The sequence below is a fragment of the Scyliorhinus torazame genome, chromosome 8 (assembly GCF_047496885.1).
Source record: "Scyliorhinus torazame isolate Kashiwa2021f chromosome 8, sScyTor2.1, whole genome shotgun sequence".
NCBI lineage: Eukaryota > Metazoa > Chordata > Chondrichthyes > Carcharhiniformes > Scyliorhinidae > Scyliorhinus > Scyliorhinus torazame.
In genome coordinates, this window is record NC_092714.1 from 70,000,390 (window position 1) to 70,128,927 (window position 128,538).

The 128,538-nt window shown below is 48.7% G+C and overlaps 1 protein-coding gene across 1 annotated transcript; it reads right to left on the reverse strand.

Annotated features, from left to right (window-relative positions):
• Positions 1-33,005: 33,005 nt before the first annotated feature.
• mab21l3 (mab-21-like 3) lies at positions 33,006-121,200 on the reverse strand. The gene is made up of 7 exons (XM_072513791.1): positions 121,048-121,200; positions 120,299-120,413; positions 113,691-113,831; positions 78,806-79,097; positions 69,260-69,441; positions 35,441-35,635; positions 33,006-33,712 (listed from the first exon to the last, which is right to left on the reverse strand). Exons 2-7 carry the CDS (start codon positions 120,344-120,346, stop codon positions 33,479-33,481), a joined length of 1,092 nt encoding a protein of 363 aa, XP_072369892.1. The 5' UTR covers positions 120,347-120,413; positions 121,048-121,200; the 3' UTR covers positions 33,006-33,478.
• Positions 121,201-128,538: the final 7,338 nt, after the last annotated feature.

The following is a 128,538-nucleotide window of genomic DNA, read 5'->3' on the forward strand; positions in this document are numbered from 1 at the left end:
ACCAACACCAACAAACAAGCCCCCCCCCCCCCCCGATGGCCGCATGCCCGAGGATCCTTTTGGCCCGATCGCTGCCCCGGCCGCCCATAAGGCCCCCCCCGGTGCTCGATCCCCCCGCTCCACACGAGGGCGGCCGCGACTGAGTCCGCAGCCGACACGCAAGGTTCCCGATCGGCCATACGTGACCACGCCGACGGGTCTGCTAGGAGTGGAGTATTGCTGGGCGGACCTCTGGCAATGGTCCCTCGTGCTACGCGGTGTAATTTTCGGATATTCGGAGCCCAGAAAATTGCTGGAGCAGCGCCGGGCCTGATCCCGTCATAAACTTTGATTCTCCTCCCCAGCACCAAACGGGATTTCAGCACGGGGCTGCGGAGAATCCAGCCCAGTGAATGTGAGTGGAACAATTGCATTTTTTCAGGTTTTGAAGTTTAAATAGGGAGTGACTGGAGATGGCTCTTTCAGTTGCAAAACATTTCCTGGGTATAGAAGAGATTACTCGGGACAGTTTACAAAGGAAACTGAAACAAAACTTTTGGGTTTGGTGGAGAAGCTGCAATTAACCTCATCTAAAGGATGAGGAAGGTGGAGATAATACAAGCCAAAGCTCAGGAGTTCAATTTGCCAGAGTCACAGCCTGAATCATTGGAATTAGCTAGAATTTAATTACAAATAGAAGTGAAGAAAATGGAAATGGGAGAAAAGGAAAACGAGAGGGCATTGCAAAAGGAAATGAAAAGGAGGAAGCTTGAAGTAGAAATGGACGAAAAAGAGAGAATTTGAACTTCGGAAACTAGAACTGCAAGTTCAATGGAAAATGTTGGAGTTAAAGGCAGAAGCTGAGGGAGGTCTGGGGAAGGAGAAATGCTTCCTAGTCAAAATTTAACTCGAGGTATGTTTAAATATATTCAAGCATGACCAAGATTTGATGAGAAAGACTTGGAAGCCTTGAGGAAGTGGATAAACAATTAAATTGGCCAAAGACCATGGACGGGATCCTCTGTCGGCTGAATCGGGAAATGCGATTGGGCGGAAAATCGGTTTTGAACCCGAAATTGTGGCGGTTGCCGGTTTCACACCAAATCGCAATTCTCCGGTGCCTCGACAGCAGTGCCAAGTTCTCCCACTCCGCACGTACAGTCAACGCTCTTTGCCTATAATTGGCTGGTCTGACCCCTTCTCCAGGGACTCCACGATTCTCCGCCTCCATTAGGGGGAATTCCGATCTCAGCCTCACTCTCCCACCCCACCACCCGCACCCCACCCTCCACCGTAGCAAACCCTCCCCCCAAATGGTGACTACCTGCCGGCGGGGCATCACGCAACCCATCCAAGCACACCGCCCACAATAGCCTCTACAGGGGTACCGGACGGGGCCTGCGGAGTGTACCGCTAGCAAGGACAGCACCAGCCGACAGTGCCCCTGCCAGCAGGGATGGGGATCAGGGCTAGATGGCACACATTATGCCAGGCACCAACAGGACCAGGGGACGGGGGATGGCCAGGGCGGAGTCCATTGTGCCAACCAGGGCCACCGTGTTGCACGTTGGACCTAGTTGGGCACGGAGTATGCACCATGCTAACATGTTGGCCGTTCACCCCCTTCAGACAATGGATATTGGAATTCAACCAGCAATGGTGGCCTTCCTCCTAGTCACCGCAACCCTGGGGGATGCCTTGCGGCTGCACAAGCTGGAGTTGTTTGAGGAGGAGGAAGCTACGGCAAAGGAGCATGCAGCAGGGGAACAGGAGGCAGCCACTGAGGATGGAGATCTGGACGTTGAACAGGCCGAGAAGGAGGAGGAGGAGGTGCAATGGAGGCGCTGCATTAGGCCTCGCATGTACTGGCAGCACCTTGTCATTCGAGGACCCGCCGGGGGAGTAAGGGGTGTCGTGGTGTTCCAACACCTACCCTGCGGGAGTCACCGGTATGGACCTCATCACATCCTCTTCTCTTGGGGTGCCCGATGGCCCCCGGGATATTCCATGGGACGGGGCTGCGAGCCGAGCTATCCCCTAAGGCTCCCCGCCACCTGCCGCTGCCAGTCCTGGAGGCCCACTCTCATCTCGGCCAGGGTCTGCATGCTTGCGGCCTGGAGCACAGTGGAACACCTTCGTCTGGGGCTACGCCACATCACCCATTGACTGTGCCACCTTCTGGGTCTGTGCCACATCAGCCAGTGACTGCGCCAGCTCCCTCTGGGACCAAGCCACCTCCCTCTGTGTCTGTGACATGTCAGCCAGCACCTGGGCAATGCCGCCGACACTCTGAGCCATGACTGGGCCATGCCCAGGAGCGCTGCTGCAATGTGCAGGTGGCTCTGGCACATGGCTGCCTGTGAGAGGGCAACCCTGTCCTGGGCCTCAGCCACTGCCTGCGCAGATTGCCCCAGGACTGGACATGCTGATCTATAGCCAAAAGCCTCTCTTCCAAGGCTCCACCGCGGACGCCACCCGTGCAGTGTTGGCTTGGGTGACCCGCACGGCCGGCACCACCTCCTGCTCCTGCACACAGTTGGACTCCTCCATCTGCATCTGCAGGCGCTGGATGCTCGCTGACAACCCCTCATGCAGTCCCTGGCTCTGCGACTGCATCTCTATGATCAATGGGACTGTCCGTTCCAGAGCCTGAAACCTGTCTGGACGGCAGCTAGTTCCTGGGGTCGGCCTGCCTCCTGCTCCCTCAGGAGTTCCTACTGGGTAAAGAAATTTGAGGGCTGGCGCGCATATTATTTAGGAAAGCAAGCAGACTTACATGGGAATCTTAATCATTGTTTTTGACAGCCATCACATTGCACAACCTCTACCCCTCTTGGATTGGCAAATAGTACCAAATAGTCCCTCAGGAGCCTCTTTACTAACATGCCAAACCGAGGTGAGTGTCTCTGGGATGGTGGAGGGTGTTGGGAGACAGCTGTGATGGACAATCAGTGTAATTATCGGTCCCAGTCTCCGGGGTATTTGGCTTGTGTCCATGTTGGTATCTTTATCGCTGCTCGGCACCTGGGCTGTGGCTGTGGCTGGGGGCACTGGCTGGACCTGCCCCATCAAGACACAAGACAGGACGCATGATTAGAGCGTGGGCCGGTGGCAATCTCTACCCCAGTGACTGCCCTTTCCTCGGGCCCGCCGACTATGTCCAGGGCTCTCTGCTCTGCCGTGGTGAGGGGCTGCATGTCCAGCAGTCCCTCTCCAGTCTTTTCATACTCCCGGCGATTATGAGCGGCCTTCTCCTTGTGTGTGTGTGTGGGGGGGGGGGGGGGGGGGGGGGGGGGGGGGGGGAGGGCGGCGACAGAAATACACAGTGTTAGACAGTCTGACGCATGTAGCCCAGAGGGTGGACAGCTGGTGGCTGCAGTGGCCAAGGACTCCCAGCCATGGCGGCCAGTATGGGTGTCGACATGTGGTACAGGGTGGGGGTTTGGCTGCCCTCTGTGTGGGGGGGGGGGGGGGGGGTGGTGGATTACTGCCAGGGGCACACCCTGGCTGACCTGAGGAGGTCGTGCAGTTTTTTACGGCACTGCTGGCCCGTCCGGACGGTGTTGCTCACGGCGTACACCGCCTCTGCCACCTGCGCCTAGGCACGGCGAACTGCAGTGGCTGGCAGCCTCCTTCCCGGGCTGGGGCACAGGGTCATTGGCTTCTCCTCCACGGATTCTAGCAGGATCTCGAGCTCGGCGCCCGTGAACCTTCGTGCCGCTCTCCTCGCTGCCACCTGGTTTGCTGGGATGGTGTGTGTAGAGAGTGAAATGTGTATATGCAGCTGGTCAGCTTCCAGAGTGTAAATTGCGAATCCGGCGAATCCTGCCTCGTTTCTCATTGGAATCGATTGTGTTCCAAGTGGCGCCGGTGCTAGTCCCTCAACACTCGTTGAATCGGTCCAGATGCAGCGGCAGTTTTGCTGTCATGGAAGTCCACGAATCCTGCCCCGGTGTCAACACTTGTCTCAGGAATGGAGAATCTAGCCACATGTGGGTAATGTTGGTTCAAACAAAGTTGGTAGGTAGAGCTAGTGAAGTGTTTGCATCACTATCAGAGGAGGTATCTAGGGATTAGGATGAGGTGAGAAAAAATATATTAAGTGCCATATGAACTAGTGCAAGAAGGCTACAAGCTAAAGTTTAAAAATCTAAGGAAAGAACCAGGTCAGACATATATAGAATTCGAAAGAATTGAACAAAATAATTTTGATAGGTGGGTAAGAGCATTAAAAATAGACCAGATGACAAGGTAGCAACTACTTTGGAGGAATTTAAAGATTCACTTCCCACAGTAGTGAGAATTCATGTGGAAGAGCAAAGATTTAAAACTGGCAGATGATTTTGAATTGGTTCACAAAGCAAAAGGTCTGGTTTTGCACATCAATTTCAATCTGTGAAGGATAGAAACTGGAGAATGGGAAATTCGCAGGTAGTTAATGCAAAGGAGGTTTAGTTGGTGATGTTAAGGAGAGTGTGCCTCAGAGTTAAAAGGAAAGCTATGATAGTGGAAGAGAGATAAGAAAAAGTGTTTTCATTGTAATAAAGTTGGACATGCCAAGTCGTAGCATTAGTGCTTTAAGTATTGGGAAGACAGATTTGGTAAAACAGGATAAGCAGGGTTTATTAAAGTGGGAAGAAAAAACATTGTCCCAGTGGAAAAGGTGCAATAGATTGTACAGCCTGTTCAGAGATTGGTCGATAAGCAGGTTAACGTGTGTGTACAGGGTGGAGTAAGTAAAGAGATTAAGATTTTAAGGGACACAGGAGCAAGTCAATCTTTAATGGCGCGAGATAAGGAGATATGTAGTTTGGAAAGAGTATTGCCAGAAAAGGTGGGAAAAGCCTTGTGAAAGCCAAGATACACAATGGGATAACACTCTCCGAATCCAAATGAGTGATTCCTTTCTCGATGACGTCAAGGGAGGTCGGGCAGGGTCTTTCCTTTCAGAATCCTTATTAACTGCTGTTTCCTAGGCTATTATGTCAATTCTATTATTTTACAAATTGGTTGTTTTTGCCCGAGTCTATTTTTAAGCACTTCTGAAAATAGGCACCATGTTAGCCTGTAATCAATAAGGTAGGTAAAGTCCCCATAGTCCCAGATGACCATAGGCTGCTTTGCCCCTTTGAGGGGGTGAGCTGACTGGTGGTGATTTACCCTGAGGGTCATCACACCTTAGGCGAGGGCAAGGTTGAGAAGAGGGGCCTTCATGTGCCTTCCCCATCAACCTTGCCTCAACTCTTAGACTACGTTGGAATAATTACCATAAACCTCTGAGAATTTATTAATTTAATACCTTTTATCCTGCCTAAGAACTTACTCCATTCTGAACTGTAAATGAAGCCAAATGAGTATTCAAGAAACATTTCAAACACTTCTTCCAAATGCCCAGCTTATAAATATTTCTCACTGGGTGTTTAAAAGCATTCAATCCAAGAGGGGTAGTGGTTGTGCACTGTGATGGCTGTCAAAAACAATGATTAGGATTCTCATGTATGTCTACTTCCTTTCCAAAATAATATGCTCGCAGCCCTCAAATTTCTTTACCCAAGCAGACAATGCTAGTCCTGAAATGTTTACCCTCAACAACGCAGTCAAGTCAACTGGAAGTTAACAGTATTGGCAGAATTTTTTGTTTGTCTCCCTTACGATTGATATATGTATAGCTTGGATGATACATGCTCTATTCTGGGAGTGGATTTCCACTTCTTGTTAAAAGTCCGCCAGTGTACTGTACTCCATCCAGCCTGTGACTTTAGGTGTCTCTATCCTGGCACAAACTGCCATCTACTGGAAAGATGGAGTACAACAATTATGTAACACATGTTTTGAAGAAAAATTATAGGCTCGAAATGAATGACTCAACAGTTTCTCTCAGATGTGCAGTTACTGGAGATAATGCATTTTACCATTTCTTCTAAGCAGTAAATGAAAGGAATATTGTTCGCTTACTGCAAGAAATGTTAAATAAAGACTTAAGACTTACATACTATTGATTACAACTCTTGACAATTCTCAAAATGGGTAGATTTTAACTTGGAGGCAGGAAGCTGCTGGGTGCGTGGGCGATTTTAATAATCTCATTTAAATCCTACTGCTCCGAGACCAACATGGAAAGTTTTTATTGAAGGAAAAGTTGAAGAAAATGTATTTTTCCGGCCTCTCCGGACGAGCTCCTCACCCCTCTATTTTTACCTAGCAGGAACGTGTAATCAGATCCTGATCAGCATATTTAAAGGAGACCCCGGCAGCTTCAAGCAGATCTCTGACCACCAGCTGAGATGAACACCTGAAAATAAAACATAGTGGAACAGAACAGAGCCCCAGGCCAAGGTATACACCCCCTCCAAACAACCTTTGGTGGACAGTGTTGTGGTCCGTGGCTCCCCCAATGACGAAGACACATACAGAACATGAATGTGTTCAACTAGAACAATGTTTTACTGTTAAACATATGGGAAGGTAACTCACAGATCTATATACAAATACGTTATTCAAGTTCCTTGGGAGCTACTCTACGTGCGACTGTCCTACTATCCATACTACCACCAACTGCCGAGCTGTGTCAGTCACATGATGCATGTCTGGCGCCATCCACTGGCAGGAGGTCCTATCCATGATCCATGTCATCCATGATGACATACATTGATAAATGGCTTTACACATTCGTACAGTTATATACAGATATGCATGTATGCATATCACCGTTGTAGCCAGTTAAAATGGCTAACTTCTGATTTAGAATGGCTAACCCCGATTTAAAATGGCGAACGGCAAAGGCTGATGGGAAAATCAGCCAACAGGACTAAAACAAGCAGCTACAGGTAAACTGTGTATTCACCTCTGGGAAGGCCAGACAGGATCGATACCAGTAACCATCAGCACAACAAAACACCAGCCATCTGCATACTAATGAGCAATCCCCGGGAACAATGTGTAACATTTTAGACATAAAGCCAACCCAGACTCATCAGCACCAACAGAAGCCTACACAAAGGGAGGTGAACGATCACCTCAAGACCGCCCATCGATCAAGGAATCGCTCCAGCATTGGAGAATATCGAACCAAGTGATTGGGACAAAGTCCAATCACTTGGAACCAGGTACAGGGTCCGCCCGAAAGGCGGGAAGCCCCTGGGGACTATAAGAATAGAGTCCAAGTTCAAATCGGCCCTTCTGCTGCTACCCCTTCTGCATCCTCCTGCACCCTTCTGCTTCTTCTTCTGACCGGGTCACTCAGCAACGCAGACCAACCCTTGACAGTTGCCGGTCCAGCTATCGCAAAACATCCAGTAAGTCTTACTTCAACGCTCGCAACGAGATAGGCGCTCCTAGCTAACAATCTGAACCAGCTTCGAATCCTGCAGGCTCAGAACCCGAACGAATGGCCATTTGTTTCCCTGACCTGGTGGGCCATTTCCAAGTTAAGTATTGGCCTGTTAGTTGTAGGAAGTAGCTTAGACGTAGAATTTATGCATGAGTATTGATTACTGTATATAATAAATGTGCTTTGATTTAATTCTTACTAAGCGGTGTATTGGATTATTGATCATTACTCAGACTTGAACCACATGGCGGTATCAGAAAGATACCTGGCGGCTCAAGAGCAAAGGCGATAGAACAGAGCAATTAAACTAAGGCTAAAGTTAGCAACAACATTTGGCGGCATCCTGACGGGACCCGATCTGGAAGTGGAAAACCACTCCGGGAGAACCCCAGAATTTGAATTAGAGATCCAATTGGAAACAGAAAACCACAAGTGTTCAAGCAGTTCTGATCAATAGTCATAATTCGGAAGTGTGTGTATGCATGCGTACCTAACAGGGTGATAAGGTAAAACTGATAGATTTTTGTTGCGTCAAAACTGTCGGAAGTTTGTATATCGGAAAGTAGCGAAAGCCGTACCCGTATTTACAGCACCGCCTTAGCTCCCCTGTTCCAAATTTAAAAGAAGCATTCGGTTGGAAAGATGGCAATGCAGGCAATGCAGCGCCTCATGAACCCTGAGGAATTTGCGGTCGCAGCGACCAGCAGCAGTAGAGTGGGACAATGTCCCATTTGGGAGAAAGATTAGATCAGGAAGACGGCCCTGATTGGGAAGAGTTGAATGAAACAGCGCAGAGATATGTTCAGGGAACATGTGGAAAGCCACAAAAGAGAAAAGCGCCCCAACCCCCCACACAGCAGATAGTTCACGCTCCAATTAACCCAGTAACCACCCGCCACACAGCCATAGTAGACGACACGGAATTTCTATACTACACCTCCTTAACAGTGACCCAATTACCGGACGCGTGCGATAAAATCACACTGTTCCTCCCCACCTCAGACCCCCACCATTTCTTTGCCACAGTTAAACATCAGGCGACCATGTACGGCCTGGATGAGCGAGGGCATGTAAAGCTTACCGTTTTAAGTTGAGATCCGTCAGTAGCAGCAGCCCTTCCCGACCCACAGAATGTAGGAGGAGGCACCCTTGCAGAAATGCATACTGCGCTCCTGGATGCGATCGGGTATAACCGGGGTGACCCCATAGATGGCCTCAACAAATGTAGGCAAAAGAAATCCGAGCACCCCACAGCGTTCGCTGGACGCCTGTGGATCCACTTTGCAGCAGTCTTTGGAGACTTAGACCGTGCCCATTTGTCCCCAGACAACATGGCCAAATGGACCCGCACCCTTATCTCCCATGCCACAGAAACAGGACAGAAAGCCTGGACGAGTTATGATCCCTCAGAGGAGGCCCATAACGAGAAGTGGGTAGTGAAAAGATTGTTCCGCGCTTGGGAGCAATCTATACAAGGTAAACCCACAGTTAAGAATAGCGAGGAAAAGCAGGCCGGCACAGATATGCAGGCAGTAAAAATAACACACCACCAACCCCGCATGGGTGAATGAGGGAAAGAACAGCCCCCCACCCAATTCACAAGAGTGTTACAACTGCGGACAGTTGGGACACTTCGCAAAAGAGTGCAATGCTCCTAAAAAGCCACAGAGAGCCCAGCAGACGGGCACTCTGAGTAAGAAGAAGACAGAGCCCATTCATAGTGTTAGTGCCCGTTCAGATCAGACGGACCTGACCGGAACGGACTGACGGTGTACGGGCTCCCCCAGTTGGGTCTGCGACACCCTTTGGGATAGGTCCGGACGACCGGTAGTTGCAGCAGAAATTCGGGGACAGCCCATCGAATTTCTCTGGGACACAGGAGGGTCCTGCACCACGATAAATTCCTCCACCCTGTTTCAAAAAGACACGTGGCCCACTACAGCCACTATCACCCTCAGCGGCTTTACAGGCCACTCACAGCAGGGACACATCACAGACCTGTACCAATTCAAATTGGCACCATCACCACCAAGCACCCCGTAGTTTTAGTTGAGCTGCCCCACACAGCAGAACACATTCTGGGAATCGATTTCATGAATTCCCATAATCTTTCATTCGATCCAGGCAACCAGTGAGTCTGGAAGATGGCAAAATCCGCAACAGCCCCCGCAACGCTCAACATAGGAGAGTACATGAAAGAAATTAGCGCCGTAGGCGAATTTTGGTTCAACCCGACCATGCTTAGTATGAACAAACAGGTTAGGGCAGTCCTGCAAAAGAACAGGGCAGCAATCGCGACCCACAAGCACGACTGTGGACGGATGACTGGCTCCGTACAAGTAACAGGACCTGACCCTAGACCCCCAAAACAGTACGAATTTCCCCAAGAGGCAGAAGGAGAAATCTCCAAGGTAATAGAAAGCTTATTAGAGCAGGGCGTACTTAGATCAGTAGTCTCCACTAATAATGCCCCGATTTGGCCAGTGAGAAAGCCCGATGGATCATGGCGACTGATCATCGATTACCGGGAACTCTACAAAGTCAACCCCGCAGCAGCCCCCACAGTAGCAACAAGTCCCGAGACCATGCTCAAGCAGGGACTCAATTCCCGATTCTTTACGGTTTTGGACGTCAGTAATGGATTCTGGTCCATTCCATTGGCAAAGGCGTGCCAGTACAAATTTGCCTTCACCTTTAAAGCACAGCAATACACGTGAACATGCCTTCCACAAGGCTTCCACAACTCCCCCTCCATTTTCCACCGACAGTTGGCAAATGGTTGAGCCAAATTCTCTCGCCCCGAATGTCTGGTACAGTATGTAGACGACCTACTACTGCAGACAGACACCAAGGAAGAGCACATTGAGCTTCTGTCTGAACTCCTGGAACTATTACACTCAATCGGTTGTAAAGTCAACCCCAAAAAGGCCCAGATTTTGGAAGAAAAAGTGATATATTTGGGAACAATTATCACGCGTGGTAAACGCGAGATCGAGCATAAACGGATTGACTCGATTGCTAAATTGCCCCTTCCCCAGAACGTTTCAGCCCTCCGGTCATTTTTAGGACTGGTTGGCTACTGCCGAAACCACATTGACGGTTTCACCAGCAAGGCAGCGCCCCTCTCAGACCTCCTAAAGAAAGGAGCCCCCTGGGAATGGCTTCCGCAGCATACGGATGCTGTGGACTCTTTAAAACAGGCACTCATAGCAGCCCCCGCACTACAAGTTCCAGACCCGCTTTCCCCTTACGCCATAGAGGTAGCGACCACAGACCGCACCCGTTTAGCCGTGCTCCTCCAGGAACGGCACGACCAGTTAAGGCCCGTAGCTTACGCCTCCAGACTTTTAGATGCTGTGGAGCAGGGATTTTCAGCCTGTGAGAGGCACCTGCTCGCAGTATTCTGGGCAGTCCAGTATTTTTCATATATTACCGGACTGAACCCCATCACAATTCTCACCGAACACCCCCCCACCCAACTTTTACTGGACGGACGACTCAAGGACGGTACCGTCAGTCAAATAAGAGCAGCCAGATGGACCCTTCTCTTGCAGGGAAGGGACATCACTGTGAAAAGGACAAAGACACGCACCTATTTAGCCGACAACTTACAGTACCCCGGAACCCCCCATGAATGTGAGATTATCTCTCCACACCACAACACAGGCCCCTTTATCGCTAAAACACCCCCCCGAAAGATAAGATAGTTCAACCCAGAGCCCCCAGCACACGGACACGTGTGAGCCCATAAAGATCTATGCGGATGAATCTTCCACAGTCTTGGATGGGAAGCGCATAACAGGTTGCGGTATCTATGTCGAGGACGCGCAGGGACGCGCCCTCGAGGAAATATCGTTAAAACTACCCGGACACTTAGGCGCGCAGGCAGCAGAGATTGCAGCCGTCGCATATATAGTGGAGCACCCAGATTCCTTCCCCAGCCCAGCAGACATATAATCGGACAGCCTCTATGTCTGCAACAGCCTCACGGAATTTCTGCCCCTGTGGAAAGCAAGAGGATTTGTTTCCGCAGACGGAAAACCCCTCCCCTCAGCCCCATTGCTCTGTCATATTTTAGAAAGAGCCCAGAACAGGACTTATGGGATAATCAAAGTCCGCAGTCACCATCGTTCCTCCCCCCCTGGAAATGTGAAAGCCGACGCACTGGCCAAAGCAGGTTCCAGACACGGATACTTTTGGACACCCCCCGAAAGCGCACCAGTGAGTGCAGTTCAGGTCTCACAGACAAAGATCAAGGATCTAGTGGAGGCCCAGAAGGACAGCAATCTCAGGGAGATTGTAAAAGAGAAATATCCAGCTCCCTATGAGAGGTTTAAAAATGCACTAACCACACATGACGGTGTGGTGTTAAAAGACACCCTTTATGTGGTTGCTGAACAGGACAGGAATCAATTGATTTGCTTGTTCCATGACGGTCATGGACATCAGGGAATCAATCCCACGACAGCCCATGTCAAGCAGCTTTGTTGGGGGCCGAATATGAAGGAGGATGTAAGCACGGTAGCACAAGTGATTAGCACTGTGGCTTCACAGCGCCAGGGCCCCAGGTTCGATTCCCCGCTGGGTCACTGTCTGTGCGGAGTTTGCACGTTCTCCCCGTGTGTGCGTGGGTTTCCTCCGGGTGCTCCGGTTTCCTCCCACAGTCCAAAGACGTGCAGGTTAGGTGGATTGGCCATGCTAAATTACCCGTAGTGTCCATAAGGGTTGGGAGGGGTTATTGGGTTGCGGGGATAAGGTGGAAGTGAGGGATTAATGTGGGTCGGTGCAGACTCGATGGGCCGAATGGCCTCCTTCTGCACTGTATGTTCTATGTAATCTATGTATGTAAACCATTACATAGAAAATTGTCTTATCTGCGCCCAGAATAATCCGGACAGATATGCCAAAAAGGCCCAACTCAGCCACACCCGACCCGTTAATGGCCCCTGGATTAACCTCCAGATCGATTTTATAGGACCATTGCCCCCTTGCAGGAATGGCTATGAATATGTACTTGTGGTAATTGACACATTTACAAAATGGGTGGAAGCATTCCCAGCCCGCACAAACACTGCAAAAACCACAGCCAAGATTTTGACCCACCACATCTTTACAAGATGGGGACTCCCCCGCAGCATTGAATCCGACCAAGGTTCTCACTTTACGGGACGTGTCATGCAGAACGTCCTCACGATATTTGGCATCACCCAAAAATTCCACATAGCATACCACCCACAGTCGAGTGGTATCGTGGAGCGCATGAATCGGACCCTAAAATCCACCCTCAGAAAAATGGTCCAGCAGGACAACACCACTTGGGACTCAGTCCTCCCTTTTGCGCTGATCTTTTTGCGTAACACTATTTCTACCTCCACAGGTTACACCCCACACAACCTCATGACCGGACGCCCCATGAAAAGCACAGAATATTTGTTAGGTTTTGACTTGACCAGCCCCGAAGTGACGGCCCTCACATACGAGAAAGCAGTACAACAATTAGTGGAAAATGTTAAAACGGCTCAGCTAGCAGCCGCAGTAAAATTGGGCACCAGAAAGAAACAGAGCAAGGCTTGTTTCGACAAGACAGTGCATGCGACTGAGTACAGTATAGGACAGCAAGTGATGCTCTCTGTATATAACCCCAGCACATTCCTGTCACCAAAATACTCGGGTCCGTATTCCATTGCGGATAAAGTAAGCCCTTCCGTTTATAAAATAAAGTACCCCAATGGTAAGACTGCGTGGTTTCATATAGACCAGCTGAAGGCATATGGAACACAGTCGAACCACGCACACCACGTCATGCTCGACGCAACACACCACGCCCCGCCCACAGCCAACGTAACCCTACCAACCCCCACCACGTCCAGCCCAGCCACGGACTCGACCTCAACTCCACCCCCAAAATATACACTTCGCCCCTGAACGCCCTCAGACTGCAGCAGCAGAGACAGCGACTGTGACTCGGATGATAGCCACAGCACGCCTCCCTACTATCCCCATGCAACAGGACCCACACCCAGCGATTCCAACTACGATCCAAGTGATCCCTTCATGATCACTTTCCTGAACAAACCCCACCACCGAACCACACTGACAACCCCGATTTTGTCCCCACACAGCTAGACACAAATTATTGGCACCGAGATAACTCGTTCAGACTCGTCCGCAATGACGAGAGTGACCCCACCTCACACCACGCAGCCCTTTCAGCCCTCATACACTCAAGAGTTTGGCACCCGGGAGAAGAGGACGACCTTGGGTCTGACTCCCAAACCGAGAACCCCTTTGCGACCCTGTTCGCAACCGAGAACTGAGGTGTCCAGATGATGTTTTAAAAGGAACCGCTTGGGAGAAGTGTTTTCCTTTCTGATGGAACCAGCAGAATGTTTTATGTTGTTTGTAAGTTTGTTAAATGTTGTATGTCCGACAGGAGAATTTTTTCTCACTGCCCCACGCCTATTCGGCCAAAACCTCTGAGGACTTGCCTACAGAGACTCACCAGTTCAGCAGAAACCTCTAAGAGCTTGTCTGCAGAGACTGGTTATGGAACCAGACGCCCGTTCGTAACTGCCCTTCTGGTTCGAAGGATAGAACCACTACGGCAGCCCCACCACGATGACTACAATTTTTGCCTGTTCTTGTTGGTTGCTCAGGCAGTGGAGAAACGGCTTGGGACCCGCCCTGCCTGGGAACCCCCCTCTGGTCAACTACGCTCGGGTAGGAGAGACACGGCATTGGTCGCCGTCCTACCCGGGGACTCCATCCAACTCTTACCCGTCGCGGCCCATACGCACCTCATTTTGGCATTTTTCTTTCAAAAGGTTTTGTTTTGTTTAAGTAACCCTTAGGTTGCTGACCATCTGCTATTTGCATCCTGGAACATTTGGATGGTAAATCAGCACTGGTTCATTATTGGGAAGTGTGCCGTGTCCTAAAATTTGTTTTTTGGAAAAAAATGAGGGAGTCACACATAGTGACCAATTATAAAGGGAGTAATTGGCACTACAGGGCAGACACACTGGCGTACAAGATATTAAACAAAGATAGTTACAGACACTATGCTTGTTTCCACAGAACCCCAGAAGCTCCAGGACCGGAGAAGAGAAGAAAGAAAAGGAAAGAGAAGAGCCATGAGGACTTCCTTCACATGGATCACCCCCATGATTTTGGACATTTGGTTGCGCGTGAACGCGAACCCCATGACTTCAAATCCCCCAGCCGTTAATGTTCCACTTCCCCGCAGTACCCAGAGCCCAGTCACCAGCGACACTACAGCATCTTGGCGTGCCAGGTTTATAACCTGGTACTCTCTGTCCTATGTAATCGAAACATTACTAGCATTAGCAATACTCTGCTGCATTGTGCAGACTGTGCGTCTACGGAAATGGAGGAGAGCCTACCACGCTCGAACCCCGGTATATAGGATCAGATCCACTACGTTCGGTTATGACCAGACCCCGCGATCTATAACAAAGTACATTCACTTGCGTTTATTGTTATTGTAAATAAAGAACTGTAAAGAACTTTTTCATGAGCAAATTGTATGATCCTGAGCTTGACTGCCAAGCCAGGAAAGACTGTATGAAATGCTATGATTTTGTTATATGATTGAGGAAGGTAGGATAATGGAACGTTTAAGTGAGTGTAGTATATTAAGAATAAGTTAGAGGTTCACAGTTTATTGTTTTGTAATGCATGTCCCTGTCTGACATAGTGCCCTTAGAATTGTTAGTAAAAAATTTTTTGAATAGCTATGGTCAGTACAGAGGCCATGAAGGAAGTGATCCCCCCAGGTCAGGGAATGGAAAGCAGCATAGTGATGTGATCCTTCACGCTTCGCGTTAGGATCACAAGGAGGGAATGTAGCTTGTTAAAATGGCTAACTCCCGATTTAGAATGGCTAACCCCGATTTAAAATGGCGAACGGCAAAGGCTGATGGGAAAATCAGCCAACAGGACTAAAACAAGCAGCTACAGGTAAACTGTGTATTCACCTCTGGGAAGGCCAGACAAGATCGATAACAGTAACCATCAGCACAACAAAACACCAGCCATCTGCATACTAATGAGCAATCCCCGGGAACAATGTGTAACATTTTAGACATAAAGCCAACCCAGACTCATCGGCGCCAACAGAAGCCTACACAAAGGGAGGTGAACGATCACCTCAAGACCGCCCATCGATCAAGGAATCGCTCCAGCATTGGAGAATATCGAACCAAGTGATTGGGACAAAGTCCAATCACTTGGAACCAGGTACAGGGTCCGCCCCGAAAGGCGGGAAGCCCCTGGGGACTATAAGAATAGAGTCCAAGTTCAAATCGGCCCTTCTGCTGCTACCCCTTCTGCATCCTCCTGCACCCTTCTGCTTCTTCTTCTGACCGGGTCACTCAGCAACGTAGGCCAACTCTTGACAGTGACCGGTCCAGCTATCGCGAAACATCCAGTAAGTCTTACTTCAACGCTCGCAACGAGATAGGCGCTCCTCGCTATCAATCTGAACCAGCTTCGAATCCTGCAGGCTCAGAACCCGAATGAATTGCCATTTGTTTCCCTGACCTGGTGGGCCATTTCCAAGTTAAGTATTGGCCTGTTAGTTGTAGAAAGTAGCTTAGACGTAGAATTTATGCATGAGTATTGATTACTGTATATAATAAATGTGCTTTGATTTAATTCTTACTAAGCGGTCTATTGGATTATTGATCATTACTCGGACTTGAACCACGTGGCGGTATCAGAAAGATACCTGGCGACTCAAGAGCAAAGGTGATAGAACAGAGCAATTAAACTAAGGTTAAAGTTAGCAACAACACCGCAGACGGGGCTCTCAGCTAGGGGTTCCAAATCTAGTTGAGCTTATTCCTGCAGGTTCGGTCACTTGATTGGCATCCAGTTACCAACATTTATCTTTGCACAACAGAGATGGATGGTGAACCTTCAAATGCCCATTGTAGTTCTTTCCTCATTATGGCGCTGGTCATGATAAGTTGCTGGAACTGTGATACACCTGACCTGAGAGTGATCGAAGCCTGCACTAGAGGCCCAAGACAGAACATGCTCCTTTCCTTACCCCGGAGAAGAAAATGCCTAGGTCATTGTAATTTGTCAGTTAATTGTTGCTTCACCTTCCCTTGTATGTTTTATTTTGTGATATATGCCTTTTGCAGAGAATTGAAAGAAACTGTGGAAATTGTAATATGATGTTGGAAACTTTTATGCCATTCCAGCTATAATCATTTGATTTATATTGAATCTGATAGCTTGTCTCCACTGCCAACAGAAAGTGAGAAAAGAAGCCATTAAAATGAACCCTGCTGTGGACTTCTTCCAAATCACATCACAGGTTGAGTGGTGTTTTCATTAGTGTTCCAAAATGTAGGAACAAATGTCTAGGTGCTCTGAAGTTTGATGATTTTGACAAACCTTATTCAAGTTGGGCATTGACACTGACCAACAGACATGCATAGGACTACATTACTTTGGGTTACATGGGAAATATGGCACAGATATATTCAGCCCAACCAGTCCAGGCTGGCATTTAAACTCCACTCGAGCTTCCTCCCATTTTTCCTTTCCTAAATCTATAATTTAATTCTCTATTCCCTTCTCCCTCATATGTTCATTAGATGCCTGTTAAATACATTTTTTAAAAAATTGTTTCATAGGAGTAGGTGTAGCTGGCTGCACCAACATCTTGACCTGAGTGGCCTGCTTGTCCATTTCAGAGGGTATTTAAGTGTCTATCACATTGCTATGGATCTGGAGTCACATGTAGGCCAGACCAAGTAAGCTTGGCAGATTTCCTTCCTAAAGGAAGGAACCAGGTGAGTTTTTACAACAATTGGCATTGTTGCATGGTTATCATTAGATTTTTAATTTCATATTTATATTTAAGTCAAATTTGCCATGGTGGGATTTGAACCTGGGTCCCCGAAGCATTTCCCGGGGCTCTCGATTACTAGTCCAGTCTGTTACTATTGGGTCAACCACTCAATGTGGTAGCGAATAGTGGTTCTCACCACTCTGAAGTTTCTTCAGAATTCCCGACTGGATCTCAGAACGATGATCTTTCTTGCCGACATTCCCTGCAAGTGGAAACTGGGCTGGATTCTCACCCTTGAGGCAGGTATTAGGAGTCAGGAAAATGTCCAGCTCGGCCTACTTGCTTCAACTGCCCGCATGGATGGCCTTTTCATTGTGGGGTTTGGGGGGGATGGGGACAGGATGGGTGCAGGCCGCAGTTGAGCAAACTGGCCCGATAAAAAGTTTGGAGGCAGCCACAGGGGCTGCTGGGTGCCGAGACAGACGGTTCAAAGGGCCCACCTCGGTGCGGTGGAACTTCGATCCAGTTATACCAAAAACAGAAAGGCCCTCCAGCTCTCACCCCACACCTCTCCCCTCACACAAACACCTCAGCCGAGATTCTCCTTTCCGGGGCCTAAGTCCCCATGCCGGCGGGAGAACCGGCGCCAACCATTCCGTCATCAACAGCCTCCGAAAGTGCGGAATTCTCTGCACTTCCGGGGACTAGGTGGACGGCGGAAGGGTTGATGGCGCTCCAACCGGCACCGAAGGGACTGCGTGTTTGCGCATGCACGGAACTGCCGCCATGTTTTGCCGCATGCGCGGTGAGTTCTCTTCTCTGCGTCGGCCATGGCAGAGCCCTACAGGAGACGGCGCAGAAGGAAGGAATGCCCCCACGGCACAGGCCCGCCCGCAGATCAGTGGGCCCCGATTGCGGACCAGGCCACCGTGGGGATGGGATCGGATCCCCCCACGACCCACCGGGGACCGCCTCAGCCGACTTACATGCCAGGTCCCGCCGTGTGGGACCATGCGTTACCCACACCGGCGGGAATGGCCAAAAACAGACGGCCGCTTGGCCCATCGGGACCCGGAGAATTTCCGGGGGGACCGCTGCCAACGGCCTCCGACCGACGTGGCGTGAACCCTGCCCGAAAACCAGCGCCGGAGAATATGGCAGCTGGCATCGGGGCGGCAGGGCAGGATTGGCGCCTCTCCCCGGGGATTCTTCGACCCATCCCATCCATGCCACCTCATGACCCCCACCCACTCTCTATGGTCCCACATGCCCCCATGCCAAGCTATGTCCCCAAATCCCTAATACTCCCCCATGACAAGGTATGTCCCCCAAACAACCCTTAAAGAGCCTCATGTTCACCCTGCCAAGCAATGGCATTTCTATGGCCATACTCCCGCTATACACTGTATAGAAGCAACAAAACCTATGTAGTATGTCTAATAAAGGCTTTAAAAGGACAATGATAACTTTAAACATTCTTTAAAAAAAAACTCCTTTGTATTGCAGCCCAATAAAAGCTTAAATCATCTAGAACCATTAAAGTGCCAGCAGCACAAACTATAATCACTCGAAACCTCTCTAACCAGTGTAAATAGACATTGTGAAATTGGTAGCATGGAACAGAGAGCCAGAGTTGTCACTCAAACAATGTTTTTCCTGGGGCTCAGGAGTTTCAACAGGCTAATGGAGTTCTGGGCTGTTAACCAAGAATGCATATTGAGGCTTAGCTGAGTGCCTATAGTGTTATGTAATGTCATTGAACATATGATCCAGTGAACCAGGCTAATGATCTCGGGATGATGGTTGAAATCCCACCACTGCAACTGGTGGAATTTAAATTAAATTAATAAATCTGCAGTGTGTAGCTTGTCACAGTAATGGTGACCGTGACAATTATCACTAATGTTTGTAAAATCCCATCTGGTTCGCTAATATCCTTTAGGGAAGGAAACTGCCACCCTTACCTGGTCTGGCCTAGTGACTCCAGACCCACAGCAATGTGTTTGACTCTGTCCTCCAAAGTGGCCTAGAAAGCCACTCAGTTCAAGTCAATTAGGAATGGGCAACAAATGTCCATGCCCCAAAGAATAAAATAATCACATCATCTTGACATTCAACGGCTTTATCATCACTGGATTCCATCACTATCAATATCCTGGGGTAACCATTGACCAGGACCTGAACTGAACCCGCCATATACATACCGTGGTTATAAGAGCAGGTCAGAGACTGGGATGTCTGCAGGGAGTAACTCACCTCCTGACTCCCCAAGGTCTGTCCATTAGGCACAAGTCAGGTGCATGATGAAATACTCTCCACTTCCCTGCAGCTGCAACAACACTCAAGATCAGCACAATTGAGGATAAAGCAACTAGTTTGATCAGCATCTATCCACCATCTTAAAGATTCACTCCCTCCACAAGCACATAATGACAGCTGTGCACATATAAGATGCACTGCAGCAACATGCTGAGGCTTCTTCAACAATACATTCCAAATCCACAGTCTCTACAACCTTTAAGAATCAGGTCAGCAGTCACGTGGAAACACAACCGCCTCCAAGTTTCCCTGCAAGTTATACGCCACTCTGACTTAGAAATATTTCACAATTCCTTTGTGTGGTGGTATGTATTAGGGGTCATGTGGTGCCAAGGGCTTTAATGACTGTGGCCGCTGTCATGTCGGGGCAGGGGATGGCGAAGGGGAAACGAGAGTACTCGTCCACCACGTTCAGGAAGTATGCGTTGCGGTCAGTGGAGGGGAGGGGCCCTTTGAAATCCAGACTGAGGCGTTCAAAGGGGCGGGAAGCCTTGATCAGGTGCGCTCTACCCTGCCGTGATGCTATTGGCTGACAGATCCCGGGTCCTGGTTGGCTGCTGACTCCTGGCTCCGCCATGAAGGCGGAGTATAAGAACCCGAGCTTCTCCCCGCAGCTTCATTCTGTTGCTGAACTGCTGGGGACAAGTCTCGCTTAATAAAGCCTGAATCGACTTCATCACTTCTCGTCTCTCTCGTAAGTCATTGTGCGCTACAATTTATTAAGCGAGCTTAAAAGACTATGGAGCTCCGGATCGCCCCGGAATGCCTGCGGATCAGCCCCCACGCAGCGAACTCGGCAGCAGTATTTAAACACTGGCAAGCATGTTTTGAAGGCTACCTCCGAACGGCCCCCGGCCGGATCACAGAAGACCAGAAAATGCAGGTCCTGCATTCAAGGGTAAGCCCGGAAATTTACCCTCTCATAGAAGACGCAGAGGATTTCCCGACGGCGCTCGCATTACTGAAGAGCATCTACGTTCGCCCCGTGAACCAGGTCTACGTGCGCTACCAACTTGCAACGAGACGGCAAAGTCCCGGAGAATCGCTAGAAGAATTCTACGCCGCGCTGCTAATTTTGGGACGGGGCTGCAACTGCCCGCCGGTGAACGCGATCGAACACACGGACATGCTAATTCGCGATGCTTTTGTGGCAGGTATGAACTCTCCCCAAATCCGCCAAAGACTTTTAGAAAGAGAGTCTTTAGGACTCTCAGAGGCACGGGCCCTTGCAGCTTCGCTAGATGTGGCCTCGCAAAACGCCTGCGCCTACGGCCCCGACCGCGCGGCAGCCCCTTGGGCTCCGTGGACCCCCGTCGCGACAACCCCCCCCCCACCCCTCACAGGCTTGCGCGGTTAAAGCGCCAGACCATCCAGGGGGGCCCGCTGCTATTTCTGCGGGCAAGCAAAACATCCCCGGCAGCGCTGCCCGGCCCGCGCAGCTATTTGTAAAAGCTGCGGCAAGAAGGGCCATTACGCGGCTGTGTGCCGGTCCCGGGGGGTCGCCGCAATCCCCGGAGAAGAATGAGCCCAGCATAGCCCGAACGCTCCCCAACCCCCCCAGTGCCCCATGTGCGACCCGCCGGTGCCGCCATTTTGGGTCCCAGGCACCACGAGGGGAGGATGGGCGCCGCCATCTTGTGACCCCCCCAGCCACGTGCGATTCATGGGGGTGGCCATTTTGTCCACCCCCGACCACGTGCGATCCATGGGGGTGGCCATTTTGTCCACCCCCGGCCGCGTGCGATTCATGGATGCCACCATCTTGGATGACAACAAAGGACCCCAGCATCGACGGCTCCACGGGGTTCGAAGAAGACGCCGCGACACTACTACCACGACTGGCTTTGGTGACTCTGGATCAATCACGGCCCCGGACGCTCCAGACGACGACAACAACGGTGCTGATCAACGGACACGAGACATCATGCTTGATCGACTCCGGGAGCACCAAAAGTTTCATTCACCCAGACACGGTAAGACGCTGTTTTCTGACCATCCATCCAAGTACGCAAAAGATTTCCCTAGCTGCAGGATCCCACTCCGTAGAGATCAAAGCGTTCTGCATTGCGAACCTAACGGTGCAAGGGAGGGAGTTTAAGAACTACAGGCTCTACGTCCTTCCCCAACTCTGCGCGCCCACATTACTGGGATTAGATTTCCAGTGTAACCTGCAGAGCCTAACATTTCAATTCGGCGGCCCAATACCCCCACTCACTATCTGCGGCCTCGCAACTCTCAAGGTTGAACCGCCGTCCTTGTTTGCAAACCTCACCCCGGATTGCAAACCCGTCGCCACTAGGAGCAGATGGTACAGCGCCCAGGACCAGATATTTATTCGGTCTGAAGTCCAGCGGTTGCTGAAGGAAGGCATAATCCAGGCCAGCAATAGTCCCTGGAGAGCCCAGGTGGTAGTAGTAAAGACCGGGGAGAAGCAAAGGATGGTCATAGACTATAGCCAGACCATCAACAGGTACACACAACTAGACGCGTACCCTCTCCCCCGCATATCCGACATGGTAAATCGGATTGCCCAGTATAAGGTTTTCTCCACCGTGGACCTCAAGTCCACCTACCACCAGCTCCCCATCCGTCCAGGTGACCGCAAGTACACAGCCTTCGAGGCAGACGGGCGTCTATACCACTTCCTAAGGGTCCCATTTGGTGTCACGAACGGGGTCTCGGTCTTCCAATGGGAGATGGACCGAATGGTTGACCAGCACGGGTTGCAGGCCACGTTCCCGTATCTCGACAACGTAACCATCTGCGGCCACGATCAGCAGGACCACGACGCCAACCTCCAAAAATTCCTCCAGACCGCTAACGCCCTGAACCTCACATACAACGAGGAAAAGTGCGTTTTTAGCACAAACCGGTTGGCCATCCTGGGATACGTAGTGCGCAATGGGATAATAGGCCCCGACCCCGAACGCATGCGCCCCCTTATGGAATTTCCCCTCCCCCACTGCTCCAAAGCCCTGAAACGTTGCCTGGGGTTCTTTTCATATTACGCCCAGTGGGTCCCCCAGTATGCAGACAAGGCCCGCCCGCTAATACAGACCACTATCTTCCCCCTGTCGACAGAGGCTCGCCAGGCCTTCAGCCGCATCAAAGCGGATATCGCAAAGGCCACGATGCGCGCCATCGACGAGTCCCTCCCCTTCCAGGTCGAGAGCGACGCATCCGACGTAGCTCTGGCGGCCACCCTTAACCAAGCGGGCAGACCCGTGGCCTTTTTCTCCCGAACCCTCCACGCCTCAGAAATCCGCCACTCCTCAGTGGAAAAGGAAGCCCAAGCCATAGTGGAAGCTGTGCGACATTGGAGGCATTACCTGGCCGGCAGGAGATTCAATCTCCTCACCGACCAACGGTCGGTAGCCTTCATGTTCGATAATGCACAGCGGGGCAAAATTAAAAATGACAAGATCTTAAGGTGGAGGATCGAGCTCTCCACCTTCAACTACGAGATCTTGTACTGTCCCGGAAAGCTGAACGAGCCGTCCGATGCCCTATCCCCCGGCACATGTGCCAATGCACAAATAGACCGTCTCCAAGCCCTCCACAAGGACCTCTGCCACCCGGGGGTCACTCGGTTCTACCATTTCATAAAGTCCCGCAACCTCCCCTACTCTGTGGAGGAGGTCCGTACAGTCACCAGGAACTGCCACATCTGCGCAGAGTGCAAACCGCACTTTTTCAGGCAGGGTAGAGCGCACCTGATCAAGGCTTCCCGCCCCTTTGAACGCCTCAGTCTGGATTTCAAAGGGCCCCTCCCCTCCACTGACCGCAACGCATACTTCCTGAACGTGGTGGACGAGTACTCTCGTTTCCCCTTCGCCATCCCCTGCCCCGACATGACAGCGGCCACAGTCATTAAAGCCCTTGGCACCATATTCACACTGTTCGGTTGCCCCGCATATATCCATAGCGACAGGGGGTCCTCCTTTATGAGCGACGAACGGCGTCAATTCCAGCTCAGCAAGGGCATTGCCTCGAGCAGGACGACCAGTTACAACCCCCGGGGAAACGGACAGGTAAAGAGGGAGAACGGCACGGTCTGGAAGACCGTCGTGCTGGCCCTACGGTTCAGGGATCTCCCAGTTTCCCGGTGGCAGGAGGTACTCCCGGATGCTCTCCACTCCATCCGGTCGCTGCTGTGTACCACCACTAACCAAACGCCTCATGAGTGCCTCCTTGTCTTCCCCAGGAAGTCCTCCTCCGGAACGCCACTGCCGGAGTGGGCCCCAGGACCCATCTTGCTCCGGAAACATGTGCGGGCGCACAAATCGGACCCGTTGGTCGAGAGGGTTCACCTTCTCCATGCGAACCCGCAGTATGCCTACGTGGCGTGCCTACGTGGCGTACCCCGACGGCCGACAGGACACGGTCTCCCTGCGGGACCTGGCGCCCGACGGCAACACACACACCCCCCCCCCCCCCGACACCGATCATCCCCTCCCTACCACCGGCGCACCCCGCGACTGCCCCCTTCCCGGGAGGATCGGTCCTCCTCCCGTGCCCGCCCACGAGTGAAACAGGAACGAACACCAAAACACTCCCGGAGACGACAACGCCTGAACAAGCACCTGCACCACCACTGGGGCTGAGGCGATCGACGAGGAAGACCAGACCGCCCGCTCGACTCGTGGCATCCGCGTGACACCAAGAATGTTGTTGTATTGTAACAAAAAAAAAAAAAAATGTTTTCTCTTACTAATATTGTAAATAGTTTCACAAACTTTGTACATAGCCCGGTGTAGGGCTAAAACTGTATTAACATGTCTGAAATTTTCCTCCCAGGACCAGCCTTGTAAACGCCTACCACCATGCGAACCACCACCCCGCCGGGTTCCTTTTTAACAAGGGGTGAATGTGGTGGTATGTATTAGGGGTCATGTGGGACTGTGAAGCCGTGATGCTATTGGCTGACAGATCCCGGGTCCTGGTTGGCTGTTGACTCCTGGCTCCACCCTGAAGGCGGAGTATAAGAACCCGAGCTTCTCCCCGCCGCTTCACTCTGTTGCTGAACTGCTGGGGACAAGTCTCGCTTAATAAAGCCTGAATCGACTTCATCACTTCTCGTCTCTCTCGTAAGTCATTGTGCGCTACACTTTGTCATTCCTCGAATAATATCCTCAAACTCTCTCTTGAAAAGCGCTGTGGGTGCTGCACTGGACAGATTGCAGCGGTTCAAGAAAGTGGCTCATTACCACCTTCTCAAGGCCAATTAAGGAAGAGCAAAATTTGCAAGCTTTGCCAATGATGCACAGTGACATCTTACCTTTGTATATCATACACAGGATGCACTGCAGCAACTCAACAAGGCTCCTTCACGGCATCTTCCAAATCACAACCTCCACCACCGAGAAGGGTAAGGCAGCAGGCATAAAGGCACCCAACCACCTGCACGTTTCCCTCCAAGCCACACATCATACCGACTTGGAACGATATCACCCTTCCTTCACTGTCGCTGGGTCAAAATCCTCACTTAACATGCACAATGAGTGGACTGACACCACAAGGATTGGGTTGGATTGGATTTGTTTATTGTCCCGTGTACCGAGGTACAGTGAAAAGTATTTTTCTGCGAGCAGCTCAACAGATCATTAAGTACATGGGAAGAAAAGGAAGTAAAAGAAAATGGACTGCAGTAGTTCAAGAAGACAGCTCACCGCCACATTTTCAAGGGAAATTAGGGATGGGCAATAAACACTGGCCTTGCCAGCAATGTCGTATATGTACCAAGACACAATGGAACTGCTTATCAACCGCAGGGTAATATCCTATTATGGTGATATGGACATTTGAATAAATCATTTAGATCAGGCTTGTCCAGCCCTTGGGGGGGGGGGGGGGGATCATTTCAATTCTTCTCACATTCAGAGGGCTGATGAGCAAATTTCGGAAAGGTAAGGTTTTATTAAACATGATTTTTTTAAATAAAAGCTTACGGATGATAAACAACTTGCTGAACAAAAAAAATGACACCAATAAATAGATAATTTTATAAATTAGTAATTATTAAGGGAGCACATTCAAGTGTGAAAGGGTACGAGTGTTGCGTCCAGTTCAACCCCAGGCATGGAATGCTCACTCACTCACCCTCACCCACTGTGAAAGAGTCTGTTGATGTGTGTGGGTGCGGGGGAGTGAGAACCCAGAGATTTTGACTGAGGGAGACACACCTGCTCCACACCATCTCGCTCACCATCACACACCCACCCTCATTCACACTCACTCACCCACCCTCATTCACACTGACTCACTCACACCCACCGTGATTCACACTCACTCACTTACAAAATTGGCGTGGTGGCAGGTGCGATGAGAGGTGGAGTAAGCTCAGGTGTGCAAGTGCCAGCTGAGGGGAGGGCTGAGAGCCCGGGCTGTGAGCCAGGAAGAACAGGCAGGACGCGGGGAGTACTGAAAGAGAACCCGGAGAACACAGCCAGTCCAGAGCACCGGCAGTCATTGGAAAGTATGGTTAACATGCGCTGGAGAGTCTCCCTCACTGGCTGCTGGTTTTCACTGTCCCTCCAATCACGGTCTCTTTCTCTCCCATGCCTGATGCTGAACGGCACGATAGTGAGCCTATCTGCGGCAAATGTTGGAGAAAATCAGGTTGTGATTGAAGAAGCAGGCCCCTGAAGGAATCTTCCAACTCACTGAGCCACCTTATTGGCAATTCAACTCCCGTTCCGGGGGACTTCACCATCTGCACGCAGCCTTCAGGCCACGGGTTGGACAAGTCTGATTTTGATCATCAAGTGTCATGGAAGATTTCAACAGTGTACCAAATCACTGTAAATATCACAATCAAAGGACATCACAAAATAAACTGAAGCATAATTAGTAGAGTATGTTTTGGTTTCAGTGCAAACTATCTGAAAGTATTGCACGCCATTGGAATCTTCTGAAAACTGGATGACATATTGATTGACTACCACTTAATCAGGCAACCTGGAAAGAGCCAACTTAATTCATTGTATCTTTATTCTCTTCTGTTCATGCAGATTAATGCAAGGACAAATAGCAACAGTGACGGAAAATAGAAAAGTCCAATTCAATTGAAACTGAATTTTCTCCCATCACAGAAAGCTACAGAATAAAAAACCCACATCCTTTTCATGTTCAAACTTGTTAGTGAATTCTGACACTCAGGTCATCCCAGCTGCTCCAGAATTCCTTTCAAATTCTCCTTCGCGTTGAGCATCAATTTCCCTGGGGGACAGGAGAGGTTTGGGGTGAGTGGAAACTTGTTCTTCAATCATATTAGATTCAAAAACAGCTTCTTCCCTGTTGTTACCAGACTTCTAAATGGCCTCTTATGGACTGAACTGACCTCTTCACACACCTTCTCTACTGAGTAGTATGACACTCCTGTATGCTTCATCCAATGCCTGTGTTTATGTATTTACATTGTGTATTTTCTGTTTGTCCTATGTAATTTTTTCATGTACGGAATGATCTGTCTGAGCTGCACGCAGAACAATATGTTTCACTCTACCTCAGTGCACATGACAATAAACAAATCCAATCCAATATCAGTGGTTAAACAGATTATGAAAGACATAAACAGAAAGCTTATCATTTGTATTAAGAAGAAGCATATTATATTGAATTCTATCAATGTGATGGAGACTTATCCTAACATGTGCCTGGATGATGTAGTCACAATAACACTCAAGAACTTGGAAACCACCTGGGACTGCACAGTTTGTTTTATTGATATCCTTGCTACTGGATTCAATGTTCACCCCATCCATCACCAGCAAGCTGTGGTTGTACATACAATCTACAGGATGTACTAACTCACCAAGGTTATTTAAATGTTATTTTATTTTCTGGAGATCTTTATCAACAAGGATAAAAGGAGCAATGCCAAAGGAGAAGCACCATCATCACCAAGTGCTCCTTGTCACTCAACATCTTGCGTCAGATATATATTGTTGTCTCTTGGGTGTTGTTCGATGGATATTCTAGAATTCTCTACACAAATGGCATTCAGGGAGAACTATCTCCGCAACAAATGCAGCAGTTCAAGGGAAGCAGTTTCCTCCTTGGAGTATCCTACAGGTACACAGGAACTTTAAAATGGATGTCACAGAAGGAGGCCATTCAGTTCATTGTGTCTTTGCTGGGAATCAGCCTTTTTTGGGACCTTGTAAGACTTTCACAGACAGGCACTAAATATCCAACCAAGTGGGGCAGCTAGACACCGACAGCACATAGCGGTCCTCACGCCCACATGCCCCATGGCAATTAGATATGTTCTCAATTTATTCTACAAATTCCAGTGGGACTACTAATGCATATACATACCGAAGAATTTCAAGGTGTGAAGAAATATGAACTTACCTTAATCTACGAGAAGGCCGAGGGCTTCATTTCCCAGCAGACTGTAAGACTTTGAGCATGTTGGGGAGCAGGCTATGCATGTAGTGTTCAGTGTTTCTGAGCTCTTTATGCTGGAGGCAAATGCCCAGGGAGCCTGCATGGGAAAAAAATTGCACGAAAACCAGATCATGGGATCTGGGAGTTGGGCTCTGTAACAAGAAGAGGTCTGAGGCAGGGAGCAGTTCAAGAGAGAGATGAAGAGATAATCAGTGAAAGAGCCACTGGGAGGAGACAATCAGGAGGAGAAGCCCACCAGGAACAGACCACCAGTACGAACCACCGGGGTGTACCACTGGGGAGAAAAGCAAAGGAGGATCCAACAGTAGAAGTGCTGTGGTTGACAGGCTGCAAGCAGTGAGGGGTCGGGGTAAGCACTGGAGAGCTGAAAAAGCAGTGGAAAGTTAGTGACTCTGAGCTGTGGACCATTAGGGCAAATGTAACCCTTTGGAGCACTGATATACATTTCAGTGAGGCTAAGGAGCTGAGGTTTTGCCTGTGAGTTGTGCTGGAGTGCAGACTTGGGAATCCAGACATAGTTTTGAAAGCTGAGATTGGAAGCATTGAATGTGAGCAATTGTTAAGGTAGTCCGAGTCAGAATGGCTTTGAGGGAAGTCAGAGATTTTATAGTCAAAAGTGAAAAGTTTGAAATCACTGATGCCAGAGACAGAGTTTCAATAAAACTGGATAACTCACAATGAACATTGATATCTGGGTGGGTTGCCTAGAAATCCATGAAGTCAGTTTTGGTTGCATCTGCCATGTATTGTGCAGTATGGCATGTTCGACCATAGATTGCATGTTAATTCACGTGTACCTTACGTTAATTTTGAATGCTAGAATATTCGCTGAACATTGTAAATTGTTTTACTTTTCTGACTCAATATAGTAACATTTATTTTGTTTGTTCACCAACTGTGAAGGCTTGTAGCTTTACTCTCCAAATTTTGTCATCTTTAAACAAAACATTACAGGTCCCTAAGCAAATCATCCCAAAATGTTGGGGGCTAGTCCAGGATTATGAAATTCTCTCCAATGACAGAGTGCAGCAATAGTAGACAGCAGATGCCTTTCCTGTTTACACTATATGCCACTGGATGGTTTCTACACACAATGATCTGGTGAGAGGGTGGATCCAACCAATCATTTTAAGCAGAAAGCACATTGGCAAGAGGTGATGCAATGACTGCTGGGCATTGTCTGGGATATGAATCCTGGAAACAGATTGGGCTAAATTCTAAGCCTCACGGCACCGCAAATCGGAACCGCGATCGGGCGGAGAGTCAGGCATTCGGCCAAAATCGAGGCCCACATTGATTCGGGCGCCATGCTCCGATCTCTCGCAGGTGGCGATAAAAAGGTTTGCAGTCTGTGCCGGCGGCAGCATGTAAAACCTGCATTTGATTCATTTAAACATGATTACTGCATTTGGCCCACTATGCTCTGGGCCTCTGCGACGCTCCACCCCCTCAGGTAGAAGTCAGGGGCCGTGTTTTACCACAGGTATTTACAAACGTGGACTGGGCAGCATGGCTGCTGGGGGGAGGAAGCGAAGGTAAGCCGCTTGAAAAACCCGTTAAAATTGTAGCGCCTGCTGGGGGGGGGGGGGTGTCCAGAGGGGGGAAAACGGGGAGCGACTTGGTGACAGCTCCGTGGATTCGGCCAGTCCCCCTTGGGATCGGGGTGGCCTGGCTCAGACAACCATTGCTGTAGTATTTGTATTAAATACACCCACAGCAAAGTGTTAGCACTGTTGCTTCACAGCAACAGGGACCCAGGTTCAATTCCCAGCTTGGGTCACTGTGCGGAGTCTGCACGTTTCCCCCATGTCTGCATGGGTTTCCGCCGGTTTCTCCCACAAGTCCCTGAAAGACGTGCTTGTTCGGTGAATTGGACATTCTCAATTCTCCCTCCGTGTACCAGAACAGGAGCCAGAGTGTGGTGTCGAGGGGATTTTCACAGTAACTTCAATGCAGTGTTAATGTCAGCCTACTTGTGACAATAAGAAAGATTATTATTATTTGGTACAAGTTACAGGCCCCTTGCAGCTCACTCTGCGGACTACTCACGGTGTCATGTAAATGTTCACAGATCCTCTGGTCATCTGGAAGCCCACCCAGACCATCCCTCTGGAAACCCTCATGCCCCAGCTGACCCCATCAACAGGAAGGGCGTGGCCAAGCTCAATCAGTGGCACACGAGGTGCTGCCACTCCTCAATGCACTCATCAGAAGCACAGCCCTACTGCAGGGGAAGCAGGGAAATAGCAGAGCTCAGCCCAAAGGACACATGCACCATGGCCTTTGGCACCCTCCATGACACAGGAGGGTCCTCTTAGCGCAGTGGCCTCAACAGTTACACTATCAGCTAGCCCACTGCTCAGGACCAGCTGTCTCCAAGCCCTGCCTGCCCACCGCACCCCTGTTCCCACCTATCCTGCACCTGGACAGTTTGTCACACCCTGCATGTCACACCCAGGACCCACATCACACTGAAGCTAAGCTCCCACCAGACTCGCACTTCCCTGCCTCACCCCCATCAGTAGGCTATGCCCACACACAAGCCTCTGAGCTTGGAGGCGATTGGTTGTACATTGTGACCCTTCCACCCCACAACCAGGTGACACCCTGCTGGTGGGACAACACATGGCCCCCGAATGATGACATCCACAAGAGACCCCAATTGGGATGCAGGACAGGGGCCGCAGAGCCTATCGCTGACACTGGTTGTGGCAACTACCGGTGCCCCTATTGTTAGGAACGGGTGGTGAGGATAGAGACTCCCCGGTACCACTCATTGATGGGGACAGGGATGCAGTGTGGAAGACAATGTATCGGGGGGAATGGTTGAGGAGTGGGGGTTGGTTTGGGGGGGGTGGGGGGGTACATGTGGAGGATGGAACTGAAGTGCAACTCAGGGTCACTATGTAGCCTGTTGGATTTGGACTGGGAAGGGAATACTCATCGTGCAAACACGTCTTCTCTTTTCCTCCCTAGAGAATGAATTTCGGAGCACAGCCAGGAATGCTTGCAATCTACCTGGCAGTTTCTGCAGTTGTGGATGCACGGAGGCTGGAGGCACAGGACATGCTCGGGAAGGGCCCTGCACGGGAGGAGCCTGCACTGGAAGAGCATGGGCCAGCCCATGAGGCTTGAGTGCAGGCCATCCAACAGGCTGACAAGGTGCGAAGGAAGCTCTGCATCAGGTCATATGTATATTGTCAGCGTCTGTCCTTCAAGGAGATGCTGGACTGCGTGTGCTACCAAGGTTTTGGCTAACCAGGGAGATCATGCGAGATGATGGCGCGGGGTGGGGAGGTGAATACCCACTCCCAGAGACCGGCAAGTTGACGGTCGCCCTGAACCTTTATGCCTCAGTCTTTCCAGGGGCCAAGCGGGGACGAGTCTGGGAACTCTCAAACATCTGTACATAGGGTACCCATCACAGCGTGGATGCACCTATGTGCCTGGGTAGTAGTTTATATAAACTTCAGTCTGGACCAGGCACACCTGGATGCCTGGGCAGCAGGATTTGCCACCGTTGCCAGCACGCCTCAGATCCAGGGGGCAATTGATGGCACACATGTCCCCCTACGAGCACCGGCTCATCAGTAGAAAGGGGTTCCATTCCCTGAATGTGCAGGCGTGCGACTACCAGCTGCATATCATGCATATTTGCGCCCGATATCGAGGCAGCGTGCACAACGCATATGTCCTGGGTGCACCCGTTGTATCCCGGAGCCTTTGATATACTCCCTTGTGTGAAGGGTTGCTCTTGGGCGGCAAGGGTTACCCGCTGAGGTCTTGGCTATTACGCATATCCGAAGGCCCCAGATCAATGAAGAGAACTGTTATAACTATGTCTATGCAGCAACCAGGAGCATCTTGAGCTGTGCATCAGCGTTCTCAAGATGCGCTTACAATGCCTGGACCACTCCGGTGGGGCTCTCCAATATAGCTCCAGGAGAGTCTTGAACACCTTGTTGGCCTGCTGCGTCCTGCACAACATCATCCAGCAGAAGGGGGAGGAAGAACACCAGGCCTCATCTGATGAGGCGGATGATCAAGAAGAACCTGGCATGGAGCCTGAGCTGGCCTATTGCTGCTTCCAAGTGGAACGATGGAGCACAGAGAATGGGCCATGTCCCTCAACAAGTGAGTCATGTCCCTCACTGCCTCAGACAGGTCACTCTGTGACTGGCCCAGGTCAGTCAGCGCCCGGCCACCTCGTCCCAGATCGGGGTGACGACCACTAGTGGGATTCTTCTGCCCACCTAGGGAAATGGGTATCCCTCTTCTCCCACATCCACATTGTATCGAGCTGCGAGTCGGTGAAGCCTGGTGCTGCTCTTCTCTGGGCCACCTTCTTGCCTGGAATGAGGGTGTGTGGGGAGTGGAGTGTTTATAAGCAGCACTAGCTTGTCAAATTCTCCAGCACCAATTCTGGCCCCAGTGAATCCGATGCCAATGGGCAAGAGAATTTTTCATGTGGGCAAAGTGCTGGCCTATTAGCAGTCCTGAATTGCTCCACAGGTAGGTCCCCAATGGGAATGCAAACTGCTTGCAATTCAGTGTCAACATCTAGCCTCCCAAAAGGAGAATTTTGTCCATTAAATGATGCATACATCCACACCATACATTTCCAAGCAATTGGGCAATAATTTCAACAATTAGAGACAGAATTGGAATTTGTTTGATTTTACTGGCTTTATAAATTAAATTAGAATTAGCATTTGTACTTGCAAGGACCAAAGAGTATTTTTTTAGCTCAAGACGTTCGATTAGGAATACATGCGTCTTCGTAAAGGTGAAAAATAACAGAATGAACCTGTGGTAAACCACTGTTGCACCTGTATTAGGTGATGTAAGGTAGGACCTGTACTACAGGTTCGCCGGTAGTCCCTGCCTGCTGGCTCCGCCCAGTAGGCAGAGTATAAATATGCGTGTCCTCCATTCAGCAGCCATTTCGCCAGCTGCTGTGGGAGGCCACACATCTTAGAGCAATAAAGCCTCAGTTGTATCCAACTTTAGTCTTTGTTCAATTGATCGTGCCTCAGAACCTACAGCTTAAATCACAGGCACAGAACATCTGTCTTTAATTCAGTGAGATTTTGCTGAAGTATAACTGTGCTTTTCATGAACTCAATGACATTGCGCAGCCCCTTGTAACAGAACGTTTATTAAACACTAAATAATGGCTACAGGTTATACTTTTTTTTTTTTTAAAAGTGTCGCACAGTAGGAACAAATGAAATTTTAAACTGAACATTATTATTCTTCAAGGCATAAAAGTACAAAGCAAAGAAACATCTCAAGTAAAGATGTCTAAACCTTTAAGCACATTATAGGATAGAAATACTATCAGCAATGTTACTGCATGAATTCATAACATAATCCTATTACATTTGCCCCTTTCACATTTTAATGGAGGTTATGCCACCACTAAAATATCACAGAGGAATCTGATACAAATACTCATACGACTCATACGAAAATGCCATTAGTAATTTCCACTGTTCTTCTCAGTATTAATATTAACTCGTAACTCTTAATTCAGGTACAAATGGAGAGTCTCAAAGTCAGCAAGATTTGGCACATTGAAACCTGTCAATCATTTAAAAAGTCAGTAGAATTTAGTGGAAGTACACGCCAGGGTTAATTAAGAAATTATTAATTTTCTGCGATGTTATATCCAGTTCACTTGTGTTAGCATATTTAAGCAGATTAAAGCTTTTCACAAAGTAATGTCGGAGGTATCTTTGTAGTACACACTTCTGAAGTTTCTTTACCAAGCGCAGAAAGCATTTCTGGAAATTTTTCCAATCTTTAGAGCGTGGATATTTCTCGCAGGTCCAAAACAACAGTGTCTGGGAAGGAGAAAGTAAGTAGTTAGCACTTCATTGATGGGCAACACGGTAGCACAAGTGGATAGCACTGTGGCTTCACAGCGCCAGGGTACCAGGTTCGATTCCCCGCTGAGTCACTGTCTGTGCGGAGTCTGCACGTTCTCCCTGTGGCTGCGTGGGTTTCCTCCGGGTGCTCCGGTTTCCTCCCAGTCCAAAGACGTGCAGGTTAGGTGGATTGGCCATGATAAATTGCCCTTAAAGGTTAGGAGGGGTTGTTGGATTCCGGGGATAGGGTGGAAGTGAGGGCTTAAGTGGGTCGGTGCAGACTCGATGGGCTGAATGGGAGGCCGGTACAGGAATTGAACCTGCGCTGATGGTCTTGTTCTGCATCACAAGCCAGCTGTTTAGCCCACTGTGCTAAACCAGCCCCCTTCCTTTAAATGTGGGTTTCTGCTTCTGCATTCAACCTATTGACCATAAGATGCTATCTTTAACTTTTCTCCCTCTCCTGTACCCATGTCCTTAGTTCAGCCTATTCGGGGCTTCCCAACACATCATGGAATATAAACCCCACATCATGTTGCTTTTGGCCCTCTTTTCGTTCAATCACCGAGACTGGGGGGTGGGGGGGGGGGGGGGGCAGGATTCAGGAATAGGCAGGAATGTGGGGTTGAAGTTACAAGCAGGCCAGCCATGACATATTGAATGGTGGAGCAGGATCAAGGGGCTGAGCAGGCTATTGCTGCTCCTAATTCATTTTGTTCGTACACGTGATCATATGCTTCATGGGAGCATTATCGAACAAAATTTGACGCCGTGCCACATGAGACACATTAGGAGAGATAATCAAAAGGTTGGTCAAAGAGGTAGATTTTAATGGGTATCATAAAGAAGAAAAGAGAAGCACAGACTTTAGAGAAGGAATTATAGAGCTTAAGACATTGGCAGCCACACGTGGAGACGCCAGTGCTAAAAAGCGATTAAAATTGGGGATGCTCAAGAAGCCAGAATTGAAGTAGTGCTGATATCTCCGAGATATGGGGGGGTTTCGCCGTTGTGCCACACCAGATTTCTGGTTAATGGGATTTCCCATTGTGGGGCAGCCCCACGCTGTCCGGAAACCCCCGGGCTGCTGGCAAAACGGAGCATCCCAACAGCGGAGAATTCAGTTCATGAGAGTTGTAAATCGAGGCTTAATTGGGAGCTAATGTAGATCAGCAAGCACAAGAGTGATGGATGAACTGGATCTGGTGCACATACTGTATACTTCTTGAGCATAATGTATAATATTATTATATCAGTCATTACAGAAAGTTCCCCCCCAATGAGATTAAGGAAACTGCATGAAGATTAAAAGGCAGATTGGCATAAATGCAGAGTCCATAATGGAGTGTTGGCAAAAGGAAAGATGTCAGCCTGGAACCAAAGGCCACGAGATTCTTAGTGCTTGATCCTGACTTAGGCGTGACTAAAGATCTGAAGGAAGGATTTAGAACTTGGAATCATAGGTAAGTAATGGAAGCATCTAGACAGTTTCAAAGTTGTCATGGTCTTAGAATGTACTTTTATCAGTGATTGTAATATACCTGCCCTTTCAGTGATGCTTCTAGAAGCCATAGGTTAGGTTAAGCTAAACTACCACCCTCCATTTCTCTGTAAATCCACTTTGTTAAAGCAAAGTGATGTGATATTATAATAGTAAGTAATATTATAAATCATCTGCTTCGTAAACCAGAGCACATTGGTTACCTGTAGGTGATAGGATGTGATGACTGGTTTATTTCCAGGGCACCAGTAATCTTCTTTCATCTTTCTTATGACCTGTAAACATCTTAGACGGTAGCCTCCATCTTCATCCATATCCTCCAATAGCTCCCTCTCCGCACGTGTGAATGAGAGCTGCCAGTGGTAATTCGATCTTGCCAATAAATTAAATCCAAAAGACTGCCAAGGTCGAAAGCATTGGGTATTAAATAATAGATCGCTAATAGATTTACTAAACACATTTTAACATTCCAATATGAGGGTTTTAATTTCCTCTCTTGAAATAGCTTCTCCTAACAAACACCCGATACACCATTAAGGAAAAAATGTACAGCACAGGAACAGATAAAGGGCGACACGGTGGCACAGTGGTTAGCACTGCTGCCTCACAGCACCAGGGACCTGGGTTCAATTCCGAACTTGGGTGACTATCCTCCCCGTGTCTGCATGGGTTTCCTCCGGGTGCTCGGGTTTCCTCCGGGTGCTCTGGTTTCCTCTCACTGGATTGGCCACGCTAAATAAGTGTCCAAAGATGTGCAGTTTAGGTGGGGTTACGGGGATAAGGAGGGGGAGTGGGACGAAGTAGGGAGCTTTTTCAGAGAGTCGGCGCAGACTCAATGGGCTGAATGGCCTCCTCCTGTACTATAGGGATTCTATGGTTCTATGGATAGATGCTTTGGACTGGAATTTTGTTCCAGGGTTGCAAAACCAACGCCGGGCTGAATTCCAGATCAATACCCTGGATCTGTTGGTAGTGGGATGCTGGAAAAAGTTTTGAGGAAGTGGTGACCCTTCCCATGCAATGAAGGACAGTGGTCGGGATGCCAATAGGAGGCCCATTTCAGCACTAGGATTGGAAGACTCACCATCAGAGGTGGAAACAGGCAAGGTAGAGATAGGTAAAACAGATAGGGAGCCACAAGATGGAGGCACCAGCTGAAGACTTTTTACAAACTTTAAAATAAGAGGCCTCAGGTGTCAGGCCATCATTGCGCATGGAAAACCTGCCACAGGGTGGCCTGTGGCTCCTTGTTTATTGAGTGTGGGGGAGACTTAATTATTGAGAGAAGGCTGCCAGGAGGCCACTTCCATCCTTCAGCCAAGTTTCGGCCTCCGCTACCACCCCCAAGGCAAAGCGTTCCAGGCACCCACTACCCTCTGCGTAAAAAACTTTCCACGCACATCTCCCTTAAACTTTCCCCCTCTCACCTTGAAATCGTGACCCCTTGTAATTGACACCCCCACTCTTGGAAAGAGCTTGTTGCTATCTAACCTGTCCACGCCTCTCATAAATTTTGTAGACCTCAATCAGGTCCCCCCTCAACTCAGTCTTTCCAACGAAAATAATCCTAATCTACTCAACCTTTCTTCATAGGCACTGAAGAAGCCTAATTAGCTATGGGTCCGCTAGGGGCATTTACAGCACCCCCAAATCTGGCATCTTCACAAATGGCCCTGAGGCACCAATGTGCCGTGCCGGACACTGACCGGTGGCGACAAACTACCGACCTTCCGTCTCGGGTCCCACTTCCACAGCCGTTTGTAAATTCAGCCAATTGGGTGGGATTATCCAGCCCCTCCCCTTCCCCCAAAGGCGTGTTCTACAGCAGCCGAAGCGACGCGTCTTTGGCCGCCGGTGGGACTGTCCGCTCCTGCAAACGACGATCGCGACTTGCGTGGCTCACCGGTCCTGTCCTCGGGAACACGCCGTGTGGTGGGTTCCTTCGGTGAGACCAGAAGCTCCCTCCAACAGGAATGGACAGAAAATTCCTCCTCCAACTACGGGGGCGATTCTCCAATATGGAGCCCAAATATTCGCGCCGTCGTGAACGCCGTCACATTTCACGACGATGGGCGCCGTGCTAACCCACACATGCGCAGTTGGGCCATGCCAACCTGCGCATGTGCGGGGGACTTCTTTAGCGCGCCAGCCCCGACCAACAAGGCACCGGTGTTCAGGGGCCGGCCGCTCCAGAAAGTAGGCCCGGGGAAGGGGGGGGGGTGGGGTGGCAGAGAGTCCGGCTCGCCGATCGATGGGCCCCGATTGCGGGCCAGACCCCATCGGAGGCACCCCCCGGTGAAGGAGCCCCCCCCCACAACCACAGGCCACCCCCCGACCATTCGCGCAGAGTTCCCGGCGGCAGCGACCAGGGGTGAACGGCGGCGGTGGTACTCTGTCGTATCGGCGCGGCCGCTCGGCCCATCCGGGCTGGAGAATCGGCGGTCCTGCTGATTTCAGCGGCCGTGCCGGCGCAAATGGTGCCGATTCTCCGCACCTCAGAGAATCGCGCGGCGGCGTCGTCGCGCGGTTCCGGCGATTCTCCGGCCCGGCGCGGGGCTCGGCGAATCGCCCCCACTATCTTTAAAGGGATGAAAGAGGGCACACGTGCTTTGAAGAGAGAAGGAAATAACTGGATCTTATATCTCTGAACATAGGCTGGGAAACAAATGGTTTTAATCCCCTTTGCCCCTCTTAATAAGCCACCTCCCCTAACATTCAGCCTGGCTGGGGTTCCGGCTAAAATAGTCCCAATATCTCAGTTTTTGATTACCATGCTGCCCTATGGCATATGCATTGGTAAATGCTGGAGATTAAAATTCCAGGAAATATACTAAAAGAAGGAACAGATGTAACAAATAGAGGAATGGCAATATGAGAGTTTCCGATTTGGGCACAGTTGCCGGAACGGGCATTTTCTTCCCGGTGTTTCCCAGAGCACGTTCCTTCAAAAAATATATATAAATGAATAATAATAATTCAAAGAAAGCAAATTACCCGCAAGATCTGACTTTATTTAAAATGTATTTAAAAACTATCCCAATTACGATCCCAGACCAGACCCAAACAGTGGCTAGGATACTGGACATCCAGTTTATTTTGTATGACTGCATGGAAAGAATACTTCACTCCAGGAGTGATTGCACAAAGAAATAGGGATTGGGTATTTTAAAACAAAACTTTATTAACACAATATTAAACATCACCTCAAAAATAGCTTACAATTGCCTCTTAAACAATACTACTCAATACAGTAAATGCAGTACCCTTAGTTATATCTCTATTCCCAATTAAACATGGGGAAAGGAGAAACATACAGCTCTCAATCCTTCCCACATTCCAATGGCGCAGAGTAATACTTGCTTTCCAGAACAGATTTGGCTCCCGTTAGAACCCCTGCAGACTCTGGCTGGATATCTTCAAAAAGCTGTTTCAGTTAATTTGTTACTGCTTGCCCCTTGTCCTCAGAAAAGTCTGCACTTAATTAAATACTATGCATCTTTTTAAACTATCCTACTGGGAGGACAAAATGCCTTACTGGTGGTCTAAAGGGTAGTCATTTCAGAACTCAATTCCAAAGCTGTCTCAAAATGTCTGAATACCTTAGCTCCACCCAACAATGACATCATCACCCCAAGCCGAAAACACAACAGCTCCCAGACTGAAAACACATTAACTCCCCAGGGACTCTCCGAATCAAACACAGTGAGGTAGCCCAGGCTCTTGGTTATGGTCAATTTCACCTCTAGCTCATAAAAAGCTTTCTGGTCTTGCAAAGTAAGATTTTGTTTAAACATGAATACTGCAGTCAAACACACTCTCACCCTTAAATTGCTAAATGTTTATAATACAATATATCTAACATTCTGCATTAGTCACTCTATGCATTAATCGGTTGGTGAGTCCCACCACGAATGCATATCCTCATCCATTCATCCAATTCCTGTTAAAAGGTCTTATAAAGAAGGGCACAAATGAGTTCAAGAACTGATTTATCCTCCATCTGAGGGATTGCAACCTTTTCCCTGAACACATCCAACAGTAATAGTGAGACAAGGGGTGATTTTGATGGTACATGACACTCAATGTCCTTCCTGCCTGGTTCAATATATCTTTAAGAGTCTACTTTCCTGAGTCCACAGTACCAGAGAGATATCCAAGGGATTGGTCTCTCAACTACACCTGTATAGAAGATCATGATTATTGGATCTACTCAAAAGGATTTTAATTTTCTGAGGAAGTATACTTGCCTATGTCTCCTGGCCACCACATGTATAGACCGTTCCTTCCAATCCAACTTATCTGCTTTGATACGTAGATACTTGCACTTAGTAGCTATTTCAGTGTCCACATGAATCATCACGGGAACAATATTAACTGTTTTTCTCCAATCTGGAGACCACTATTGTAATCAGAACATCATCCACTGATTTAATGAGGTTGATCAATATGTGGAACAAGAGGATTTTAAAAATGCACCCGAAACACTTCACGACTATCGATGTAAGAGCAACTCGTCTCACAGTCTTGCAAACGAGGACAATTAGTGAAACGCCCAATGGTGATCAATCATCCTTGAAGTGCGGCCAATTGTGCCTGGAGCCAAGTTTCTAGTGTAATATTTTTCAAACCAGCACAAATGATCACTGAAACTCTATTTGCACTGACAATTCTGCCCTCCAGACAAGACAGTGTGAAGGAAAGTAGGTGGCCAAGGAGGTCAATGTCAGGAATCTGGCCCAGAGGACCTGGACTTTTGCAAGAAGTTTAACGATTTCACACAAGTGGAAATCATTTGTCATTGAATATATCTTCAAATGCTGTATCCCACCAATTGCATCACCAGCCTCACACATTGCTCCATGCACCACATACCCATCAGCATCCAGTAACAATCTCTAGCAATCAGAACACATACCCAACATTCATATGCTCCATCTCACTGTCACACAAACTGCAAACCTCATATCCACATCTCATAGCTTCCACATATCACTCAGCCATAACAGGGTTCTCACGTTACACATTGCACACACTCCCCGTCTCTTGCAGGACCAGGTCACAGGTAACAGAAGGGAATATACCAACACAATGCACAGAACATGGTCACACACCAACTTTTATATATAGGGTGTGGAACCCTTTATAATTATGAAACATCTCCCCATTGAGATGCAGGGTTCTGAGGGCAGTGGATGTTTAGTTGCTGGTTCCCTGCATCATTGGGAATTCCCCACCCTGGAAAAAACAATTGCTCACCCTTCCTGCTTCTCTCTGGTTAGAGAGAATATAATGAAATCCCCTGTCCTGGTATACAGGGCCTCTGTCAGCTATCTATTTTAGCAATGCACAGCAAACTGGAAGGTGTTGGGAATTCACTGGCTCCAGCATTGGAAGAATCCACTGGTACAGAAATGGAGGACCGCCATGATCATCATGGTCACTGGCAGCACTATCTTCTCTTGCCCTACTGCTCCAGGTCCAGTTTGAGGAGGTGGCATAGTTCAATGGACACCTCCTTGGTGAACTGTTGCCTCTGCAGATATTGCTTCTGGTGGACTTGGAGTTGGGGAATTGCTCAGAGAAGACCATCAGCATATAAAAACCTTCTGTCGAGAGCCCTCCCCACCTTTATTTGTGAGCAACTCCTCTCTGTTCCATCTCAATCATGCTGTAGTCCAGGGGGAACTACAACTCCAGATCTCATGCTGGCAATTAGCTTTCTGCTTAAGAGTCCTTCCAGAACTACACCGCTCTTTGCAAAGGTCCAGCACCACTTCTATCAAACTGAATGAACTACCGCCAACTCCTCCTTTGACACCGTACACAGTTACACTCATTGCTCCAGGAAAAGAAAGTCAAAAGTCCCTCTCCTGGAACAAAGAACAAAGAACAAAGAAATGTACAGCACAGGAACAGGCCCTTCGGCCCTCCAAGCCCGTGCCGACCATACTGCCCGACTAAACTACAATCTTCTACACTTCCTGGGTCCGTATCCTTCTATTCCCATCCTATTCATATATTTGTCAAGATGCCCCTTAAATGTCCCTATCGTCCCTGCCTCCACTACCTCCTCCGGTAGTGAGTTCCAGGCACCCACTACCCTCTGCGTAAAAAACTTGCCTCGTACATCTACTCTAAACTTTGCCCCTCTCACCTTAAACCTATGCCCCCTAGTAATTGACCCCTCTACCCTGGGGAAAAGCCTCTGACTATCCACTCTGTCTATGCCCCTCATAATTTTGTATACCTCTATCAGGTCGCCCCTCAACCTCCTTCGTTCCAGTGAGAACAAACCGAGTTTATTCAATCGCTCCTCATAGCTTATGCCCTCCATACTAGGCAACATTCTGGTAAATCTCTTCTGCACCCTCTCTAAAGCCTCCACATCCTTCTGGTAGTGTGGCGACCAGAATTGAACACTATACTCCAAGTGTGGCCTAACTAAGGTTCTATACAGCTGCAACATGACTTGCCAATTCTTATACTCAATGCCCCGGCCAATGAAGGCAAGCATGCCGTATGCCTTCTTGACTACCTTCTCCACCTGTGTAGCCCCTTTCAGTGATCTGTGGACCTGTACTCCTAGATCTCTTTGACTTTCAATACTCTTGAGGGTTCTACCATTCACTGTATATTCCCTACCTGCATTAGCCCTTCCAAAATGCATTACCTCACATTTGTCCAGGTTAAACTCCATCTGCCATCTCTCCGCCCAAGTCTCCAGACAATCTAAATCCTGCTGTATCCTCAGACAGTCCTCATCGCTATCCGCAATTCCACCAACCTTTGTGTCGTCTGCAAACTTACTAATCAGACCAGTTACATTTTCCTCCAAATCATTTATATATACTACAAAGAGCAAAGGTCCCAGCACTGATCCCTGTGGAACACCACTGGTCACAGCCCTCCAATTAGAAAAGCATCCCTCCATTGCTACCCTCTGCCTTCTATGGCCTAGCCAGTTCTGTATCCACCTTGCCAGTTCACCCCTGATCCCGTGTGACTTCACCTTTTGTACTAGTCTACCATGAGGGACCTTGTCAAAGGCCTTACTGAAGTCCATATAGACAACATCTACTGCCCTACCTGCATCAATCATCTTAGTGACCTCCTCGAAAAACTCTATCAAGTTAGTGAGACACGACCTCCCCTTCACAAAACCGTGCTGCCTCTCACTAATACGTCCATTTGCTTCCAAATGGGAGTAGATCCTGTCTCGAAGAATTCTCTCCAGTAATTTCCCTACCACTGAAGTAAGGCTCACCGGCCTGTAGTTCCCGGGATTATCCCTGCCACCCTTCTTAAACAGAGGAACAACATTGGCTATTCTCCAGTCCTCCGGGACATCCCCTGAAGACAGCGAGGATCCAAAGATTTCTGTCAAGGCCTCAGCAATTTCCTCTCCAGCCTCCTTCAGTATTCTGGGGTAGATCCCATCCGGCCCTGGGGACTTATCTACCTTAATATTTTTTAAGACACCCAACACCTCGTCTTTTTGGATCACAATGTGACCCAGGCTATCTACACCCCCTTCTCCAGACTCAACATCTACCAATTCCTTCTCTTTGGTGAATACTGATGCAAAGTATTCATTTAGTACCTCGCCCATTTCCTCTGGCTCCACACATAGATTCCCTTGCCTATCCTTCAGTGGGCCAACCCTTTCCCTGGCTACCCTCTTGCTTTTTATGTAAGTGTAAAAAGCCTTGGGATTTTCCTTAACCCTATTTGCCAATGACTTTTCATGACCCCTTCTAGCCCTCCTGACTCCTTGCTTAAGTTCCTTCCTACTTTCCTTATATGCCACACAGGCTTCGTCTGTTCCCAGCCTTTTAGCCCTGACAAATGCCTCCTTTTTCTTTTTGACGAGGCCTACAATATCACTCGTCATCCAAGGTTCCCGAAAATTGCCGTATTTATCTTTCTTCCTCACAGGAACATGCCTGTCCTGTATTCCTTTCAACTGACACTTGAAAGCCTCCCACATGTCAGATGTTGATTTGCCCTCAAACATCCGCCCCCAATCTATGTTCTTCAGTTCCCGCCTAATATTGTTATAATTAGCCTTCCCCCAATTTAGCACATTCGTCCTCGGACCACTCTTATCCTTGTCCACCAGTACTTTAAAACTTACTGAATTGTGGTCACTGTTACCGAAATGCTCCCCTACTGAAACATCTACCACCTGGCCGGGCTCATTCCCCAATACCAGGTCCAGTACCGCCCCTTCCCTAGTTGGACTGTTTACATATTGTTTTAAGAAGCCCTCCTGGATGCTCCTTACAAACTCTGCCCCGTCTAAGCCCCTGGCACTAAGTGAGTCCCAGTCAATATTGGGGAAGTTGAAGTCTCCCATCACCACAACCCTGTTGTTTTTACTCTTTTCCAAAATCTGTCTACCTATCTGCTCCTCTATCTCCCGCTGGCTGTTGGGAGGCCTGTAGTATACCCCCAACATTGTGACTGCACCCTTCTTATTCCTGATCTCTACCCATATAGCCTCACTGCCCTCTGAGGTGTCCTCTCGCTGTATAGCTGTGATACTCTCCTGAACAAGTAGCGCAACTCCGCCTCCCCTTTTACATCCCCCTCTATCCCGCCTGAAACATCTAAATCCTGGAACGTTTAGCTGCCAATCCTGCCCTTCCCTCAACCAGGTCTCTGTAATGGCAACAACATCATAGTTCCAAGTAGTAATCCAAGCTCTAAGTTCATCTGCCTTACCCGTAATGCTCCTTGCATTAAAACATATGCACTTCAGGCCACCAGACCCGCTGTGTTCAGCAACTTCTCCCCGTCTGCGCTGCCTCAGAGCCACACTGTCCCTATTCCCTAGTTCTCCCTCAATGCTCTCACCTTCTGACCTATTGCTCCCGTGCCCACCCCCCTGCCATACTAGTTTAAACCCTCCCGTGTGACACTAGCAAAGTTGAACAGTGATCCCTTTAATAGTGATTGTAGGGAGTCTCTTGAACACATTCAGCTATTTGTGTTTAAGAGAGGGCAATGACATGACGGCAAGGTTCAGATGGGCAGGTCAGACATCGAATCAGAGTTAGACCCTGACTGACGTCACAAGCTGCTCAGTCTTCGTGATTCTGGAACAAGGGATTGGCATGGAACATGCCAGAAGTTGTCAAAAGTTGCCTGCTATTCGCGGTGTCTTCCAGTTCCCAATGCACAGTTTTCCATTAAGTGAATATACAGAACAATAATCATGACTGTATATACTTACATCAATATAGCTTCTGTTAATGTAAAAATAATGAACAAACTATACTAATCCCCCTTTGTGCCAAATCTTGCCTAATTCCACTCCTGTTATTCGCCTGGGGACGTTTTACAATGTTAAAGGTGCTAAACGCATATTATTGTTGCTGTTGAAGCTAATTTCCTAATCCCCCTCTCTTGTATTCCATCCTTCTCACAGCACTTTGGTGTTTGGCTATTATTTCTTGCTCTTCACAGCTCTCAGATTTTTAAAAACTAAACTTAGCAATGATCCCTGCTGGTTTGACTTAATGGAGTTGACACGGCAGCAATGAGTGTCAATGATCCCACTGGTCACATTATTTTTCATTGTTTATAGCATATTGGTTGAGACACTTTCTCTAAAATTTAATCAATATCTGCCATCCCGGCTGTCCTGTGAATTCAACTCCTCGTGAGCGAAGTTCAACTCAATAGGATTTTTAATATGCACTAACTGATTTCCCACGGCGCAGAATACCAATTTGAATTTTTCAGGTCATAGCATGGTTAGATGGTATAACGCAATGGAACCAATGAGGTGGTCAAGGCAGGAGAAAGAGTTAGAGGTAATTAGGAGCGGGAAGGGGGGGGGGCAGGAGAGAGAAGACAGCAGGCGAGGAGGAGGAAAGGGGTGAAGAGGTATAGGGAAAGGGAAGACACTGAGGACGAGGAGGGGAAAGGAAGCAAGAGGAAAAGGTGAGAGGAAGCGGAAGGGAGAGAAGAAGGAAGGATGGATGAAGGGAGACTCAAGAGGAAAGGAAAGAGGGGGAGAGTAGGGTAAAAGGAGAGAGTATTGAGGAGGAGAATTGAAAATCAATGGGAATACAGAGATTGTGTCAGGGAATAACTAGCTTTTGGGGAAATACAACAGGCGGGATTCTCCATCCCGCCGCACCCGCTTTCTGGTGCGGCGTGCCCCCCCCCCCCCCCCCCCGCTGGCAGCAGGATCCTCTGTCCCACCAGCCGGCCAATGGGCTTTCCCCCATGGACATGAGCACCCCCATGCCATCGGGAAATCCCCAGGCGTGAGTGCGCTGCCGGCGAAGCGGAGGATCCCACGGACGGAGAATCCAGCACAGTGAGTAAATGGGAGAAGACAGTAGACTGTAGATGGGAAATGCAGCCAAGTAGAGGAGGAGGCAATATTGTTAAAGGTGAAATTATGCAGGATAGATTTAGTTTGTGAAGCCAGTTGGTGTAGTGCGAGAGAGAGAGGGGGGGGGGGGGGGGGGGTGCAGGAAGAGGATGGAATTAGTTGCGAGGGTGGAAGCGAATTGATAGGTTTGACTGGAAATAAATGTAGCCAGCAGGGAGGGTGGAATGAAGTAAATCAATCACTTAATGAGGGATATAATTCCTGCTCAATGATTACATTAAAGTCCAGGTTTGGGAAGGGGTTGTATTTACTCATCGGGTAAATTATCATTTCCAGTTTGAATTTGTTGCTCATTTCGCTTGGCTGTTTCAGGTTCCCTGATATTCGACTGTCATTTGGACTCACTGAATTCCAACCAACATCCGCCAAGAACTCTTCAGGTTGCTCTGTTCTCATTTCACAAATTGGGTTCCTGAACCGAGCTCCATACGGCAGGGCAGAGAGTGAAGGAGGCTGCAAATCTGCTCAGCAAATGGGGTGGGGAAGAGAAGGGGTTAAAGATTTGTTTACCGATAGTGTCGGGGTAACTAGTTGAGGGAGTGGAGGAAGACAAAACCATGCTCATCGGAATGGGCAGAAGGGCCTCAACGTCCACCACGCTGGTAGAAAGGGGGAAAGGTGCTTGCAACCTTGTTTATTGGTCATGTGTAAATTGGGGGCTCAGCATATTAGTGGGTGGCCGATATCTGTTCATTGAGTCATCCCGCCTGGATACTGGATGGGTTTTCAGTAGGGGGAATTTAATCTGAAAGGTTAATACTCGGGATTCCTGGGTGTTCAGTTAAGAGCTATCACTTCATTTTGTGATCCCACTGTAATCATTTGGTTACCTATTGTTACATTTAGAGTCATTGATCAGTGCAAGGTAGAATCTGGAGGCCACTATTGTAATATAGAATGCATTACACGGAGGGCTCACCCTGGTGGCACACTCTGGAATCTTGAGGCGTGGCACACAAGTTTATCCTAGTTAAGGAATAAATCCAGTAAAGAATACCTGGACTATTGGACTGGAAATACAGACAGTTATTTTTTATGGAAGCTATTTAAATTGTGAAAAGGCTGGTGGTGGAAGATGGGTACATTAAATCAAACATATTGCAGTTGGTTAGCGCTCAGGATATTAGTCTTGAGTAATAGCCATAGCTAACTAACTGGGAGATATTTCAGTCAGGACCTCAGATATAAAGTTGTCCATCCTTCTCTGGTGAATTCTTGTGGGTCAACTGAATCTATTTTTCAGGGGTTCATGTTATACTAAGTTAATTACAATTATGTCTAAACACAAGAAAGTTTTAAGATCAAACAAAAAGGGCTCTACACATCTTTGTATGTCACTCCTAGTGGAGTAACAGATGCCAAGTACCTATTCTGAGGTTCTTTTATGGTTCTAAACTGTTACAATAAAAACATGGGCCAGAATTCTCTGGGCATTGGGATTCTCTGTTCCTGCCGGCAGTGCACCCCGCCCATGGGTTTCCTGGTGGCGTGGGGTGGCTTCAATGGGAAGATCCATTGACAAGCGCCAACAAGAAACACGCGGCTGGGGGAATCGGAGAATCCAGCCCACGATTTTAACCCTTAGACTGTCTGCCGACCCCAATTAGAATTTACCCATTTGTGTTTAAAAAACACTAGTGAATTGGAAACGCTGACCACAGAGTTGAAGACAAAGACCCTGAGCACCAGAGCAAAAAGCAAAAACACTGTGGTAGTCGGTATTAGGGGTATTATGGTACCCTGAATAATGCTGTAAGACCAGTGGTGTGGGAGGTACCTGAGACTGCTATTTTCATTGGTGAAGCCTGCCTGCTGGTTCCACCCAGTAAGGCGGAGTATAAGAGCCCGAGTCTCCCCAGCAGCTGCATTCTGTACCTGCGCTGCTGGGGGAAACATCTAGTGCAATATTGCCTCCAATCTCGTCTCAGGAGTTATTGACCGAGCATCAATTTATTGCACTAGATTTTTAAAAATGGAGCTCCGAATCAAGCTGGAGTGTCTGCAACTCAGCCCCCATGCGGCAAACTCAGCGGCAACCTTCAAACACTGGCTGGCGTGCTTCAAAGGGTACCTCAGGACGGCCACGACTGAACCTATGGAGGACCAGAAGGTGCAAGTTCTCCACTCGAGGGTGAGCCCAGAAATCGACACCCTCATCGAGGATGCGGATGATTTTGAGGCCGCAATGAAAGGACACTATATTTGCCCTGTCAACCAGATCTACGCCCGACATCTGCTAGCGATGAGGCGACAAATCCCCGGGGAATCACTGGAGGAATTCTACCATGCACTCCTGGTGTTAGGGAAGAACTGTGACTGCCCGCAAGTTTCGGCTAGCGACCACACAGAGCTTTTGATCCGGGCCGCTTTCGTTGCAGGTATGCTGTCCTCCCAAATCCGCCAGCGATTGCTGGAGAAACACTAGGCCTCAAGGAGGCACAGGCCCTTGCTAGCTCCCTGGATGTGGTCCCCCCGAAACGCCCGCGCTTACATCCCTGACCGCGCGGCGGCCCCTTGGGCAGCATGGAACCCCCCCAGTGGCCGATACCGATGCATCCCCCATCCCACCACATGATGGCGCTGAGAGACAGCCAGGCAACCCCGGGGGGCCCTGCTGCTATTTTTGCGGGCAAGCCAAGCACCCCCGGCAGTGCTGCCCGGCCCGCTCATCCAACAGCAAAGGGTGCGGCAAAAACTGCCATTTCGTGGCAGCATGCCAGGCCCGGACGGTCGCCGTGGCGGTCTCCAGGGGCGAACCGGGACCGCCACCATAACTCTCCCCACGAGCTGCGTGCGGCCACGGGCACCGCCATCTTCCTTCTCGAGGGCCACGTGCGGCCTACGGGCGCCGCCATCTTGTCCCCCGGGACCACGTGAGACGGATGGGCGCCGCCATCTTGTACACCTCCAGCCATGTGTGACCAGTGGGCGCCACCATCTTGGGTGGACTCTCAGGACCCCGACTCGGATGACCAAACGCCGCCCGAGGGAAACATCCAAATTTTGCCACGAATGTGCCTGGACCAGTCTCGGCCCCGAACACTCGACTGCGACGATGACCGTGCTCATCAATGGGCAAAAAACATCCTGCCTCCGAGAGCACAGAGAGCTTCATACACCCCAATACGGTAAGGCGCTGTTCTCTCCCCATCCACCCAGTCAACCAAAAGATCTCCCTGGCCTCCGGGTCTCACTCTGTAGAGATATCCAAGGGTTCTGCATAGCGAACCTCACGGTCCAGGGAAGGGAGTTTAAAATTACCGGCTGTACGTCCTTCCTCACCTCTGCGCTGCCACGCTCCTAGGGATAGACTTCCAATGTAACCTCCAGAGCTTAACTTTCAAATTCGGCTGCCCTCACTGTCTGCAGCCTCACGACCCTCAAAGTCAATCCACCTTTCCTGTTTGCGAACCTCACCCCGGATTGCAAACCGGATTGCAAACCCGTCGCCATCAGGAGCAAACGGTACAGTGCCCAGGACCAGACCTACAATAGGTCAGATGTCCAGCAATTACTGAAGGAAGGTATTATTGAGGCTAGCAACAGTCCCTGGAGAGCTCAAGTAATGGTTGTAAAGACCGGGGAGAAGCACAGGATGGTCATCGATTATAGTCAGACCATCGACAGGTATACGCAGCTCGATGCGTACCCTCTCCCCCGCATATCTAATCTGGTCAATCAGATTGCACAATACAAGGTCTTTTCCAAGATGGATCTAAAATCTGCCTACCACCAGCTCCCCATCTGCCCTAGCGACCGCAAATACACTGCATTCGAAGCAGATGGGCGGCTCTACCACTTCCCAAGGGTTCCCTTCGGTGTCACAAATGGAGTCTCGGTCTTCCAACGGGAGATAGACCGAATGGTTGACAGGCCACGTTTCCGTACCTCGATAACGTCACCATCTGCGGCCACGACCAGCAGAACCACGACACCAACCTCCGAAAATTCCTTTATACCGCAAAAAATCCATAACCTGACATATAACAAAGACAAATGCGTGATCAGCACCGACCATCTAGCCATCCTTGGCTACGTAGTGCATGATGGAGTTATAGGCCCAGAACCCGAATGCATGCGCCCCCTCATGGAGTTCTCCCTCCCCCACTGCTCCAAGGCCCTGAAACGCTGCCTGGGATTTTTTTCATATTATGCCCAGTGGGTCCCCAACTATGCGGACAAGGCCCGCCCACTAATTCAATCCACGGTTTTTCCCCTGTCGGCAGAGGCCCGCCAGGCCTTCAGCCGCATCAAAGCGGACATCGCAAAGGCCACAATGCACGCAATCAATGAATCCCTCCCCTTCCAAGTCGAGAGCGACGCATCCGACGTAGCTCTGGGGGCCACCCTCAACCAAGCAGGCAGACCCGTGGCCTTCTTCTCACGCACCCTCCACGCATCAGAAATCCGCCATTCCTCAGTTGAAAAGGAGGCCCAGGCCATAGTAGAAGCTGTGCGGCACTGGAGGCATTACCTGGCCGGCAGGAGATTCACTCTCCTCGCTGACCAACGGTCGGTTGCTTTCATGTTCGATAATGCACAGCGGGGCAAGATAAAGAACGATAAGATCTTACGGTGGAGGATCGAGCTCAATGAGATCTTGTATCGTACCGGGAAGCTAAACGAGCCTCCTGATGCCCTATCCCATGTGCCAACGCACAAGTGGACCGCCTCCGGGCCCTTCACGAGGACCTCTGCCACCCGGGGAGGGTCACTCGATTCTTCCATTTCATTAAGACCCGAAACCTGCCCTACTCCATCGAGGAGGTCAGGACCACCACCAGGAATTGCCAAATCTGCGCGGACTGCAAGCCGCACTTCTACAGGCCAGAGAAAGCGCACCTTATAAAGGCTTCCCATCCCTTTGAATGTCTCAGTATAGACTTCAAAGGGCCCCTCTCCTCCACCGCCCGCAACACGTACTTCCTGAACGTGATTGACGAGTACTCCAGGTTCCCATTCGCCATCCCCCCATGACCGCAGCTACCGTCATAAAAGCCCCCCACAGTATCTTCACGCTGTTTGGTTTCCCCACCTACATACACAGTGATAGAGGGCCCTCCTTTATGAGCGACGAACTGCGTAAATTCCTGCTCAGCAAGGGCATTGCCTCGAGCAGGACGACTAGTTACAACCCCCATGGAAACGGGCAGGTGGAGAGGGAGAACGGAACGGTCTGGAAGGCCCTACGGTCCAGGAATCTCCCAGTCTCCCACTGGCAGGAAGTCCTCCTGGATACTCTCCACTCCATCTGATCACTACTGTGTACCACAACCAACCAAACCCCTCATGAACATCTCCTTGTCTTCCCTAGGCAGTCCTCCCCCGGGACCTCGCTCCCAACCTGGCTGGCAGCTCCTGGACGCATCCTGCTCCGCAAACACGTGCGGGCGCATAAGTCGGACCCATTGGTCGAAAGGGTCCACCTCCTGCACGCTAACCCTCAATACGCCTACGTGGCTTACCCCGACGGCCGACAGGATACGGTCTCCCTACGGGACCTGGCACCTGCTGGATCCCCACCCACACCTCCACTACCGACCCCATCCTCCCTCCCACCGGTGCACCCCATTCCCAGGTGGATCGGTCCTTGCACTGGTCCCATCTAGGGGTGATGAAGCTGCCGAAGAAGCTGAAGCCACGCTCCCGGAGCCACGGATGCCCGAGCCGTTGCCTGCATCACCGCCGAAGCTACGACGATCGCAGAGGACGACCAGGGCCCCCGATCGACTGTAAATAATTATTGTAAATAGTTGTGACATGTAACGAGGCAAAACAATGTGCTAATGTATACCGGGTACCACCATAACCTACACCTCTACCACTGTATAACGCAAGACCACCACCCCCGCTGGACTCTTTTTTTTAAGCAGGCGGTGAATGTGGTAGTCGGTATTAGGGGTATTACAGTACCCTGAATAATGCTGTAAGAGCATTGGTGTGGGAGGTACCTGAGACTGCGATTTTCATTGGTGAAGCCTGCCTGCTGGTTCCGCCCAGTAAGGCGGAGTATAAGAGCCTGAGTCTCCCCAGCAGCTGCATTCTGTACCTGCGCTGCTGGGGGGAAACATCTAGTCCAATAAAGCCTTCAATTGCCTCCAATCTCGTCTCAGGAGTTATTGATCGAGCATCAAACACAAAGAAGGCAGCAGAAGTCAAGGAGACGGGGAGAGGTTGAAAAAACAACGGGAGAGAAGACAGGGAGAAGTAAAAAAAAACCCAAAGTTCCCAGTTAGGGTAGAAAACAGGAACTCTAAGGCTGCCTTATGAAGAAAAGAGTACTGGCTCTCTACAGAGTGAGAATGGGGATTTTTTAAAAAATACATTTTTATGAAAGGCTTTTCATACAAACAAAATACCAAATATCAAAAGATCAATCCACCCAACAACCCTATTTGCTGTAACCTGTTTTGATACATGTTTGTAACAAAATACATGAAAAAAAATCCACCCAACATGACCAACCCTTAAGCCCTTCTGATACCAACTCCCAACCACGTCCCACCTTTTCCTTTTTAACCGCCCCCCCCGCCGACCCCACATTCCTCCTTCAAGAAATCGATGACCGATTTCCACCTCTGAGTGAACCCTTCTACCGACCCCTGCAGAGCAAACTTGATCTTCTCTAACCGCAGGAATTCTGCCAGGTCGCTTACCCACACCCCTGCCTCTGGTGGCTCCGAGTCCCTCCAACATAACAAAATCCATCTTCTGGCTATCAGGGAGGCCAAGGCCAACACATGGCCTCGCTCTCCCCCTGCACTCCAAATATCACTACCTCCAGACTTGGGCCATCCTCACCCCAGAACCTCAGGCATAACATTCTGCCAGAACCCCGTCAGTCTTGGACATGCCCAAAACATGTGGACATGATTCGCAGTGCCTCCGCACACCACCCATACCTATCCTCGACACCCCAATAACCTGCTCATCCTCACCACAATCATATGGGCCATATGTACCACTTTAGACTGGATGATACTTAACGTCGCACATAACGAGGATGCATTCACCCAGCACAAAGCCTCAGCCCAAGTCCCAGCCCCTCTCTGAACTCCTCCTCCCACTTGCAGATAACATCCTCTACCAGGGCACCCTCCCAATCCATCAGTTCCTTGTAAATATCAGAAACCTTCCCCGCCCCCATTTCATCCTCCGATAGAAGCTTATGTTGCAGCACCAGAGACAGCAACCCCAGGAAAGATGGCACCTCGCTCTTCACAAAATCCTGAACCTGCAGGTACCTAAACCCATTCCCCGTCGGCAACTCAAAACAATTCCTCCAACTTCTCCTGCCCTTCAAATTTGCCTCCTATAAACAAGTCCCTGAAATACTCAATCCCCACCTGCCTCCACCCCCGGAGCCTCGCATCCAATCTCGCCAACACAAACCTATGGGGCGCGATTCTCCACTCCCACGCCAGTTGGGAGAATCACCTGGGCCGCCAAAATTTCCGGGGATGCCAGTCCGACGCCCTCCCGCGATTCACCCAAGCGGCGGGAACGGCCCGGTCGAGTTTTGCGGGCCGCAGGCCGGAGAATCGCCGGAGATACCCAAAATGGCGATTCTCCGGCACCCCCGCTTTTCTGAGGCCCGGATGGGCCAAGCGGCCAGGCCAAAACGGCGGGTTCCCCCCAGCGCCGTCCACACCTGGTCGCTACAGTCGTGGGCGGTGCGTGAACGCTGGGGGGGCAGGCTGTGGGGGGGGGGGGGGCGAGGGGGGATCCTGCACCGGGCTTCACCTGGAATGTGGGGTGGCCCGCGATCGGTGCCCACCGATCATCGGGCCGTCCTCTCTGAAGGAGGACCGCCTTCCTTCCGCGGCCCCGCAAGATCCGTCCCCCATCTTCTTGCGGGGCGGATTTGGACAGGATGGCAATCACGCATGCGCGGATGACGTCCGTTATGCGGCGCCGGCCGCGTCATCTAATCGGCGCCGCTTTTACGCGGGCGACAAGGCCTGACCCGGGTAGATGACGCGGCCCCGATACTGGCCCATTGTCAGGGCCTGAATCGGTCGCGACCGGGGCCGTTCCGTGCCGTCATGAACCTCGACGGCGTTCACGATGGCGCGGCCACTTCGGCGTGGGAGTGGAGAATCGCGCCCATGGTTTTCGCAAACAGGCATCCACCATGCCATGCCCTTCAACCCCAAATGCTGCCTACATTGCTCCAACACCGAGGCGACACCATTACTGGACTATTGGAATACCTGGCCGGCGAGAACAGCAGAGGTACCAACGACAAAGCTCTCAAACACGTCCCCCTACAGGATGCCACCTCCACCCGTTCCCAAACCAACCTCCCCTCCACGGCCCTTTTTGCAGCCCAATATTATTTTATCAAATGGGCAACGCAAGCCAACCCTCCCCCCCCCCCCCACTTCTTCCCCTTCCAGGAAGGCCTGTCGCACCCACGGGCCTGCCGTCCCCGCCCCCCCCTCCCGCTGTGGGCAATAACATAGAGACATTTGCTGACAACTGCCTTCCTTTCACAAAACCCACGGATCCTCTCCAATCAATTTGCGATGCAAGCACCTTCGCAAATAACTTGGCATCAAAATGCAACAATGATATCGGGCAGTCTGGCCCGCACTGATGCGGGACCTTATCCTTGTTAAGAATCAAAGAGATAGAAGCCTGCGACAAAGTAGGAGGGGCGCGTGCTTCCCCCTCTCCCACACCTCATTATACGCTCTCACCAGCAGTGGCCCTATCTCCGCCACAAATGTCTGATAAAACTCCACTGGGAACCTGTCCAGACCCAGGACCTTCCCCACCTGCATCGCCCCCATGTTATCCATCACCTCCGCAGCCCAACCGAAGCCTCCAGGCCCTGCACGCTGGGAAACTCCAACCCATCCAGGAACCACCTCAACACTTCTTCCCCTATCGGTGGCCGACTCGTAAAGGCTCCTATAGAGGGTCTCAAACACCCACTCACCCCCCCTGGATCCATCGCCACCATACCTCCCTTGTCCCTCACTGTACCAATCTCCCTAGCCACTGCCTGTTTCCTCAACTGATGGGCCAGTATCCCACTTGCCTTCTCCCCATATTCATGCACTGCCCCTCTGGCCCTCCACAACTAGCCGTAACCAGGATTCTCACTGGTCTGTTAAATCGGGCGTGAGTCCCAAAATGGGATTCTCACCTGGTGTCAAACCCGCCGCGTGTCTCCCGCCCTCTCCCCTGGTGCAATAAGGTTCTTGCCCAGAAACGGGAGAACCTGATCAGAACTCATTTGCATCCATTTCAATCTCATTAGAGATATTGACATGAAATACTGCACCGTCCAAGGCTTCTCCTGCTACCCCAGCTGGAGGTCCCATGGGTGGGAATCATTACTGATCCCTAAAATCAGGAACCAAGTGCCAGGAACACACAGGGGGGAGCAAGTGGGTGAGTACTCTCTTTACACTTACCTCCAGAGTGTCGAAGGGGGTCCTTCATGGTTAGGGAGAGATTGGGCTGGACTGGAGGGGCTCAGGCCAGGGGGGTCTTTCCTGGGATGGGGTTCATGTGGCAAGTCTGTCCTCTGTAGCCTTGAAAACCTTTAAACTCTCTCCCAGCATGTCAATATCAATGATTTGTAAAACTCTTCCCTTTGATGTCTTAGAAACCTTTGATGTGCTTTTTTCACATTCAATTTCATTCCCCTTGAACTTTTTCAAACCTCTGGCTTTGCTGAGAAGCCCAAATGCTTTGAACTACATTGTTTACGTTCAATTTCACTGTCCATTACATTTTACAAGCCTCTTGATCGATACATCCAGGCTATTTCAAAGGGGGATTTGCTTTGTTTGTTTTGATAGCTCTTCACTGTCGATGAAGTATTTCTTCTTTTGAGTGGGTGTTGTTTCTGACCGTGGTTTTTCTCTGCTGGATTTCCTCGGTTCTGAAGTCCTTCTTAGAAAGACACGGTGCTCTGTTGGGGTGCTGCCACATGGCATTATGCACCTGGCACTGCCAAGGGGCAGGGATCTGAAAGTGGGGGGGGGGGGGGGGGGTCTTGCCAATGATTTGGGGACTGGGGGGTGGTGCTGTAGTATTATTCTCAGATCGGGCAGGCTTCTTTGGGTACCACCACGCGAATCATCCCCGGCTCCAAAAACATTTTCAGTGTGGTTGAATTACACTCTGGATCACACTGATCCTCCCAATGGGAATCACAACTTGTTTCCTGCCAGAGACCACACTTTGGGAGCCTTGTGCCCAAGGTGAAAGGAAGGGAGGAACTTAAAGCACTTAGTACCTCCCTTTCCTGGTGAGTGTAAGAAAATCATTTAAACTAAAAACTGACAAGTCCACAGTTCCTGATGGATTTTATCCTAGAGTCCTAAAAACATAGATGCTGAGGTACTTGGTTGCATTGGTTCAATTTCCCCCCAAATTTCCTAGATTCTGGAAAGGTCCCATCAGGTTGGAAAATAGGAATTGTGACTCCTCTATTCAAGAAAGGAGGGAGACAGAAAACAGGAAACTTCAGGGCAGTTGGCTTAACATCTGTGATAAAGAAATTGCTGGAGTTTATTATTAAAGAGATTATTGTGGGACGCTTAGAAAATCTCAATGCAATCAGGCAGACTCAACATGGTTTTGAGAAAGTGAAACCACGTTTGATTCATTCTTTTAGGTTTATACAACAAGCAATGCGGATAAAGGGGAAGCAGTGAAAGTGCTGCATTTAGATTTTCAAAAGGCATTTAGCAAGATGCCACACCAAAAGGTTACTGCACAAAGTAAGAGTTTATGGTATATGTATAGAGGATAGTTAACAGGAAACAGGGAGTAGGCATAAATAGTTCATTTTTGGATTAGAAAGATCTGATGCGTGGCGTGGATAGTGATCAGTGCTGGTTACAATTTATTTCAATGACCTGCATTAAATGACACAAAAATGGGAAAGCAAGTAAGTTGTGCAGAGGACATAAGGAGCCTGTAAAGGGACATAGAACAAACAAAGAACAAAGAAATGTACAGCACAGGAACAGGCCCTTCGGCCCTCCAAGCCCGTGCCGACCATGCTGCCCGACTAAATTACAATCTTCTACACTTCCTGGGTCCGTATCCCTCTATTCCCATCCTATTCATGTATTTGTCAAGATGCCCCTTAAATGTCACTATCGTCCCTGCTTCCACCACCTCCTCCGGTAGCGAGTTCCAGGCACCCACTACCCTCTGCGTAAAAAACTTGCCTCGTACATCTACTCTAAACCTTGCCCCTCTCACCTTAAACCTATGCCCCCTAGTAATTGACCCCTCTACCCTGGGGAAAAGCCTCTGACTATCCACTCTGTCTATGCCCCTCATAATTTTTTATACCTCTATCAGGTCCCCCCTCAACCTCCTTCGTTCCAGTGAGAACAAACCGAGTTTATTCAACCGCTCCTCATAGCTAATGCCCTCCATACCAGGCAACAGTCTGGTAAATCTCTTCTACACACACTCTAAAGCCTCCACATCCTTCTGGTAGTGTGGCGACCAGAATTGAACACTATACTCCAAGTGTGGCCTAACTAAGGTTCTATACAGCTGCAACATGACTTGCCAATTCTTATACTCAATGCCCCGGCCAATGAAGGCAAGCATGCCGTATGCCTTCTTGACTACCTTCTCCACCTGTGTTGCCCCTTTCAATGACCTGTGGACCTGTACTCCTAGATCTCTTTGACTTTCAATACTCTTGAGGGTTCTACCATTCACTGTATATTCCCTACCTGCATTAGACCTTCCAAAATGCATTACCTCACATTTGTCCGGATTAAACTCCATCTGCCATCTCTCCGCCCAAGTCTCCAAACAATCTAAATCCTGCTGTATCCTCTGACAGTCCTCATCGCTATCCGCAATTCCACCAACCTTTGTGTCGTCTGCAAACTTACTAATCAGACCAGTTACATTTTCCTCCAAATCATTTATATATACTACAAAGAGCAAAGATCCCAGCACTGATCCCTGTGGAACACCACTGGTCACAGCCCTCCAATTAGAAAAGCATCCTTCCATTGCTACTCTCTGCCTTCTATGACCTAGCCAGTTCTGTATCCACCTTGCCAGCTCACCCCTGATCCCGTGTGACTTCACCTTTTGTACTAGTCTACCATGAGGGACCTTGTCAAAGGCCTTACTGAAGTCCATATAGACAACATCCACTGCCCTACCTGCATCAATCATCTTAGTGACCTCCTCGAAAAACTCTATCAAGTTAGTGAGACACGACCTCCCCTTCACAAAACCATGCTGCCTCTCACTAATACGTCCATTTGCTTCCAAATGGGAGTAGATCCTGTCTCGAAGAATTCTCTCCAGTAATTTCCCTACCACTGAAGTAAGGCTCACCGGCCTGTAGTTCCCTGGATTATCCTTGCTACCCTTGCCATAGTCAAAAATCAAAAAGGGCGACAGTACAAGGTACAGTGACTGAGGGGAGCTCAGTGAATAGGACCAGGAATACTAAAAAGAATAAAACGGGAAGGAAAAACATTAATGGTAAGCGATGCGACAGGTTGTTACATGAAGATATGGGTTAAACGACAAGGAAAATTAGGAGAAAAGTTAAGAGGAAATATAACTTAGGAGAGGTTACTGATCGAGGTAATAAGATTCAGAACAGAGGTAAAAAAGCCAACGCAAGTGTACTTTACCTGAATGCTCGTAGTAGTCGGAATAAGGTAAATGAGTTGATGGCGCAAATCATCGTGAATGACTATGATTTAGTCGCCATTACTGAAACATGGTTAAAGGATGGTCACGACTGGGAGTTAAACATCAGAGGGTATCAAACTATTCAGAAGGACAGAGTGGATGGTAAGGGAGGTGGTGTAGCTCTGTTATTTAAGGATGACATCCGGGCAACAGTAAGGGATGACATCGGTGCTATGGAGGATAATGTTGAATCCATTTGGGTGGAAATCAGGAATAGTAAGGCGAAAAAGTCACTGATAGGAGTAGTCTATAGGCCACCAAATAGTAACATTATGGTGGAGTAGGCATTAAACAAAGAAATAACTGATGCATGTAGAAATGGTACAGCAGTTATGATGGGAGATTTTAATCTACATGTCGATTGGTTTAACCAGGTCAGTCAAGGCAGCCTTGAGGAGGAGTTTATAGAATGTATCCGCGATAGTTTCCTAGAACAGTATGTAATGGAACCTACGAGGGAACAAGCGGTCCTAGATCTGGTCCTGTGTAATGAGACAGGTTTGATTCAGGATCTCATAGTTAGGGATCCTCTCGGAAGGAGCGGTCACAATATGGTGGAATTTAAAATACAGATGGAGGGTGAGAAGGTAAAATGAAACACGAGTGTTTGTGCTTAAACAAAGGAGATTACAATGGGATGAGAGAAGAACTAGCTAAGGTAGACTGGGAGCAAAGACTTTATGGTGAAACAGTTGAGGGACAGTGGAGAACCTTCCAAGTGATTTTTCCACAGTGCTCAGCGAAGATTTTTACCAACAAAAAGGAAGGACAGTAGAAAGAGGGAAAATCGACCGTGGATATCGTAAGGAAATAAGGGAGAGTAGCAAATTGAAGGAAAAAGCATACAAAGTAGCAAAGATTAGTGGGAGACTAGAGGACTGGGCAATGTTTAGGGGGCAACAGAAAGCTACTAAAAAAAGCTATAAAGAAGAGTAAGATAGATTACGAGAGTAAACTTGCTCAGAATATAAAAACAGATAGTAAAAGTTTCTACAAATATATAAAATAAAAAAGAGTGGCTAAGGTAAATATTGGTCCTTTAGAGGATGAGAAGGGAGATTTAATAATGGGAGATGAGGAAATGGCTGAGGAACTGAACAGGTTTTTTGGGTCGGTCTTCACAGTGGAACCAACAAATAATATGCCAGTGACTGATGGAAATGAGGCTATGACAGGTGAGGACCTTGAGAGGATTGTTATCATGAAGGAGGTAGTGATGGGCAAGCTAAAGGGGCTTAAGGTAGACAAGTCTCCTGGCCCTGATGGAATGCATCCCAGAGTGCTAAAAGAGATGGCTAGAGAAATTGCAAATGCACTCATGATAATTTACCAAAATTCACTAGACTCTGGGGTGGTCCCGTCGGATCGGAAATTAGCAAACGTGACACCACTGTTTAAAAAAGGAGGTAGGCAGAAAGCGGCTAATTATAGGCCAGTGAGCTTAACTTCGGCAGTAGGGAAGATGCTGGAATCTATCATCAAGGAAGAAATAGCGAGGCATCTGGATGGAAATTGTCCCATTGGGCAGACGCAGCATGGGTTCATAAAGGGCAGGTCGTGCCTAACTAATTTAGTGGAATTTTTTGAGGACATTACCAGTGCGGTAGATAACGGGGAGCCAATGGATGTGGTAAATCTGGATTTCCAGAAAGCCTTTGACAAGGTGCCACACAAAAGGTTGCTGCATAAGATAAAGATGCATGGCATTAAGGGGAAAGTAGTAGCATGGATAGAGGATTGGTTAATTAATAGAAAGCAAAGAGTGGGGATTAATCGGTGTTTCTCTGGTTGGCAATCAGTAGCTAGTGGTGTCCCTCAGAGGGATCAGTGTTGGGCCCACAACTGTTCACAATTTACATAGATGATTTGGAGTTGGGGACCAAGGGCAATGTGCCCAAGTTTGCAGACGACACTAAGATGAGTGGTAAAGCAAAATGTGCAGAGGACACTGGAAGTCTGCAGAGGGATTTGGATAGGCTAAGTGAATGGGCTCGGGTCTGGCAGATAGAATACAATGTTGACAAATGTGAGGTTATCCATTTTGGTAGGAATAACAGCAAAAGGGATTATTATTTAAATGATAAAATTATAAAACATGCTGCTGTGCAGAGAGACCTGGGTGTGCTAGTGCATGAGTCACAAAGTTGGTTTACAGGTGCAACAGGTGATTAAGAAGGCAAATAGAATGTTGTCCTTCATTGCTAGAGGGATGGAGTTTAAGACTAGAGAGGTTATGCTGCAATCGTAGAAGGTGTTAGTGAGGCCACACCTGGAGTATCGTGTTCAGTTTTGGTCTCCTTACTTGAGAAAGGACATACTGGCACTGGAGGGTGTGCAGAGGAGATTCACTAGGTTAATCCCAGAGCTGAAGGTGTTGGATTACCAGGAGAGGTTGAGTAGACTGGGACTGTACTCGTTGGAATTTAGAAGGATGAGGGGGGATCTTATAGAAACATATAAGATTATGAAGGGAATAGATAGGATAGATGAGGGCAGGTTGTTTCCACTGGCGGGTGAAAGCAGAACTAGGGGGCACAGCCTCACAATGAGGGGAAGTAGATTTAGGACTGAGTTTAGGAGGAACTTCTTCATCCAAAGGGTTGTGAACCTAAGGAATTCCTTGCCCAGTGAAGCAGTAGAGGCTCCTTCATTAAATGTTTTTAAGATAAAGATAGATAGTTTTTTGACAAATAAAGGGATTAAGGGTTATGGTGTTCTGGCCGGAAAGTGGAGCTGAGTCCACAAAAGATCAGCCATGATCTCATTGAATGGCGGAGCAGGCTCAAGAGGCCAGATGGCCTACTCCTGCTCCTAGTTCTTATGTTCTTATGCAAAGCCAAGGGGCGAGGAAGGGGACAGCTGGGGGCATGGGAGTGGAGGATAGAGCACTGGTTGCATCGGATGACATGTGGAGATGGAGAAAATGAGGAAGTAGTCGGCGGCCATCTTGAATGGCCTGTCAGATGAACAGGGACAAGACCAGAGGGGGAGTATGGTTGACCCCATGCGGGGGTTGGCATTGAACGCGAGGGGCCTCATCAGGTCGGTGAAGAGATCCAGAGTCCTCGGCCATCTCAAGAGTCTGAGGGTAGGCGTAGCTTTCTTAAGAACATACATCCAAGAGAGATGAACCGACTGCGGGTAAGGAAGGGCTGGGTAGGACAAATGTTTCATTCATGTTTTGACACCAGGACAAAGGGGGCGGCCATACTAATCAACAGGACAGTTTCATTCAGTGATGAGCATGGTGACGGACCCAGGGGCACGACACGCTATGGTCAGCGGGACCCGAGAAGGGACCTCGGTAGTCTTGATAAACATATATGCACCGAACTGGGACGACGCAGAATTTGTCAAAGAAAATATGGCCGAAATCCAGGACCCAGACATCCATTGACTTATCGAGTGACGTACAAGACCCGACAATGGTGAGCTCCAACCCAGGACAGGAACTTCTCAGGTATGACATGAAAAGTGAATGCCTTTATGGAGCAGGTGGGTAGGAGTCATAAAGTCATAGACATTTACAGCATGGAAACAGGCCCTTCGGCCCAGCTTATCCATGCCGCCCAGTTTCTATCACTAAGCTGGTCCCACTTGTCCACATTTGGCCCATATCCCTCTATACCCACCCTGCCCATGTAACTGTCTAACTGTTTTTTAAAGGATAAAATTGTACCCGCCTCTACCACGGCCTCTGGCAGCTTGTTCCAGATGTTCGCCACCCTGTGTGAAACGATTTCCCCTCTGGTCCCTTTTGTATCTCTTCCCTCTCACCTCCTCTAGTTTTAGACTCCTCTACGTTTGGGAAAAGATGTTGGTTATCTACCTTATCTATGCGCCTCATTATTTTATAGACCTCTGTAAGATCACCCTTAAGCCTCCTACGCTCCAGGGAAAAATGTCCCAGCCTATCCAATCTCTCCTTATAACTCAGACCATCAAGTCCTGGGAGGGGGAGGTAAGACCCATGAAAGCTTCATCGCCGGAGAAAAAAAATAATTCTCCTACTTCTCCCACGTGCACAAGGCCTACTCACTTATAAACCTTTGTCGTAGGGAAAGGGTGCTTCCAAGGGTAACAAAGGCAGATTACTCAGATTGTAGTTTCCGATCACGCGCCACATTGCATGGACGTGAGTTTGGAGAAGGGCTGGGCCTAACACCCCCCATGGAGGCTGGATACGGCTCTCCTCACTGACAAGGAATTTTATACAAAGATATCCCAAGCCATCGACAGTTATGTAACCTGTAACCAGAACAGGGAAGTCTCACCCTCCACGTTCTGGGAAGCACTGAAGGCAGTGATCAGGGGGAAAATCATAGCTTATACAGCTCTCAGGGACAGGACAGGAATGAAAGGGCAGCCAAGCAGCGGCTGATTGACTCCATACTGGAGGTGGACCGGCAGTACTCAGCCCCAACCGTGGTAATGCTGGCGGAGAGGAAAAAGCTGCGGATGAAATTTGATCTGCTATCCACAAGGAAGGCAGTCAGCTCCGCCAGGCATGGGGGGGGGCCTTCTCCGAATATGGGAGTTAAGACCAGCTGGCACAGCAGCTAAGAAAGCACGAAGACACAAAAGAGATGGAGGAAGTTATGGACAGAAATGGTAGGATGGCAACAGATCCAAAGAAGATTAACGAGGCCTTTGCAAACTTCTACTGAGGGCTGTGCACCTCCGAAGGGACTCAGTGATGGAATGGTTTCTCGACAGACTAAACATACCGGTGTTGGGGGAGGACAGGAAAGAAGGACTGAAAGCATCACTAGAACTGGGTGAAATTGTGGAACGCATCAATTCCATGCAGCCAGGGAAAGCGCCGGGACCAGACGGACTCCCGGTAGACGTTTATAAAAAACTTGCAGAGCTGGTCCCGCACGTGCGGGAGACGTCCAACGACTCACTGTCAAAGGGGGCCCTGCCGCCCACACTGGTGCAGGCCTCAATCTCACTGATCCCCAAAAAGGACAAAGGCCAACAGAGTGTGGATCATACAGACCCATCTCTCTCTTAAAAACTGATGCAAAGGTCCTAGCGAAAGCACTGGTGAGGCACCTGGAGAGCTGCCTGCCAGACATAATCGAGGAAGATCAGACCGAGTTTGTCAAAGGCAGACAATTAACAGTGAACATCGACCGCCTGTTGAATGTAATAATAACCCCATCCGGGGAGAGGACACCAGAGGTGATCGTCTCCCTGGACGCTGAGAAAGCCTGCAGTTGTGTAGAGTGGCAGTGCCTCATGGAGGTGCTTGAACGGTGATACACCATCTATAATAGACGACAAGTGATAAACATAACTGAGGCTTTAATACACTAAACAGCAAGCCTCCTGCCTCTGGACCCGAACTGGGGCCAGAGGCGGAGACTTGCCACTTTGATACAGAAGCCCAAGGGGAGGAGCCACAGGCGGAGCCAGCCTGGACAAGCTCAGGCATGTACAATACAGCACAATGAATATAAGAAAATAATGTGGTTTACCACATTCACCCTCTGTTTAAAAAAGGTCCGGCGGGGTGAAGTGGTCTTAAAGATCCAGTCTGTTGGGGGCCTTGACCTTCCGCTGTGACCGCCTCAGTCCCGGCTGTGGTGTGGGCACCGGCGACGAGACCTGCGCATCCAGGAGCGTGTTGACTTCTTCGTCTTCACCCAGATGTTGAGTCGGCGAGGGGGGGGCGGGGGGTGTATGGGCGGAGGTGATGGTGCTTGTCCTCGGTGGGCCTGCGGGAGTCAGTTCGTGAGGGAGGTGGGCAGGGGTGGGGTAGGACGGTGTAGGGTGGGGTGTGGTGGTGATGGCCACCGGGGAGCCTGCAGGAGCCAAATCCCGAAGGGAGACCGTGTCCTGCCGCCCGTCTTGGTGTGCCAAGTAGGCATATTGGGGGTTTGCATGGAGCAGCAGGACCTTCTCGATGAGGGGATCGGTTTTACGGCTCCTCGCATGCTTCCGGAGAAGGACGGGCCCCGGGACTCTCAGCCAGGACGGAAGCGAGACCCCGGAAGTGGACTTTCTGGGGAAGGTAAACATACGTTCATGAGGCGTCTCGTTAGTGGCCGTACATAGAAGCTACCAGATGGAGTGGAGCGCATTGGGGAGAACCTCCTGCCAGCGGGAGACTGGGAGAATTTGCGTGTAGGGCAAGGAGGACGGCCTTCCAGACCGTCGCGTTCTCCCTCTCCACCTGTCCGTTTCCCCAGGGGTTGCTGCTAGTATCCTTCTGGAAGCAATGCCTTTGCTGAACAGGAACTGACGCAACTCGTCACTCATAAAGGAGGAGGCCCGATCACTGTGGATGTAGCAGGGAACCCAAACAGGGTGAAAAGACTGTGCAGGGCCTTGATAACGGAGGCAGAGGTCATGTCCGAGCAGGGGATGGCGAAGGGGAATCTGGAGGACTCGTCAACGATGTTGAGGAAGTACACGTTACGGTCAGTCGAGGGGAGGGGCCCTTTGAAATCCATGCTGAGGCGCTCAAAGGATCGGAAAGCCTTTACCAGATATGCTCGGTCTTGCCGATAGAAGTGCGGTTTGCACTCCGCGCAGACCTGGCAGTCCCTGGTCACAGACCTGACCTCCTCAATGGAATAGAGCAGGTTGCGGGCCTTGATAAAGTGGAAAAAGTGGGTGACCACCGAGTGAAGAGGTCGTTGTGGAGGGTACGGTCTACTTGTGCGGAGGCACATGTACCGCGGGATAGGGCATCTGGGGGCTCATTGAGCTTCCCGGGTCGATACAAGATATCATAGCTGTATGTGGAGAGCTCGATCCTCCACCTCAGAATCTTAGTCATTCTTAATCTTGCGCCGCTGTATGTTATTGAACATTAAGGTAACCGACCGTTGGTCAGTGAGGAGAGTGAATCGCCTGCCGGCCAGGTAATGCCTCCAATGTGTCTCAGCTTCTACGATGGCTTGGGCCTCTTTTTCGACGGAGGAGTGTCGAATTTCGGAGGCATGGAGGGTACGGAAGAAGAAAGCCACGGGCCTGCCCACCTGGTTGAGGGTAGCGGCCAGAGCAAAGTCCGGCGCATCGCTCTCCACTTGGAACGGAATGGACTTGTCCACAGCGTGCATCACGGCTTTGGCAATGTCTGCTTTGATGCGATCGAAGGCCAGTAGGGTCGCAGTCGTCAGGGGAAACGTGGTGGACTTGATCAGTGGGTGGGCCTTGTCCGCGTAGTTGGGGACCCACTGGGCAGAGGAAGAGAAGAACCCCAGGCATCTCTTCAGGGTCTTGGGGCAGTGGTGGAGGGGGAGTTCCAGGAGGGGGCGCATGCGGTCGGGGTCGTGCCGTAGGACTCCGTGTTCCATGACGTAGCCGAGGATGGCTTGGCGGGTTGTGCGGAAGACGCCTTTCTCTCTATTATAAGTTAGGTTCAGGAGTTTTGCGGTGTGGAGGAAGCGCCGGAGGTTCTCGTCATGGTCCTGCTGGTCACGGCCGCAGATGGTGATGTTGTCTAGGTACGGGAACGTGGCCCGCAGCCCATACTGGTCAACCATTTGGTCCATTTCCCTTTGGAAGACCGAGACCCCGTTGGTGACGCCGAAGGGAACCCCGAGGAAGTGATAGAGGTGGCCGTCTGTCTCGAAGGCAGTATATTGGCGGTCCTCCGGGCGGATAGGGAGCTGGTGGTACACAGACTTCAAGTCGACTGTTGAGAAGACTCGATACTGCGCAATTTGATTGACCATGTCAGATATGCGGGGGAGGCGGTACGCATAGAGCTGCGTGTACCGGTTGATTGTCTGGTTGAAATCCATGACCATCCGGTGCTTCTCCCCAGTCTTGACGACCACCACTTGGGCTCTCCAGGGGCTGTTACTAGCCTCAATGATCCCCTCTTGCAGGAGTCGCTGGACCTCTGACCTGATGAAGGCCCGGTCCTGGGCACTGCTTCTGGTAGCGACGGGCTTACAGTCCGGGTGAGGTTTGCGAAGAGAGAGGGTGGGGCGACCTTAAGGGTCGTGAGGCTACAGACAGTGAGGGGGGGGGGGGGGGGGGGGGGGGAGGGGGGGGGGAGGAGTCCGTTGAACTTTAGGGTAAGGCTCTGGAGATGGCACTGGAAGACGAGCCCCAGTAATAGGGCAGCGCAGAGATGGGGGAAGACGTAGGGCCTAAAGTTATTGTACTCTACGCCTTGCACAGCGAGGGTCGCGACACAGTACCCCCGGATTTCCACTGTGTGGGATCCGGAAACCAGGGAGATTTCCTGGGTCGCGGGTAGGATGGGGACGGAGCAGCGCCTTACCGTATCTGGGTGTATGAAGCTGCCTGTGCTCCCGGAGTCGAAAAGGCAAGCCGTCTCATGCCCGCTGATCCGGACGGTCATCGTGGACTTCGCGAGGTGGTGCGGCCGGGACTGGTCGAGTGTGACGGAGGCGAGTGTCGGAAGGCGTTCGGAGGTGGCGGCGGCCAGCGTACTGTTGGGTGAGCAGGGCTCCCGGGAGGTCACAGAGTGGTCCTAAGATGGCGGCCCCCATGAGTCGCCCGTGGTGGGCGAGGTGCAAGATGGCGTCAAAGATGGTGGCCCGGTCGCACGTGGCGGGTGGGGTGTAAGATGGCATCCAAGCTGGTGGCCCCCGTGGGTTGCACGTGGCGGGTGAGGTGTAAGATGGCATCCAAGATGGCTACCTCCGTGGGTCGCACGTGTCGGCCGAAATGAAAGATGGCGGCGTCCACGGGTCGCACATGGCGGTTGGCACGGCAGCTGGGGGGGGCCCCGACAGGCAGCAGGTAGTGCTGCTGGGCCTAGAAGATTTAGAGGGGGGGGGGGTCGGGCCTGGCAGGCTTTTGCAAAGTGTCCCTTCTTCCCACAGTCGTTACAGGTCGCGTTCCGTGCCGGGCAGCATTGTCGGGGGTGATTATTCTGGCTACAGAAGTAGCACTTCGGGCCTCCATCGTTGGCGGTCCGCTGCGCGGCGCAGGCTTGCATCGCACCTGGGGCGGTTGATGGCTGAGCCCACGAGGCCGCTGCGCGGTCCGGAGGTGTAGGTCCCATGTTCTGGGAGGCCACCTCCAGTGAGTTGGAGACCGAGTGTCCTCCTTCTAATAATCACTGGCGGATATAGTTCGAGTGCATGCCCGCAACGGTAGGCATCACTGATCAGCAGCTCCGCGTGCTGGGTAGCCCATATCGCCCGGCAGTCACAGTTCCGGCAGAAGATGCGCAAGGCACACATGAATTCTGCGAGTAATTCTCCAGGGCGTTGGCGTCTCGTGGCGAGGAGGTTCCTAGCATATACCTGGTTAATGGATTTCACGTAATGTCCCTTTAGCAGCGATATTCCTTCGTGTACGAGGGGGCATCCCTGATGAGGTTAAAGACTCTTGGCTCACCCATGCGTGGAGGACCTGCTTCTTCTGGAGGTCTGTAAAGTCTTTGTTGAAAGATGAGGAGGTACGCTTCGAAGCAGCTTAGCCGGTGTTCAAAAGTCTCTGTAGCGTCAGCTGCTTGTGGGTCCAGTTGCAAGCGATCAGGCTTGAGTGAGGAGTTCATCTTGAGTTAAGAGTCCATCTTTAGAAGTTTATTGTATTAAATTGATACACCATCAATAATAGACGACAAGTGATAAACGTAACTGAGGCTTTAATACACTAAACAGCAGCCTCTTGCCTCTGGACCCAAACTGGGTCCGGAGGCGGAGACTTGCCACTTTTATACAGAAGCCTGAGGGGAGGAGCCACAGGCGGAGCCAGCCTGGACAAGCCCAGGCATGTACAATATAGCACAGCGAATAGAAGACAATAACGTGGTTTACCACAAACGGTTTGGAGCAAGGTTCACCGCGTGGGTGAAGCACCCACAGCGAGCATACGCTGAATGCTATTATCTCCAGATACGTTCGGCTGCACAGGGGAACGCTGCAGGGGTGCCCACTATTCCCGCTTCTGTTCGCATAGGCCATCGGCCCACAGGCCATCGCCCTTAGATAGGCGGAGTGGTGGACAGGCATTTGAAGAGGGGGCAGGGATCACAAGAGTTTCCCTCTATGAGGATGACCTGCTCCTTTGCTTGTCGAACCCCCTAGCCAGCATGGAAAGATAACAGGACTCCATAGGGTGTTTGGTGCCTTCTCAGGTTACAAACTCAACCTGGGAAAGAGCAACACCTTCCCGGTGAATCCCCAAGAGGGAGGAGCGGAGCTGGAAGAACTAGCGTCTAAAAAGATCCAAACCAAGTTCAGGTAACTGGGGATACCCGTCTAAGAAGGCTGCTGTTTCGGCTGGTAGGGGCGGGCTTTCAGTATCTTGGGATACATGTGGCGCAGAGCTGGGCCCAGCTTACAAGCTGAATCTGGAAAAACTGGTGGAGTGAATGAGAGGAGGCGGGATGTGTTGCCTTTGTCGTTGGCGGGAAGGGTCCAGACAGTAAAGAGGACAGTGCTCCCCGAAATGTTTGTTGTGTGTTTCAGAATCTCCTGATTTTCGTGCCCAAGTCTTTTTTCAGTAAGGTGAATAAGATGATACTGGGGGTTTGAGGGTGCTATTGTTGGCACCTGCTTCTGTTCTCGCAGGCCAGGTACCCCACGAGCCCAGTCACTGTGTCAGGCGCTGAGGGTCTGGAATCAATGTCAGCAGCACTGTCAGATGGAAAGCATGTCCCTGTGGGCGCCAATTTGCGACGACCACAGATTTGTTCCTAACTCTGCCACATTCAGCAACTGGCAGGGCTCCTCCACCTAGAAAAATCAAGTTCATCATAAGGGGGGCGAGAGGTTCAGACGATTGAGAGGTTACCTTATTGAAACATACAAGATCCTGGACAGGGAGATGCTGAAAGGCTGTTGCGCTTGTGGGAGAGACTAGAGCTGGGGGAACATAGTTCAAAAATAGGGGATCTCACTTAAGTCAGACAGATTCCCAGTAAGCTTTTATAGTGTTAAAGTGCATTTTCTTCATTTAGTACCTGACAGTTCGAGCCTTTTTCTTTTGATGGCCAGCGTTTCAGAAACCGTGGCCAACGTGCTTTTTTGGGCCAGAGATTGGCGATTTCAATGGCTGGCACAATCTCCACTTCAACGTGCTGTTCTGTTGTTTCCACAGCAAGTCGTATTGTCGGGCCAACGCTTTCCAGAACATTGAGTTTTCCTGGAGGCAGAATAGAATTTTGCTCACTCAATAGGTTGATATTTGAAGGCATTATCACGTGGTGAGAAAGAGAACAAAGATAACCAAAGTGGCGGAGAGAAGAGAACGAGAGAGGGGAGAAAAGAAGGGAGGAGACGTGGGAGAGAGTGGGGGCGAGTGGGGCGAGTGGGGGCGTGTGGGGGCGAGTGGGGGCGAGTGGGGGCGAGTGGGGGCGAGTGGGGAGTGGGGGCGAGTGGGGGCGAGGTGGGGGCGAGTGGGGGCGAGTGGGGGGCGAGTGGGGGCGAGTGGGGGCGAGTGGGGGCGAGTGGGGGCAGAGTGGGGGGCGAGTGGGGGCGAAGTGGGGCGAGAGGGGGCGAGAGAGGGGGCGAGAGGGGGCGAGAGGGGGGCGAGTGGGGGAGAGTGGGGGCGAGTGGGGGCGAGTGGGGGCGAGTGGGGGCGAGTGGGGGCGAGTGGGGGGGCGAGTGGGGGCGAGTGGGGGCGAGTGGGGGCGAGAGGGGGCGAGAGGGGGCGAGAGGGGGGGAGTGGGGGCGAGAGGGGGAGTGGGGGCGAGAGGGGGAGTGGGGGCGAGAGGGGGAGTGGGGGCGAGAGGGGGAGTGGGGGCGAGAGGGGGAGTGGGGGGCGAGAGGGGGAGTGGGGGCGAGAGGGGGAGTGGGGGCGAGAGGGGGAGTGGGGAGCGAGAGGGGGAGTGGGGGCGAGAGAGGGAAGGGGGCGAGAGAGGGAGGGGCGAGAGAGGGAGGGGCGAGAGAGGGAGGGGGCGAGAGGGGGAGGGGCGAGAGGGGGAGTGGGGGCGAGAGAGGGAGGTGGCGAGAGAGCGAGGGGCGAGTGAGAACAAAAAAAGAGGGCAAACGAAATGAAAGGGGAGGAGAAAAATCGTTTTTACAACAACTTGCATATTTTTAAAAAATCAAAAATCCATTCAATTATCTCAGCATAAGTGTGCAGTTTCAAATACTTATAGTTAGAGTGTAATCAAATCTAACTAAAAAATCTTGTTAGGAGTCACTAATCAGTAATAATGTCACAAAATCATCAGGGACTCAAACACGTATCACATTTTGAAAAGGAACATATTACTTTTTAAAGAGGCAGAACTGGAAAAACATGCTGAAGCCTTGATGTTCCAAAATATCCTCGTCTATGCAGAGGAAACGTTTTGCCCTGTTGCGCATCCGGTTTGATTTTTAAATAATGAATAGTTTGCCCAAATCCAGATTTGATTTTGCCAAATGAGACTAGTTTTTGCCATGCAATCCGGGAGAGTTAGATTTGCCACTCATCCGACTTGCTCCGTTCCAATGGTGAAGCAGAGCATAAAACTTTGATGTTGACAAGAAACTAATCAAGTGCAACATTTATGTGTTATGAAAGTTCTCACCACAGGTGACTAATGGGTATCTGCACGATGCCAAACAATCTGGCCCCACATGCATAGATACACACCCGGAATGAATTTCCATCTGTCAAAGTGTAATTGGCAGCATTTCCACTGGCATATTCCTTCTGGAGACTCTGTGGTTTGCTCTTGGCAATGTAACTAGGCTATTACTCAAACAAAACGGCTTGGAACTCGAGACTGTTGAAACTCTACTTATTTCCCTTGATGCTGTGGCATTATGCTTTCCAGGACTCATCATTATATTCACCTAGTTAAAGCAATTGCTCAGAGCAACTGAACGCAGTGAAGCAGGTCCTTTCGGTCGCCAGCATTAAACCACCAACTGTTTCAGCTCACAATTTACAATCAGAAATGATGGTATAAATTGGATGAGCAGGGGCCAAATCTGACTAAATAGCCAGCATTAAAATCCTACCCAGTGTTTAAAATGACATAATTGTATCTGGTTGCAGGCAAGGTGTGCTCTGATCAATCAGCCTGATTGAGATTGGTTCAAACAGACTTCTACTGCATTAATTAATTTATCTCTCAGCGTAATTAGCGTACAATCCAGTGAATAACATCGCCTTAACTGAGTTACACCTGTTAATCGGTTTGATAGTGCTGATCTTTTACATTGTGGCGTTACATAGAAAGGATTGTGAAACAGTAAACCTGGGAAATACGAAGGTCAACAGGCAGGCTTCCTAAGCAACATAATACAAGATGTGGAGATGCCGGCGTTGGACTGGGGTGAGCACAGTACGAAGTCTTACAACACCAGGTTAAAGTCCAACAGGTTTGTTTCGAAACAAACCTGTTGGACTTTAACATAATACAAGTCAGAGGACTACTTTTGTGAAATAGTATGGTATACCTGCAGACTTCCGTGCAGAGATGGATGGATTTTGAGTGGGGGGGCATGAATACATTTTCAATGTACCTTCTGTACATAACCCACTCTGCATGGAAATAGTTGGTTATTCGTTGATGTATAATGCATTCTAACTTAATTGCTCCTTCATGACAATTTCTCCTTTTGTTTCACCAGAATCACTGCATATTATACTTAGCTCACACAAAGAAAGTGTGGTGTGTATATTGTATGCCACAGCTGGATTTTACATGCGTCCCCCCGCCCCCACCCAAGTGTGTTTTTGGTTGTGGGGTGGAAGGATGGGGGTGGCATGGGCATTTAGGTTGGAGTGGTCAGGACATTTTTATTTGAAGCCGACATGAGAATGGTGGGGGGGGGGGGCAAGGGGGGCTGAGAGTGGGATTGCCGTGTGCTCAATCATGAGGGGGCAGGGAACCTCCAAAATGTTACCATGCCCTTTGTTCCACACTGCATGTCCTACAAAACCCAGCCACACCATGCCTATTCTCCCTCTCTGGGCTTTAGGATCCCTCCCTGCCCTAGAATCCTGGGACTTACCTATCTGGGCAGCCATGATCCTCTTTGGGCTTCTTCCTGCAGTCCCAGTCGTGCCCACTTCTGGGATCTGGCACCATTGGTCGGTAGCCCCATCAGGCCCAATCAGATTGGCCTGCAGCTTCCACCGAGGGGTGGAAATCCCACTGTTAACTTCTGGCAGGGCAAGCAGTCCACCCCGCCTCCCCATAAAATGCAGCCCATTGAGTTTATTTCACTCATGAGTGAACAAGCATCACTTCATTCCAAAGGTTTCCTTCCTCTATGAAGTAAACCATGTTCTACTAGATGTACTCCATCTATTTTTACACTCTGGCTTTTGAATACCAATAACAAATCACAATAGCTGCTGAGCTGATTTAAAGAGCCCTTTTCTCACCCTGTGTTAAAATACTTTCATTTATTGCCCAGATACCATTCAGCACATCACAACCATCGCTTGAACGTGATCCTTTATTTACAAACTTGCACACAAGCACTTAGTTTGAAACCTTGGCCGGGATTCTCCCCTACCCGGCGGGGCGGGGGGCCCCGGCGGGATGGAGTGGCGGGAACCACTTCGGCGTCGGGCCACCCCAAAGGTGCGGATTTCTCCGCACCTTTAGGGGCCAAGCCCTCACCGTGAGGGGCTAGGTCGGGCCGGAGTGGTTTCCGCTCCACCGGCTGGCATGGAAGGCCTTTAGCGCCACGCCAGCCGGGGCCGAAAGGACTTCGCCGGTCGGCGGAAGTCCGTGCATGCGCGGGGGCATCAGCGACAGCTGACGTCATCCCCGCGCATGCGCGCGGGGGGGGGGGGGGGTTCTCTTACGCATCGGCCATGGTGAAGGCTGCGGCCGAGGCGGAAGGAAAAGAGTGCCCTCATGACACAGGCCCGCCCGCAGATTGGTGGGCCCTGATCGTGGGCCAGGCCACCGAGGGGGCACCCCCCAGGCCAGATTGCCTCGCGCCCCCCCCAGGACCCCGGAGCCCGCCCGCGACGCCTAGTCCCGCCGGTAAGAGAGGTGGTTTGATTCTCGCCGGTGGGACAGGCATTCCAGCAGCGGAACTTCGGCCCATCACGGGCCGTATAATCGCCAGGGGGGGGGGCCCCGGAGAATCGCTTGGGGGGGGGGGGGGGGGCGCCGACCGGCGCGGCACGACTTCCTCCCCCGCCAAATATCGGGTGCCGGAGAATTCGCCAACCGGTGTGGGCGGGATTCAAGCCAGCCCCCGGCGATTCTCTGGCCCTGCGGGGGGGTGTCGGAGAATCCCACCCCTGACGTCAGACATTGTTGATTTGTACACCAGACTTGACTGCATCCCATGGCAACCTGGTCATTCCCAACTTCTGCATTCTTTGGGAAGGAAACAACAACCTATAACCAGAGAGAGATTGACAACTGGTGGTGGAATCTCTAACTTCTGTGCCAGCCTCTCAGTGCTAGTCTCCCAAATAATCATCTGGATACCAATCGGGAATGGAAACCTGACTAACTCCTTCCCCCTCGATGCCTATGGTCTTAATCATTGATCACCTCCTTGTGGCCCTCACTATGTCACTTACCCTCTTCCAACACCACACCTTCTGGTCTCCAACCATGGAAAAATAAACTCTTTCCCATAATCACACACAACTACAGTTTCAAACTTCCAACTTGCCCTCCACTCACTACAATACTTCTGCAACCATCGATTTGCTCAACTATTGCTTCACCTTCTGCTTTGACAGCTCTGTACCCAATAAAACCTTCACCATCTCCATTTTGGCTATTTGCCAGTGACATTGTCTTTACTTCCTCAAGTCCAAAGGGTGCAAACTGGCTTAATCATCCATCATCAGACCTGCCTGGATGGCATTAAATTATATTGGGCCTCTTACACCAGTACTCCAGGATTACCCTGGAGAGCAAAGGTTGCCTCCAAACTTGCTTCCTAAAATCTGTGACCCTGACATTGCCTTCAGCTCTAAAATGTCCAAAGAGTTTGTAGACTATTTGTCATCAAAGCATAATATCAAGTCCCAGCATAGACTTGTGATAGTAATACTGTAAAAGGCAGAGAGGAAGAGGAGTTTCTGAAGTGTGTTCATGAGAATAGTTTTGAACAGTACACTATGTGATAGGCCTGATGAGGAAGAATTTCTGAATCTGGTTTTGGGGAATGAGGAGGGTCAAGTGGATCAAATGTCAGATGGGGAACATCTATGAAATTATGATCACAATATTATAAGGTTTAGGTCAGCCAAGGAACAATCAGAGTAAAAAATACTTAGTTAGAGGAGGGCCAGTTTCAGTGGGTTGAAAACAGATCTGTCCCAGATAAACTGGATCAAAGGGCATGGTCACCTGGTCCTGCCTGTCACACAAATCGGCGGCAGCCTGTAGACTTTGGGTGGGAATTTACAGTCCCGCCCACATCCCGCCCAAAGACATGCAGGCAAAACTACAAGAGAAGAATGGGCTGTCTTTAAAGTGGGGGTGGTTCGGGTAGAGTGGGGAAAGGTGGACAAGCAAAGCCAGAACTCCCAAGTGATGAAAGAGAAACGTGAAGCAGCAAAAAGAACTGCATATGCCAGTGGTCAGGTTAATAATATAAGAAAGAACCAATCTGAATGTAACAAGCTCAGAGGAGAGGTGAGAAAGAAAATATGAGAAGAGATTGGCAGCTAACATAAAAGGGAATCCACAAGCCTTCAATCGGCTAGAAATTGTCAACGGGAAGTAAGAGGAGAGGTAGAGCCAACTAGGAAACAAACATGGGATATACATGATGGGCAATAAATGGGTACATTATATCTGCCTTTAACAAGGAAGAAGGTTCTGCCAATGTCATGGTGAAAGAGAATAATTGAGACTAAATAAACTGGCCTAAGCGAAAGTATAAGGCCGACTGTACTTGTACTTAGTGGATAAGGCACCAGGACTGGATGGGAAGCATTTGAGGTTACTCTGATTAGGAATGGAAATCATATAGGTACTGGCCACAATCTTCTAACTTCCTTAATCCTCCTGGTTCCAGAGGTTTGAAGAATTTAAATGCTTGTTCAGACAAATTGTGATAAAATTAACATCATCAGGTATTTTAGTGAGGTAGCAGTTAAAGATGATCAGGCAGTATGGTTGATGTGGTGTATGTGAACTTCCAAAAAGGTGCATGAAGTGCCACATAACTGCGAGTAAAGCCGAAACCCATGCAATAAAAGGGATAATTGCAGCACGGATACAAAGTTGGCTTAGTAACAGGAAACAGAAAGTAGTGATGAATGGTTGGTTTTCAGACTGGAGGTTGGTGCATAGTGGGGTTCTCCAGAGGTTGACACTATGACCACTACTTTTCCTAATCTAGAGGAATGACCTAGATTTTGGTGTACAGCGCATAATTTCAAAATTTGCAGATGATACAAAGCTTGGAAATATTGTGAACTTTGAAGAGGATAGTGATAGACTTCAAGAGCACATCGGCTGGTGGAATAGGCTGACACAGAGCACATGAGATTTATTGCAAAGAAGTGTGAAGTGGTACATTTTGGTAGTAAGGCAATATAAAATAAAGGATACAATTCTAAGAGGTGCAGGAGCAGAAGATGATAAACTGACAGTGAGAAAGTGGTTAAAAAGGCAAATGGGATCATGAATTTCATCAACAGAGGCATAGAAGCAATAAAAGTGATGATAAACTTTTGTAAAAACAATTATCCAGCCTCAAATGAAATATTGTGGGCATTCTGAGCACTGTGCTTTAGGAAGGAGTGCTGTTTGCAGGAAATATTCATGAGAATGGTTCGGAGGATGTGGGGGTTCACTGAGGTGAATAGTTTGGAGAAGGTGTGACTACACAGCTTAGGAAGAAGATTGTGAGGGGATTTGATGGAGGTTTTCAAAACCATAATGGGTATGGACAGAGTAGATAAGGAGAAATTGTTCCATTGGTGGAAGGGTGAAGAACCAGATGGCACTGAATTAAAGTGATCGGCAATTCCAACCCCGCCCCCCAATCAAAATCACCAGCATCACCTGCTTCCACCAACAGTTCTACTTCACTTTGACAGGTTCCTTGCCTTGGAAACTAAATTAATTGACAGGCATTGTGGGGGGCCATAGGTAAGTTGCATATGGCTGCTAGTGGAAGCTTTGGTAGGGACACTGACCCCTAATCCACAAGAGGTGCTGCACAGTAGCATTGTGGATAGCACAATTGCTTCACAGCTCCAGGGTCCCAGATTCGATTCCGGCTTGGGTCACTGTCTGTGCGGAGTCTGCACATCCTCCCAGTGTGTGTGCGTGTGTTTCCTCCGGGTGCTCCGGTTTCCTCCCACAGTCCAAAGATGTGCAGGTTAGGTGGATTGGCCATGATAAATTGCCTTCAGTGTCCAAAATTGCCCTTAGTGTTGGGTGGGGTTACTGGGTTATGGGGTTAGGGTGGAGGTGTTGACCTTGGGTAGTGTGCTGTTTCCAAGAGCCGGTGCAGACTCGATGGGCCGAATGGCCTCCTTCTGCACTGTAAATTCTATGAAACCCAGATGGGGTGAATATGGCTCCAGATGGTCTGATTCCTCGCCCGGTGACAGGGAGGTGGGTAGACATTCCATGGTTATCATTCCCCTTGGGTCGAAGAGATCGAGTATGGGCGAGTGAAAGGAAAGCATTTGACCTCTCCCTGAAGCGGTCTTTGCCACTCTCCAGCTGCTGGGTGTCCCAAGGCCTGGGTTATGTTCCCAAAGGACTCCCCAGCCAAAGCTGTCTCAATAGGTCTATAAAGAACCTTTGTCCAAAATTGCTGATTTTTCTAAGGGCAGCACGGTAGCATTGTGGATAGCACAATTGCTTCACAGCTCCAGGGTCCCAGGTTCGATTCCGGCTTGGGTCACTGTCTGTGCGGAGTCTGCACATCCTCCCAGTGTGTGCGTGGGTTTCCTCCGGGTGCTCCGGTTTCCTCCCACAGTCCAAAGATGTGCGGGTTAGGTGGATTGGTCATGCTAAATTGCCCTTAGTGTCCAAAATTGCCCTTCGTGTTGGGTTATGGGGATAGGGTGGAGGTGCTGAACTTGGGTAAGGTGCTCTTTCCAAGAGCCGGTGCAGAATCGATGGGCCGAATGGCCTCCTTCTGCACTGTAAATTCTATGATAATCTATGAAAATCCTTATTAACCCAAGACTTTGGACAGTCGATCTCTTTGGACAAATTTACACTTCATACCAAAACGTGGGACTGAATGTTTTGACCAGGTCAGATGTCCCACAACCAAGACTGGAAACGAGGGCCAACCACATGCCAGTAGAGGGAGCCTGAGGTGGCATTTAACAGGTAGAAGAGGCACCACTAACGGTGGCCACGATTAAGGCTGAAAGCGGAGGAAGTGGCCATCTACATGTTGAGGCATCCTTGAACCCACAGCAACCTTTTTTCAGCAACCACAGCCAAACCAGCGGCCTGTCAATTGTTGGGCAGAGTGCATATTCAGCAGTGGCACGTTGGCCGCGTAAGGAGCCATTTCCGCCTGGGGTCTCCCATGTTGGCTATGGAAATGGCCGTAAAGGAGGGACATCCCCGTGACAGGTAACAAATCTCAACCCAATCATACCTTAACTAATATTCATACACATGCACTTCCCAGCCAGTGTAATTGGTCAGTGATCGGAAGTAGGAAACTAGGATGAACTTTCTCCTCCATGGCCCTGAAGCCTATTGCCCAGGTGAGAGTAGCTAACTTGGCAAAGACCAACATATCATTCTGCGGCTTGGTACCATACAGTTTACTCACTGGATAATGAGAATAGATCACTATATAACACATTCATTAACTTGTGGTTTAGCTACTACCATCACACAATCTCTGTTCATCGTAGATATAGATTTTAGAACAGTGAATATAGTGCACTAACTAACTCTGCACACCATAAATCCATTGTGTGGAACATTTTGTGAAAATTTCTAAAAGTAAACAATATTTCAATGCCAGGCTCAAAGTGAAGTGATCAAACAAATACTATAATGTTATTTGCTGTGACATTGTGGTGAAGTTGGAAAATAAAGACTTCCTTTTATACACAGTGTTTTTCATGACTACCATACATCTCATAGCACCTTTTATCCTGGTACTTTTGAAGTATGGTCTGTTGTAATGTAAGAAATGTACCAGCCAATATGCACACATCATCAAGCTCCCACAAACAGCAGTGTGACAATGATCAGATAATCTGTTTTTGTGGTGTTGATTGAGGGATAAATATTGCATGTTTGACAAACATTTGTACAGTCTATGTTCCTCATTGGGATGCACCATAGAGGTTAACACAGACTGCAATCATTGCAATTATGATTTGGCAAACTTCCACTCTTACAATGATAGTTTTGTTGTAAAAGCCTTTTGAAAAATCTACACCGAGTCAAATGAGGTGCAACTAAGTTTTAATAGCGTATTAACTTCATTAAGTAGGGAAAATCATGCCAAAGGCATCACTGGATCTTTTGGGCAGTTTTCAAGATCAGTGATGAACACCCTTGCTTTGCTGCTGACTGCAAAATCTATATCTTAGTCAACGTTTAAAATTAAACTGATCATTTTGATCCTCTACTTACCGTGAAAATTTGAGGCCTGGAGTGGTTTCTCAAGTAGCGCTTTAAAGATAGCAACTACTTTAGAAGGAACAATGTCACCTTCAATAGTCACATCTGACTGGTGCCATTCTTGAGAACTCTTAAGGAACTGATCCACCTCCAACCACTGATGAAGCTTCTCGGGCTCTTGAACGGGTGAGATGAGTTTGGAACCAGTCAAGGTATAATAGCGCCACTGGCGTACCTTCCGTTCTGTGTAAGCTGCCAGACCTCGGACCGGAACCATAATGAAACACTGTGTTGGTGACTGAACCTGAGAGAAAGCAGAACACCACTTGGAAACTAGCATTCCCTTTCAAGCATTACAGCCGGTACTGAGGCTTGAACACACAACTGAAGTAATTGGGTTTTTTTCTATTTAGTTAGGATTATGAATTTGAGAATATGACAAACTAGACGCAAAGTACCTCAGCTAGAATGATTAGCTACACGATTGCTTTTGCAAAAATATGTCTGACCTGTTTGAATGAGCACAACAAAAATCAGACAGCATGGCTGACAGAAGCAGCTAGAGGCAAAACACTTGGGTTGTCCCATGTATCACTGATGTGATGACACCAATGTCATTAATGATCAATAACTTGTTTGTGAGAGTAAGATTATAATTGAGCCAGAGCATAGTAATGTGTAAAATAGAATAAAAAGTTAAATCAATGCATAGAGGGTATAGTAAGAGGATTTATTTTTAAACAAGAGGCAAATAAATAAAAGGGTTGTACACTGGAGGGCATTTAAAATTAACTAAAAGCAAAATGATTCTCTGTCCACATATCAAATCTATTTCTTCTTTACATTTTTCCTTCACGGATTTTCTACACTTTGGGAATGGTGTATTACGACACCAGATATCACATATCGCTCAGCCTCTCATTCAAGTAGTCATTCAGTAGGATTTTCTGCAAACCCCCCGCACAGATTATTTTGCAGTGGTGGAGGCAGCCTGCCATTGGCCAGATCTTCCGATCCTGTTGCTGTCACCGGGGAATCCAGTGGTTTGGGCAGGGGAGGCGGGGGGGTGGGGGTCGACATCAACAGGTCCAGAAGATCCCACCGGCAGGAACGGCTGGAAAATCCTACGCATTGTGTTGGACATGGGAATGAAGGTCTATAGGGTATTTCATAATGATGGGTATCATAAAAGTCTGTTTTATTACAATCCGATTTGGGAGATTTGATTTTGAGAATAGGTCTGCATTGCTGCAGCATTCTTTGATACGTGTACAACTAGTGATAGTTAAAAAGAATCGGTTTTATTGCATTCAACCGAGAACAAAACTGTCAACAATAGGTGTTTGCTTTTATTAGGATAAGAGGCTTGCTGATCAAATTCACCTTTGGTGAATGGGAACTAATTTTAATCGGAAACTTGATTTGGGGAAAAATACCGTGAATGATATGGAATACATCACTATTTCCGTTCTTTATTATTTGAGGAAGGTTGTAAATGCATTGGAAGCAGCTCAGAAAAGGTTTACTAGACTAATATCTGGAATGGGCAGGTTATCTTAAGAGGTAATATTGGATTGGCTAGGCTCGTATTTGCTGGAGTTGAGGAGAGTAAATAAGACCATTAGACACAGGAGCAGAATTAGGCCACTCGGCCCATCGAGTCTGCTCCGCCATTCAATCATGGCTGATATTTTTCTCATCCCCATTCTCCTGCCTTCTTCCCATAACCCCTGATCCCCTTATTAATCAAGAACCTATCTTTCGCTATCTTAAAGACACTGAGTGATTTGGCCTCCACAGCCTTCTGCGGCAAAGAGTTCCACAGATTCACCACCCTCTGGCTGAAGAAATTCCTCCTCATCTCAGTTTTAAAGGATTGTTCCTTCAGTCTGAGATTGCTTCTAGTTTTTCCTACAAGTGGCAACATCCTCTTCATGTCCACTCTATCCAGGCCTCGTAGTATCCTGCAAGTTTCAATAAGATCCCCCTTCATCCTTCTGAACACAACGAGTACAGACCCAGAGTCCTCAACCGTTCCTCATAAGACAAGCTCTTCATTCCAGGATGATGTATAACGAGATAACTTCATTGAAACATACAAGATCCTGAGGGGTCTTGACGGGTGAGTAAAGGAGGTTTCCTTTTGCGGGAGAATCTGGAACTCGGGGTCATTCTTTAAAATAAGGGGTCTTTTAAGACAAAGATAGAACCATAAGAATAATACGACACGGAAGGGGGCCCAGTAGATTCATCCTGTCCATACCAACCAAAAGACAAAAGACACCCAGTTGCCCTTTCTAATCCCATCTCTCTGCACATGGCCCATAGCCCTGCAGCTTACAACACTTATGGTGCAGATCCAAGTACTTTTTTTAAAAGAGTTTATGTTTCTGCCTCCTCCACCACCTCAGGCAGTGAATTCCAGACCCCCCCCCTGCGTAAAAAGGTCTTTCCTCATGTCCCCTCTAATCCTTCTGCCACTTTAACTCTCTGCCAAGGGTAACAGGTTTGTGCTGTCTACTCTATCTTTATCCCTCACAATTTTGTATACCATAAATCATGTCACCCTCTCAATGGTCTTTGTTCCAAGGAAAATTGAGAATTATTTCCTTTCTAAGGATCACGAGTCTTCAGAACTCTATTCCTCAAAAAGCAGTGGAAGCAAAGTCTGAGTTTTTTTAAGGCAGAGGTAGATAGATTCTTGATGAGCATGGGGGGGGGGGGGGGGATTAATGATTATATCGGGGTAGGTGGAAATGTGGAGTTGAGTTTGTGATCAAATCAACCGTGATCTCATTGAATAGCAGAGCAGACTGGAGGTGTCAACACCTAATTAATTTGCATCACTTTCTGATGTATTAGAACTACAGACATAGTAAGGCAGCCCTGTGTGAGATATATTTAGCAGAGTGGATGCATCATGATGCATGTCAAGAAGTACTGATCATTGTTGCTGATTTCATTCCAGGTGGTTCTCATCCCATTTTTGCTTTTACGGTTGTTGCATATTTGCCATACTTCAGAAGTCAAATCCATTATATGCAATTGAATTTTTAAAAATCATCTATGAGATGTGGGCATCGCTGATTAGGCCAGCATTTATTGCCCATCCCTAGTTGCCTTTCAGAACTGGTGGTGAGTTCCTTCTTTAACCGCTGCAGTCCCTGAGGTGTAGGTACACCCACAGTGCTGTTAGGAAGGGAGTTCCAGGAATTTGACCCAGCGACAGTGAACAGACAGCGATATATTTCCAGGTCAAGATGGTGAGTGACTTGGAGGGGAACCTCCAGGTAGTGCTGTTGTTGGAGCTGCACTCATCAGGCAAATGGATAGTATTCCATTACATTCCTGACTTGTGGCTTGTAGATGGTGGACATGGGGGGGGGTTCAGGAGGTGAGTCACTTGCTGTAAGATTCCTAGCCTTTGACTGCTGTCGTAGCCAGAGTATTAATGTGGCCAGTCCAGTTCAGATTCTGATCAATGGTAACCCCCAGGATGTTGATTGTGGGGGATTCAGCATTGGTAATGCCATTGAACATCAAGGGGTGATGGTTAGATACTCTTGTGTAGGAAATGGTTATTGCCTGACACTTGTGTGGTGCGAATGTAACTTGCCACATATCAGCCTAAGGCTGAATATTGTCCAGGTCTTGCTGCATTTGGACATGGACTGCAGTTCTCATATTAATGTTCTAATCCATACACGAATAGCATTATTGCCAATGCCTGCAGAGGAGAAGAATTGAAAGGCTGCAGGAAGATTTAATTTATGGTTGCTCAACTTGAATGTCCCAATATTTAGAAATGCACACAGGTATCTTCAAACTCTGCAGACCAACCGTCAGTCCACATGCAAACTATTAGTGGGCAAGTATTTGTTTTCTTCTTTTCACTATGAACTTAACAACACATATTTGTCATCAGATCACTCAGACACATCAGGAGCATCGTGGGAAGAACTGATCATTTTTACTCAGGCAGAAGGGTGTGGAACATTTAATTTTTTGGTTTCACACAAATAGCAAGTTAATTGTACAAAATGATAGGATGGAATTAAAAAAAAAAAAACAGTCGGATGCATAGTCAGGATGGACTAGGAAAAGATCATGGTAATCTGGAGTTGGATAAGCAGAAGGTGCAGATCAAATTACAGGAGGGTGTTATGATGCACTAGGAACTGGAGTTGAGGAAGTGGGAGACTGGAAAAATGTTGGGATGAGAGGATGGGCTGTGGGAGCTAGTCACTGTGATGTGTACCTGGATAGAAGCATGTTGGGCTCGTTTTCCTGTCAGAATAGATGACCATTTAGCCACTACAGCTTGCTGGTCCTAGCAAAACAAATGGAACATGCTATTTAGGAAGAAAGATAAAAATCAAACCATGAATTTAAAATCAGAAGCGAGAGTAAGAAATCTCTTATAAAGCTGTTAGAGAAAATGGAAAACTTTTCAGAATACAAGATAAAATTGTAATATCAAATATTTATTCCAATACAGACAATTCTTAGATATTTGTAAAGTATTTAAATACACAAGTTTCCTCAGCCCCTTCTTCAAATCTTCCTTTGGCTCTGTCATGCCCAGTGCTGGCATGTCATATGAACTTTGTGACACTATTTCAAAGAAATTGGACACACAAGAAGCTGTTCGTCATATGCTTCTGCAAGTTATATGATTTGGACTGCAGATCATATCAAGTCTCCAGAGAATACCCTAATTAGTGTGGACATGAAATTAAAATTCAATGGCCTCTATCAAATCCCCTTTGAATCATGGCTTTTTGAATACAACCTAGATTGTTGGGTCTTAGAAGTGTAAACCTAAGTCATGAGAAATTGTTTTCAGCGACTGCACTCTATTATCCCAGGACCCAGCAAGTACATCAGAACTCTCCGATGTCAGCCAGTCTAAGAACCAGACACTAAATATGATTGCAAGTCAAGTTCTCAATCTACAAGAAATCACAAAACCTGCTGTGTGAACCCTTTGCTTTACAAGACCCCCAATCATAGAATCCCTACAGTGCAGAAAGAGAGAATTACTACAGTGCAGAAAGAGGTCATTCGGTCCATCGAGTCGGCACCAACCCTCTGAAAGAACACTACCTCGTAACCCCACCTAGGGACAATTTAGCATAGCCAATCAACCTAACCTGTGAAGATGAGGTGTGAAGTTTCAGTTGGGGCGATGGATAATTACAAGGTAGCGAGGAAGGATCTAAAGAGAGAGCTAAGACGAGCAAGGAGGGGACATGAGAAGTATTTGGCAGGTAGGATCAAGGAAAACCCAAAAGCTTTCTATAGGTATGTCAGGAATAAACGAATGACTAGGGTAAGAGTAGGGCCAGTCAAGGACAGGGATGGGAAGTTGTGTGTGGAGTCTGAAGAGATAGGCGAGATACTAAATGAATATTTTTCGTCAGTATTCACTCAGGAAAAAGATAATGTTGTGGAGGAGAATGCTGAGACCCAGGCTAATAGAATAGATGGCATTGAGGTACGTAGGGAAGAGGTGTTGGCAATTCTGGACAGGCTGAAAATAGATAAGTCCCCGGGACCTGATGGGATTTATCCTAGGATTCTCTGGGAGGCCAGGGAAGAGATTGCTGGACCTTTGGTTTTGATTTTTATGTCATCATTGGATACAGGAATAGTGCCAGAGGACTGGAGGATAGCAAATGTGGTCCCTTTGTTCAAAAAGGGGAGCAGAGACAACCCCGGCAACTATAGACCGGTGAGCCTCACGTCTGTAGTGGGTAAAGTCTTGGAGGGGATTATAAGAGACAAGATTTACAATCATCTAGATAGGAATAATATGATCAGGGATAGTCAGCATGGCTTTGTGAAGGGTAGGTCATGCCTCACAAACCTTATCGAGTTCTTTGAGAAGGTGACTGAACAGGTAGACGAGGGTAGAGCAGTTGATGTGGTGTATATGGATTTCAGCAAAGCGTTTGATAAGGTTCCCCACGGTAGGCTATTGCAGAAAATACGGAGGCTGGGGATTGAGGGTGATTTAGAGATGTGGATCAGAAATTGGCTAGCTGAAAGAAGACAGAGGGTGGTGGTTGATGGGAAATGTTCAGAATGGAGTTCAATTACAAGTGGAGTACCACAAGGATCTGTTCTGGGGCCGTTGCTGTTTGTCATTTTTATCAATGACCTAGAGGAAGGCGCAGAAGGGTGGGTGAGTAAATTTGCAGACGATACTAAAGTCGGTGGTGTTGTCGATAGTGTGGAAGGATGTAGCAGGTTACAGAGGGATATAGATAAGCTGCAGAGCTGGGCTGAGAGGTGGCAAATGGAGTTTAATGTAGAGAAGTGTGAGGTGATTCACTTTGGAAGGAATAACAGGAATGCGGAATATTTGGCTAATGGTAAAGTTCTTGGAAGTGTAGATGAGCAGAGGGATCTAGGTGTCCATGTACATAGATCCCTGAAAGTTGCCACCCAGGTTGATAGGGTTGTGAAGAAGGCCTATGGAGTGTTGGCCTTTATTGGTAGAGGGATTGAGTTCCGGAGTCAGGAGGTCATGTTGCAGCTGTACAGAACTCTGGTACGGCCGCATTTGGAGTATTGCGTACAGTTCTGGTCACCGCATTATAGGAAGGACGTGGAGGCTTTGGAGAGGGTGCAGAGGAGATTTACCAGGATGTTGCCTGATATGGAGGGAAAATCTTATGAGGAAAGGCTGATGGACTTGAGGTTGTTTTCGTTGGAGAGAAGAAGGTTAAGAGGCGACTTAATAGAGGCATACAAAATGATCAGGGGGTTAGATAGGGTGGACAGTGAGAGCCTTCTCCCGCGGATGGAAATGGCTGGCACGAGTGGACATAGCTTTAAACTGAGGGGTAATAGATATAGGACAGAGGTCAGAGGTAGGTTCTTTACGCAAAGAGTAGTGAGGCCGTGGAATGCCCTACCTGCTACAGTAGTGAACTCGCCAACATTGAGGGCATTTAAAAGTTTATTGGATAAACATATGGATGATAATGGCATAGTGTAGGTTAGATGGCTTTTGTTTCGGTGCAACATCGTGGGCCGAAGGGCCTGTACTGCGCTGTATCGTTCTATGTCTCTGGACTGTGGGAGGAAATCACAGCATCCAGAGGAAACCCACAGAGATACAGGAAGAATGTGCAAACTCCACACACAGTCACCAAGGTCGGAATCAAACCCGGATCCCTGGCACTGTGAGGCAGCAGTGCTAACCACCGTACCGCCCGAGACTGGGACATCATTGAATCCATTCAAGAAACCACAAGTCTGCCACATGGGAGACTGGAAATCATAACTCAGGAGATTAAATTAATTGTAATCGGCAAAAGTGCACTATAATTATCTGTATCCAATCCTTGTATCTGTGTGTGAAAACGCACACATGTGCACAAGATCAAGTTTGTGATGATGCTTTAATTTAAGGTAAGAAATAAACAAATGAAATATTGCTGCAGAATGGTTTATTTGGGATATGCATTCCAAGAAAAGGCACACCTCTTTCCATACAAAACATAGATACATAGAAGATAGGAGCAGGAGGAGGCCTTTTGGCCCTTCGAGCCTGATCCGCCATTCATCACGATCATGGCTGATCATCCAACTCAATAGCCTAATCCTGTTTTCTCCCCATAGCCGTTGATCCCATTCTCCCCAAGTGCTATATCTAGCCGCCTGCTTGAAAACCTTTAATTTTCAATAATGGAAAACAACAGAAAACCAATTTGAATGTCCATATTATTGTCTCTAAGTCTCACTAGAAACAAAAACAAATGCATAAAAATAAGATAGTTCAGGTCTTTTGAGGTAATGCGATGCTGATTGCCATGAAGCCAGTGCCACTGATTGCTCAGTTGTACATAGTGCTCCTGTGGGCTCACTGTGAACACGTCAAAACTTAGTGGCTGAACCTACATGACCTATTTAGACAACGTTACCTCGGAATGAAATCTGGAGGTTATATCTAGTTTGTCTTGGCCATTTATATTACAGGAGTAATTTTCATCACAGTTGCTTTCAGTATTGTTTTCAAGCTCAGCGAGTTGAAATTTATGGATCAGAAATGGAGGGTTCTGGCAACAACTTCAGATCTGCAGCAAAGTATGGTTTTCCTTGTTCTTAGAACAACAAAAAAAGGAAATTAAAAGGAGAGCACCTAGATACCACTTGGGACAGCAACGAGAAGGCTCTTTGACAATAAATCAACTCCATTGCTGGTTCACGTAGTATAAGGGTCTGGCATATACAGGGTTAACATGGGACTGAGTACAGTAATGCTCAGTGATATAAGAAGGCCCATGGCCCAGACCCAGGGTCAGTGAGGTATTGAGCAGAGATAAGCAAAGACCTAGATATGGAGTTAACTTGACTCTATATATGGATATAAAGAGCGAGTAAAGACTTGCTGTTAACCTACTGAAGATGAAAGACTTCTTTAAAAGTTACCATTCTGTAACCGACATCCTCAAAATAGTTGACAGGCAGAGATCTTTGACCCCTCCTTTTCACAAACATTCTTCCATCTTGCTCCAAATCATTTTGAAATATTTCATCAGTGACAAAAACAATTCACTCACATCACGGTTCTGTTTAAGACCACTGTGCCTTTCCTTTACTGCCTTTAAAATTTATCACCCTGCAGATTCTCTTACAACAGCAGGAGGTGCTGGGCTCATCATTTTGATGGCAGCTCAGAGGTGCCACGTAGACTGGGCTCAAAACTTTACTTCTTTGTGGATACCTGCATGTCCAATTTAGGTGCAGCTCCTAGTCTTTGGATATGGGCAATTGGTCCTTTAAAAAAAAGTGTGTGTGTCTATATACTATCATATGGAATGCAATCTAGGTTTCAGAAGGTACTCTGAATGGTAAGAACAAGTGGTGGAATGAGATACATTTACATTGCTTCCACTGCTCTACATGTTATCATGTAAATAATTTCTTAAGATAATTATCCAGTCCCTGATTTGGGTCGACCATATTCTCAGCTAGTGCATTCTGGATCCTACCCACTCGCTGCTTAAAAAGATTTCTCCTCATTTTGCATCTGGTCCTTTGCCATTATCTTACAGCAGTGTCCTCTGATTCTTGACCCTTCCACCAATGGGAACAGTTTGTTCTCCCTTTAACAACTGTACAAAAATCACCTCAACCTTCTAACTGGGGCTGGTTTAGCACAGGGCTAAATCGCTGGCTTTTAAAGCAAACCAAAGCAGGCCAGTAGCACTGTTCAATTCCCGTACCAGCCTCCCCGAACAGGCGCCGGGATGTGGCGACTAGGGGCTTTTCACAGTAACTTCATTTGAAGCCTACTTGTGACAATAAACGATTTTCATTTCATTTCTTCTCAAAAAGAGAGCTGCCTCAGCTTCTCCAATCTACCTTCGTAATTTAAATCCTCGTCATTCTTGGAACCATTCTCATACACCTTTCTGCACCATATCAAAAACCTCCACGTCCTTTGTGGGTGCCCTGGACTGAACATAATATTCCAATTGAGATTATTGTATTTTAGAAAAGTTCATAATAGCTTCCTCACTTTTCTAATGTATTAACAAAGCTCAGGGCCATATTTTATTACCTACTTTCTCAACCTGCCCTGCTATCTTTCAACAATTTGTGCACATGTACCCCATTCTCTTCTGCTCCTGCACCCCTTTAGAATTTTACCCTTTATTTCATACAAAAATGTCTCACATCACACTTCTCTTCATTAAAATTATATCTGTCACGTGTCAGCCCACGTCACTAGCCTGTGCATGTCCTCTTGAAATCTATTATTATCCGCCACAGTCCATAAAAGTGCCAATTTGGGTGTAATCTGCAAATTTAGGACCTGTTCAATGCAGTGAGGGAGAGAGTAAAATTGTTTATTACAACACATAGCTGCAAGGTAGAATAATCCAGTGCTAACCTGGAGAGGTCATTGGACTTTGTCCCATATTTAATGGTTGTACAGGAACTTCTGAAGACGACAATCATTGACTCCCTTCCATGAAGCCTGAATCATGCCCTTTGTACATGCCATTTAGACTGCCCTGTGCCACATTACTGAAACTAGAAACTTCTTTAAATAATCAGTGGTTATATAAGCACCAATTTTAGAAAGTGCATTCACCCAAATTGGTAAAGACAAAAGTCTGTCTTCATCTTTCCTGCCGCTCCATCTAATTCAACAGTGTAACAGCATCTGTAAAGAATGCAGCGTCAGTAATATTTAAGATGCGTGCAGCAACATTTGGAAGCAAATGCCAATATTTGGGTATCTGCAGCAAGATTCTCCAACCCCCCCCGCCGGGTCGGAGAATCCCCGGGAGGCAGCGCGAATCCCACCCGGCCGCCCCGAAGTCGGCTGCCGTATTCCCCGGCTTGGGTTTTCGGGTGGGGGTGGGGTTCATGCCACGCCCCAGCAATTCTCCCTGATGCGCTGAGCGGCCGTCCGTTTTTGGCCAGTCCCACCGGCGTGGGTTAGACATGGTCCCACATGGCGGGACCTGGCAGGTAGGTCGGCGGGGGCGGTCCGCGATCGGGGCCCACCGATCTGCGGGCAGGCCTGTGCCGTGGGGGCACTCCTTCCTTCTGCGCCAGCCCCTGTAGGGCTCCACCATGGCCGGCATGGAGAAGACAACCCCCTGCGCATGCACCAGAATACGCTGGCCGGTCTGAGCATGCACGGAACCATGCCGGTGGTTCCACGCATGCGCGAGATCACGCCGGCCCTTCGGCACATGCGCGAACTTGCACAGTCCCTTCTGCATCCACCTAGCCCCCGGAAGTGCGGAGAATTCCGCACTTTCAGGGGCTGTTGACAACGGAGTGGTTCGCGCCGGTTTTCCCGCCGGCGTGGGGACTTGGTCCCGCGAGAGGAGAATCCTGCCCATTGTTACTGAACTAGTAATCCAAAGACATAGGGTAATGCTCAGAGGACTCTGGTTCGAATCCCACCATGGCAGATGGTGGACGTAATTTTTTTCTTTTAAATCTGGAATTAAAAGTCTCTTGAAGGAAATGTGCCATCCTCACCCGAGGCGAGATTCTCCGACCCCCCGCTGGGTCGGAGAATCGCCGGGGGCTGGCGTGAATCCCGCCCCTTCCGGTTGCCAAATTCTCCACCACCGGATATTCGGCGGGGGCGGGAAACGTGCCGCGCCGGTTGGCGGGCCCCCTCGGCGATTCTCCGGCCCGGATGGGTCGAAGTCCCGCTGCTAGAATGCCTGTCCCGCCGGCATGGATTAAACCACCTCTCTTACCGGCGGGACAAGGCGGTGCGGGCGGGCTCCAGGGTCCTGGGGGGGACGCGGGGCGATCTGGCCCCGGGGGGGGGGGGGGGGGGGGGGGGATGGGCACAGTGGCCTGGCCCGCGATCGGGGCCCACCGATCTGCGTGCGGGCCTGTGCCATGGGGGCACTCTTTTCCTTCCGCCTTCGCCACAGTCTCCACCATGGCTGAGGCGGAAGAGACTCCCTCCACTGCGCATGCGCGGGGATGCTGTGAGCGGCCGCTGACGCTCCCGCGCATGCACCGCCCGGCAATGTCATTTCCGCGCCAGCTGGCGGGGCACCAACGGCCTTTCCCGCCAGCTGGCGGGGCAGAAATCAGTCTGGCGCGGGCCTAGCCCCTCAAGGTGCAGACACTTCCGCACCTTCGGGGCAGCGCGATGCCGGTCTGATTCGCGCCGTTTTTGGCACCGGTCGGCGGTCATCACGCCGATTGCGGAGAATTCCGCTCCTGATCTGTGACTCCAGAACCACAGTTGTCAGAAAGTCTATAAAGAGTGAAACTGGACTGACCACGTGGACTGCAGTGGTTTAAGAAAGGCTGAAACATTTGGACTAGTTTAACACTGATGGGCAAAAATGCAGCTGAACTTCCATTTCAGTGGCAAGTGGGAAAATCCAGGCCACAGCAAGTCAGTTGAATCTGCTTAGATTCCCTTCGCATTTTCAGCAAGTCTTTCTTGGATACCTCCAAGGATCACTTCCACAGCTAGTTGCAGATTTGTTCAGTCGCTTGTCTACTGGATAGAGAGAGAGTGGGGGGGGGGGGGGGGAGAAAGAGAGCAAAGCTTTTGCCCAGTTGGAAATGTCATCTCAGATGCTAATATTTGGCCTTGGGCTTCTTACAGGCTATTGCAGGAGCCTGAAATGGATCCCCATAAATATGTCAATCTTTAGCGTAAGAAGTCCACTTTTGAAAATCCGATTGCAGTGATGAGAGACAAATAAATGATTTTGAAAGGTACATGAATCTTCCAATTTTATACCATTAGCAGATTTACTGATTCATAGTGACTGACTGAACTCAAATTTTGGAATTCCAAGATTTCCCCATGGTATTTGAGCAATTACAAACTATATTTCTGCTACCAAAGAGAAAATGCTGGAAAATCTCAGCAGGTCTGGCAGCATCTGTAGGAAGAGAAAAGAGCTAACCTTGAGTCCAGATGACCCTTTATCAGCTTTGACAAAGCGTCACCTGGACTCGAAACGTTAGCTCTTTTCTCTCCCTACAGATGCTGCCAGACCTGCTGAGATTTTCCAGCATTTTCTCTTTGGTTTCAGATTCCAGCATCCGCTGTAATTTGCTTTTATCCTATATTTCTGCCAAACTGTCCAGATGGGTGGCACGGTGGTTATCACTGCTGCCTCACAGTTCCAGGGACCAGTGTTCAATTCTGGCCTACAGTGACTGTATGGAGTTGCACTTTCTCCCTGTGTGTGCGTGGGTTTCCTCCCGGTGCTCCGGTTTCCTCCCACAGTCCAAAGATGTGCAGGTTAGGTGGATTCGCCATGCTAAATTGCCCTTAGTGTCCAAAAAGGTTAGGTGGTGTTACTGAGTTATGGGGATAGGGGGAAGGTATGGGCTTAGGTAGGGTGCTCTTTCCAAGGGCTGGTGCAGACCCGATGGGGCGAATGGCCTCCTTCTGCACTGTAAATTCAATGATTCTATTCAGTTAGATCATTATAATCGGTTATAGAATTTTCAGCATTTTTTTTCTGGTCATTTGGAGGGGATATTCTGTTAGTCTATATATTTTTCTTTAAAAATTGCCAATCAATGTTTCCGATCATTTGTTCCAGAAGGGGACGTTCACCCTCAGCGGGCCACAAAACATGGATCCTTCACCCATCTCTCACCCTGCACGCTTTTCCAATCCATTGCAAATTTCTACGACTATGGACATGGAATCCAATAACAATTGAGAGAGAGACAAATATTTATATGTGATACCATGGACATTCTCAGTGATTGCAAAAGGCAAATTCTATTTTATTACATGGAATTCCTAGATGAGAATTTTACGTGGTGGCAGCGGGTGTGCGTCCAACCTAAAAGAGCGTGAAATCAGACTTCGGGCCATATTCCGGCGCCATCACGCAATAGGTCAGGATGGATGAAAAATGTACATATGGACATATTGAACTTTTAAATAAGCCATGCTTTTAAAAAAAAAAAACACATACCTTCGTCTGCGTGGGTCTCACCCCACAACCCAAAAGATGTGGAGGATAGGTGGATTTGTCATGCTAAATTAGGGGCTGGTTTAGCACACTGGGCTAAAACGCTGGCTTTTAAAGCAGACCAAGGCAGGCCAGCAGCACGGTTCAATTCCCGTACCAGCGTCCCCGAACAGGCGCCGGAATGTGGCGACTAGGGGCTTTTCACAGTAACTTCATTTGAAGCCTACTTGTGACAATTAGCGATTTTCATTTCATTTGGAACAAAAAAAAAAAGAAAGATTTCGGCACTTTCAATTAAAAAACATAAGTGCCATGGCTGAGGGTGTAAATTCAGAGAGTGCAAATTCAATCACTGTCTGAATTTCTTCCATGGTGTATGATACTAAATTGAAAGTCCTGAGGGACAATGGAATATTACACCCTTTTTCTAGACAGGGACTATCAAAGGCACAAAGCAACTGAATAATCTACTGTGGAGATAATTTGAATTCAATAAAATCTGGAATTTAAAAAGTCTAATGATGACCATGAAACAATTGCCGATTGTCGGAAAAACCCATCTGGTTCACTAATGTCCTTTAGGGAAGGGAATCTGTCGTCCTTACCTGGTCTGGCCTACATGTGACTCCAGACCCAAAGAAATGTAGTTGACTGTTAACTGCCCCCTCAAAAGGCAATTAGGGATGGGCAATAAATGCTGGCACAGCCTGCGACAAGCACGTCCCATGAACGAATAAAAAAAAAGTCAGAAGCAATCACCCCTGCTCGGACAGGTTAAAAAATGAAAGTTTTACTCTCTCTCTCTCGGATTGCTGCAAGAAAATCCACAGCTGAAAAGGAAGCAGGACAACTCCTCGGGAGTTCAACTGCTGAAGTCACAAATCTCAAACGGCTGCGATGTTTCACCAACTACTTCTCATGGAAAAGTCAAAGACTGATTCAGAGTGTCATAGTTCCTGTGTCTGTCTCTCCCGCAGGATTCTACGCTGGCAATGAGGGTGAAGTGGAGCTGCCACAGCCATCATGAATTATACCGCAAACCCATTTAGTCCAGGCCCAGAGAGGCCTCCACTCTGACCAGAGAGCCGCACACCAGGCAACTTGAACAGTTCGATGCTGGTACCAATGACTGGATCCAGTACATAGAGCACATACAGTATTTCCGGTCCAATGCCATTGAGGGGGATGAGTGACAAACCATTATACTACTGACCGCAGTCAGGGAACCCACCTACGTGCTAATAAAAGGCCTCACCCACCTGGGCAGGCCGGACTACAACTGTAGCCCTGGTCGAGGCACATCTGAACCTCCAGCCCCCAATAATGGTCAGTCGGAAATGTTTCCACACGACCTCGCAGGCCCGAGGGGAACCCAACGGCGACATCTTGGCATGCTGGAGAACGTTCACCTCCTCTTGAGAGTTTGTACAAATCGCTGAGGGGCCATTTATCTTATAGACTCCACGATGCCGACACCCCATGTAAACTGCTAACGGAGGCTTACTTAACCCTCCAATGGGCGGTAGACATCACCATTTCCCGGGAAAATGCAGAACATGGGTCCAAGAGCTTCAGGCCCTGGCGGTCGTGAATCTCAGTTGTCAGAGCAACTGTGACCAGACCCAAGGGGCATGAGCCTCCACAAGGCTGGACCTGCCGCAGGAACCATTGTCATGGCAAACCCGGGAGTGACCAAAGTGATTCCACAAGCCGGAACACCAATATGGCAGCCACAGGTAATGGGCTGGGCCCGGCGACCGGGCAGGGACACCAGGCAAGCCCGGTGAAGGCACCGTTCCCCATCAACCCCCCAGCCGATATCATTCTCCAAGAGGCCAGACATATTATGTAGAGGACCAGGAAGATACATACCAGTAGTTGCATTGCATTACAGCCCCCAGGTCACGTCAATCCAAATAGCACTGAAGAGAACTATGCACCACATTGATATGAACTCTACACCTGAACGATAATCTCGGTCATCAGCCACCCGCCAGACGTTTGCCATGATCCTGTCCAGTCTGCAAACCTTGGGGCTTCGAGACACGGATGCCAGGTTGGCAACATATACTGGAGAGCCCTTGGCCATCAAAGGCACCACCCACGTAACCGTGACGTATGGGGACCAGTCAGCATGCTTGCCCTTGCTGGTAGTCTATGTTAAGAGTTTATTGGACTGTGACTGACTATGCAATTTAAAGCGCGTTTGCCGTATGTGCCCCCACGGCCCGAAGGAATACTGCCGACATTTCCAGGAGTTTTCGCTGAAGACTTCAGCACCATAAAAGGCGCAGTGTCAAAAATTAGTGTGGGTGAAAACGCACAACCCCGCTATTTTCACGTCCGCCCCTTACCATAGGCACTATGCCCAAGATCGTTGCGGAGTTGGATCACTTGGAATGCCTGGTGATCATCCGCCTGGTCCACTTCGTTGACTGGACTGTGCCGGTGGTCCCGGCGGTAAAACCCGATGGATCCATGTGTCTGTGTGGAGACTACAAGATGACAGTGAACCGGGTTTCTCGTCTCGACCATTACTCAGTCCCGCGCATGAGGGTCTGTACGCCAAGCTCAGAGTGCAAGATAACAAAACTCAACATGAGCCATGCCTATCTGCAGCCGGCCCTAGATCCAGGCTTCCAGAGGTTCGTCACCATTAACACCCAAAGAAGGTTGCACAAATACACCCAGTTATCATTTGGAGATTCATCGGTGTGGTAGTCACCACTAGTGGTATATTCTATGTATTACAGCACTGCCCGTATATTAGAGGTGCAATGGTACATCCCTGCCTGCTGGCTCCACTCAGCATGCGGCGTATAAAAGTGTGTACTCTCCGATGCTGCAGCCATTCTGGTTCCAGCTACAGGAGGCACAACATCTTGTTCAATAAAGCCTTGATTATTCCACCATTCTCATCTTTGTGGGAATTGATGGTGCATCAATTTATTGAACAAGATTTTTAAAACTGATCGCCTGCAGCTGAGCCCTCAAGCAGCCAACGCCATGTCCACCACTGGCTAGCCTGCTTCGAAGGCTACCTCGGAGCAGCCACTGAAGAACCCTATGACGCGCAGAAGCTCCAAGTCCTCTATTCACGGGTGAGCCCTGATATTTTTCCCCTTATCCGGGATGCACCCACCTACTCCGAAGCGATGGCGCTCCTGGAGGGACATTACGTTCGACCGGTGAACCAAGTGTACACCAGGCACCTCCTGGCCACGAGACAGCAATTCCCCGGGGAGACTCTGGATGATTTCTTGCATGCCTTGCAGATCCTAGGTAGGAACTGTGACTGCCAGACAGTTTCGGCAGTCCAGCACAACGAACTGTTAATTAGAGACGCCTACGTCACGGGCATAAAGTCTCCGTACGTCCACCAGCGGCTACTGGAAGGGGATACACGCGATCTTACGGGGACTAGGCAGCTCGCTAATTCGTTAAAAGTGGCCTCCCGTAACATGCAGTCCTACGCCCCCGACCGCGCAGCACCCTTGTGGGCATAGTGGGCCCCACCAGCCGCCGACTCCAGCTCACCACAAGCCTGCGCCGCGCAGCAGCCAGCTAACTCTGGGGGGCCCCCCAAGTGTTATTTTTGCGGACAAAACAAGCACCCCAGGCAGCGCTGCCCGGCGCGGAGCACGACTTGCAACAGGTGTGGGAAGAAAGGACACTATGTTTCAGTTCGCCAGGCCCGGTGGGTCGCCACTGTTTCCAGGCCCGGCGTTTCTACACCCCCCACATGCGACCCAGGGGCACTGCCATTTTCCCCTTCGCAAGCCACGTGCGGCCCGTCATCTTTGATGCCGCCCGCCATGTGCACCCCGTGGGCGCCGCCATCTTCGGCGCCATTTTGGACGGTTCCTCAAGACCCCGGCCCATCTGGCCATTCATCGCCTACTGCTACCTCCGCCACCGCTGACCAGCCCGGGACCTTCCAGCATCTGCCGCAGCTCGCCTCTATCACCCTGGAACAGTCCCGGCCCCGCAACCGCGACGGTGAAGATCGCTGGACACGAGACGACCTGCCTTTTTGACTCCGGGAACACAGAAAGCTCCATCCACCCCACTACGGTAAGGCGCTGCTCCCTCAGTACACCCAGTCACCCAGAAAATCTCCCTGGCTTCCGGATCCCATTCTGTTGAAATCCGGGGGGGGGGTACTGTATCGCGACCCTCACCGTCCAAGGCGTAGAGTTCAGCAACTTCCGGCTCTACGTCCTCCCCCACCTCTGCGCTGCCCTGCTATTCGGCCTGGATTTTCAATGCCACCTCCAAAGCCTTACTTTAAAATTCGGCAGGCCCCTACCCCCCTCACCATCTGTAGCCTCACGACCCTGAAGGTCGATCCGACCTCCCTGTTTGCGAACCTCACCCCGGACTGCAAACCCGACGTCACTGGGAGCAGACGGTACAGTGCCCAGGACAGGACCTTCATCAGGTCGGAGGTCCAACGGCTTCTGCGGGAGGGGATCACTGAGGCCAGCAACAGCCCCTGGAGAGCTCAAGTAGTGGTAGTGAAGACTGGGGAGAAGCACAGGATGGTCATTGACTACAGTCAGACCATCAACCGGTACACGCAGCTCGACGCATACCCCCTCCCACACATCTGAAATGGTCAATTAGATTGCGCAGTAACGAGTATAGAGTCTTCTCTACAGTCGACTTGAAGTCCGCCTACCACCACCTCCCTATCCGCCCTGAGGACCGCCAATATTATCATAGAATTTACAGTGCAGAAGGAGACCATTCAGCCCATCGAGCCTGCACCAGCTCTTGGAAAGAGCACCCTACCCAAGGTCAACACCTCCACCCCATCCCCATAACCCAGTAACCCCACCCTAAGGGCAATTTTGGACACTAAGGGCAATTTATCATGGCCAATCCACCTAACCTGCACATCTTTGGACTGTGGGAGGAAACCGGAGCACCCGGAGGAAACCCACGCACACACGGGGAGGATGTGCAGACTCCGCACAGTCAGTGACCCAAGCCGGAATCGAACCTGGGACCCTGGAGCTGTGAAGCAATTGTGCTATCCACAATGCTACCATGCTGCCCACCGCATTCGAAGCAGATGGCTGCCTCTACCACTTCCTTAGGGTTCCTTTTGGCGTCACTAATGGGGTCTCGGTTTTCCAGCGAGAGATGGACCGAATGGATGACCGGTACGGACTGCGGGCCACCTTCCCGTACCTAGATAATGTCACCATCTGTGACCACGATCAGCAGGACCACGACGCAAACCTCCAAAAACTCCTCCATACCGCCAAACTCCTTAACCTCACCTACAATAAGGAGAAATGAGTGTTCCGCACCAACCGCTTAGCCATCCTTGGCTATGTAGTGGAAAATGGAGTCCTAGGGCCAGACCCCAACCGCATGCGCCCCCTCCCCCACTGCCCCAAGACCCTGAAACGATGCCTGGGGTTTTTCTCCTATTACGCCCAGTGGGTCCCTAATTATGCAGACAAGGCCCGCCCACTCATTAAGTCCACAGTTTTTCCCCTGATGGCTGACGCCCGCCAGGCCTTCAACTACATTAAGGTGGGCATCGGCAAGGCCACGATGCAGGCGGTCGACGAGTCCCTCCTCTTTCAGGTGGAGAGCGATGCATCGGACGTGGCTCTGACCGCCACCCTCAACCAGGCGGGCAGACCTGTGGCTTTCTTCTCCCGCACCCTCCATGCCTCCGAAATTCAGCACTCCTCTGTCAAGAAGGAGGCCCAAGCCATTGTGGAAGCTGTGCGACATTGGAGGCAGTACCTGGCCGGCAGGAAATTCACTCTCCTCACTGACCAACGGTCGGTTGCCTTCATGTTTAATAATACACAGCGGGGCAAGATCAAAAATGACAAGATCTTGAGGTGGAGGATCGAGCTCTCCACCTATAATTATGAGATCTTGTACCGCCCCGGTAAGCTCAATGAGCCCCCTGACGCCCTATCCCGCGGTACATGTGCCGGCACACAAATGGACCGACTCCGGGCTCTCCACTATGACCTCTGCCACCCGGGGGGTCACCTGGTTCTTCCATTTTATCAAGGCCCACAACCTGCCCTACTCCATTGAGGAGGTCAGGACTGTCACCAGAGACTGCCAGGTCTGCGCAGAGTGCAAGCCGCACTTCTACCGGCCAGATCGAGCGCACATGGTGAAGGCCTCCCACCCCTTTGAACGCCTCAGCCAACGCAACACGTACTTTCTGAACGTGATTGATGAGTACTCCTGGTTCCCTTTCGCCATCCCATGCCCCGATAAGACTTCTGCCACGATAATCAAAGCCCTGCATAGCGTCTTCACTCTGTTCGGTTTTCTCACCTATATCCACAGCGATCGGGGATCCTCTCTTATGAGCGATGAGCTGCATGTTCCTGCTCAGCAAGGGCATCGCCTCGAGCAGGATGACCTGCTACAACCCCCAGGGAAAGGGGCAGTGGAGAGGGAGAATGAGACGGTCTGGAAGGACGTCCCGCTGGCCCTGCGGTCTAAAAATCTCTCGGGTCTCCCATTGGCAGGAGGTCCTCCCCGGTGCGCTCCACTCCATCTGGTTGCTCCTCTGCACCGCGACTAACGAGACCCCTCACGAATGTGTCTGCCTTCCCCACCTCCGGGATCTCGCTCCCAACTTGGCTGACAGTTCCTGGACCCGTCCTCCTTCGGAAGCATGTGTGGACCTAGAAGTCGGACCCCTTGGTCAAAAAAGTCCACCTTTTACATGCAAACCCACATACGCCTATGTGGCACACCCCAACGTGCGCCAAGACACAGTCTCCCTCCGCGACCTATCACCCGCTGGATCCCCACCCACGACCTGACAGCACCCCCCCCCCCCCCTCCCTCGGTTGACTCATTCACCCCTGCGCCACCCACCCTCCAGCGAACCTCACCGCAGCTCCCAACCCAGCAGGATCCGTCCTCCCAATGGTTCCACTCAGGGGTGACGAAGACGAGGACAACAAGCTCCCGGAGTCGCAGGTGACCACGTCGGCGCCCACATCACCACCAGGACTGAGGCGATCGCGGAGGAGGGTCAAGGCCCCCGACAGGCTTAACTTGTAATGCTTCCACCACCCCCGCCGGACTCCTTTTTTAAACAGGGGTGAATGTGGTAGTCACCACTAGTGGTATATTATATGTATTACGGCACTGCCCGTATATTAGAGGTACAAATGGTACATCCCTGCCTGCTGGCTCCGCCCAGCAGGTGGCGTATAAAAGTGTGCACTCTCCGACTCTGTAGCCATTCTGGTTCCAGCTACCAGGAGGCACAACATCTTGTTCAATAAAGCCTCGATTGTTCCACCATTCTCATCTTTGTGGTAATTGACGGTGCATCAATCGGCCTTCACGATTGTCCAGCGAGTGATGGCAAACATCCTACCTGGTCTACTCAGGGTAGCCATATACCTGGACGTTGTCCTAATCACTGGGACCTCGGATAAGGAGCACTTGGAAAATCTGGCGAAGTCCTCATACGGTTCGAACAGGCTGGCGTCCGCCTCCAGAGTGAGAAGTGCACTTTTAATGCCCCGAGGTCACCTATACAGGTTATCGGGTAGGCAGTCAGTCTTCACCCAGTGCGGGTCATCCGACAGGCTCCCAACCCTCAAGGTTAGACCAAGCTCCGCTCTTTAAGACTCATCAATTACTACAGAAAATTCATCCCCAACTTAGCCACGCTGCTCAGTCCAATTCATCCCCAACTTAGCCACGCTGCTCATTCCAATTTATCCCCAACTCAGCCACGCTGCTCATTCCAATTCATCCCCAACTTAGCCACGCTGCTCAGTCCGCTCCACTAATTGTTGAAGAAGGACCACGAATGGGAATGGGGTCCCCTGCACCAGAAGGCGTTCCAGGAGGTCAGCGGCAGTTGTCCTCCGACAAGCTGCTTGACTCTGCATAGCCACTTCTCATGTACAACACTTCCCCTTGCGGCGCGACGGCCGTTCTTGCATACCTGGGGCGGGATTCTCCGACCCCCCGCTGGGTCGGAGAATCGCCAGGAGCTGACGTGAATCCCGCACCCGCCGGTTGCCAAATTCACCGGCACTGGATATTCAGGGGGGGGGGGGGGGCGGGCATCGCGCCGCGCCGGTTGGCGGGGCCCCCCTCCCCGGCGATTCTCCGGCCCGCGGTGGGCCGACGTCCCGCTGCTGGAATGCCTGTCCTGCTAGCGAGAATCAAACCACCTCTCTTACCGGCAGGACCAGGCGGCACAGGCGGGCTCCGGGGTCCTGGGGGTGTTGGGAGCGAGCGGCAATCTGTCCCAGGGGGGTGCCCCCACGGTGGCCTGACCTGCGATCGGGGCCCACCAATCCGCGGGCAGGCCTGTACCGTGGGGGCACTCATTTCCCTCCGCCTCGGCCACAGCCTCCGCAATGGCCGACGGGTAAGAGACACCACCCCTGTGCATGCGCGAGGATGACATCAGCAGCTGCTGACGCTCCCGCGCATGCGCGGACTTCCGCCACCCGGCCAAGTCCTTTCGGCCCCGGCTGGTGTGGCGCCAAAGGCCTTCCACGCCAGCCGGTGGAGTGGAAACCACTCTGGCGCGGGCCTAGCCCCTCACGGTGAGTGCTTGGCCCCTAAGGGTGCGGAGAAATCCACACCTTTGGGGCAGCCCGACACCAGAGTGGTTCACGCCACTCCATCCCGCCGGGACACCCTACCCCACCGGGTAGGGGAGAATCCCGGCCCTGATGCTCGATGGATCAAAGCGGCCGATCGCTTTCGCGTCTCATACGCGAGTGTAACTACGCTCAGATTGAGGGAGGGAGGCCTGGCTGTCATGTTTGGAGTGCAGAGGTTTCACCAGTAAGTCTACGGCCACACATCCTGTTAAGGAGGATCGTGTCCGCCGGGGTCTAGCGGTGAGCGTTACTTCTGGTGGCTTATAAGTACACTTTGGAACACCGCCAAGGAATGCAAATCTCACATTCCGATGTATTGAGCAACCTGCCCCTCTCCATGAGGGTGCCAGCGTTGGAGGTCTTAGCAGCCCACCACTTCAAGGACTCCTTACCCGTCACGACTGCTTGCATCAAGGTGAACGCAGATAGACCAACAGTTATCCCAGCTCTGGCACATTGTCCAGTACCGAGTCCAACACCCTTCGGGCCAATACGACAGAGCTCCCAGAGCTTAGTGTGGCGGACGGAGTTTTGGGGAGCACGGATAGCCGTCCTGGAACACAGTTGCTGCAGGACATCCATAATGGACACCCGGGAGTATCCACAATTAAGATGCTCGCCATGGTTGGTAGCCCAGCATTGCAGTCCTTTGCCAGGAGAAGAAGGCCCCACCTGCTGCTCTTGGGAGTAGTCTGGGAAACCGTGGTCCCGTGTCCACATAGATTTCCCCAGCCCGCCAGCCCATTCCAGGGGCAATATTCCCTTCATGGTGGACGCTCACTTGAAGTGGCTCAAGAGCCACAAGGTCCAAACCACAAAGGCGACCGTATATCAGCTGAAGCACACATTCAGCACCCATGACATCGCCGAACTGTTGGGTGTCCGATAACATCGCAGCCTTCACCAGCAGAGTATTCAAGTCATTTGTGGCCTCGAACGGCATCCAACACGTGCGGATTGGCCGGTATCACCCAGCCTTGAACCTGCAGTCCAAACCTTCAAGCAGGCCAAGAAGCAGCTGACCACCAGATCCTGGGAGACACGGCTGGCCCGGTTTCTTTTTAGCTACCGGAAGAGTCCCTCATGCCACCACGGGAGTGGTACTGGCGGAGATGCTGACGGGGATGATGGCTCAGGACATGCCTCAGCCTCGTCATCCTGGACATTGGTGCATGGATCCGCCATCGACAGGACCACTCCGAGACGCGCGCTGGTCGGCGTATTCCACTGCGCAACTTCAAACAAGGGGACACCATCTACACCCGGAATTTTGGCGCCGACGCCACATGGATTCCAGACATAGTGCTCAAGGCAACTTGTCCGGTCTCCTAGTCGGTCCGGGTACAGGGACATGAAGCCAGCAGCCACTTCAACCACATCCGCCGCCGCATGCAGGAACCTCTGGAACAAGTTCAGGATGCGCAGGTGGAAAGACTGGTCCTTGCCTTGAAGCCCAAGTCATTTGAAGAACTAAGCCTTACTGAGTTACTGCCAGCCAGCCAGTTGTAAGCAGTGTATCAAAGTGTTATGCATGAAAGCCCCCACCTTCTCAACCTTTCCCCTCGCCTGAGGTGTGGTGATCCTCGGGTTAAACCACCACCAGTCAGTTCTCCCCCTCAAAGGTCATCTGGGACAATGGTGACTTTACCTTACCAAAGGCAGAAGTCCTAAAACCAAGCCAGAAGTTGTGTGCATAAAGAGTGAGGGTGCAGACAATTGTGGGAGAATGCGGGCTTCCGTTGGACTGCAAGTGAGCGTAAAGAATTAAGAAAAAAAAACTATCTTGTGGCTCAACTTGCAGTGATTCCCCTTAGTACACCAATATAACACTTTATAAGCAGGCTCCCACTTGAAAGAGATGTGTACCTAGGCCGCTCATGCAAAAGGCTAAACAATTATGCTGGTAAAGCAAATAAGGAGTAGGAATGGGACGCACTGTGGTTTTTGGCCCATTCAAGAAGAATTTACTTTATTTCAGACTGAAATTAAGTCAATAAAAGGGGAGTAGGAGTCGGTGCTATTATAGGCGTCAAATGCACTCAGCCATGAAGAGTTAATCTGAGGTCAAAGAATTTTGAGGGATAATTAGCCAGAAACCTACTGCTTGAAAATAATTATTTTACTGGAATGTGTAGAGGGAGCGGTACACATCACCTCGGGGGAGGGAAGACAAGTAACAAAATGGAAATATCACGCCATCTACATGGTTAGTTGCAAGTTTAATCGTGGCAGGTTCCATGCCAATTCAAATTCTTTTAAATGGCACAAGTTATGCAACAGTTTCCAGAATCCAAATGAGAACAATATTTGCTTTAACTCAATTACAGTTTACAATATTTAGAGTTTGCATTATATGGTCTTGATTGACATTAAGCTCCAGAATTCATTCAGTTTAATGTTACTTTCTGCTTTGCTGTGAATTTATGTCCTTAATATTTCCTATCTCAGTTATCTTTATCTCTTTCCGACCCTTCGAATGACTACTCTACCCAGACCCACTCGCCCCTCATCCCATAATGGCATAACCCAACCTGCACATCCCTGGACAATTAATCATGATCAATCCACCTAACCTGCACATCTTTGGACTGTGGAAGAAAAACCGGAGAAAACCCAAGCAGACATGGGGAGAACGTACAAACTCCACACAGACAGTGATCCAAGAATGTAATGAACCGGAGTCCCTGCCGCTGTTAGGCAACAGTGCTAACCACTGTGCCACCGTGTCACCCTCTAGGGATAGAAGTCAATTTGCAGATGGCACTCAAATAGGTGGGATAGTAAGTTGCAAGGAGGAAATAAGACATTTACAAATGGATATATAGATAGGTTAGGTGAGTGGGCCAAAATATTGCAGATGGAGTTTAACGTGGATAAGTGGAAGGTTATCTATTTTGGTCAGAAAAATGATTCGGCAACTTATCGAAATGGAGAAAAGTGCTTCAGTGCAGATTCATGCATGAATCTCAGAAAACTAGTCTGCAGGTAATATGGAAGGCAAATGAAATGTTGGCTTTTATAGCTGAAGGGCTAGAGTATAAAAGTAGGGAAGTGTCGTTACAACTTTACAAGGCATTGGTGAGACTGCACCTGGAATCCTATGCACAGGTTTGGTCCCCTAATTTGAGGAGAAATGTCGTTATATTATAGGCAGTTGAGAGGAGGTTCACTAGATCAGAGATGAGGGGTTTGGCTTGAGAGATTGAGCAGTTTAGGCCCATTCTCTCGAGTTTAGAAGAATGAGGGAAGATTAAATTGAGATATACAAGATAAAAAGGTATTGACACAGTCGACGTGGAACTGATGCTTCCTCTTATTAGGCAATCTAGAACGAGATATCATAAGATATGGGGAAGTAGGTTTCTAACAGAGATGAGCAGAAGTTACTTCTCTCAAAGGGTCATGATTCTATGGAATTCAGAGTGCAGTGGATGCCACGCTTTTGAGTAAATTGGAGGAGATAGTCAGATATTTAATTAGTAATGAGTTGAAGGGTTATGGAAAACGGTCGGGAAAGTGGAGTTGAGGCCGAGATGAGATCAGCCATGATCTTATTGAAAGGTGGAGCCGGCTTAAGGGGCTGAATTGCCTACTCCTAGTTCTGATGTTCTTATGGGTGGGGTGGGGAGTGTGCATATCTTGTGACACAACAGCAAGGAACAGCCTGGGTGGTGAATCATATGATATTTTCCTGTATACTGCTTGAATGTTCATTACATTAAAAGTGGTGCACGGATCAGGTAGAAGAGATGCATCGGCACCAAGGGTAGTAAAAGCTAGCTGGTGGCAACGTACTTTTTTGCTCCACCAAACTCCTGTGCGCAGTCGATGAAGATAAAAGTATTGAAGCCTCAATCCCACTCCAAACCCCCATGATTCTAAAATAAATTGAAATTACATAAATAGTTTAACCAGAAATGATGTGCTTTTGCACCTCTCATGTTGTCAGGTCAAACGTGACAACGTTTAGAAGAAACTTTACAAGGCATTGGTGAGACTGCTTTTTCAGACACTGAAGAGAGTCATTGATAATATGTTTTTGGTGTAGCAGGGAGTAAGTTGACGCAAACTTTTAATTTAACTCTTCATATACTGAAATCAGAGCAATTCAGAGCAGGGTGGAAATATTCTCTACCGTTGGCAATTATTAAAAAGCCCTCATCCAGATGTTAGCCTCAACATTCAGGAACTACACCATAGAATTAGGTTTTGTTATTTAAAGCACAGGAGGCCACCATTCGGCCCAAGTGTCTACACCAGTTCCCAAAAGAGCTACCCAGCTCGTCCAATTTTCCAGCCCCGTCTCCGTAGCCCTCAAAGTTAATAACTTTCAGATATGAAGCCAGCTCTTTTGAAACCTCCCAAGGAATCCGTCGGCATCACTCTCCACAGCAGCACATTCCAAACCCTAACAACTCTGAGTAAAGAAGTTTTTCTTCATCACACTCCAAAATCTCTTGCTGACCATCTTGAAAATAATGACCCCTCGTCACTGACATACCAACAAGTGAACACAGAATATCCTTCTTTACACTGTCAAATTTGTTCATAATTTTGAACAATAAGGTCGCCTGATAATCTTCTCTGCTCCAAGGCGAACAAGCCCAATTTCTCAAATCTTTCCTTGTATCCAAAATTCCTCATTATTGGTCATCATTCTAGTAAATCTTCTCTGCACTCTCTCCAGGGCTTTAACGTCCCTCCTTAAATAAGATGCCCAGACAAGCACAGTACTCCAAATGTGGTCTGACCAATGATTTGTAATGGTATAGTGTCACTTCCTTGCTTTTATACTCCATGCCTCTATTTATAAACCCAAGGATCCCATAAGCCTTAACAACGGTTTCAAATTGTCTGGCCATCTTCAGAGAATTGTGCACTTGAACCCAAAGACCCCTCTGCTCCTGTACTCCCCTCAAAGTTGTACCATTGAGCCTATATTATCTCCCCATGTTTCTTCTACCAATGCATTAACTCACATATCGCTGCATTCAAGTTCATCTGCCAGATATCTGCCCATTTGGCCAACTTGTCAATGTCCCTCTAAAGTTGCTCAGCATCATCCTCACAATTCACTATTCTCCCTAGCTTAGTATTGTCTGCAAATTAAATTTTTTGCTTAACATACTTCTAAATCATTTATATAAAGAAAAGAAAGGGTCCCAAAACTGAGCCCTGGGGAACACCACTTTCAACTCATCTCCAGTCTGTGAAATCCCCCTCTAAGAACAAAGAACAAAGAAATATACAGCACAGGAACAGGCCCTTCGGCCCTCCAAGCCCGTGCCGACCATGCTGCCCGACTAAACTACAATCTTCCACACTTCCTGGGTCCGTATCCCTCTATTTCCATCCTATTCATGTATTTGTCAAGATGCCCCTTAAATGTCACTATCGTCCCTGCTTCCACCACCTCCTCCAGTAGCGAGTTCCAGGCACCCACTACCCTCTGCGTAAAAAAACTTGCCTCGTACATCTACTCTAAACCTTGCCCCTCTCACCTTAAACCTATGCCCCCTAGTAATTGACCCCTCTACCCTGGGGAAAAGCCTCTGACTATCCACTCTGTCTATGCCCCTCATAATTTTGTAGACCTCTATCAGGTCCCCCCTCAACCTCCTTGGTTCCAGTGAGAACAAACCGAGTTTATTCAACCGCTCCTCATAGCTAATGCCCTCCATACCAGGCAACATTCTGGTAAATCTCTTCTGCACCCTCTCTAAAGCCTCCACATCCTTCTGGTAGTGTGGCGACCAGAATTGAACACTATACTCCAAGTGTGGCCTAACTAAGGTTCTATACAGCTGCAACATGACTTGCCAATTCTTATACTCAATGCCCCGGCCAATGAAGGCAAGCATGCCGTATGCCTTCTTGACTACCTTTTCCACCTGTGTTGCCCCTTTCAATGACCTGTACTCCTAGATCTCTTTGACTTTCAATACTCTTGAGGGTTCTACCATTCACTGTATATTCCCTACCTGCATTAGACCTTCCAAAATGCATTACCTCACATTTGTCCGGATTAAACTCCATCTGCCATCTCTCCGCCCAAGTCTCCAAACAATCTAAATCCTGCTGTATCCTCCGACAGTCCTCATCGCTATCCGCAATTCCACCAACCTTTGTGTCGTCTGCAAACTTACTAATCAGACCAGTTACATTTTCCTCCAAATCATTTATATATACTACAAAGAGCAAAGGTCCCAGCACTGATCCTGTGGAACACCACTGGTCACAGCCCTCCAATGAGAAAAGCATCCTTCCATTGCTACTCTCTGCCTTCTATGGCCTAGCCAGTTCTGTATCCACCTTGCCAGCTCACCCCTGATCCCGTGTGACTTCACCTTTTGTACTAGTCTACCATGAGGGACCTTGTCAAAGGCCTTACTGAAGTCCATATAGACAACATCTACTGCCCTACCTGCATCAATCATCTTAGTGACCTCCTCGAAAAACTCTATCAAGTTAGTGAGACACGACCTCCCCTTCACAAAACCATGCTGCCTCTCACTAATACGTCCATTTGCTTCCAAATGGGAGTAGATCCTGTCTCGAAGAATTCTCTCCAGTAATTTCCCTACCACTGAAGTAAGGCTCACCGGCCTGTAGTTCCCGGGATTATCCTTGCTACCCTTCTTAAACATTGGCTATTCTCCAGTCCTCCGGGACATCCCCTGAAGACAGCGAGGATCCAAAGATTTCTGTCAAGGCCTCAGCAATTTCCTCTCCAGCCTCCTTCAGTATTCTGGGGTAGATCCCATCAGGCCCTGGGGACATATCTACCTTAATATTTTTTAAGACACCCAACACCTTCTTTTTGGATCTCAATGTGACCCAGGCTATCTACACACCCTTCTCCAGACTCAACATCTACCAATTTCTTCTCTTTGGTGAATACTGATGCAAAGTATTCATTTAGTACCTCGCCCATTTCCTCTGGCTCCACACATAGATTCCCTTGCCTATCCTTCAGTGGGCCAACCCTTTCCCTGGCTACCCTCTTGCTTTTTATGTACGTGTAAAAAGCCTTGGGATTTTCCTTAACCCTATTTGCCAATGACTTTTCGTGACCCCTTCTAGCCCTCCTGACTCCTTGCTTAAGTTCCTTCCTACTTTCCTTATATTCCACACAGGCTTCGTCTGTTCCCAGCCTTTTAGCCCTGACAAATGCCTCCTTTTTCTTTTTGACGAGGCCTACAATATCTCTCGTCATCCAAGGTTCCCGAAAATTGCCGTATTTATCCTTCTTCCTCATAGGAACATGCCGGTCCTGAATTCCTTTCAGTTGCCACTTGAAAGCCTCCCACATGTCAGATGTTGATTTGCCCTCAAACATCCGCCCCCAATCTATGTTCTTCAGTTCCCGCCTAATATTGTTATAATTAGCCTTCCCCCAATTTAGCACATTCATCCTAGGACCACTCTTATCCTTGTCCACCAGTACTTTAAAACTTACTGAATTGTGGTCACTGTTACCGAAATGCTCCCCTACTGAAACATCTACCACCTGGCCGGGCTCATTCCCCAATACCAGGTCCAGTACCGCCCCTTCCCTAGTTGGACTGTCTACATATTGTTTTAAGAAGCCCTCCTGGATGCTCCTTACAAACTCTGCCCCGTCTAAGCCCCTGGCATTAAGTGAGTCCCAGTCAATATTGGGGAAGTTGAAGTCTCCCAACACCACAACCCTGTTGTTTTTACTCTTTTCCAAAATCTGTCTACCTATCTGCTCCTCTATCTCCCGCTGGCTGTTGGGAGGCCTGTAGTAAACCCCCAACATTGTTACTGCACCCTTCTTATTCCTGATCTCTACCCATATAGCCTCACTGCCCTCTGAGGTGTCCTCTCGCAGTACAGCTGTGATATTCTCCCGAACCAGTAGCGCAACTCCACCTCCCCTTTTACATCTCCCTCTATCCCGCCTGAAACATCTAAATCCTGGAACGTTTAGCTGCCAATCCTGCCCTTCCCTCAACCAGGTCTCTGTAATGGCAACAACATCATAGTTCCAAGTACTAATCCAAGCTCTAAGTTCATCTGCCTTACCCGTAATGCTCCTTGCATTAAAACATATGCACTTCAGGCCACCAGACCCGCTGTGTTCAGCAACTTCTCTGTCTGCTCTGCCTCAGAGCCACACTGTCCCTATTCCCTAGTTCTCCCTCAATGCTCTCACCTTCTGACCTATTGCTCCCGTGCCCACCCCCCTGCCATACTAGTTTAAACCCTCCCGTGTGACACTAGCAAACCTCGCGGCCAGGATATTTATGCCTCTCCGGTTTAGATGCAACCCGTCCTTCTTATACAGGTCACACCTGCCCCGGAAGAGCTCCCAGTGGTCCAGATAATGGAAACCCTCCCTCCTATCTATTTCCTATCTCTTAGCCAACTTCTAATCCATGCTGCCAAGGACTGATCAATCCCATATATTCTTAATTTGTTCACCAACCTGCCACGTGGCACCGTATCAAAGGCTTTCTGAAGTCCATGGGCAGGATTCTCCGTTGACCGCTACCAATATCGTAATTGGCGATCTGGCAAAAATCGACTCAAGACGCCGAAATGGATGCCAGCACCTGTTTGACGCTGGTCAGCTATGCTCTGCCCCTTCTGAAATGGCGTCATCGTGTCGTGCGCCTTTGCAACGGCGTTCGCGCGTCATCGGCTGGCCCTCCCGTGATGCTCCGCCCCAAATCGGCCGATTTCCCGACAGTGCGGGACAAGTGTGGTCTCAGCCATGCAGGAACACAGCGTAGCGGCTGCGGACTGTATCCAGCGCCACCACACTCGGCCGGGATCCGTGCCACTGGTGGGACCGGTGGTGTGTGCGCTGTGGGGTCGCGGATGGTGGTTCGGGTCCGCGCCCATCTGCTTCCATGTTGCACGGTGCGACCGTTGCAGGTACTCAGCCGTGCACATGCCAGAGACCCGACCATTCTCAGGCCGTTTTTGGCATGGGAGCTTCACCCGTCGCCAGTGCTAGCCCCTCACGGTCCCGGAATCAATGAGGGATTCATGCAGAATTTTTGGTCGTAAAAGACCACACATGCTCCGTTGGCATCAACACTTGGTCGTTGAAACAGAGAATCCAGCCGCAAAGGTTTACTTTTCATTTGTTCTATTCCCATCCTTCTCGATATTGTTAATGGGAAGACAAGCCATTATTCTGCTTTTGTCAAAATGCCCAAGTTTTTTCAAACCTGACTCAAATTCATAGAAAAGGATTTATTTAGCATTAAAAGTGAATGAACTGTCACTTGTGAATTCAACAATGCAGAGAGACTGTTAACCTTCATTACTATATACTTAAAATCAGCCTGTTTGCAAAAGTTCTCTAGGACTTCATTCTATAGAATTTGATAATGCTCTTGATAAAGTTGAAGTGACAAAGTGCATGTTCATTAGCAAACAAATTCTGACTGAAACCAATGAAAAAGATTACCCAATCCACCTTTCTTTCTTCAAATCCTCCCCAAACTGGTGCAACGATTTGGCATTGGACCATTCTTTACTTGGGACTGTGCAACAAAATCACACTCCATCCCAAAGACTCATTTCCTTATTTCTACAATGAGCCGGACATTAAAGTTATTTACTTCTTGCCCTCCAATTCCACAATGCACAAAGGCCCATGGGGAGACGTGGATGGGGATAGTCAGGATGCTCTTTGGGGAAATAAAGAGCCTACAAGGTATACATTGGTCTGAATTTTACAAATCCCTGTTCACACCCTGTTGTTACGTGGGTACAGAGTAGGGGTACGTGAAATAGAATGAATGGGTTCCCCACAGGACTGGTCATAGGTTTGGAACATGTTGTTTCAGGATGCTTGGTGAGTTCCTGCAGTGCATCTTGTAGATGGTTGAGGGAGTTAATGTTTTGTCAACGTTTGGGGGCGGAGCTTCTCGGGAGGGCCAGCCGATGATGCGCCAACGCCATTGCAAAGGCACACGACACGATGACGCCATTTCAGAAGGGGCAGAGCAAGGGTGCCAATCAAGCAGGCTTGGTCCTGGATGCTGTCAATCGTCTTAAGTGTTGGTCGAGCACACTCATCCAGGCAAGGGGAGAGTATTCCATGACACCCTGACTTGTGCCTTGCAGATCGTGGACAGGTTTTGGGGAAGACAGGAGGGGAATTACTGGTTTCAGAATTCTCAGCCTCTGATGATCTTGTAGCCGCAGTATTTATATGGCTAGTCCAGTTCAACTTCTGTTCAACAGCAACTCCCAAGATGTTGATAGCAGGAGATGGAGTGATGGTAATGCCAACAAATGTCAAGAGGCAAAGTCCATTTCATGCTGGAAGGCCTCTAGCTTTGAGCCTACCCAGCGTCCTTAATTGGACCACAAATCTGCCTCTGCTCACTGCTGGGAAAGCCATATTAAGTGACTGTTTTCTACACAGGACAGGTTTCTGATCTCCATTTAATCCTACCCAATGATCATCAGGAACAAAAAAAAAAGAAGAGAAAAAGCAGAAAAAGAAAAATAATTTTGAGTTCATCACAGATGGCAAAAAGGGAATCGTCACTTTAGAGTGTGGCAGTCTTTTTTTTTTTAATATAAACATGGCTGGTCACATAAGGCATTTGCAATATCACAAAACTCCTCCTCTCTTGTACAATCCGTCCCAATTAAAAACATCTGTACTGGACAATTTCAAGTGCTATATGGAGATCCAATATACAGAAGAACATCCCTATTTCTCGGAACATTTCATTGTCCATTTAAATCAATCTAGTCGGATTCCTTTACCAGAAAATTACCTTTTAACAACCTTCTTTCTTCAGTGTTACATGCAAAACCCATTCCTTCTCCACAATCATTTGCCACAACACCCTGGGCTAGTGCACATTTAATTCCAGCCCCACGTGACCCAGAGTCGCAACACAGGTGAAATGATATTTTATTTCAAATACCAGATGTCCTTGGTTGTGCCCAATAAACTGCAGTCACCAGGTTTGTAACTTTAACACAAGTAACCTTTTATTATGTACAGGAGAAAGAGCTCGCGGGCGAACGTTCCTTTCACTTCCAAAGTCTAAACGTTTCTGCCCAGTTCTCTCAGAAAGCATCACGCAGGAACCAATCACTGACCTCTGTTGGGCAGAACAGTCCCTGGCCAAGCCACCGGCCAACCAATCAATCAGACCCTCTCCAAACCTGGCTTCTTAGATCCACTCAGTGCCGAGGAGTCTGGCCTCTCTTCTTCAAATCAAATTCTGGGAACAGTGTCCTGATAAGCAGGCTGCTTCAACCTGGAGTCTTCTGATTAAAGATACATTCGATTATGGGCCCCATGGACCAAAATAATAAAATAACAAAAAGAAAATAAACAGGAAGGACTCTTACACATTGTAATGTCTCCCCATGATCAGCAAAGAATCATTGATTGTGCAGAAGACCAGTCCTGTTTTTTCCACTTGCTCCACGATGAAGTGTTTTCCTGTGTCAAAACACTGAACATTCAGTCCAAGATCTACTAAAATCCACTCCAAATGACATTAGTCCTGTTCCAGTAATAGGCTGGTCTCAGCTTCAAATTGGATGACAAGTATTCTACCATCAGAATGAAATAGGGTGCACGTGCTAATGATTCCATTGCATCCTTATTTCAAAGCTAAATATTGGAGGAGATTCTCCAGTGGTCATTCAAGGGAGCTGAGGGTTTAGGCGGGCTCTTTGGGTCGGAAATCTTGAAGCCTGCTTTCTATCCTGTTTCACACCCCATAACAGGGTAAAGCACAGCTTCACCATGGATGTCCTAAAATCCTCTCATAGGACAAGAGCCATTTGCAGCTTGTTTCTTGGAGAAACATTACACTCCTCATTGAAGTTTTCCCTTTGTACTTGGTTGTTTGCATTTGTTTCACACTCCATTAATTTTAGTGGGTCTCTTGATTGACAGTTGAAGGCTATCTCAAAGGAGGGTTGGTGTTTGTTTTTATAGCACTTCACAGTCCATTAACTCGGAGGTGCTTCCTCTCTTCAAGACACTCATGTCTCGAGTGTTTGTTTTCCTACAATGAAGTGTTTGAAAGAAGTGTGCAGGGAGAGCATTTTTTCATAGTGGCTCTTTTTCAACCTCCAATGCCCAAACAGCATGCTTGCACTGGAGGACCTTATTCCATCATAGATGCAGCTGGGACCACTCAGACTCTGAAATGCAAGGGTTCCTCAATGAAGATCTGCTCGCAGCCACTGTTGAATTCTCTGGATAGCCATGACGACCACGTTGGGGTGTCTCGGAGGACTGTCGCTCCCAGGTGGCCAGAGACCAGTTTGGCACTGCCAGCGGGACAGATCCTGTAGTGTTATTCTGAGATCGGGGAGCCCTTTAAAAATGGTACCCTGGCCACAGAGCAACTAGGCTTGCTGCTTCTTTGGGTCTCATAGCGCGAATCACCCCGGTTCCAAAAACATTTGAAGTGTGGGTGGAATGTAATCGGGATAGTGCCAATCCACTGGTGGAATCACACCTAGTTTCCCACCTGGAAGTCACATTTTTTTTCCAAAAGGAGAATTCCGCCCACGGGTTTCTGAAAGCCAATTAGCTGAATAGTCATTTTACCACCATGTTTCATACTGACGTCACTGTGATAAAGAATAATCTTGTTTAGAGCTTGTTAATACCATAACTATTCTTCAAAGTAACAAAAGAAAATTTAAACAGAATTTTGCAAGTAGACTCATCACTTAAGTAATTGCATGCAAAGATTGTTCATGGATTGAACTTCCCTGGGATTCAGAGTCAGAAAGATTAGTTTAGGTTAGCAGAGATTCTAATCTAGATATTACCTTGATGTTTTCATTGTTAATTCCAGAATGAGAAATGGGTTGAAAGCGACTATCCTCTGTGCTGATCGCAGAAGTCAGTTCCTGAACAATGGCATAAACCTCTTCTTCAGTCTTTGAAATTTGCCGACGACGCAGATCCACCTGACAAAGAAATTTGTTCAGAGAATTCTAGCTCTTGTTTGAGCAAGATATCACATAGCAGAGTTACAGTATATGAGTGCACATATTCTGGACATCAACTGACTATGATCCCATGAGTTACTTGTCGTCAGTCAGTTGTTCTTTTTAACCTGGTGACAGGTGATGCCAGGCTGTTAGCTCTAATGTTTATTCCAGTAATACAGGACAAGTGCAATCACAAAACTTACTCAAGCAGAGGGACAGTAGGGAAGTTACTGGAAGCATTTTCCATTTTACACAAACATTCTCGTATTTTAAAATAAATTTAGAGCATCCAATTTTTTTTCCAATTAAGGGGCAATTTAGCGTGGCCATTCCACCTACCCTGCATATCTTCTGGGTTCATAGAATTTACAGTGCAGAAGGAGGCCATTCGGCCCATCGAGTCTGCACCAGCTCTTGGAAAGAGCACCCTACCCAAGGTCCACACCTCCACCCTTTCCCCATAACCCAGCAACCCCACCCAACACTAAGGGCAATTTTGGACACGGAGGACAATTTATCATGGCCGATCCACCTAACCTGCACATCTTTGGACTGTGGGAGGAAACCGGAGCACCCGGAGAAAACCCACGCACACACGGGGAGGATGTGCAGACTCCGCACAGACAGTGACCCAAGCCGGAATCGAACCTGGGACCCTGGCGCTGTGAAACAATTGTGCTATCCACAATGCTACCGTGCTGCCCCTTATGTTGTGGGGGTGAAACCCACAGTCACGAGGAGAATGTGCAAACTTTACACGGACAGTGACCCAGGGCCGGGATCGACCCCGGGACCTCGGTGCCATGAGGCAACAATGCTAACCACTGCGCTGTGCCGCCCACAGAAATAGGAGATATATTTGTGGGAAGCAGCCGAATATTGTTTTTTGCTTTAACAGAAAAGCAGAGAATGGTTTCAATCCATCGACCACTGTGTTCTGGGCCCAGCACTCTTCCGCTGCACCACTCTGTCCCCTACCCACAAGCCCCCTACACACAAACATTCTCAAATTAAATATCGCCTTTAATAGGTCAGATGCATATTTAAACTTGTGCTCTGCCCTAAGCAGGGGCTGTTTAGCACAGGGCTAAATCGCTGGCTTTTAAAGCAGACCAAGGCAGGCCAGCAGCACGGTTCAATTCCCGTAACCACCTCCCCGAACAGGCGTCGGAATGTGGCGACTAGGGGCTTTTCACAGTAACTTCATTGAAGCCTACTTGTGACAATAAGCGATTTTCATTTCATTTCATTAGGTTTAATCTCCAACCTCACCTCAACAGTGTACAATTCTCCATGCTCTAAATTACTATCCGGGTCGTATCTTTGAACTAACTGTGGGCAATCTTTGAGCTCCATACCACAATCAGAGAGGGAAACAAAAATCAAAGCGTTCCCCCATCCAGTGTACTCCTGACAGTCTTCCTCCTTTTTGGCAGTGGAACAACAGCGAAAGCAAAAAATTAGAAGAAAATAATTCTTGGAAGGGCTGACATTTCCAGCTAAGATGTATATAAGAAAACTCCCTCATTTTTTGATGTGGAAGGATGCAAAGCGATAAACACAACAGCTTTCAATTCAAGTGATGACTTGCAAAATGTGCTGGTACTACGTTCAAAATCAGAGCTAAACTAACATTTTCACGGTTCTACATGCTTCTACCAGCTTTATTGCAATAAACTGGTTAATGCAGCCTAGCAGGACAGCCTGTTGTCCCAGGACATGTTTAACTAGGTAACATTTATACTATTAATAAGTTACCATTGCCAGTTCAATTTAACAGTTTAATACGGTCCTTAAGCAGGTTGCTGTGCTAAATAGGGCACACAGGGCTAAATCGCTGGCTTTTAAAGCAGACCAAGGCAGGCCAGCAGCACGGTTCAATTCCCGTACCAGTCTCTCCGAACAGGTGCTGGAATGTGGCGACTAGGGGCTTTTCACAGTAACTTCATTGAAGCCTACTTGTGACAATCAGTGATTTTCATTTCATTTTAAAGGCCCAGAGTCAAAGTCAGTTTGTTTACATGTTAACACTGAACTAGGCATTGGCAACCTAATCAGTGACAAATCGGCAGCAAATTCCACAATATAAACCTTTTCATTGTTTCCTTATAAAGCTAACTTCATGAATATATACGTTCCATTTTGAGAGTACTCTTCACATGCAGGAATGGACTAAAGGATGCCAAACAAAGGGGAAATAATAAATGGCAGGAGGGGCATGGAACCAAAGTCACAGCAGACCAGAAGGGTTTAGAAAGCAGGGAGAGAAATGGCAAGGTGGGGGACACTGAACTGTACTGACTGAGTTAGCAGCCAGCAATGGTGGAGCAGCCAGCAATGGTGGAGCAGAGGACTAAAACCATCTGGTGTTAAGTGGTGTTTGTGGGGATGCAGGATAGGTGTAATGAATGCAAGAAATTGGGATATAGTTTGTATTTTCAATCAGTTGCTGGAATGTTTTAAAATGCCTAATTTCAGAAATATATATCTGTTGCAGTAATATTATTAAATAATCAAGATTAAGGCTTCCAGACACTGTGGCTGCAGAAGGTGAAATTAAGATGCTGTAAAAGTGAGATCGTCATTCATTCCAGCCATGCATATTGTTTACCCTATATTTGTTTAGAGAGAGAAGGTTCCCTGGGGTTTAGATAATTGAGGGGTTGTGGTTAGCCTTGGTAAGATGGTCATAACCCAGTTAGTTGGATAGAGATGTAATTCATGGGAGAGCCAGGTCTGTAGCAGGCGGTTTAGTTTGGGTTTTACTGGGAGCTTTGAGCTAAACAGCAGCTTTTGCAAAAAGGCTGTCAGGTTAAGCAGCAGTCTGACACAATGATCTGCAGGCTATTTCATGACAGGATCTCTCTCTCTCCCTTCAAGCATTATTTCAAAGAAATCTTTATTCAAGTGTACAGAAAGTATCTCGGTTTGCTAACTGTATTTACAAATGGTCTTTGACCGTGATGAGTTCCACTTGTCTGGAGATGGAGAAGGTACCAGTTAGAAGTTAAAGTGTTTCCCTTTATTGTTAATAATAGTTTTAACTGCTAATTGTAAGCTATTTTCTGTGATGTTACTGTGGTTTAATGCTGTGTTAATAATAGTTTGTTTTAATATAGCACATCCCTATTTGTCTGGGGAATCATTCCTGGAGTGATGTATCCTTGCCTCATAATAATCTTTATTAGTGTCACAAGTTGTCTGACATTAACACTGCAATGAAGTTACTGTGAGAATCCCCTAGTCGCCACATTCCGGCACCTGTTCAGGTACACCGAAGGAAAATTCAGAATGTCTAATTCATCTAACAAGCACATCTTTCAGGAGTTGTGGGAGGAATCTGGAGCGCCCGGAGGAAACCCACCCTGACACAGTTAACATAGAGGAGAGTTCACTAAAGTAAGCTACAGCGAGGGATTTGACACCTGGAGCATTTGGAATTGCTGGGGACGGAACAACAGAAGTGTGCAGGATGTAGCTTGGATAACATCACCTGCAATAATATATCATATAAACTGAAGTTTATGTCCACAGTAGGACAGCTGGCTCGAGGAACATTACAGATATTAGAAATAACAGAAAATTCCGGATAAACTCAGCAGGTCTGGCAACTTCTGTGACCTTCTGAGACCGGTCGAGTTTACCCAGCACTCCCTGTTTTTATTTCAGATTTGCAACATCTGCAGCATTTTGCTTTTACTACAGAAATTGGACAATGTGAAGATTCAATGATTTAATCAACATTAAGCCAAAAGCGGTCAACTCATCCAACTCTTTTAAACCTGGCAGATGGCTGGAAACAAGGGGTAGAATGTCTATGCGGTCTAGGCAATACCTTAGCAAATTGTCAGCCTGATTTTCACTCTATTAATCCACTGGATTACTGAAGACAAAAATCTACCTCATTTTTGGGTATTCGAATGTTTAATTTTGTTTCTTATTTGCAATCATCCAATATTGAGAAAGCTCCAAGTCGTAAAGCTATTGAACTGGGATGGCATCAAATAATGAGATAACAATGGGATTAGCAGCTATTTTAGATTAAGTGAACTTTAGCAGAGTTCCCATTTAACAAGACATGTGATCTTATTGATGTTCAATTATCAATGTGCAAAAATGATAAAAACTTTTTCTCTGATCATTCTTTGCAGCCTCCACTCCCTGTCCTGTGCACATAGTTTCCCCATTCTTTTCTCCATTGCAATTCCTTAACCAATTAGCACCCATTTCTCCTGTAGTACAAAGTGCTGTGATCATTTGAAATTACATTCTTGAGCTTGTCGGGTGCAAGATGAAAAGCTTCAGCAACATCTCTCTTTTTAAGCCATATTCAAGCTCTGGACTAGCAAGAAATGGTATAAATCAGTAATGCACACAATATCAGTCTTGACTAATATTTGAACCTCGGTCCCTGACACAGTGTGCTGTGTGTTATTCCAAGGCCTGTCTTTACATGGAGCGTTTCCACATCAATGGCACAGCTAACTCGGTAAAATGATCCAAGGTATTTCATAAAAGGTGAAAAAAGTTTAAGAGTTAAATGAGGAAACTTTGAAAGTGGATGACAGGGATCAAGCTGGCAAGATATAGGAAGCAAGCTCCAGAGGGTGGAGCCAAGGCAGCTGACACTTGCTACTGAGAATGTGTATGGGATTGCAATATTATTAAGGATTAATGTGGAGGACAAGTCAAAAAGCTAAAAAGGCCATTTATTTTTTTTGTTTTCAAGATTATTAAACGAGAGAAAACATGGCAGAATATTACACGTGCATTCTTTTTCTTCTTCAACAAATGTTCCCCCTTCTATTTTTGAAGACATTGAGGTACTCAGTTCCAAGGGGTCTAGTCACCTATTGGCACCTCACCTAAATGAGGATGTTCTTCACACATACGAGTGTAAGCAATCAGACTTCAGACATTGCTCATCAGTGGCTATCTTCCTGTGACTTCAAGTTTGAACTCGTCCAATCAGGTTTTCACTCCTGTCGCAGTACTGAACTGACCCTAATCAAAGTCACAAATTTCACCCTTTTGTGACCACGATGCACTAACCCTCCTCATCTTCATTGACCGGTCTGCAATCACTGATTCAGTCAGCACACCATACATCTGCTCCAGCTGCGTGGAAAAGCTGTCTCCTTTTCCAATTACAAATGGCCAACCAGTCCATACTGGTGTTCTACCTCACTGCAAAGAGATTTGACGTTTTCCTTCAACACTCAGTATTGGATGGAGCCAAAACTTGTATCCACTTGTGGTGAACCACTGTAATAGGAGATGTAAGGTAGGACCTGCATTACAGGTTCGCAGGGAGCTCCTGCCGGCTGGCTCCACCCATGGAGAACTGTATAAATATGCATGACCCCCAGTGCCCTGCCACTTCGCCAGCTGCAGCAGGAGGCCACGCATCTGACTGTAATAAAGCCACAGTTGTACCCAACTTTAGTCTTTGTGCAATTGATCGTGCATCATCACTAAACATGAAGATCAAAACCATCAAATTTGTTCCCTGCCACAAACTCCAGTCCCTAGCTACTCATTCCATTCCTCTCCGTTGCCATTAACTAATCTTACTGTTTGCAACCTCAGCATCCTAGATAACCCTACACGAAGATGCTGAGCCGACATCCTCTGCATCAAGATGAGCACCTCCTACCAGAATATCAATAAAACTCTCGTCTGGGTTGTTAGCTTCAGAATGGGTGCTCGTGGTCAGCACCCCATCTTCTACCCCACATGCACGTGACGATCATAAACTCTGTCGCCCAGGTTCTAATGTTCTCCAAATCACCCGAGCGGTCTGACCTACATTGGCTACCAGTCCACCAGATCTTTAATCATCAGACCCCTGTTCAAATCACATGACATCACCCCTCCTGTTCTCTTCTAGCCCTGCAACACTCCACAAACATTGCATTCCTCCAACTGTGGCCACTTGTGCAATCGCCATTTCCTTCACCTCACTGTTGTGGTCAGCCTGTCTGCTCTGAAATTCCCTTCCTAAACCCCTCGGCCTGTCTCTCCAACTTTAAGATGCTGCTTAAAACTCTCTCTTTGGCCAAGTTTTTGATGACCTTATTTTAAAAGCTTGGCATCGGTTATGGTCTGATTACACGTGTGAAGTTTCATGGGGCCTTTTACACAATTTAAGGCACTCCATAACTGCAAATCACAGCAGTAGAAGATAAATCCCACAAGGCTTTAAATTTACAGTGGAAAATGAAGAAAAACAAGTAAAGGAAGGAAAAGAGTTGAAGGAAACACTGCCAAAGATGCAGTCAAAACCAAGTATGAGGATGAAAAGGCGATAGTCATAAATCCATCATTAACAATAAAAACTCCAAAACTAATTTAGCCATTCTGATTAACAAATGTTCCTCTTTAACATGACCAATTATCACCCTCCCTTACATTGACTTCACTGCATTCCAACTCACACCAACCTGATTCAGAAGGTAAAAGTCCAGATCCTCTTCAGTAAACTCAACCATTTCTGTCAAGAGTTCTTCACTTCTCCTGCTATTTAATATATTCCACTATTATTCTTCTGGTTAAATTCTGTTCATTTGAAAAAGAAAAATGCAAGCCATTATATAACTTCCTAGGTCTATATTATTGCAATCTCCAATTCCTACATAATTATAATTTTCCCTATTAACATTGCAGTGTTTCTATGAAATTATTCCCGTGTTTATACAATTATTGTCTCCTCTCTTTTAGTATTTTCCTACATACTCTCCATCCAGAAAAATGCTCCCAAATTCTTTCTAGTTTTGACCCTTTTTCTTCTCTTTCTCTCGGTGCTCTCCGATTCGGGTCCCTTACTCTTCTCTTCGCCGGCTCGACTTTAGCTTTGTGATGTTCTCACTGTTCCCCTGCCTCCACCCCGCCCTAGCCCCCTCCCTAGCCCCCTCCCCTCTCTCGGTTTCTACATTTTAGGCTCCCTCTAGTTAATTGCTATTTCCTACCAGTTTATTGTTTCCCCTCCCCCCCTTCTCCTTTAATTTCTAAAGTTAGCGTTCTCCATTTCTCGTCTTTAATTATTACTAGATCTCTCTTTTCGCTTTCGACGTTGTAATACTCTCTGATCATCTGCCCTTCTTTCTGGTTCACCATCAGGACTTCTCTGATCCAGCCCTTTCCTGCTGAATTGTCCCAGATAGCTGTACACATCGGTCAAATGTAGATTTACCGTAAACCGTGCAGTTGGAAACGAATTCCCTGCCACTACTTGGACATCCACAAATAGCCAACACTCCAGCCTATCGAACAGGAATCGCTTCTGACTTTCACTTTTTTTTGTCCATCAGGTTCCGCGAGGTCCTAGCGCCGGAGACTCACATTCGAAAGAGTCGTCAAGCTGGAGGGCAGTCAATAGAAACTGCGTGAGGATTTAGAAATTAACGAATTAACCAGATTAGCCATTAGCCGTTCTGAGAATGTCCTTTAATTATTCAAAATACCAATTAGGTTTGCGCCCGAAGCCTGCAGTTGAATTTAAGATAAACAGCCAATAAATATGGGGATTAGCACTGAAAGGATCTACACTTTGTGTTGCAGGCCCTTCTGTTAACTATTAGTACTGTAGGTAATAATGTTGCATCCAAATATATACCAGTGTACTGTTATCTATACTTGTTATTTATAGTTTAATCTACAATTTCAATTGGGAGGGGATGAAGTGGAATGACCACCACATTAAATGATAAAAATGTGTTCATATATATATTACTCTTTGAACCAGTCGAGTTGATGAAATAAACAATAGTCTTCTTTTAAAAATGAACTAATTTAATGAGTAATATAAATAATATTTATGAATCTTTTGTACTTAATACTCAACTAGTAAAAGAAATAAAATACAGTAAAGATAACCAACTAACTATACAATGTAATAATGAAATAATTTATAACTTCTCTCTCTCTAGCTAATCTAGGTCTTGTCTGTCCACTCTCCTGAAGCATACTCTCTCAGAAAGAGCGGAAAAGTCGTTCTTATACCATCTGATAATGAGGCATCTAGGCCGGGATTCTCCCCTACCCGGCAGGGTGGGGGGTCCCGGCGGGATGGAGTAGCGTTAACCACTCCGGTGTCGGGCCGCCCCAAAGGTGCGGATCCGCACCTTTAGGGGCCAAACCCTCACCGTGAGGGGCTAGGCCCGTGCCGGAGTGGTTGGCGCGCGCCAACCGATGGGAAAGGCCTTTGGCGCCACGCCAGCCAGGGCAGAAAGGACTCCGCCTGTCGGCGGATGTCTGCGCATGCGCGGGAGCGTCAGCGGCTGCTGACATCATCCCCGCGCATGCGCAGGGGGGGGGGTATCTCTCCTGCATCGGCCATGGTGAAGACTGTGGCCGAGGCGGAGGGAAAAGAGTGCCCCCACGGCACAGGCCCGCCCGTGGATCGGTGGGCCCCAATCGCGGGCCGCGCCACCATGGGGGCACCCCAGGACCCCGGAGCCTGCCCGCGCCGCCTAGTCCCGCCAGGAAGAGAGGTGGTTTGATTCTCGCCGGCGGGACAGGCATTCCAGCAGTGGAACTTCGGCCCATTGCGGGCCGGAGAATCGCCGGGGGTCCTGCCGACCGGCGCGGCGCAATTCCCGCCCCCGCCAAATATCCGGTGCCGGAGAATTCGGCAACCGGCGGGGGCGGGTTTCACGCCAGCTCCCAGCGATTCTCCAACCCGGCGGGGGTCAGAGAATCCCACCCCTAGTGTTGAATTGACTGTACTACATTTACATACATTGATCATGTATATTCATATACAGAGATCACTGCAGATTCCATTCTCAATTTCACAATTCATCAACTCTCATTTGAGTAACTCTTGCGGTGCCTAGTTTAACGTGTAACAGCAATCCTGCTGGCCTTCTGCAAGGAACATAACATTTTGTTTAGTATCCCCCCCCACAACCCCCGCTTCCCAGATTCCCAGTGTTAGGAAACTTCTTCCCTCCTCGCAATTAAACACCAGCAAAACAACCCATCAGACTTGTTTCCTTCAAATTCAGCATTCCAGCTTTCATATACCTAGAAGATATCTGTAAAATTTGTCTTTGTTTGCAACTTCCCATCTATCTGAACTGTGATATACAAAAATGGTGCACATATTATTTGAAGTATGTGTATTTTGTGAATGTACACCGTTGCAAAGAAGAGTATTTCTTCCCTAGGATTTTCTTTTAAATGCTGATCTACGCATTATTTAGTACAATATAAACCACCAGGAAAATAAAACTAACATTTGCAAGATTTAGCTCTTAGAAATCAGTTCATGGAATAGAAGATGTCTAAACAACATCCTACAGCTTATCATCAAATAGATTTCAAGAAAAAGTACAGCACACCCAGTCATAAGGGAGGAATTTAATCAATTCATCTTGATTGCCGAGGCACTAACCCATGGTCATGGTGGGGCAGCATGGTAGCACAGTGGTTAGCACAGTTGCTTCACAGCTCCAAGGTCCCAGATTCGATTCTCGGCTTGGGTCACTGTCTGTGCGAAGTCTGTACGTTCTCTCTGTCTGCGTGGATTTCCTCCGGGTGCTCCGGTTTCTTCTCACAGTCCAAAGATGTGCGGGTTAGGTGGATTAGCCATGCTAAATTGCCCTTAGTTCCAAAAGGTTAAGTTGGGTTACGGGGATAGGGTGGAAGTGTGGGCTTGAGTAGGTGCCCCTTCCATGGGCCGGTGCTGACTCGATGGACCGAATGGCCTCCTTCTGCAATTTCTATGATTCTATGATTCTCTGACTGACAGAAACCATTTTCTTCACCTCAACATTAGCTTCACAATCCCCTGCTGGATATCTGTTCAGGTATTTATTTCTTGAACACTTCTTTCAAGTCTTTATTCTATAAAAATAATCTTTATTGTCACAAGTCGGCTTACATTAACAATGCAATGAAGTTACTGTGAAAAGCCCCAAGGCTTCACATTCTGGCGCCTGTTCGGGTACACGGGGAGAATTCAGAATGTCCAAATTACCTAACAGCACGTCTTTCGGGACTTGTGGGGGGAAACCGGAGCACCCGGAGGAAACCCAGGCAGACATGGGGAGAACGTGCAGACTCCCCACAGACAGTAACCCAAGCCGGGAATCGAACCTGGGACTTTGGCGCTGTGAAGCCATAGTTCTACCCACTCTGCAACCGTGCTGCCCACCATTTCGCGAAGTGGCAATTGATTATTTAAGTGAACATCTTTTTGGTACTAAATGCTGGGCCGGGCGATTTCCCACTTTGTTCCAGCTGGGTGAGGAGGAGTGAGCTGGTTCCCTCTTCATCCAGTCCCCTCGGATGATTGCAACAAAGATTTTAGAAATAATTTTCCCCATACATATTTTTTCCTTTCCAAATATATTTACTTTATTGTTACCAAGGAGCCAATCAAATCAGGTTTTCTTGAGCCAAAGAAAGAATAAGTTTATCAGTTACTGAAGCCCAAGAAAATAATAAAAAACACGACAACACACAAAGATCAGGGGCGTCATTCTCCGCCGGCGGGAGTCTCCGTTCTGCCGGCGCCCGGGGGTTTCCCGACGGCGTGGGGGTGCCCCACAATGGGAAACCCCATTGACCGGCCGGTGTTACGGAGACTCCCGCCGGCGGGTCGGGGCAGAAATGTGGCGGGACGGGTAGGAGAATTTCGCCCCAGAAGTCTAAAAGTTAAGAGTCCAAATAAATGTTAGAAGAATGTACAAGTAAGTCCCTTGTTTGTTCGTGAGGCATAGATTGTGAAATGTTGCGAATGTTGAAGTGAGGTGGTTTTCAGTAGTATTCTGGAGTTGGCTTTGTTCCCACCTGCACTTTGTTGAAGATACATTTTTTGCTTCCAGAGAGAGAGAGAGACCTCACCGCTCTTTATTCTCCAATAAACTAAGGAAAGGCTTTCTCTCTTGAAGGCTCGTTCATTTAAACTTTGGTTTTATCTTTCTTTGTTTTTTTTTGCTGCTGGTCTTGATATTTCAAAAATACAGCGACAAAATGTGAATACTGTACTCTTTATAGACTGTCAGTATGATTTCCTTGGTCTTAGATGATTTACACATTATGATGTTCTATTTGCCTTGCAAAATGCCATCTTATCATGAAATATTTTCTGTTTTTAGTCAACTTGCGCATATTTGTTTTGCAGTGATCTGTTGAAAGATACAATTGGTTATTTTAAATGCATTCAAATTCTCCAGTCACTTGTTTTAAATTATGTGGAGAGGCCAGAAAAGTTGGCATTGTTCTTCTTTGAGCTAAGAAAGTTAAAAGGAAGTTTCACAGAAATTTTCAAGATCATGAAGAATTGTGATAAGTTTAAGAGCCGTGGGGTTATGCTGCAACTGTACAGGGCCCTGGTGAGACCACATTTGGAGTATTGTGTGCAGTTCTGGTCACCTCACTGTAGGAGGATGTGGAAGCATTGGAAAGGGTGCAAAGGAGATTTACCAAGATGCTGCCTGGTTTGGAGGGTAGATCTTATGAGGAAAGGTTGAGGGAGCTAGGGCTTTTCTCTTTGGAGCGGAGGAGGATGAGAGGCGACTTAATAGAGGTTTATAAGATGATGAGAGGGATAGATAGAGTGGACGTTCAGAGACTATTTCCTCGGGTGGATGTCGCTGTTACAAGGGGGCATAACTATAAGGTTCGGGGTGGGAGATATAGGAGGGATGTCCGAGGTAGGTTCTTTACTCAGAGAGTTGTTAGGGTGTGGAATGGACTGCCTGCTTTGATAGTGGAGTCAGACACTTTAGGAACTTTCAAGCGGTTATTGGATAGGCACATGGAGCACACCAGAATGACAGGGAGTGGGATAGCTTGACCTTGGTTTCGGACAAAGGTCGGCACAACATTGAGGGCTGAAGGGCCTGTTCTGTGCTGTACTGTTCTATGTTCTATGTGATAGCATAGAAAGGGAGAAACTCTCCCCTTACAGGTAGGTCAATAGCCAGAGGTCTCCAATTTAAGATCATTTGCATAAGATTTATGGGGTAGAAAACTTTACACTACACGTTGCACGAAGAGGTGGTTGAAGCAGATTCAATAGTAACTTTCAAAAAGTATGTGCATATATACATCATAGAATTCCTATAGTGTTGAAGGTGGTCATTTGGCCCAATGAATCTGCACTGGCCCTCCAAAAGAGCACCCAACCAAGCCCATGCCCCCACCCTTCCCTGTAAACCACCTAACAAGGAACAATACAGCACAGGAACAGGCCTTTATGCCCTCCAAGCCTGTACCGGTCATGATACCTGCCTTCGCATAAATGCTCAGCATTTCTTAGTGCCATACCTGTACTCGTCCTATTCATCTATTTGTCGAGATGCCTTTTGAACGCCGTTAATGTATCTGCTTCCACAACCTCCCCTGGCAATGCGTGCCAGGCACTCACCACCCTCTGTGTAAAAAACCTGCCTCAAACATCTCCTCCAAACGTTGCCCCACAGACCTTAAACCTAAGCCCTCTAGTGACTGACCCCTCTGATGTGTTGGGTGCTCTGGATCTGTGGAACACATACAGGCCACCAACACTTAAAATAGTACAACACTATTTTATTAAGTTAGAAACTGTTGAACATACTTTCAATGTGGGTTCACACGATGTTAGATTAAACTAAAGACCTATGCCTGTCCTAACCAGTCTATGAACTCAGCACATGGTGAAGATCTGTGCTGTAAGCTGTAAGCTCTGTCCTTCTGAGAAGCTGCATCCCGAATGAGCGGGAACTCTGATGCCCCCTGTCTATATAGTGAGTGTGCTCTAACTGGTGATTGGCTGCGGTGTTGTGTGTGTTGATTGGTCTTGCTGTGTGTCCATCAGTGTGTGTGTCTGCACCATCATATACTGGTGTATATTATGACATCCCCCCTTTTATAAAAGAATGTATGTGCGTGGCAATAAATAATGTATGGTGAGAATGTTCCTAACTACGTGTGCGGTGCGAAGACATATTTACAGGACTACGTACATGAGAATTAAGCTATTTACATGGGAAGGTGCCTGGTGCAGAGAAGCAGTATGCAACAAGAATAACGAGATCAACACTATATACAAACCAGGGAAACGATCAAACAAAGCAACGAAACAATTCAGAGAGTCCATACATTCGAATAGTTCATAAATTTAGTCTCTGAGGTGGGCGACAAATTCTGGTTGATCGCTCAAGGGTGGGTCGAGAGCCGTCGGTTCAGGAGCGGGCTGGACTGCGTCAGAGTCAGGGGGAGGCAGAGTGACAGGGAGCTTTGCATAGTCCGTGGCAGAGTCAGCAGGAGGGCGAGACGACACTGGAGGATGACGTGGCGAGCCTGGAACGAGATGAAGGGGGCGTTAATTGCGCCGCAGAATAGAGCCATCCGGTAGACGAACCAGGAATGAGCGGGGGGCCACCTGCCGAAGGACAACAGCGGTTGCAGACGAGCCACCATCTGGAAGATGGACGTGGACGTTGTCATCTGGAGCCAGAGCAGGGAGATCAGCTGCACGGGAGTCATGAGCCGCCTTGTGCTGTGCACGAGACAGCTGCATCCGGCGAAGGACCGGAACGTGGTCGAGGCCTGGGACATGGATGGACGGCACCGTCGTCCTCAGGGTGCGACTCATGAGTAACTGGGCTGGCTACAGGCCAGTGGACAGTGGAGTGGAGCGATAGGCCAGCAAGGCAAGGTAGAAATCAGACCCAGCATCGGCAGCCTTGCATATGAGCCGTTTGACAATATGTACTCCCTTCTCTGCTTTGCCATTGGATTGGGGGTACAGGGGACTGGACGTCACATTGGCAAAATTGTACCACCTGGCAAAGCTGGACCATCCTTGGCTGGTGAAGCAGGGGCCATTGTCCGACATAACTGTGAGCAAAGGTTTCTTTACATGCACAAATGACTGCAGGTGAGGTGAGGCCGTGCAACCGTATCACCTCTGGGTAATTGGAAAAGTAGTCCACGATCAGGACATAGTCTCTACCCAGTGCGTGGAACAGGTCGATGCCCACCTTGGTCCATGGTGACGTGACCAACTCATGGGGCTGCAGGGTCTCACATGGCTGGGCCGGCCGGAAGCGCTGACAAGTGGGGCAGTTGAGCACTGTGTTGGCTATGTCCTCATTAATGCCGGGCTAGTACACTGCCTCTCGGGCCCGTCGGCGGCACTTTTCCACGCCAAGGTGGCCCTCGTGTAGTTGTTCCAGGACAAGCTGGCGCATGCTATGCGGGATGACAATGCGGTCCAGTTTTAGAAGAACCCCGTCTACTACCGCCAGATCATCTCTGACATTATAGAATTGAAGGCATTGGTCCTTGACCCACCCGTCCGTTAGGTGGCGCATGGCACGCTGTAGCAAGGGGTCAGCCGCCGTCTCGCGGCGAATTTAGACGAGACGTTCATCCGAGGCAGGTAGATTGGAGGCCGCGAATGCCACATGGGCGTCGACCTGGCAGACAAATCCCGCTGGGTCACATGGAGTGTTGACTGCCCTGGAGAGAGCGTCAGCAATGATTAGGTCCTTGCCTGGGGTGTACACCAGCTGGAAGTCGTATCGCCGGAGCTTGAGAAGAATACGCTGGAGGCGTCATGTCGTTCAAGTCTTTCTGTATTATATTGACCAGCGGGCGATGGTCGGTCTCGACAGTGAATTGAGGAAGTCCGTAGTCAAAATCGTGAAACTTAACAACACAGATCAGAAGGCCCAGGCACTCCTTT

Coding starts and splice junctions, on each gene's coding strand:
- mab21l3 (XM_072513791.1), bottom strand. CDS start 120,346: ATGGTTGAGTTTACTGAAGAGGATCTGGACTTTTACCTTCTGAATCAG. Junction 113,832..120,298: donor ACTTTTACCTTCTGAATCAG/GTTGGTGTGAGT, acceptor TTTCTTTGTCAG/GTGGATCTGCGTCGTCGGCA. Junction 79,098..113,690: donor TTAACAATGAAAACATCAAG/GTAATATCTAGA, acceptor GCTTTCTCTCAG/GTTCAGTCACCAACACAGTG.